This window comes from Salvelinus sp. IW2-2015, linkage group LG31 (genome assembly GCF_002910315.2).
Source record: "Salvelinus sp. IW2-2015 linkage group LG31, ASM291031v2, whole genome shotgun sequence".
In the NCBI taxonomy this organism is placed as follows: Eukaryota; Metazoa; Chordata; class Actinopteri; order Salmoniformes; family Salmonidae; genus Salvelinus; species Salvelinus sp. IW2-2015.
The window spans coordinates 20,996,666-21,132,061 of NC_036870.1; the positions used below are offsets into that span (position 1 = coordinate 20,996,666).

Genomic DNA, 135,396 nt, shown 5'->3' on the forward strand with positions numbered 1-135,396 from the left:
AGAGGAAAACCAAGAGGGTTACCTTTAAGTAATACAAAATAGAGGAAAACCAAGAGGGTTACCTTTAAGTAATACAAAATAGAGGAAAACCAAGAATCGTTCATTTTAAAACTGACATTCGGTAACAAAATGTTACTTCATCAATCTGTGTGTGTGTGTGTATGTGTATATGTGTGTGCGTCTCCTCCAAGTCCAGCGATTGTCCAGCAGTCAGTGCTTCACCTGGAACACATGCACACACACTCTGGTCAGTTCCCTAATTTCTTAAGCACTTTGACACAATGTTATGATCTCAGTCAGATATGACTGTACTGGCAGCAGAGCAGGAGCAAATGGCTCAGCTTCAAAATGTTAGTGATCAATTTAGTGATACTCGAGCACTGCCCGTACACTGATGAAAAAACGGGCCGTACCCGGCCTTAACCCAATGTATAATGTTGGGGCCTGCCGGGATCGGGTAGCAGAGCTTTAACTCACGTTAAGTAAATCTAGGCCGGCGTGGTCCTCACTGAGTGCGTGGCAGATACTCTGTAGAAACAGACACACACATACAAGATAAATTACTGGTAAACTCAGCAACAACAAAAAAAACTTCCTTTTTTCAGGACCCTGTCTTTCAAAGATAATTTGTAAAAATCCATTGTAAAGGGTTTAAACACTGTTTCCCATGCTTGTTCAATGAACCATAAACAATTAATGAACATGCACCTGTGGAACGGTCGTTAAGACACTAACAGCTTACAGACGGTAGGCAGTTAAGGTCACAGTTATGAAAACTTAGGACACTAAAGATGCCTTACTACTGACTCTGAAAAACACCAAAAGAAAGATGCCCAGGGTCCCTGCTCATCTGCATGAACGTGCCTTAGGCATGCTGCGAGGATTGAGGACTGCAGATGTGGCCAGGGAAATAAATTGCAATATCCGTACTGTGAGACTCCTAAGACAGCGCTACAGGGAGATAGGACGGACAGCTGATTGTCCTCGCAGTGGCAGGCCACGTGTAACAACACCTGCACAGAAACAATACATCCGAACATCACACCTGCGGGACAGGTACAGGATGGCAACAACAACTGCCCGAGTTACACCAGGAACGCACAATCCCTATATCAGTGCTCAGACTGTCCGCAATAGGCTGAGAGAGGCTGGACTGAGGGCTTGTAGGCCTGTTGTAAGACAGGTCCTCACCAGACATCACCGGCAACAACGTCGCCTATGGGCACAAACCGACAGGACTGGCAAAAAGTGCTCTTCACAGACGAGTTGCGGTTTGGTCTCACCAGGAGTGATGGTCGGATTCACGTTTTTCGTCGAAGGAATGAGTGTTACACCGAGGCCTGTACTCTGGAGCGGGATTGATTTGGAGGTGGCGGGTCGGATCAGAGGGTGAGGGCTAGGGCCAACATATCGCAATTGTAGCAAGTACATTTTCCCTCAACAAAGTAGTTATCAGCAAAGTCAGTGTTAGTAGAAAAAGACAAGTGCATTACAGTGTTACAGCAAAGATATTGTAAAGCAATAGACAGAGCACTCATCACCCAGCACTAAAACACTGGGACAGTCTCTGTCTTAATATGGCCACAGAGGGCAGGACCCTTCCTCCATGCTGGGAGGGGGAGGGGCAGGCATCGCCATAGCATCGCTTAGCATAGCAATAGTAGCCGTAACATTGGCATCAGTAGTAGGTGAAGCAGCTTTAGTTAAATCTGTAGCAGAGGTGCTAGCTGTTAGCCATCGCGCTAGGAGAAGCAGAAGGGAGAAAAGTGGTAGCTGCAGTGACAGTGCTAGCCGAGGGAGATGGGGTAACCGTAAGAGGAGAGGTAGCAATAGCAGTAGTATAAGCCGTAGCATTAGCCGTAGCTTTAGCAGGCTGGTTGTTTTTGGTCTTGATGACATTGCTGCAGTAGCGTGCCCACTTCCGTGCTGGCTGAGGCAGAACATAATAGGCAGGGGGTCTGAGGAAGAAGTTGGCCCATGGGTACCAACCACCAATAATAGTACCTGCTGTGCTGGTTTCAATGGCAACCCCGGTGACAGTAGCAGTCCAGGCGGAGTAGCTGGCTGGGTCAAGTGATGGCTGGGTCAAGGCCAAATAGCTGGGGTTGGCTGGAGATGGTGTGGTAGAGTAGAGGCTTCCTGGGGGCATAACAGTCCCAGCAGAGCCGAGTCCAGTCACAGACCTAGGGTAAGCCTGTCCACGGCAGTCTATGTCTGAGTAGCCCATCTCTGGGTAGAGCAGAACTCCAGGGTAGCCTGCTCCACTTCCAGAAGAGACAGCTCCAGGGTAGGAAGTACCAGCCTGACCCGTTGTAACATAGCCTGCCCCTGGGTAGCCTGCCTCTGGGTAGCCTGTTCCCCAGTTGCCCCCAGACCACCTTGCCTGTGGCTGTGTGTTACTGGGGCTGGGGATAGGGTTAATGGGGGAGTTGGAAGTGAACTGACTAACACTGACAACTCCAGCGTAACCTGAACCAGGGTAGGTGTAACCAGGGTAGGTGTAACCAGGGTAGGTGTAACCAGGGTAGGTGGAACCAGGGTAGGTGGAACCAGGTATAATCTCTGGGGGCTGTGGGTCAGTGGGGTTAGGGCTAGAGGAAACGGTAACCCCTCCAGTGTAACCCCCCTGGGCTAGTGTGGCATTAGTAGTGGGGGTAGAACTCTGGAAGTTGGGGTTAGAGTTGGAGTTAGGGTTCTGGAAGTTGGGGTTGGAGTTAGGGTTCTGGAAGTTGGGGTTGGAGTTAGGGTTCTGGAAGTTGGGGTTAGGGTTCTGGAAGTCGGGGTTAGAGTTAGGGTTCTGGAAGTTGGGGTTAGAGTTAGGGGTTCTGGAGGTTGGGGTAAGAGTTAGGGTTCTGGAAGTTGGGGTTAGGGTTCTGGAAGTCAGGGTTAGAGTTAGGGTTCTGGAAGTTGGGGTTAGGTTTGGAGTTAGGGTTCTGGAAGTTGGGGTTAGGTTTGGAGTTGGGGTTCTGGAAGTTGGGGTTTGGATTGGAGTTAGGGTTCTGGAAGTTGGGGTTTGGATTGGAGTTAGGGTTCTGGAAGTTGGGGTTAGGTTTGGAGTTAGGGTTCTGGAAGTTGGGGTTAGGTTTGGAGTTGGGGGTGAACTGTCGGCTCTCGTAGTTCCAGGGGTCTCTGTCCTCGGGTTTCTGTAGGGATAGCTTCCTTTTTAGCAGGTTGGGTAATGCCGCCACTATGGCGATGGCATGACCGTTTGAGTCACCCCTCATCTCCTCCCCTCCAGGGTTAGGGCCTGTTGCCCTGGTATGAGCCTGAGCGCTCTCTGCCCTCTCTGGGGTGGTTAGGGCAGGAGGAAAGTGGGGGGAGCGCAACAAAGAGACAAAGTATTCCACAAATTGATCACAGTCTACGATGGAAGTCTTCTTCTTAACCCCAGAGGCGTAGACAGGATCTGGCTGGGGTGGAGGAGTGAGGCAGGAAGGGATGGCCGGAGGTTGGGGGGTCATGGGTCCGGGTGGGGGGGTCCTGGGTCCGGTTCTTGCTGGGTGCAGGTGGGGGTAAGAGGTGTTGTTGGGAGGGTTGGCCTGGGTCTGGAGAGGTCTGACTGCTGAGGTTGGGTTGGGGGGTCTCTTGGTTGGTTGGCTGGACTGTTTGGGTAGTTGTTTGTTGAGTAGGCAGGATGGTTGGCTGGGTTTGACCTGGCTTAGGCTCGCTGCAGAAGTGGCTCTGGTGGGGGAGAATGCAGCGGGGGAGTAGGGGGAGAGCAAGGGGGGCTCAGAGGGACTAGCTATGGGGGAGGCTTTGGAGGAACGGCTGGAGCTACGATTATGTCTCTTAGAGAGGGTGTGAGAGCGTGAGTGGTCAGAATGTCTGTTAGTGTGTTTGCGGTCACTGTGTCTGCGTTTGGTCCTGTCACTGTGTCTGTCTTTGGCTTTGTCAGTGCATGTGAGGTCACTGTGTTTGCGAGTGTGTGTGCGGTTTCTGTGTGTGCGTTCACTTTGTGTGCGAGTAGGTTTAGCCTTTTCAGTATGTTTCTGAGACTCATTCTTGTCCGAATGTTTGTCAGTGAGCTTCTGGCTACTGGTGAAGAGTGTTTTTGTGGGATTGGATAGTGTGTGTGTGGGTTTGCACAGTGTGTGAGTGGGTTTCTTGCTAGAGGACTCTTTGGCAACAGTCAGGCTGTCGGCAGGGATACCGGAGGGCTTGGTGGCAGAATGGGGAATGAGTTTGGGTCTAGTATATTCTGGGGCGGTTGAATTGGGTTTGGGGTGTGTGCGTGAAGGTTTAAGTTTATTTTGAGAGTCAGAGTGTGTACATGAGGGTGTGAGTTTTGGCTTTGTGTTGGATTGTGTGGGTGAGGGTGTGATGGTGTGTGTCTGGTTGACAGTGTGTGTGTCAGAAGACTTGGTGACTTCAGGAGATGACAGACAGATGACAGGGGCAGTGTGACCCTCAGGGGGGCTAGACACCTTTCTCTTCTTCACCTGCTGCTGACCCCTCACCTCTGACCCCTCAACGTTAGAACAACGCTTTCCTGAGAGACAGAGAAGGAGAGAGGGAGAAAGAGAGAGATCTATTTTAATTGAATAGAGAGTGAGAGATATACTTAATAAGGCCCAAAGTGTGGTATATGGCTAATATACCACGGCTAAGGGCTGTTCTTATGCACGACGCCACACGTAGTGCCCGGATTCAGCCCTTAGCTGTGGAATATTGGCCATATACCACAAACCCCCGAAGTGCCTTATTGCTTTATAAACTGGTTACCAACATAATTACAACAGTACAAATATTTGCTATGCCATACCCATGGTATACGGTATGATATACCAAGGCTGTCAGCCAATCAACATTCAGGGCTCGAACCACCCAGTTTATAATTACAGTATTATGAATTTTTTTTTGTAGCTTAACAGTAAGATAGTATTCAATTCACCAGTGTTTCTCCTACATCTCTGTGTCGGTAGGAATTGCCCCAAGGCCTGATGGGAGACCACCTGGCACTCCACAATCTCCTGCTTGACCACTATTGGTTCAGGTTTGCTGGTGACCATGGTGAGGAGTTCAGTCTGGTTCTGCTCTCTACAGATCTCCTGCAAACGGGATACAGCTGGAGAGGGAGGGAGGGAGAGAGGTTTACAAACATATATTATGATAAACAGAGTTGAAACTTGTATCTCATTATGGTAAATGGTCAAATAAGTATAGCCAGTTATAATTGTAATGGCTAAGCAGACAATAAGAAAAAACAGTATCAATATTTACCTGGCTGAAAGAGAAGGAATATAATATATATTGTTTACAGGAAAGTCATTTAACAATTTTAAATTAAGTTGTGTGGAAAAAGGATTGTGTGGTTGGGGCGGTGGGCTTGCGAAATATACTTATCCCATGGGCAAAGAAACTTAAAAGCGGTGGTGATATTAATTAGCAATAATTTTTACCCGAATGGGCAAATTGTCCAAACAGATTCTGCAAGGTAGATGGATTTCTTTAAATATGTCATTGGACCATAAACATATTTGGCTCATTAATCTAGTCGGTCCAAATAACGATGTTCCACGCTTCTTTGAAAATATATATAATAATTTATCAAGCCTACAAGCAATACAAGACTCTATTATTATGGTGGGAGATTATAATTCAGTTTTAAATACTTCAATGCACCGTAAAGAAAACACTACAAACTATCACCCGAATGCACTTAAGGAAATCATGAATATATTGGATATACTGGATAGTGGATATACAGTGCATTCGGAACGTATTCAGACTCCATGATTTTTTCAACATTTTGTTATGTTACAGCCTTATTCTAAAATGTACTAAATATTTTTTCCCCCCTCATCAATCTACACACAATACCCCATAACGACAAAGCAAAAACTGTTTTTTAGAAATGTTTGCAAATATCACATTTACATAAGTTTTCAGACCTTTTACTCAGTAGTTTGTTGAAGCACCTTTGGCAGTGATTACACTGATGTTCAATCAGGTTCAAGTCCGGGCTCTGGCTGGGCCACTCAAGGACATTCAGAGACCTGTCCTGAAGCCACTCCTACGTTGTCTTGGCTGTGTGCTTGGGGTAGTTATGTTAGAAGGTGGACCTTCTCCCCAGTATGAGGACCTGAGCACTCTGGAGCAGGTTTTCATCAAGGATCTCTTTGTACTTTGCTCTCTCTGTATCTTTGCCTCGATCCTAACTAGTCTCCCAGTCCCTGCCGCTGAAAAACATCCCCACAGCATGATTCTGCCACCACCATGCTTCACCGTAGGGATGGTGCCAGGTTTCCTCTAGACATGACGCTTGGCATTCAGGCCACTCTACCATAAAGGCATGATTGGTGGAGTGCTGCAGAGATGATTGTCCTTCTGGACGGGTCTCCCATCTCCACAGAGGAACTTTGTCAGAGTGGCCATCGGGTTCTTGGTCACCTCCCTGACCAAGGCCCTTCTCCCCCCCCCCCCCGCGCAGTTTGGCCTGGCAGCCAGAAGGGTCTTGGTGGTTCCAAACTTCTTCCATTTAAGAATGATAGAGGCCACTGTGTTCTTGGGGACCTTCATTGCTGCAGAAATGTTTTGGTAAATAACAATAAAAAAGATATATATATATATACAAATATATAAAAAAATATATATACACATATATATATATATACACACCATCACACCTCCTCCTCCATGCTTCACGGTGGGAACCACACATGTGGAGATCATCCGTTCACGTACTCTGCGTCTCTCAAAGACACAGAGGTTGGAACCAAAAATCTGGACTTTCCACCGGTCTAATGTCCATTGCTCATGTTTCTTGGCCCATGCAAGTCCATTCTTATTGGTGTCCTTTAGTTGTGGTTTCTTTACAGCAATTCGACCATGAAGGCCTGATTAACATAGTCTCCTCTGAACAGCTGATGTTGAGATGTGTCTATTACTTGAACTCTGTGAAGCATTTATTTGGGCTGCAATTTCTGAGGCTGGTAACTCTATGATAAGGGAATTTATATGTTTAAAGTAATGACTACAGGATTCCATCCTGAAATCATATAATTGTATGAAATGTGTTAGTAGTCATAATTCCATAATATGTGTGACTAGACCATGGTGTTGCTGTGTAGTGGTGTGAGAGTTGAGAGAACAAAGGACAACAGGAAAGCTGTCTCTTATACACATCTAGATGTGTATAAGAGACAGGCACGTTCTCTGAATAAACCTTACGGACCTTTTGCAGAAGCTGAGTCTTTGCCTAATTATTATTAAACCCAGGGTCTTACCTGTCTCTTATACACATCTAGATGTGTATAAGAGACAGGCATGGAACTGCCAGCTTGGTAGTGATAAACGAGGAATGTGGATTGTGGAGAAAGATACAGCCCACCTACTGTTTGTGTGTATGTTGTGCGTGTAAGTATGACTGTGGGGAAAGATACAGCCCACCTACTGTTTGTGTGTCTGTGTGCGCGTGTAAGTAGGACTGTGGGGAAAGATACACCCCACCTACTGTTTGTGTATGTATGTGCGTGTAAGTAGCGTGTAAGTGGGGGGGGGGGGGGGGGGTCATAAAATGACATGTCTTTGCATTTTTGACTTTAGAACGTTCTCTGAATAAACCTTACGGACCTTTTGCAGAAGCTGAGTCTTTGCCTAATTATTATTAAACCCAGGGTCTTACAAACCTCGGGGACTGGTCAAAGCTTAAATAACTGTTTAGTTATCATCATTGGGATTTAAAATTCTCGTGACACATTCATGAACTTATCCTCTGCAGCAGAGGTAACTCTGGGTCTTCCTTTCCTGTGACGGTCCTTATGAGAACCAGTTTAATCATAGCGCTTGATGGTTTTTGCGACTGCACTTGAAGAAACTTTCAAAGTTCTTGACATTTTCCGTATTGACTAACCTTCATGTCTTAAAGTAATGACGGACTGTCATTTCTCTTTGCTTATTTGAGCTGTTCTTGCCATAATATGGACTAGGTCTTTTACCAAATAGGGCCATCTTCTGTATACCATCCCTACCATGTCACAACACCACTAATTGTCTCAAACGCATTAGGAAGGAAACAAATTCCACAAATGTACTTTTTATAAAGCACACGTATTAATTGAAAGGCATTCCAGGTGACTACCTCATGAAGCTGGTTGAGAGAATGCCAAGAGTTTGCAAAGCTGTCATCAAGGCAAAGGCTGGCTACTTGGAAGAATCTCAAATATAAAATACATTTTGATTTGTTTAACACTTATTTGGTTACTACATGATTCCATATGTGTTATTTCCTAATGTTGATGTCTTCACTATTATACTACAATGTAGAAAATAGCAAAAATAAAATAAAAACCCTGGAATGAGTAGGTGTGTTCAAACTTTTGGCTGTACTGTTATACATGCAAAAAATATATATTGGAGATTGGAAATGATGCAGACAATTACATTGATGGAAGCCACAATATTAAAGCTGATCTACCCCCTTAAAAAAAAGGAAGAGAAGTGAGTGAGTGAGAGATTTAAATCTACAGGTTCCGAAGCAACATGCAGATAATCACACTAGTCCCAGATCACCCAGAAGTCTATCAACAATCACCCACCTTTATCAAACAGCATCCGTTTGATCTCGTCAAAGTCAGCAGGGGCCAGAATCACCTCCTGTAGCGTGCCAGGCTCATCATGGTTCTGCTCCTCCACCTCCTTAGCAATCTGCATCAGTCTGGACTGTTCTGCCAACCCTCGGGCTGGTACCACACCAAGGAAATACCACGGGTACCTCATTGTCTGGGCGTGGTGGGGAGAGACTAGCGGAGATTAGCTGATGTGTGGTGAGTGTACCTTAAATATTAATTGTTATATCTTTTTTTAACTTGGATTTTCTTTCACTTTTTCAATATAAAACAGAGCATTAAACAGAAATGCAGAAACAAAAACAAAAAATAAAATAACTCATGCCATAAGGTAGGAACAGTACAATATATGAAAGCAATTATGATATTGGCTTTCACCAAGGTATACTTAATACCTGGTTTGTGAAAGCTTTCCATTTTCCCCATTTTCTTTCAAAAAAAGTTTGTCTTAAGGCATATGTCAAACTTTCCATGACATAGATTATTTTAATTATATTTATTTTTAGTTGTGTCATTGTTCTACAATCACCATTTACATGAGTATCTAGTGTGTGTAATGGTTGAGTAAGAGGTGTGTACGTGTGTGTGCCTCACCAGGTATATCTGTCGGTGTCTGTATTTGAGGACGTGGCTGATGAGTAGAGTTTTTTCAATTTTGCTGCCACACGACACACACAGGTAGAAGGACACCTGGCCCTCACTGCAACACTCTATCACTGCACTGAGACCTACACACACACACCACACACACACACACACACACACACCACACACACACACACACACACACACACACACACACACACACACACACACAACACCACAGCACACAACACACACAACACCACAACACACACACACACACACACACACACACACACAGAGAGAGAGAGAATGACAAAGCCCTTACAGTACTGTGGCACACACCACACGCTCGCTCACACACAGTGAATACAGACTCACAGAGGTAGAAAGACAAAGGTACTAAACACTGGTATCTGAACACACTCCTGAGACACTGACCGACCAGAGGCAGGCTGTTGTTGACGGAGTCGCTCAGGTTTAAACACTGTTATCTGAACACACTCCTGAGACACTGACCGACCAGAGCAGGCTGTTGTTGACGGAGTCGCTCAGGTTTAAACACTTATCTGAACACACTCCTGAGACACTGACCGACCAGAGGCAGGCTGTTGTTGACGGAGTCGCTCAGGTTTAAACACTGTTATCTGAACACACTCCTGAGACACTGACCGACCAGAGGCAGGCTGTTGTTGACGGAGTCGCTCAGGTTTAAACACTGTTATCTGAACACACTCCTGAGACACTGACCGACCAGAGGCAGGCTGTTGTTGACGGAGTCGCTCAGGTTTAAACACTGTTATCTGAACACACTCCTGAGACACTGACCGACCAGAGGCAGGCTGTTGTTGACGGAGTCTCTCAGGTTCTTGGTGGAGTGAAGGGAGTTCTCTGTGGCCCCTCCTATACGTGTCACCTCTTGGCTGTGTCCTAGGACGGTACCCTGGTACTCCACCTCACACACACCTGAGAGAACACACACATACAATCATCTACTTCTGTCACCATTGCAGTCAATTCTGTGTGTGTCTCTCGATCTCAGTCTCACCAGCCAGGTTCTGTACATCTGGGGAGAACTGGACTCTGTGTCCATACAGGGAATCTGACAGAGGAGAGGTAGAGCAGTTAATAAATACGTAATAACCCAAAAACATAACTATGTTTGTACCAGCTTGTAATTACAACTAAGTTACTATGTCTATGACCACACTGTGTTGTTACATTGGTCAGTAGAAACTCATGCTTCCTACCCTTTAAGGGGTCCACCTCAGGCTGGGTCTGAGGATGGGTCTGAGGTTCCATCTTGGGGTCCACAGGCTCCTGTTTGATAATGACTGAAGGGAGAGGAAGAGAGGTTGAAACCTCACTGACCTCTATTGCTCTAACCAATACAATAATTACATACTTTAAATCACTGTAAACTCTGACCAATACAATAGTCACCAATCCAAGTAAGAGTACCATGTTGAACAATTGTAAACAATCTCATCCCTCCTCCTCTCACCTGTGTTGTCTTGGTCCAGATGTGGTTCTGATGAGTTCTGTGGCATCCAGGCTCTTTTTGGCTCAGTGTTCTGTGGTGTCTGGGATTTTATTGGGTCAGAATTCTTTGGCATCTGGGCTCTGATTGGCTCAATGTTCTGTGGTGTCTGGTCTCTGATTGGCTCAGAATTATGATTCTGTGGTGTCTGGTCTCTGATTGGCTCTGTTCTCTCTGAGCTCTGGCTCAACTGGGGCTGATCCGGGTTCTGATTATCTGGCCGTCTGTCTGCGGTCTGTATGCACTGGCCTGACTCCAGCTGATCTCCAGTCAGTTTACCAGCCACTGTATCTGCTGTCTGCAGGGGATGATGGGGCTCAATCTGATCCATGGTCAGTTTATCCATCACTCTGTGGTTCTGGTCAAAGCCCTGCTCCGTTGCTGGGTCAGGACCAACTGGAGGACAAAGCTGGTGTCTGCTTGCTGTGTGTAGACACAGGGCATTCTGATTCTGTTCCTGCAGCATGTTCATGGCTACACACACAAAAATCAGTCAGCTGATCATCAAATACAATACAATCAAATACACGGCACGAACCCACCGACGCACAGACATAGGCACACACACACCTTCGTAGAATGGAGCTGACTGCACAAGGTTATACCACATCTGATCCAGCAGCATCACCTAGGCAACACAACAGAGACAGGTACATTATGATCTATGAGTCCCATTCCAGTCTGCTGTGGCATCACAGATCGACAGACAAGTGTGGTTAGAAAATCCTGTTGTTCGGTCTTTTCTTACACAAACGGATAGAGGCTTGACTACCACCAAAACCAACAGTATGCTTACAAATAACCTTATCCCTGTCCAGAACCCTGACCCCTAACCTCTAAAGCCTAATGTATACCTTATGTACGTAAGATACGCAAAATGATCTCCATTTTGCGTAGCTAATTGTAGTTCTTATGTTGCGTTCTGCGTAGGGTATAAATAAGCCTTAACCTTGACCCCATCTACACCCTAAACCACATATGTCAGAGTCAAGGCCCGCGGGCCACATCCGGCCCGCGAGAAGGTTTTTTACGGCCCCTGGGATGATCTTGATTTATTATTAGAACCGGCCCGCAGACCGCAGCAAGCCGGCAGCCCGCAGATCTTTTACACGCACCAATACTACATTTCCCACAATGCAACGGTGACGCACCGAGCAGTAGGCTGCTTCATTTCAATATTTATTGGCACAGCAGTCGTCAGCATCACAGTAAAATTAACTTTCAGATACCCATCAAAAATGGCAAAACGGAAGGTGGACACTGAGAACCGGGGGTTTCAAACAAGGTGGGAGTCGGAGTATATGTTCACGGAGGTAGCTGGAAAACCTGTGTGTCTTCTGTGTGGAGAAAGTGTGGCGGTACTGAAAGAGTATAATCTGAGACGACATTATGAAACGAAACACGCGGACAAAAACAAGAATATGGACATGGAACAAAGGCTACAAAAGGCAGAGGAATTAAAACGAGGCCTCAAATCTCGACAGGCTCTGTTCAAAAAAGCCAAATCACAAGGCCAGGCTGCTGTCAAGGCCAGTTTTATTTTGGCAGAAGAGATCGCTAAATCAGCCCGGCCATTTACGGAGGGGGATTTCATCAAAAACTGCATGATTAAAGTTTGTGACGAAGTTTGCCCAGAAAAAAGGCAACTCTTTTTAAATGTGAGTCTGAGCAGAAACACCATTGCCGAGAGAGTAGACCAGTTGTCCATCAATCTAAAAGAGCAGCTTGTGAAAAAGGGAAAAGATTTCATTGCATATTCCTTGGCTGTGGATGAGAGCACCGACATTTCTGACATTGCCCAGTTGTCAATTTTCATCCGCGGAGTGGACTCCAGCCTAAGCGTGACAGAGGAGTTTTTGGCTTTACGTCCTATGCATGGCACAACTACGGGGCATGATTTGTATGAAGAGGTGTCAAGATGTGTAAATGAGATGGAGCTGCCTTGGGAAAAACTCGTGGGTTTGACAACCGACGGAGCACCTGCGATGTGTGGACACAGGAGCGGACTGGTGGCGAAGATACGGGAAAAGATGCAAGAGGAAAACGCGACAGGTGAGCTGACAGCTTATCATTGTATCATACACCAGGAAGCGTTGTGCGGTAAAGCCTTGAAAATGGAGCATGTAATGAGCATCATCACGCGCACAGTTAACTTTATCAGAGCCAAAGGTTTGAATCACCGCCAGTTCAAGGCATTTCTGACGGAGTTAGAAACGGAGCATGGTGATTTGCCTTATCACACAGAGGTGCGATGGCTAAGCCAGGGAAAGGTGCTTCAAAGATGTTTCGAGCTTCGTGAGGAGATTTGTCTGTTCTTGGACAGCAAAGGGAAAGACACAACACAACTCCGAGACGAAATGTTTCTGTGTGAAATGGCTTTTCTGTGTGACATTACGAGTCATCTGAATGCAATGAACTTGCAGCTGCAGGGTCGGGATCATGTCATCTCTGATATGTACAGTACAGTGAAGGCATTTAAAACCAAACTGACTCTGTGGGAGACGCAGATGCGGAAAGAAAATTTGAGCCACTTTCCCAGCTGCCAGACCATGAAAGAGAAGCTCTCTACCAGTGCGTTCCCGAGCGCACAGTTGGCTGATAAAATAGGTATGCTTGCCGCTGACTTTCGACGCCGATTTGCTGACTTTGAAGCACAAAAAAGCAGGTTGGAACTGCTCGGTAACCCATTTGCTGTTGACGTGGAAAGCTCACCACCAAACCTCCAAATGGAGTTGATTGACCTCCAATGCAATGATGCACTGAGGGCAAAATATGCGGCAGTGGGTGCTGCGGAGTTCGCCCGTTTCCTCCCCGACACAATGCCCCAGCTGCGCATCCAGGCTGCTCAAACGTTGTCTATGTTTGGCAGCACATACCTGTGTGAACAACTGTTTTCTTTGATGAACCTGAACAAAACATCACACAGAAGTCGACTTACTGCTGAACACCTCCACTCAATTCTGAGGATTTCCTCAGCTCAGAGCCTTACCCCGAACATTGATGAACTTGTGGAAAAGATGGGACACCACCAAGTATCACCCTCAACCTCAAACAAGTGAACATTACTGTGCAATCACATATTTAGAGTTTTTACTCAGTTCAAGTTTAAAAGTTAAAGTTTAATATTTGTTTTCACTGCATGTTACTTCTCCTTAAACAAAGTGTTGTTTTTGATTAATAGATTTTTGCACTTTATTTTATTGTATTTCAATCCAATTATATTTTAAAAATATTTCAGTTGAGTGGATGATAGAAAATTGCTATTATTGTTTTTTTCTTTGAAGTAAATTTAGCCCACTTTTGCTAAAATAGAAAATATAGGCTACTGATGGTGCCTTGAATACCGGTTTCTTTCATTTAATGTTCATGTTATGGGGATTTTTATATAAAGGAAATTTGTCTTTTGTGTCTGTTGAAAATTAAAGATTACTGACAGAGCCATAAGAAAATATTGCTTTATTTATCTGATCATATTGGAATATATTTGTTAGGTTTTCAGTAGGTTCAATTAGGTTCACTAGACTATATGCGTCATTTAAAATTTTTTCTATGAACATTCGAACAGTCCGGCCCTCGGCTTGTAGCTAAATTTTTTATTTGGCCCTCCGTCCATTTGACTTTGACACCCCTGCCCTAAACCATTCAATGACCCTGTGTTGACCAGGCACTGACCCCTGAACCCAAAGGTTTCCATGTTTACCTGTGCATCTAGATCCACCTCCAGTTGTGACAGTGCTGAAGCGACCTTCCTGAGGAGCTGTGGACTCGGAGGCTGCTGCTGCTCTCTCAACCAATCACAGCGCATAGGACTATACTGGGAAAACTGTTAAGAACACATTCACATATCACACACACACACACACACACACTTTCGTAGTTGCTAGTGATGTCACTCACCATGTAGCACTGCTGGTGTTGCGCACTGATGATGTGTTCACAGATGTGTGTACTGGAGAGAGTCTCAGCACAGCTCACACATATGAAAAACGTAGCCTGGGATATACCTCTACACTCCACCACACTGCCCAGACCTGGAACACACACACACAATATTTTCCCGGTATTTTACAAACATTCCATCTCTAGAATAAATCATTTATCTCCAGGGTAACCCTGTATTTCCCACCAAAACCAGAAGTGTCATTCTAAAGCATATAAAACCGTCGGACAGAATAATGTGCCATTCTAAAAATTGCATTCGTTACCATTCGTTAGCTTACAAATAAAGTAATTGATAATCTCGCAAGGTCGTGTTTTAAATGTTTATTTATGTCATTGGGGTTTGAAACACCCCGAACTAGTTCAAATGAACAAACCACTTAATAAAACAAATTTAAGGTATATCTGGGCCTTCTTTGTTAACGTAGGCATAGGCTATTCATAGGAATGTTATATCAGCACCCGACATACAGTACGACAATAATGAATCGGGCTTTTCACAAAACAAAATGTTGGTCAAAACACATAGGCTAGCCTACATCACATCCAAATATAGCCACAGCATGAAATAAATTAAATGTGAGTCCTCTGCCTACATAAACGTGGTGTTTATGCTGAAGATGGGGAGCACGACGAAACAGACAACCAGTAGGATACGAGTTGAGGGGAGCTGCTGAGGGGAGCTGCTGACGAGAGCTGCTGAGGGGAGCTGCTGAGGGGAGCTGCTGAGGGGAGCTGCTGAGGGGAGCTGCTGAGGGGAGCTGCTGAGGGGAGCTGCTGACGGGAGCTGCTGAGGGGAGCTGCTGCGAGGGGAGTTCTGCGAGCTGCTGAGGGAGCTGCTGACGGGAGCTGCTGAGGGAGCTGCTGAGGGGAGCTTGCTGAGGGGAGCTGCTGAACCGGGAGCTGCTGAGGGGAGCTGCTGAGGGGAGCTGCTGAGGGGAGCTGCTGAGGGGAGCTGCTGACGGGAGCTGCTGAGGGGAGCTGCTGAGGGAAGCTGCTGACGGGAGCTGCTGAGGGGAGCTGCTGAGGGGAGCTGCGCAGCATAGTGGAGAAAGTGACGAAGATTGCGCATCACTTTCGCAAGTCGGGCCAGTGATGACGAGCTACAGTGGCAGGCTACGTGGGGGTAGAGTTTAAGTAAGAGCTCAAGATAAAATTGGACTGTAGCACAGTCTATTGTATGTAGCACACAATGCTGTTTGCAATGCAGGTCCTGCTCCAGGCTTATTATTATTATTATTTGTTGTATTTGACCCACTTGTTCTCGCCAATTTCGATCGTGTCTCATCGCTGCAACTCCCCAACGGGTTTGGGAGGCGAAGGTCGAGTCATAAGTCCTCCGAAACACGACCCACCAAAACACGCTTCTTAACACCCGCCCGCTTAACCCGGACGCCAGGCGCACCAATGTGTCGGAGGAAACACCTTTCAACTGACGACCGAAGTTAGCCTGCAGGCGCCCGGCCCGCCACAAGGAGTCGCTAGAGTGCAATGAGCCAAGTAAAGCCCCCCCGGCCAAACCCTCCACTAACACGGACGACGCTGGGCCAATTATACAGCACACTATGGGACTCCGGTCACAGCCTTTTGACACAGCCTGGGATCGAACCCAGATCTGTAGTGACACCTCAAGCATTAGGATGCAGTGCCTTAGACCGCTTGGATGCCCCGAGCTGTCTGTTTAAACGACTAGCACACAGTTCAGACACCCATGCATACCCCACAAGACACACCATCAGAGGTCTCTTCACTGTGCCCAAGTCCAAAACAGACTATGAGAGGCACACAGTACTACATAGAGCCATGACTACATGGAACTCTATTCCACATCAGGTAACTGATGCAAGCAATAGAATCAGATAAAAAAAGTTTCTTGGCAATTTCTCGCATGGAATAGCCTTCATTTCTCAGAACAAGAATAGACTGACGAGTTCTTTGTTTCTAGCAATTTTGAGCCTGTAATCGAACCCACAAATGCCGATGCTCCAGATACTCAACTAGTCTAAAGAAGGCTAGTTTTATTGCTTCTTAATTCAGCACAACAGTTTTCAGCTGTGCTAACATAATTGCAAAAGGGTTTTCTAATGATCAAATAGCCTTTTAAAATGATAAACTTGGATTAGCTAACACAACGTGCCATTGGAACACAGGAGTGATGGTTGCTGATAAATGTAGATATTCCATTAAAAATCAGCCGTTTCCAGCTACAATAGTCATTTACAACATTAACAATGTCTACACTGTATTTCTGATCAATTTTATGTTATTTAATGGACAATTTCTTTTGCTTTTCTTTCAAAAACAAGGACATTTCTAAGTGATCCCAAACTTTTGAATGGTAGTGTACATTGTGATATTGTTGTATGGTGGTATTGAACATTTTGTATTGTGGATATGTAGTGGTGTAATAATGTTATATGATGTAATGTTTTATATGTAATGTCAAGTGCCTTAATGTGTTTGGCCCCCAGGAAGAGTAGCTGCTGCGTGGCAACAGCTAATTGGGATCCTTAATAAATACAAATACAAACAGTTTGTGACAAAACTATTTGTAAAGTTGAAAATGCGATGGAAACACATTGAACTTTTGATTTTTAGTCGGTACATGAAAACTTTAGCAAAAAAAATCTGTCGCCAATTGGATGGAAACCTAGTTACTGGCTGAAAAAATAAACAGATGCTCAAACAAATTTCGAAATTGCACCTTGTGTATTTTACTATTCTAACTCTCAACATTATGTTATTTGAGAGGGAGGGTTCTTCAACATCTTGAAGAACAATCTGGCCTTAATGGCAATGTACTCTTTTAATCTCCAGAAGAGGACTGGCCACCCTTCAGAGCCTGGTTCCTCTCTAGGTTTCTGCCTTTCTAAGGAGTTTCCCTAGCCACCGTGCTTCTCCATCTGCATTGCTTGCTGTTTGGGGTTTTAGGCTGGGTTTCTGTATAGCACTTTGGCATCGGCTGATGTAAAATGGGCTATATAAATACATTTGACTGATTGATTGATGGGCCCCTAGCGGCCTGGGGCCCCAAGCGACTGCTTATGTTGCTTATGCCTGGAGCTGGCACTGTTGCAACGGTATGTAGGAGAACGTGATGCTCGCAACCATTTCTGCAAGAATTTCATCCAGTGCTTGCATTGGCTTGAGGTAAGACTGCACTTACTGAAGCCCCCACTACTCTCTCTGCACTTGTCTCGCATGTGTTCGGGGTGTAGGCCTGCATGTCAGATCAATCTACTTGTCGAACCGCCTGTAGGCTACACTTTACTCTCCCTTTGCAGATTTAGCATTCTGCCTCGGTGGCATTCGTTTTAGTGAAGCTCTGCTACACATCTGACATTTTCTGAATTAATAAATTAATAATAAAAAGTTGTAGCCTATTTTGTTACCGTAGACCTACTAACTGCATTTCAAGGTTGAAACTGCATGTACAGTTTCAGCATAAACAATATGCATAAACAATACAATAGGCCTTTACAACAGCACAATACTCTCACACACACTGAGCGTTGATTGATCATGCTGATAGCAAAGCAGAGAAGGCCGTGAGAAGACAGATTGTGACATTGCATATAACAGTTCCATTTTACGTCATCCTGTTCATAGAAATCATTTATTATAATATACCGGTTTCTCGCAGTTATTTATCCAGGGAAACTGTAGTGGGTTTGGGGCGGAAAATCTGGTTCCCTATTAAACCTGGTTCCCTATTAAACCCTAACACACAATCGGAGAGATCGCTCTACATTCTACCAAACATCTTAGATCTGGAGCACGCACGCACACACACGCACACACAACTGACCTATGATCGGTTCTGTGTTGTGAAGGCCCTTCACTTTCAGGTACTTGGACAGGTGGCTGGGGCCGACAACCCTCTTTGCTGTGAGTGACACACCAGACAATCAATCAACACCAAGTATTATTAGAGTGACACATCATTCAGCCTATAAACACCAAGTATTCCTCAGAAAAACACAGTCAATCAATACATCCATTGTCACAAGAAGCCTTCTCTCACCTGCGGGTGTGTCCGGCAGCAGATACACCTGTGGAACACTGAGCCAGCTTGCTGGGGCCTGCTCAAAGTGTGCGTGTTCACCGTGCTGATGTGTGTGTTCACTGTGATGATGTGTGTGTTCTTGGTCTTCGTCCGGTTCTGTTGGAGTACTGTACAGCATTGTGTCCATGGAGGTCACTGAAGAGATAGAGGAAAGCTGTTTGAAACAGTCACCACAGACAAAGACAAAGACACAGACACAGACACTTACCTTGCCCTGTCACCCAGTGCTCTGTAGTCTGATGTAAGCTCTGAGATGCCAGGTAATCCGTCTGTCTGTTTCCCCTTAAGTAGTCCGCCTGTCTGTCTCTCTCGGAGTAGTCCGCCTGTCTGTCTCGCTCGGAGTAGTCCGCCTGTCTGTCTCGCTCGGAGTAGTCCGCCTGTCTGTCTCGCTCGGAGTAGTCCGCCTGTCGTCTCGGCCCGGAGTAGTCGCCTGTCTGTCTCGCGCCCGGAGTAGGCCGCCTGTCTGTCTCGCCCGGAGTAGTCCGCCTGTCTGTCTCGCCCGGAGTAGTCCGCCTGTCTGTCTCGCCCGGAGTAGTCCGCCTGTCTGTCTCGCCCGGAGTAGTCCGCCTGTCTGTCTCGCTCGGAGTAGGTCCGCCTGTCTGTCTCGCTCGGAGTAGTCCGCCTGTCTGTCTCGCTCGGAGTAGTCCGCCTGGTCTGTCTCGCTCGGAGTAGTCCGCCTGTCTGTCTCGCTCGGAGTAGTCCGCCTGTCTGTCTCGCGCTCGGAGTAGTCCGCCTGTCTGTCTCGCTCGGAGTAGTCCGCCTGTCTGTCTCGCTCGGAGTAGTCCGCCTGGTCTGTCTCGCTCGCGAGTAGTCCGCCTGTCTGTCTCGCTCGGAGTAGTCCGCCTGTCTGTCTCTCTCTGAGTAGTCTGTCCGTCTGACTCTCTCAGAGTATTCCAGATGAGCCTGTCTGTCTCTGTCCGAGTATTCCAGAAGAGTGTGTCTGTCTGGTATTTCTAGAAGCATCTGTGTCTCTCTGCATTCTGGGCTCTTCCTCTCCCACCACTCTGGACTCAGGGAAGTCTCCCAGTCCTTCAAATGTGTTGAGCTCCTCAGAGCTGAGAGAGGTGCAGGAACAGGGACAGAGACAGGGGAGGGGTGTGTCGTATTCTCTGTGGACAAAGAGGGCGTGTGGGATGGTATGGAGGAAGAGAGGGAGGGTGAGGTAGATAGGACAACTGTGGAAAGAGAGGTAGAAAGGGGGATTGAGGGAGAGAGGGAGGGAGGGATTGAGGAAGAGAGGGGGATAGGGGGAGGTGTAGAGAGGGGGAGAGGGATGGAAGTAAGAGATGGCTGATCCTGGAGGAACGGGGAAGGTACTTGTAGGGGTTCCTGGTCTTCTCCCAAAAACACTGGGAGAGAGAGAGAGAAGGGTGGAGAGAAAGAGCAACGTTATATCATGGCATTCAGGTAAAGAACCACTCCCCCATGGACAGATAGAGATATTTCTGTGGCTCACCTGAGATCTGAACCAGGAGCCTCTGGGGCGTCTGGTCATTCTCCTCCTCTGATAGACTGACAGGGAGAGGACACACTCCCTCGGTCTCACGTGACTCTGCCCCACACAAACCTGAGAGAGATGAAACGATGAGTGGATACACAGCAGATGCTTTAACTTCAGTTAAGAACAGTTTCAGGCAAAGAACAGTTTCAGCTAAATAAAAGTGTCACGACTCTCCTGTGAGGATCCAAAGATCAGGTTACAATGGATCAATATCCACTAGACCCCTCTCACACGCAGAGGGGAGTAGGGATTGATGTGGGGGATTTATGACACCTCACGCCAATCGTAAATTGTATTCAGCAGGGAACTCATTTTGGTGATTGGAATGTTTCTCTGTTACAGAGACATTTTGCAGCCCAAAAACTCTAACGTCCAAAAGTGAACACTGGGACAATATTTCTAAACATCCGGATGTGGGGAATGATGAGAGTTGGTCTATGGAACATTAATGTCTATTTTGTGACAATTGTATAACTAAAATGTTGTAACTTGAAGAGATTTCACACTGTGTATGTCAAGTTTACATCCTTTACATTGTGTAGGAAATATAAAGGATGAAGATAATATTTTTGTTAACTTCTTATGGCTGCAGTGGCAGTATTGAGTAGCTTGGATGAAAGGTGCCCAGAGGTGCCCATAGTAAACTGCCTGCTCCTCAGTCCCAATTGCTAATATATGCATATTATTATTCGTATTGGATAGAAAACACCCTGAAGTTTCTAAAACTGTTTGAATGATGTCTGTGAGTATAACAGAACTCATATGGCAGGCAAAAACCTGAGAAAAAATCCAAACAGGAAGTGGGAATTCTGAGGCTGGTCGATTTTCAACCAAGACCCTATTGAATTCACAGTGAGATATGGATGAGTTTGCACTTCCTACGGCTTCCACTAGATGTCAACAGTCTGTAGAACCTTGTCTGATGCCTCTACTGTGAAGGGGGGCCGAATGAGAAGGGATTGAGTAAGGTCTATCATGACCTGACCATGCTCTGATCATGCGTGTTCACATGAGAGGGAGCTCTGTTCCATCGCACATCTGAAGTCAATGTAATTCTCCGGTTGGAACGTTACTGAAGATTTATGTTAAAAACATTCTAAAGATTGATTCAATACATCGTTTGACATGTTTCTACTGACTGTTACGGAACTTTTTGACATTTCGTCTGCTTTCATGAACGCGCTTCCTGACTTTGGATTTGTTTACCAAACACACCAACAAAAATAGCTATTTGGACATAAATGATGGACATACCGAACAAAACGAACATTTCTTGTGGAAGTGGGAGTCCTGGGAGTGCATTCCGACGAAGATCAGCAAAGTGAAGATTTATAATGCTTTTTATGAGTTTTGTTGACTGCACAATTTGGCGGGTAACTGTATGGTTTCCTTTTGTGGCTGAACCCTGTTCTCAGATTATTGAATATTGTGCTTTTGCCGTAAAGCTTTTTGAAATCTGACACAGCGGTTGCATTAAGAACAAGTTTACCTTTAATTCTATGTAAAACATGTGTCTTTCATCAAAGTTTATGATGAGTATTTATGTTATTTAACGTGGCTCTCTGCAATTTCTCCGGATATTTTGGAGGCATTTCTGAACATGGCGCCAATGTAAACTGAGGTTTTTGGATATAAATATTAACTTTATCGAACAAAACATATGTATTGTGTAACATGAAGTCCTATGAGTGTCATCTGATGAAGATCATCAAAGGTTAGTGATTCATTTTATCTCTATTTCTGCTTTTTGTGACTCCTGTCTTTGGCTGGGAAAATGACTGTGTTTGTCTGTGATTTTGCGGTGACCTAACATAATCGTTTGTGGTGCTTTCGCTCTAAAGCCTATTTGAAAATCGGACACTTTTTTGGGATTAACAACAAGATTACCTTTAAAATGGTATAAGATACATGTATGTTCGAGGAATTTTAATTATGAGATTTCTGTTTGAATTTTGCGCCCTGCACTTTCACTGGCTGTTGTCATATCATCCCGTTAACGGGATTGCAGCCATAAGAAGTTAATGGGGGCCTGTTCGGCCCACCTTTTCCTGTAGTCCACGATCAGCTCCTTAGTCTTGCTCACATTGAGGGAGAGGTTGTTGTCCTGGCACCACACTGCCCACTTCTCTGACCTTCTCCCTATAGGCCGTCTCATTGTTGTCGGTGATCAGGCCTACCACTATCGTGTCGTCAGCAAACTTAATGATGGTGTTGGAGTCGTGTTTGGCCACGCAGTTGTGGGTGAACAAGGAATACAGGAGGGGAGTAAGTACACACCCCTGATTGTCCCTAGTGTTAAGGATCAGCGTGGCAGACGTGTTGTTGCCTACTCTTACCACCTGGGGACGGCCCGTCAGGAAGTCCAGGATCCAGAGGGCGGTGTTTAGTCCCAGAGTCCTTAGCTTAGTGATGAGCTTCGTGGGCACTATGGTGTTGAACGCTGAGCTGTAGTCAATGAACAGCATTCTCACATAGGTGTTCCTTTTGTCCTGGTGAGAAAGGGCAGTGTGGAGTGCGATTGAGATTGCATCATCTGTGGATCTGTTGGGGCGGAATGCGAAATGGAGTGGGTCTAGGATATCTGGGAGGATGCTGTTGATGTGAGCCATGACTAGCCTTTCAAAGCGCTTCATGGCTACCGACGTGAGTGCCAAGGGGCGGTAATCATTTAGGCAGGTTACCTTCGTGTCCTTGGGCACGGGGACTATGGTGGTCTGCTTGAAACATGTAGATATTACAGACTCGGCTAGAGAGATGTTGAAAATGTCAGTGAAGACACTTGCCATCTGGCCCAGCGGCTTTGTGAATGTTGACCTGTTTAAAGGTTTTGTTCACATCGGCTACCAAGAGTGTTATCACACAGTAATCTAGGCCAGCTGGTGCTCTCGTACATGCTTCAGTGTTGCTTTCCTTGAAGCGAGCATAAAAGGCATTTAGCTTATCTGGTTGCTCACGTCACTGGGCAGCTCGTGTGTGGGTTTTCCTTTGTAGTCTGTAATAGTTTTCAAGCCCTGCCACAACCCGACAAGCGTCAGAGCCGGTGTAGTAGGATTCAATCTTAATCCTGTATTGACGCTTTGCTTGTTTGATGGTTTGTCGGTGGGCATAGCGGGATTTTTTTAAAGCGCCCGGATTACTCTCCCGCTCCTTTACAGCGGCAGTTCTAGCCTTTAGCTCGATGCGGATGTTGCCTGTAATCCATGGGATATGTACGTACAGTCACTGTGGGGATGACGTCGTTGATGCACTTATTGATGAAGCCGATGACTGAGGTGGTGTACTCCTCAATGCCATTGGATGAATCCCGGAACATATTCCAGTCTGTGCTAGCAAAACAGTCATGTAGCGTAGCATCCGAGTCATCTGACCACTTCCCTATTGAGCGAGTCACTGGTACTTCCTGCTTTAGTTTTTGCTTGTAAGCAGGAATCAGGAGGATAGAATTATGGTCAGATTTGTCAAAATGGAGGGCGGTGGAGAGCTTTGTATGCATCTCTGTGTGTGGAGTAAAGGTGGTCTAGGATTTTTTTTCTTTGGTTGCACGTGACATGCTGGTAAACATTTGGTAAAACTGATTTAAGTTTGCCTGCATTATAGTCCCCGGCCACTAACAGTCATCAGATTAATTTAAGTCAAGTCACAACAAAAGTTGACACCAGAATCTGTGAACCCCATTTTATGTTCTCGGCACGATTCGTAGAAAATAAAGGGGCTGTGCTTTTACTGGTTGGTTCTACTTTGTGTATCTCATTCCAACACCCACACACCCTAGTGCTGCCCCCCACAGTTTCAGTACAACAGTTTCAGCTAAAGAACAGTTTCAACAACAGGAATCCAACTTCAGGTGATTGACCTCAGTTTCTCCTCTAAGGAGTCAGATATTACGCGTTCTGCTGAAACTCTAGCCTCAGATGGCTTATACTTACCTTGAGCTGGACCTTGGGCTGCATCGGAATTGGACAAGGGAGCTGTCTGTCTCAGATCCTCTGGGTTGTGATTGGTCGAGGGAGCTGTGTGTCTCAGATCGCATGGCTCTTGTTGCCGTCTGATGATGGCTTGCAGTTTACTGACAGCTGTGGATCAAGACCACAATAACAATCATATATCAACCACAGTAATTAAAAGAAAGATTAACCCATTTAGAATGTTATTTTGTGCATATCTGAGCGATGTTCTATCGATTCCTGGGGTCATTTCATGTGTATCTGAGCTATTGCAGTTCACGCATGCAGAAATATAACTCGTCATACCGGCTGTATTTCTGTCTGCTTGAAAGGCAATAGCCCAGATACATTTGAAAACATGACCCCTGAAAACCGATACAACATCGCCCAGAAATGCACAAAAAACATTATAACATTCAAAATGGGTGGATTTGTCCTTTGTACAAGCTTACCTTCCTCCACAGGAAAGGACAACAGCTCTTTGTACTCATCAGCTTCCACTTCTACCTTCTGTTACACAGAGAGAGAACATCAGCAAATGTGTTTGGTGCTAGTGTGAATTTGGTGCTAGTAGAGCGTGTGAGTTTGGAGCTAGTATGATTTTGGTGCTAGTAGAGCGTGTGAGTTTGGTGCTAGTAGAGCGTGTGAGTTTGGTGCTAGTAGAGCGTGTGTTTGGTGCTAGTAGAGTGTAAGTTTGGTGCTAGTATGAGTTTGGTGCTAGTAGGGTGTGAGTTTGGTGCTAGTAGAGCGTGTGAGTTTGGTGCTAGTAGAGCGTGTGAGTTTGGTGCTAGTAGAGCGTGTGAGTTTGGTGCTAGTAGAGCGTGTGAGTTTGGTGCTAGTAGAGCGTGTGAGTTTGGTGCTAGTAGAGCGTGTGAGTTTGGTGCTAGTAGAGCGTGTGAGTTTGGTGCTAGTAGCATGTGAGTTTGGTGCTAGTGTGAGTTTGTGTGTGTCTGTGGGGCCTAAAATAGTTTGAGTTTAATTTACAGGAAAGAGGCACACAATTTTCCTGTAACAGTACGCAACAGTCAATAGGGTTCATCATGCTTTGTGACAGAGACAACCTGACTGACGCAGGAAGCAGGCCCCAACGAACGAAGCACAGACACCTTCCACCCCGACAATTGTAAACTTTCAGTGTGTGTGTTGACCTGCATGCCCATTCCTGCGTCTCTGTCGACCTTCTCCAGGTGAACGGCCATTTTGAACAGCTTCTTCTCCATCTCTACCGGGCTGGAGGTCCAACCAGGGTACTTCAACCTCTACAAAAGACAACAAGCGGAATTTAATGCATGTCAAATATCCCCCAAATAAATGGTTATCGATTGACATCCCTCTAATGATGCACATCTTACTAAATAAAAAGATAGACTTAAAAACACACGCACCACATAGTTGTGTCGGTGGCTGAGGCTGGTCATGTGATCAGCAATAGCGTGTTTCATCCTGACAGAACATAGCTGACAGTAGTACTGTTTCCTTCTCCTGTCGGACACCTGGACCAGGAAGTTCACACCTACACACACACGCACACACACACACGCACGCACGCACGCACGCACGCACGCACGCACGCACAGGTCACTTCAAAATAGTATTACGGTCCAAACTTGAGATACTGTCCAAACTGAGAGACTGATGAACCAACCAATGGCAGCCTTGATAACAGGAATACTGACCAACCACAGGGTTGCTCCTCCTCTTGTTCCTCTTCTCTCCTCTAGGGGGCTGGGACGGTACTGTGGAGTCAACCGGTTCCTCTTTCACAGTGAGAGGAGGTGAGCTGTTCTGGCTCTGCTGGGCAGTCCCTGAAACACACACAAAACCATTCACAGGAGGTGAGTGTGTGTATGTTTGTGTGTGCATGTGTGTGTGTGTGTGTGTGCGTGCATCTTACCTTCAGTATTGGTAGTGGTTGTGTCTCCAGCAACAGGTTCTCTCTTTACCACCTTCATAACAGAACAGATCATATGATTGATGTACTTTTGATTGATTGGTTTATTGAGAGATTGATTAATTCATTATTTGATGGAGGAGTTTGCTGTGGGTTGTCCCATTCCCTCCCGTGTCTCCAGTTCATTGTATTGATAAGGGCAGTGATCAGACAGATATTGATTTTGAAGGGTTTTAACCATATAGTCTGTTAAAGGAGCAATCTGCAGTTGCTACACTACATCCATTTTTGGACTTAAAAATGTATGATTCTTGAAGAATAGAACTCCAATGAACAACTGCTGTACCCATCAGACACCCAAACTCTAACATGCTGACCACACCGCTCGCGTCACAAAATAAATGTACTCAAATGTTATTCAATCATTGCACCCACACTGGCCGTGCGCGTCAACGAGCGTCTGCATAGCCAGGTGCTAAAATAGAATTGGTTCTATTTGTTGACGCTTGACGCGGTGCAAGTCCCGCCTCTCCCATCTCCTCATTGGTTTTTAGGAGCATATGCCCACGTGGGTGATTGAAAGCTGAACTAAGATCCACACTCCAGCCCAGTTGGTGGTGGTAATGCACCTTAAAACCTCTTGACACTACAGGGGTGCTGTTTCAACTTGGACATTTATCGTTCCCAAATTAAACTGCCTCGTACTCAATTCTTGCTCGTACAATATGCATATTATTATTACTATTGGATAGAAAACAATCTCTAGTTTCTAAAACCGTTTGAATTATGTCTGTGGGTGAACCAGAACTCTTTCTGCAGCGAAATCCATGACAGGAACTGCGAAGGTCTGAAAACGAGGCTCTGTTCTCAGATCAGTTTAAAGCTCTGTATGTATCCTATGGGTCGACATGAACTGCACCGCCTTCCCCTGGATGTCAGTAACCAATGAGAAGTGGAATGGAGTGTCTACGTAGTTCTCAGAGCTTATAAAAGGCCAAGGAAGGAAGGAGCTCTCTTTTCGCGTTCGTCATTGCGCAAAGCAAGACCTCAGGATGGCATTTTGAAATCTCAGTTATCGGCCTTAGCTATATCCGTCTGTAATTAAATTCGATATAGGTGTTAGAAACATCATAACGAAGTATTTAAACCGAGTTATATCAGTTTATGCGAGTATATTGCTATTTTCGGAATTTCCTTAGTATTGCGTTTTGGGGATTTGGGCATGTTGTGTGCCACATAGCTATTGTTAGCTGCTAATTCCGAAGTTGAAGATGACGTTTTACAACCAAGCAACGATTCTTTTGGACAAAGGACACCTTGCCCAAGATTCTGATGGAAGCTCGTCCAAAAGTAAGAGCTATTTATGATGTTATTCCGTATTTATGTGGAAAAAGTAAACGCATTTGTCCGCCATTATTGCGGCTCTAGTCTGGCTGTAACGCACACTGTATGTCTAGTAACGTTAATTTTAAAAATCTAACTCAGCGGTTGCATTAATAACTAATGCATCTTCATTTGCTGTCCAACCTGTATTTTTTTTGTCAATCTAATCGATAAATAATCGTAAACTTAGGTGCCTTTCCAAGATGGCGCCGGCCAGAATGCATGACCTGTGCCACTGATCACATTGTAAACCACGATTTGTGCTGCTAAATATGCACATTTTCAAACAAAACCTATAGCATTGTGTAATATGATGTTACAGGACTGTCATCTGACGAAGTATATCAAGGTTAGTCAAAAATTATATATCTTTTGCTGTATTGTTACGATCGCTAACCTGTGCTGCTGGTAAAAATGCTTGTGTTTCTGGCTATTGTGCTAAGCTAATATAATGCTCTATATTGTGTTCGCTGTAAAACACTAAAAAATCTGACATATTGGCTGGATTCACAAGATGTTGGGCTTTCATTTGCTGTACGCTGTGTTTTTTCAGAAATGTTTTAAGATGAGTAATTAGGTATTTGACGTTGGTCTCTGTAATTATTCTGCAGCTTCGGCATATTTCAGATTGCAGCTGCAATGTAGAACTGTGATTTATACCTGAAATATGCAAATTTTCTAAAAAACATATGCTATACAATAAATATGTTATCAGACTGTCATCTTATGAAGTGTGTTCTTGGTTAGTGGCTATTTATATCTTTATTTGGTCGAATTAGTGATGGCTACTGATGGAGTAAAAAACTGGTGGAGTAAAAAAAGTGGTGTCTTTTTGCTCAACGTGGTTAGCTAATAGATTTACATATTGTGTCTTCCCTGTAAAACATTTTAAAAATCAGAAATGATGCCTGATTCATCAAGATGTGTTATCTTTCATCTGGTGTCTTGGACTTGTGATTTAATGATATTTAGATGCTAGTATTTACTTGTGACGCTATGCTAGGCTATGCCAGTCAGCTTTTTTACTGTGGGGGGTGCTCCCGGATCCGGGTTTGGGAGGAATTAGAGGTTAAAGTTGGTTTCCAAACGCCATATAAATTCCAAAGAAGAAGAAGAAGCCTGAAGGAGGAGAGATTACTAGAAACAAACTCGGTTTACCTTTTTATCTGTGGATTAATTGTCGAAGTGGAGGACCTTGTGCATTTCAGGTCAAATAACAACCCAATGTTTATATCCCAGGAGAAATTAGCTAGAAACAGCAAGCTAGCTAGCTAAATGTCCATAAATGTTTAATGCTTTTTGACCTGTTCCCAAATGAATGTAGTTGGTTCAGAGTTCATTTTGATATTTCAACCTGCATGTCCTGATCGCGTCTGGTGTAGGTGGACAAAATCAACATGCGTGAGCGGTCTGGTCAGCACGTACTCCAATGTTTTTAAGCAAAATAAAGTAAACAAACATGATTAAAACCATAACTTTTGATATCATGGATGGTCAGTCCTTGTCTATGAATTTGAGAGTGGGTACATTTCTCAAGCGCCACCCCTCAGCTTTTTACCAAAACATTGGTGCGGTGAACTACTTCGTTATTGTTTCAGCTATGGATTGGCCCTTTAACCACATAGTCTGTTTAAACCATATAGTCTGTAAAAATAAAACATACAGTCTGTTTTAACCATAATGCAGTTTACACACCAGATGTACCTTTAAATCATTGTGGGTTACCCAGTATGTTAGAGGCACACCAGTCAACCCTAAAGAGCCTAGGGCCCTTTGCAATGTAACTGCAAGGCCTTGTGAGCCTGTTAGACCACCATACGTTACGGTCCAAGTTGTTATCTGGGGGACCGTCAAAGTTAGAATGACTGACACCCTTCCCCCAATACGGCAAGAAACATCTGGTATTCATTTACATTTGGTTGGTCCATCGAGATTTATGATTGTTTATGCATAGATTCCACAGGATGCAGGGAGGCAGAGACTCTCCTATATACACTGCTGTTTGGGTTTGTTGACGTGTATTGTTTGTATGCTTCCCGGCTTTATTAAAATACCTTTTTATTCAAGTGTTTGTTGTTCTCAATATCTTAAAAACCGTCAAGACTCAGAACCCTACAATTAGATGATTATAGGTTGTAGTTTATCATGGGTTGTCCCGTTCCCTTTGGTGTTTTCAGTTCAGTGTATTGATAAGGGCAGTGATCAAACAGATATTAGATGATTATAGGTTATCAATTACCGTGGGCTGTCCTAGTCCCTCCTGTGCCTCCAGTTCTGCAGCTCTCACTCTCAGCTCCTCATGAAGAGGCCCCGCCTTCACCGTCAGCTCTGGGCTCACTGGCCAATCAGCAGCCAGCTCAGGGTACACTAGTTTCTATGACAACACAGTCCAGTGGGAAATGTCACTTACCGAGTTCAGTATGTATGGAGCTTGAACATGAAACACAAATCAGACCTGGGTCAAATATCAGCTCCAGTCGTTGAAAGTACACTACATGACCAAAAGTATGTGGACACCTGCTCGTGGAACATCTCATTCCAAAATCATGGGCATTATTATGGAGTTGGTCCCCGCTTTGCTGCCATAACAACCTCCACTCTTCTGTGAAGGCTTTCCACTAGATGTTGGAACATTGCTGCGGAGACTTGCTACCATTCAGCCACAAGAGCATTAGTGAGGTCAGGCACAGATGTTTGGTGATAAGACATGGTTTGCAGTCGGCGTTCCAATTCATCACAAAGGTTTTCGATGGGGTTGAGGTCAGGGCTCTGTGCAGGCCAGTCAAGTTCTCCACACTGATCTCAACAAACCATTTCTGTATGGACCTTGCTTTGTGCAAAGTTGGCATTATCATGCTGAAACAGGAAAGAGCCTTCCCCAAACTCTTGCCACAAAGTTGGAAGCACAGAATCAATCGTCAGTAGTGAGTGTTGCAACCGAGGACAGACGATTTTTACGCACTACGCACCGTCAGCACTCGTCTGTCCCGTTCTGTGAGCTTGTGTGGCCTACCACTTTGCGGATGAGTCATTGCTGCTCCTAGACGTTTCCACTTCACAATAACAGCACTTACAGTTGACTGGGGCAGCTCTAGCAGGGCAGAAATTTGATGAACTGACTTGTTGGAAAGGTGGCATCCTATGACGGTGCACACGTGTGTTTAAGTCACTGAGTAAGGCCATTCTACTGCCAATGTTTGTCTATGGAGATTGCATGGCTGTGTGCTTGATTTTATATACCTGTCAGCAACGGGGTGGCTGAAATGGCGAATACACTTAATTGAAGGGTTGTCCACATACTTTAGTATAATATGTGTATTTGACTCAGGTCTGGACACAATGTATGAGTGGGGTGGTTGTGGTGTGTATGTAGGTGTGGTGTGTGTGTGCATGTGCGATATTAGTGGGGATGTAGTGTGTGTAGTATGTGGTGTGGCTGTGTGCAGTCTGTAACCCACTATGTGAGTGGTAGCGGTGTGTCGAGCAGAGATGTAGGTTCCAATGAGGGATGGAAGTAAAACACCTGTGAGAACAGCAGCGGCCAGAGGAAGTACACTTCACTGTCTGTCTGTGCAACTCTGATAATGACACTACGGAACCGGGAGACGGGAGGAGAGGGAGGGAGAGCAAAGAGAGATGAGAAACACAACTAGGCAATCTTCACCAATTATAGCTCTATATATGAAACTATGTATGCACATTAAACAATACACACACAACACACTTACCGATGACAGGCTGTGTCCTGGTGGAGGCATTCAGGTAGGGACAACAGAGCTGTAGAGGTCATGGTGGGGTTGCTGACCTCTGACACCTGGGGTGGAGGGGTCAGGGCTGACCTTGGGTGAGGGTCAGGGCATGACCAACCAAGTCGGGGGGGTCAGGTGATGTAAGGGTCACTTCATTTTGACCTTCATTACAATGTTCAGGCTGGAGAGACGAACCAACACACAGTTGAAATATATTAAATTATTCACAGACAGTAGTTATAGGCACAATAGTTTATAAAAAGTACCGGTAGCATTATTATTGACTCACCATGGCGAAAGGATCTTTCTGCACACAAAATTGTATGTGTGTGCATCCAACTCCATTACCTACACACACACAAACACACACACACACACAAACACACACACACACACAAACACACACACAACACACAACACACACGACAGCACTACTCAAAGCATGGTAAGCGCCAACACAAGCATGCACACACATTAGTGATGCACGGGTTGACACATAACCCGCCGTATAACCGCGGGGCGGACGGGTTTAGGGTAATTAAATATTGTATGGATAAAGGGCGGGTTGAATAAGCAGAAAACAATAGCTTAAAAAATCCGTGAATGTATAATTTACATTTTTGTCATTTAGCAGACGCTCTTCTCCAGAGACACTTACAGGAGCAATTAGGGTTAAGTGCCTTGCTCAAGGGCACATTGACAGATTTTTCACCAAGTCAGCTCAGGGGTTCAAACCAGCAACCTTTCAGTTACTGCCCAACACTCTTAACTACTAGGCTACCTGAGTGTATTATTGTTTAATGTGCACATAGCTACCTTTTGATGAGAAATTAGTGAGTGTTTATCATCTCTCTCTTTGCCTCATTAGTGCATAAGCCTATGCTTTAGGGCCTAACTGTGTACACGCCAAACAGCCTACATGCTAATCACCAAAGGCTTTCGGGAACGGGCAGAAAAAGTTTACGTCAATCCACGGAGGCAAAAAGGACAATGTCGGAGTGCGACAATGTCGGAGTTTAATTCAATAAGAGAAAAGCTGTGAAAGGAGTGTTGAAAATAAAGAGAAGATTGGGCCAGAAACGTTTTGGTGAAGTTGTAAAGGAGAATGATTGTGTGATGAGTGTGAGGCGCTATACAAATTCGACAGTCACAAGACTTCAAATAGGGTTATGGCCTACAGTCAAGGGAACTGTAGCCTACTGTTCAGATGGGTTAAATGGAAACTGAAATCTGGACACTGACTGTAGGTCTATAACCACTCACATAATCTTAACATTAAAATGCTACAATGTAGGCAACATTTTGACTCAGAAACAGGAGTTCCTTTCAGCATCGTGAGAGAATGTGAATGCTCAGTTATATACCGTCTGTAGAGGTGCTATCTTGATCAGCATCATAAAAGCTGATAGTATTTCATCCACAAGAAATAATCATCCAAACTGAAATCTTATCAGAAACACGTTGGGTCGTTTTCACAGCTTTCTATTTCCTTACCACCGGTCAAACTGATGTCATTTGGATATTTTGCACAGAAAATCTTATTTTTTTTGTTATTGCATTTTCTCCCCGGTGCCTTTGCATTCGTGTCTTTGCATCGCAAAAAAAGATGACAGAGAACTTTACCGATGTCAACTAGATCAAAGCATTCATTCTATTGATTTCTGACATTATTCTGGTGAGCAAGGGTTTATTAGTGTTCTAGGGCAACATATAATGACAGAAGAGAAGTTGTATGTATTTAATTATAGACAAGTTGACTATCAAATAGCCTACCAAAATGTCGGAAATGATGTGCAGAAACACATACATATATAATATATACATACATATACTGTACATTACAGGTCGACCGATTAATCGGAATGGCCGATTAATTAGGGCCGATTTCAAGTTTTCATAACAATTGGAAATCGGTATTTTTGGGCGGCGTTTTTTTTTTTTTTACACCTTTATTTAACTAGGCAAGTCAGTTAAGAACACATTCTTATCTTCAATGACGGCCTAGGAACGGTGGGTTAACTGCCTTGTTCAGGGCAGAACGACAGATTTTCACCTTGTCAGCTCGGGGGATCCAATTTTGCAACCTTACAGTTAACTAGTCCAACGCAATAACGACCTGCCTCTCTCTGGTTGCACTCCACAAGGAGACTGCCTGTTACGCGAATGCAGTAAGCCAAGGTAAGTTGCTAGCTAGCATTAAACTTATCTTATAAAAAACAATCAATCATAACCACTAGTTAACTACACATGGTTGATGATATTATTAGATATTATCTAGCGTGTCCTGCGTTGCATATAATCTGACTGAGCATACAAGCATACAAGTATCTAAGTATCTGACTGAGCGGTGGTAGGCAGAAGCAGGCGCGTAAACATTCATTCAAACAGCACTTTCGTGCGTTTTGCCAGCAGCTCTTCGTTGTGCGTCAAGCATTGCGCTGTTTATGACTTCAAGCCTATCAACTCCCGAGATGAGGCTGGTGTAACCGAAGTGAAATGGCTAGCTAGTTAGTGCGCGCTAATAGCGTTTCAAACGTCACTCGCTCTGAGCCTTCTAGCAGTTGGTCACCTTGCTCTGGATGGGTAACGCTGCTTCGATGGTGGCTGTTGTCGTTGTGTTGCTGGTTCGAGCCCAGGGAGGAGCGAAGAGAGGGACGGAAGCTATACTGTTACACTTGCAATACTAAAGTGCCTATAAGAACATCCAATAGTCAAAGGTTAATGAAATACAAATGGTAGAGAGGGAAATAGTCCTATAATTCCTATAATAACTACAACCTAAAACTTCTTACATGGGAATATTGAAGACTCATGTTAAAAGGAACCACCAGCTTTCATATGTTCTCATGTTCTGAGCAAGGAACTTAAACGTTAGCTTTCTTACATAGCACATATTGCACTTTTACTTTATTCTCCAACACTTTGTTTTTGCATTATTTAAACCAAATTGAACATGTTTCATTATTTACTTGAGGCTAAATTTATGTATTATATTAAGTTAAAATAAGTGTTCATTCAGTATTGTTGTAATTGTCATTATTACAAATATAATAAATAAAATAAAAAATTGGCCGATTAATTGGTATCGGCTTTTTTGGTCCTCCAATAAATCGGTATCGAAAAAAATTAATCGGTCGACCTCTACTGTACATCTACATACAGTGGGGAGAACAAGTATTTGATACACTGCCGATTTTGCAGGTTTTCCTACTTACAAAGCATGTAGAGGTCTGTAATGTTTATCATAGGTACACTTCAACTGTGAGAGACGGAATCTAAAACAAAAATCCAGAAAATCACATTGTATGATTTTTAAGTAATTAATTTGCATTTTATTGCATGACATAAGTATTTGATACATCAGAAAAGCAGAACTTAAAATTATTGGTACAAAACCTTTGTTTTGCAATTACAGAGATCATACGTTCCTGTAGTTCTTGACCAGGTTTGCACACACGTGCAGCATGGATTTTGGCCCACTCCTCCATACAGGACCTTCTCCAGATCCTTCACGTTCGGGGCTGTCGCTGGGCAAATACAGACTTTCAGCTCCCTCCAAAGTCTTTCTATTGGGTTCAGGTCTGGAGAACTGGCTAGGCCACTCCAGGGACCTTGAGATGCTTCTTACGGAGCCGACTCCTTAGTTGCCCTGGCTGTGTGTTTCGCGGTCGTTGTACATGCTGGAAGACCCAGCCACGACCCATCTTCAATGCTCTTACTGAGGGAAGGAGGTTGTTGGCCAAGATCTCGCGATACATGGCCCCATCCATCCTTCCCCTCAATACGGTGGCATCGTCCTGTCCCCTTTGCAGAAAAGCATCCCAAAAGAATGATATTTCCACCTCCATGCTTCACGGTTGGGATGGTGTTCTTGGGGTTGTACTCATCCTTCTTCTCCAAACACGGCGAGTGTAGTTTAGAAAAAAGCTCTATTTTTTGTTCTCATCAGCGACATGACCTTCTCCCATTCTCCTCTGGATCATCCAGATGAGTCATTGGCAAACTTCAGACGGGCCTGGACATGCGCTGGCTTGAGCAGGGGGACCTTGCGTGCGCTGCAGGATTTTAATCCATGACGCATGGTGTGTTACTAATGGTTTTCTTTGAAGACTGTGGTCCCAGCTCTCTTCCAGGTCATTGACCAGGTCCTGCCGTTGTAGTTCTAGGCCTGATTCCCTCACCTTACCTTCATGATCATTGATGCCCCACGAGGGGAGATCTTGCATGGGAGCTCCAGACCGAGGGTGATTGACCGTCATCTTGAACTTCTCCATTTTCTAATAATTGCGCCAACAGTTTGTTGCCTTCTCGCCAAGCTGCTTCCTATTGTCCTGTACCATCCCACCTTTGTGCAGGTCTACAATTTTACCCCTGATGTCCTTACACACGTCTCTGGTCTTGCCATTGTGGAGAGGTTGGAGTCTGTTTGATTGAGTGTGTGGACAGGTCTTCTTTTATACAGGTAACGAGTTCAAACAGTTGGCAGTTAATACACGGTAGTGAGTGGAGAACAGGAGGGCTTCTTAAAGAAAAACTAACAGGTCGTGAGAGCCGGAATTCTACTGGTTGGTAGGTGATCAATACTTATGTCATGCAATAAAATGCAAATGAATTACTTAAAAATCATAACAATGTGATTTTTGGATTTTTGTTTTAAATTCCGTCTCTCACAGTCGAAGTTACCTATGAAAAAATTACAGAGCTCTACATGCTTTGTAAGTAGGAAAACCTGCAAAATCGGCAGTGTATCAAATACTTGTTCTCCCCACTGTAGGTCTTCCAAATGGACAATGACCCCAAGCATAATTCCAAAGTTGTGGCAAAATGGCTTAAGGACAACAAAGTCAAGGTATTGGAGTGGCCATCAAGGAGTGGCCGTCAAGGTATGTGGAGTGGCCACAAAGCCCTGACCTCAATCGTATAGACAATTTGTGGGCAGAACTGAAAAAGCATGTGGGAGCAAGGAGGCCTACAACCTGACTCAGTTACACCAGCTCTGTCAGGAGGAATGGGCCAAAATTCACCTAACTTATTGTGGGAAGCTTGTGGAAGGCTACCCGAAACATTTTACCCACGTTAAACAATTTAAAGGCAATGCTACCAAATACTAATTGAGTGTATGTAAACTTCTGACCCACTGGGAATGTGATTAAAGAAATAAAATCTGAAATAAATCACTCTACTATTATTCTGACATTTCACATACTTAAAATAAACCGGTGATCCTAACTGCCCTAAAACAGGGAATTTTTTACTAGGATTAAATGTCAGGAATTGTGAAAAACTGAGTTTAAATGTATTTGGCTAAGGTGTATATAAACTTCTGACTTCAACTGTACATACTATACATATTATACATTCCCCTTCAGCTTTTCCACATTTTGTTTTTCTCATCAGTCTACACATCAGTCGGTCACAGTGACTCGCACTATTGTTTTTGGTCACCTCCCTGACCAAGCCCCTTCTCCCCCGATTGCTCAGTTTGGCAGTGCAGTCAGCTTTAGGAAGACTTGGTGGTTCCAAACTTCTTCCATTTAAGAACAATGATGGCCACTGTGGGTACCATCAATGCCGCAGACATTTTTCGTACCCTTCCCCAGATTTGTGCCTTGACACAATCCTGTCTCGGAGCTCTACGAACAATTCCTTAGACCTCATGGCTTGGTTTTTGCTCTGAAATGCACGGTCAACTGTGGGACCTTATACAAACAGATGTTTCCCTTCCAAATCATGTCCAATCAATTGAATTTACCACAGGTGGACTCCAAGTTGTAGAAACATCTCAAGGATGACCAATGGAAACAGGATTCACCAGAGCTCAATTTCGAGTCTCATAGCAAAGGGTTTGAATACTTATGTAAATATGGTATGTATCTTTTTTCATTTGCAAAATTTTCCAAAGATAACCATTTTCACTTTGTCATTATGGGGTATTGTTGTGTAGATTGATGAGTATTTTTTTAAAAATCGATTTTAGAATAAGGCAAAATGTGGAAAAAGTGAAGGGGTCTGAATACTTTCCCAATGCACTGTATATTCCGTCATCCCCCCGCACGCACACACACACACACACACACAAACCTCAGCCTCTCCATATCCCATGGTCTTCTCCAGCTTCAAGGCAGCTCTCCTCAACTTCCTATGGAGCTGGTTCCCTTTGGGGACAATCACTGTCTTCAGCGACCTCTGTCAATGGACACAAACACGTTACTCAAGCAGGCTACATGCCCACACAACACACACATTACACAGGCAGACCACACACACACTTAAATGATGACACTCATGCACATTAACATAAGTCCATATATTGTATATACTCGCGCCACATCGGTCATTCCAACTCAAAAGTACAAGAAAGAGGATTGACACCCACCATCTCAGATTGTTCTGAAATTGTTTCTGTAGTTAGAAACCGATAAGATTAGCATTCCTGCAACATTATTTTGTTGAAATATAATTAGATCTATGATCAATTATGCTAATTGATTGCACCCAAATATTCATAGAATATTCAATAAATATAGTACTTAACAATGAGTAAGACATGAGGAATCCCCAAAAATGTTATAAAGCCACTCACGGACCCCCCACACAAATCCCACACCAAAAACCAGTATACGGTATAATTTTCCTTGTCTGACAAGTAGTATACGGGCGGCATTTAGCCAAGTGGTTAGAGCGTTGGGCCAGTAACCGAAAGGTTGCTAGATCGAATCCCCGAGCTGACAGGGTAAAAATCTGCCGTTCTGCCCCTGAACAAGGCAGTTAACCCACTGTTCCTAGGCCGTCATTGTAAATAAGAATTTGTTCTTAACTGACTTGCTTAGTTAAAAAAATAGAAGAAATAAATATAGAGCTGCGACTCGCACTATTGTTTATTCATACTTTTATTAATTTATTCATCCCAGTATTTGGTCATAGTTATTTTCCCCGTTCAGAGAAATTTGTCATTGTAGTTATTAGGTTTATGTCCCATCATACATCCTGATATGACCAGATTCTGACCACTAGATGGTGCTGTCTATGGAAAAGTTATGACAGCAATCCATGCGTTGGTTTTGTTTACCTGCCCATTGTTTCAAAACGCTACCTTTTTTGCATTTGTGGCACAAATCTAATATCAGTCAATCAGTCAACCTATATTCTAATTTTTACGCTTCATTTACAAATCATCCTGAATTATTTGGATATGAAGGGCAAAAATTTGAATACCGGAACGGAAACCAATACGTCCTTTAGGATTTTTGGTGAACTATCCCTTTAACATTGAGAGGGGAGGATCCTTCACACTTTTCAAAACCTAATAGCAGAAACAGCACCATCTAGTAGTCAGAACCTGGTAATATCAGAATGTACTAACAACTCCAACGACTAATTTATTTAAACGTCACCAAATTCACTGGGAATACATTATAGTATGAAGAAACAATACTCAGAGCTACAACTCCATACTACTTGTCAAACAGAAAACTGATACTGTATACTGGTTGTTGGGGTGGGATTGGCACGGAGTGTGGGGGGGGGGGGGGTATGTGGGTGGCATTGACAATTGTTTTTATTCCTCATGTTTTACTCATTTTTAGGAAGAAGTTTGGTCAAAATAGGATGTTAGGTACTATATTTATTGAATATTATAGGAATCCTATAAATTAAAATGGCCAATTTGGGTGCAATCAATTAGTGTAATTTCTCAGAGATCAAATGTAATTTAAACAAAATAATGTAGCAGGAATGCTAATCTTATCTGTTTCTAACTACAGAAGAGATTTCAGAACAATCTGAGATGGTGGGTGTGATGTTTGCGGAATTGACACGAAACGACCCACAAGCATTCACAATAAATCAACATTACACAAAAGGTGCACAAAACATGACATCCTTGTACACATATAATATACATAGGTAAATGCGACTGGTGTTCATATCATTGGAAAAGGTTTCTTACTCTAAAAACAAATAACACTACTGTTAGAGTAGTGTTTTCTCATAGGTTATGACTACACAGAGAGCAAAACTGGTTGCAATGACTTTGAAAATACGTTTTGTCAGCATCGTTTTAGCAACCAGAAAAATGTCTAACCAGATGACAACCAAAATATGACGTCTTTCCCGTGATGTCATGAAAAAAGACCTCTGTATCTGGTTGTTAGAAACCAGTTGATTGTAATCTGGTTTTATGGCTTACATGTATTAAAAGTTATTGTGGAAGGTACTACACTGCATACAGACCCCGAGTTTCCTTGTAGGCCTATTTGGCGGGGAAACTGAAGGTGTAGCCCATTGCCTGATTCTGTTTTTTATTAAAAAGAATGTGAAACAATTTTGTGTCTATTTGCTGCTTTTCATTAAATCATGTAGCTGTTCTTTAGGTTATGGCCTAAAATAAATGTGTTCATATGGGCAGAATATTTTTTTTGTTTGTTGCATAGGCTACCAAATTTATGAAAATAAACAATTAATGCGAAAACATTCCGACCTGGTAAAAGGCCAACATTTGGTTGTTTCATTTAAAAAAATACAACATCAAACTGAAATATAATATTCTTATTACTCACATGTCCACAACTCATATTTAAGAATGAACTGTTTAATTTAATTGACTGTTTCTGAATGTGAATGCCTTCCTGGAATAATTACAGACCATAACCCATTGTCCTTCATGTATAAGCTTAAACCTCCTATGCCAATAACAAAGACATGGTGATTCAACACAATGTTACTTGGAGATAAGGAGTTTACTTCATATCTCAACACACAGATAGACATGTTTTTGGAAATAAATGTAGATAATGAAGTACGCCCAACTGTCTGGGAAGCTCTTAAAGAATTTATGAGGTTGTATCATGTCTTATTCTTCACATAAGAAAAAGAAGACCAATACAGAATTAGAAATACTAGAACATTCTAAATCCACAACTTAGAATGAAAACATAGTTTAGATAGAAATATTGACACCCTTCAACAGCTGAACACTTTCAATCTTGAATAGAACATAATAAACACCCCCTCTGCAGAGACAGCTGCCCTGAAATCCAAACAACATTATGCTGAGCAAGATAAAAGTGCAGGGAAAATGCTTGCTTGGCAAATTAAGAAAGAGGAGGAATGTACCATCCACAAAATTAAAACGCCAGATGCTAGCATAACAATGGATTTGTCTCCCTAATCTGAGGGTTCTATGGTGTTGAACGCTGAGCTGTAGTCAATGAATAGCATTCTCACATAAGTGTTCCTTTTGTCCAGAGGGGAAAGGGCAGTGTGGAGTGCAATAGAAATTGCATCGTCTGTGGATCTGTTTGGGCGGTATGCAAATTGGAGTGGGTCTAGGGTTTCTGGGATAATGGTGTTGATGTGAGCCATTACCAACCTTTCAAAGCACTTCATGGCTACGGACGTGAGTGCTACAGGTCGGTAGTCATTTAGGCAGGTTGCCTTGGTGTTCTTGGGCACAGGGACTATGGTGGTCTGCTTGAAACATGTTGGTATTACAGACTTAATCAGGGACATGATGAAAATGTCAGTGAAGACACCTGCCAGTTGGTCAGCACATGCCCGGAGCACACGTCCTGGTAATCCGTCTGGCCACGCAGCCTTGTGTATGTTGACCTGTTTAAAGGTCTTACTCACGTCGGCTACGGAAAGTGTGATCACACAGTCATCCAGAACAGCTGATGCTCTCATGCATGCCTTAGTGTTGCTTGTCTCGAAGCGAGCATAGAAGTGATTTAGCTCGTCTGGTAGGCTCGTGTCACTGGGCAGCTCTCGGCTGTGCTTCCCTTTGTAGTCTGTAATAGTTTGCAAGCCCTGCCACATAAAACAAGCATCAGAGCCGGTGTAGTATGATTCAATCTTAGCCCTGTATTGACGCTTTGCTTGTTTGATGGTTCGTCGCAGGGCATAGCAGGATTTCTTGTAAGCTTCCGGGTTAGAGTCCCGCACCTTTAGCTCAGTGCGAATGTTGCCTGTAATCCATGGCTTCTGGTTGGGGAATGTACATTCAGTCTCTGTGGGGACGACGTCCTCAATGCACTTATTGATAAAGCCAGTGACTGATGTGGTGTACTGCTCAATGCCATCGGAAGAATCCCGGAACATGTTCCAGTCTGTGATAGCAAAACAGTCCTGTAATTTAGCATCTGCTACATCTGACCACTTTTTTTATAGACCGAGTCACTGGTGCTTCCTGCTTTAATTTTAGGTTGTAAGCAGGAATCAGGATGATAGAGTTATGGTCGGATTTACCAAATGGAGGGCGAGGGAGAGCTTTGTTCGCATCTCGGTGTGTGGAGTAAAGGTGATCTAGAATTTTTTCCCCTCTGGTTGCACATTTAACATGTTGATAGAAATTTGGTATAACTGATTTAAGTTTCCCTGCATGAAAGTCTCCGGCCACTAGGAGTGCCGCCTCTGGGTGAGTGGTTTCCTGTTTGCTTATTTCCTTATACAGCTGACTGAGTGCGGTCTTAGTGCCAGCATCTGTCTGTGGTGGTAAATAAACAGCCACGAAAAGTATAGCTGAAAACTCTCTAGTCAAGTAGTGTGGCCTGCAATTTATCACAATATACTCTACTTCAGGCGAGCAAAATCTAGAGACTTTCTTAGATTTCGTGTACCAGCTGTTTACAAATATGCACAGATGCACAGGTGCAGCGTGTATCCCGCTAGCTGAATATCCATGTCGTCATTCAGCCACGATTCCGTGAAACATAGGATATTACAGTTTTTGATGTCCCGTTGGTAGGATATTCGTGATCGTACCATGTCTAATTTATTGTCCAATGATTGCACATTGGCGAGTAGTATTGACGGTAATGGCAGCTTTCCCTGTCGCCTTCTCCGGGTCCTGACCAGGCACCCGGCTCTTTGTCCTCTGTACCTGCGTCGCTTCCTCTTGCAAATAACCGGATGTCGGCCCTGTGGAGTGTTTGGAGAATGTTTTATGCGTCGCCCTTGTTGTAGATTTTGTTTGGTCTAATCCGAGGTGAGTGATCGCTGTCCTGATATCCAGAAGCTATTTTTTGCCGACAGATACGGTTGCAGAAACATTATGTACAAAATAAGTTACAAATAACGCGAAAAAAACCCACATAATCTCACAATTGGTTGGGCACCGGTAAAAACTGCTGCCATTTCTTCCGCCGCCATTTTAAACAACATTTAAGCACGCACCACTTTTATGTTTTTTTATTTTTCAGAATTTTTTGAAACAAGTAAATTTTTTCATTTCACTTCACCAATTTGGACTTTTTTGTGCATGTCCATTGCATGAAATCCAAATAAAAATCTATTTAAATTACAGGTTGTAATGCAACAAAATAGGAAAAACGACAAGGGAGATGAATACTCTTGCAAGGCACTGTATTACCTCGACTAACCGGTCACCCCGCACATTGACTCTGTACCGGTACCCCCTGTATATAGCCTCGCTCCTGTTATTTTATTGATGCTCCTTTAATTATTTGTTATTTAAAAAATAATAATTTACATTCAGTTTATTTTAGTAAATACTTTTTTCCCCCTAAAACGGCATTGTTGGTTAAAGGCTTGTAAGTAAGCATTTCACTGTAAGGTCTACTACACCTGTTGTATTCGGCTCATGTGACAAATAACATTTGATTTGAAATCCCATTGTGCTCTCTACTCTGAATATCTGGAAACAACTGTCAGCATTTTACAATATCTGCACGTTCTCTTTTAAGCCCCATTTGTAACATCCATCTATTTATACCCTCCAAGCTTGACCAGGCTATTGTTTGTGGCGGGAGAGAAAGTGGTATGTTTCAAAAATGTATTTTTTGATGGGACCTTTGCCAGTTTGAACGATCTTGTAGCTAAATGTAATTGGCCTCAATCAAATCTTTTCCGCTATTTCCAAGCTCAAAATTTGGTTCGTTCTCAGTTTTTTACCTTTCCTCAATCACCTCCTGACACACTATTAGCAGGAATCCTGTCGCTCCCGCAGATTTGGGGAGGTCTGATCTCGGGCCTATACAATGTTATGCTCTCCTCTGAAACCTATCCCATCAACAAAATAAAGACTGACTCGGGAAGAGAACTTGAATTGACGATGACTGGTGGGAAGAGGCCCTTCTTCGGGTTCACTCCACATCTTCCTTAACTCGGTTACATTTGAATTCAGTTCAAAGTTTTCTGTATTTCATTTTTTATACATTTGCAAAAATTTCGAAAAACACATTTTCACTTTGGCATTATGGGGTATTGTGTGTGTATATGGGTCAAAATCAATTTTGAAATCAGGCGGTAACAAAATGTGGAGTAAGTCTAAATACATTTCCTACCTGCCAATGTGACTGACTGATTTCAATGTGACGTAATTAACCTCTGAACAGAAGTCAGAGTGTAAGATTGTGACTATGCCTCTTGATAGAGTGTCCATAATAGCTTTGTGTGATTAAGGAGAAGTAGAATGATTCGTTAAGTTTCTGGGATATTTTTGTATAGAGTTTACATTGACATTTTAGTAATTTAGCAGACTCTCTTATCCTTTTTCGCACTGGTTCCCGATGGGAATCGAACACACAACCCTGGCATTGCAAGCACGATGCTGTACCAACTGAGCCACACGGGACACCGTTAGAGTTACAGTGAAAGTAGAGAAAAAGGTTATTGCATACTAGGGTGTGTGTGGTTTTGGGGAACTGTCCGTTAGAAAGCTTGTGACTGGAAACCACAGGGATGCTCCATGGCCTAACAGCAGGATGATAAGAGGAAGTGGCGCCAACAGCGGTTGAGATTGTCACAACTCCTGGGTCATGGTTTGCAGATGAACCTGTCTTAATAAGGGTCAGTGGAAAGTGCTGTGTCATGTTAGTGGAAAACTACTGAAGTATACTGTATCACTGTATAGGCGGGGGGAGCTTGGATATAAGAGTGCTGCGCCACTCGAAAGGCACGTATTCAGCTGTTGCATCTTTTGGTATTAAACAATTTAACTTCACTCTGAGTTGACTCGTGGTAAACAAGTTCATTGCATATTGAATAAAACGTATCACTATGAATGACGAGTTACATAGTACTCTATATAATCTGAGTGATAAATCACCTGGTAATCTACATACCTTAAGTGGCTAGTCACCTGGTACTCCATTATACTCTGAGTGACTAATCAACTTGTACTGGAGATTCTTCATTAATCTTGCGTTTATGTCCAGGACTAGGGTTAATCAGTGTCTGGGAAACCGCCACTATAGAGCCTTAATGGCTAGTCACCTGGTCCTATATACCCTGAGTGACTACAGTAGTTACATGTTACTATATACACTGATTGATTAGTCATCTGGTATTCTATATAGTCGAAGTGACTATTCACCTACTACTCTACATACTCAGCATGACTAGTCACCTGGGCCTGGTTTTCCCCTCATATTTTCCCTTAAGGTTTCCTTAACTTTAAGTCAGTTGCACAAAACATTCGAAGGTGAATTTCCCCCTTAAATTAAGTGAAAGGTTAAGGGTGGCCATAACATCCCTTATCTGCTTCATTTAGTATGGATATCAATGTAAACAGCATTTGTGAAGGTGAATGTGTCATTCACCCTATTCCAATGAAACTACTGAAAGAGCTGCTTCCTGTGCTTGGCCCTCCTATGTTGAACATAATAAATGGCTCCCTATCCACCGGATGTGTACCAAACCCACTAAAAAAGTGGCAGAAATAAAGCCTCTCTTGAAAAAGCCAAACCTTGAACCAGAAAATATAAAAACTAAAATCGGCCTATATCGAATCTCCCATTTCTCTCAAAACTGTTAGAAAAGCTGTTGCGCAGCAACTCACTGCCTTCCTGAAGACAAACAATGTAAACAAAATGCTTCAGTCTGGTTTTAGACCACATCAGCGCACCGAGACTGCACTTGTGAAGGTTGTAAATGACTTTTTAATGGTGTCAGACCGAGGCTCTTTATCTATCCTCATGCTCCTAGACCTTAGTGCTGCTTTTGATACCATCGATCATCACATTCTTTTGGAGATTGGAAACCCAAACTGGTCTACACGGACAAGTTCTGGCCTGGTTTAGATCTTATCTGTCGGAAAGATATCAGTTTAAGTAGATGGTTTGTCCTCTGACAAATCAACTGTAAATTTCGGTGTTCCTCAAGGCTCCGTTTTAGGACCACTATTGTTTTGCCTATATATTTTACCTCTTGGTGATGTCCTTCAGAAACATAATGTTAACTTTCACTGCTATGCGGACGACACACAGCTATACATTTCAATGAAACATGGTGAAGCCCCAAAATTGCCCTCCCTGGAAGCCTGTGTTTCAAACATAAGGAAGTGGATGGCGGCAAATGTTCTAACTTTAAACTCAGACAAAACAGAGATGCTAGTTCTAGGTCCCAAGAAACAAAGAGATCTTCTGTTGAATCTTGATGGTTGTACAGTCATCTCAAATAAAACTGTGAAGGACCTCGGCGTTAGTCTGGACCCTGATCTTTCTTTTGACGAACATATCAAGACTGTTTCGAGGACAGCTTTTTTCCATCTACGTAACATTGCAAAAATCTGAAACTTTCTGTCCAAAAATTTAGAAAAAATAATCCATGCTTTTGTCACTTCTAGGTTAGACTACTGCAATGCTCTACTTTATGGCTACCCAGATAAAGCACTAAATGAACTTCGGTTAGTGCTAAACACGGCTGCTAGAATCTTGACTATAACCCCAAAATTTGATCATATTACTCCAGTGCTAGCCTCTCTACACTGGCTTCCTGTTAAGGCTAGGGCTGATTTCAAGGTTTTACTGCTAGCCTACGAAGCATTACATGGGCTTGCTATTACCCATCTTTCTGATTTGGTCCTGCCGTACATACGTACAAGTACGCTACGGTCACAAGACGCAGGCCTCCTTACTGTCCTTAGAATTTCTAAGCAAACAGCTGGAGGCAGGGCTTTCTCCTATAGAGCTCAATTTTTATGGAATGGTCTGCCTATCCATGTGAGAAACACAGACTCGTTCTCAACCTATAAGTCTTTATTGAAGACTCATCTCTTCAGTAGGTCATATGATTGAGTGTAGTCTGGCCCAGGAGTGTGAAGGTGAACGGAAAGGCACTGGAGCAACGAACCGCCCTTGCTGTCTCTGCCTGGCCGGCTCCCCTCTCTCCACTGGGATTCTCTGCCTCAAACCCTATTATGGGGGCTGAGTCACTGGCTTACTAGTGCTCTTCCATGCCGGGCCTAGGAGGGGTGTGTCACTTGAGTGGGTTGAGTCACTGACGTGATCTTCCTGTCTGGTTTTGCGCCCCCTCAGGCTTGTGCGGTGGAGGAGATCTTTGTGTACTATACTCAGCCTTGTATCAGGGTAGTTAGTTGGTGGTCTGTTTATCTCCCTCTAGTGGTGCGGGGGCTGTGCTTTGGCAAAGTGGGGTAGGGTTATATCCTGCCTGTTTGGCCCTGTCTGGGGGTATCGTCGGACGGGGCCAGTGTCTCAAACCCTCCTGTCTCAGCCTCCAGTATTTATACTGCAATAGTTTGTGTCAGGGGGCTAGGGTCAGTCTGTTTTATCTGCAGTATTTCTCCTGTCTTATCCAGTGTCCTGTGTGAATTTAAGTACTCTCTTTGAAGTATTTCTCCTGTGTGAATTTAAGTTCTCTCTCAAGACAGCAGGTGTGGTAGAGATACTCTGAATGATCGACTATGAAAAGCCAACTGACATTTACTCCTGAGATGCTGAACTGTTGCACCCTCTACAACCACTGTGATTACATGAACATTTGAACATCTTGGCCATGTTCTGTTATAATCTCCACCCAGCCCAGCCTGGTTCCTCTCAAGGTTTCTTCCAAGGTTCCTGCCTTTCTAGGGAGTTTTTCCTAGCAACCGTGCTTCCACACCGGCATTGCTTGCTGTTTGAGGTTTTAGGCTAATGTAAGAAGGGCTTTATAAATACATTGATTCATCTGCTCGGGTTACAAAAGGAAAACATCAACCAGCTAGCTATTTAGCTAAACGATGGAAGGTGCACAATCCATGGCACAATCCTCTGCAAGAAACATGTTTTTTATCTTCTGAAGCAATTTGGTTATCCTGTCTTGATTGTAGAAGTTTTATTTGGCTATCTCACAAAATTAAAGGGATCTCTTTGATGAGACGTTTAGTAAGTGAATCAGGCCGTCTCCATGGTAACCAGATACTCTTTCTGGTTACCACTATGCCTTTACCTAAGGAAATATTTGAGGGGCTCTAGGCTACGCATTTAAACAATTCCCTTAGGTAAGGGAATATTATTCCTCAACTTTTAAGATGTTTTATGCAACCGGGCTCTGGTATTTATATCATCTGATTGACTATTCACCTACTACCAGTGTTGTGTTCGAGACCAGCTAAAGCGAGACCGGAGCAAATTGAGTCCAAGTCAAGACCGAGGAGGGGGACAAGGGGACTGAGACACACAGTCAAGACCGAGACCAGAAAAATGCAAATCCAATTCAAGACCATGATAAGAGCTCAAAATGTCCAGTATTTTTGTGTTCATATTTCAAAAGAACATATGGATTCTTTAGACATTCAGAATAGTGAAAAAATGCTGAGGGAAAATAGAGCCACTGTACAAATTATTACTAACCCAAACACAGTAGGAGCAATGGGCCTTCTACACCTTCAGAGAAAGGCTCAGGATTTATAAAATAATTATAATTATATTTTTTCATATTATGTTCTGATTTAATCTCTTCAGTTTTTGTTGGAAAGGAACGAATTAAAAAAAAAATCTAATTAGGATTTTTCTTTGCTGGTCTCTGGGGAGATAAAATCTAGCTATTTAAGTCAGCCATTAGCTAGGCCATCAGATGCTAGATAGAAGGCAAAGGTTAAGTTTCAAATGATCAACTGGTGAGTGTAACTGAGAATTTTTTATTGCAGATCACCTGCTGTTAGCCATCTCTTTGAAAATAACTTGTGTGTGAAACATTGTTGCATTTAAACTTTAGGTCACTGGTTACTTTGTGTAAAATGTTTTATTTTGCAATGGGAAGTAATAGTTGTACATTTCGATTGGGAAATGCTTAGCCTATTGGTTGTGTTTTTGTATTCTTATGATTGGGACCTACTGGCTTATTATGTGAATGTGAATGGACTGCTTATCCTTTAACATCATGCAGTGCGTGACTGTGGTCTTTCCATCAGCCCTATGCAGTGGTGTCTGGAGAAGTGAGTAAACTCAAAATTTGAGTTTACTCAGCGAAGAAAAGGCACCCTGTTTGAAAAATCCCGTTTTTTTTCACTCTCAAAATCACACTTGTGTCCACCCAGGCCCACCCATGCCTACGCCTCTGATGCAAACAGCTCATGATGACCGAATTGGCTATCACAAATAGCCTACTAACCAACACTTTGGACCAAACTTTTTCAATAGCTGGTTTGCATACCCATTGTTACCTTAATTAGCATTTACTGGTAGACAGCGTAAGTTGAAAAGTATTTCCTACCCTACCGGCTACCGAAGTCATTATTCTGTGAGCTGCTCCATGTCAAAACCAGTTGAGCTGAGCATTCTTGCTGCCTGCAAATTATATTCCGCTGAAACTTGGCTGTGTGTGCGGCACCCATGTCAATACATTTCACGTGCTTTGCAATTGTGTAGGCTACTTTATGGATGATTTCAGGGTGATCTGACATGGTTAAAAATCTGTCGTTCAGGGGCAGAACGACAGATTTTTAACCTTGTCAGCTCGGGGGATCCAATCTTGCAACCTTACAGGTAACTAGTCCAATGCTCTAACACCTGATTACATTGCACTCCACGAGGAGCCTGCCTGTTAGCGAATGCAGTAAGCTAAGGTAAGTTGCTAGCTAGCATTAAACTTATCTTATAAAAAACAATCAATCAATGACTGTCATTGCTCCAATGTGTACTTAACCATAAACATCAATGCCTTTCTTAAAATCAATACACAAGTATATATTTTTAAACCTGCATATTTAGCTAAAAGAAATCCAGGTTAGCAGGCAATATTAACCAGGTGAAATTGTGTCATTTCTCTTGCGTTCATTGCACGCAGAGTCAGGGTATATGCAACAGTTTGGGCCGCCCGGCTCTTTGCGAACTAATTTGCCAGAATTTTACGTAATTATGACAACATTGAAGGTTGTGTAACAACGTAACAGGAATATTTAGACTCATGGATGCCACCCGTTAGATAAAATACGGAACGGAATAAACGTTTTGTTTTCGAGGTGATAGTTTCCGGATTAGTCAAAGGTATATGGTTTAGAGAGAAATAGTCGACGCGTTATWATTCCTGTAATAACTTGCGGCTGAATTTGAAAGGGGTTCCTTCGTTATTTTACCGTTCATGTCTTCCATAGARAATGTCTTGATCTACTTCAAATAAGGTCTGTGTTTCGTGCAGGCTTAAACCGCCTCGACGTTTTGATAMCCGTGTAAATCTCACTAGGATAAGGTAACGTTTGTCAACATATTTTCATAARTCCRCYCTACAWWWWYWTTTATCTTCGCTTATATTTAGCCAATATTGATCAGAGTTACCTTGTCCTATGGATATCTACAGTTATAAAATTGGCACGGTGATGTAAGCCTACACGAAACACAGACCTTATTTTAAGTGAATCTAAAAATATCCTATGGAATAAATGAAGGAACCCCTTTTCAGATTTTGCTAGAAGGTGTCATGGGAATTATGACTCGCACTTTGGTTGTCAATTCTTACCATGCCCATTATTAAAATAGGATTTCCTGCATATAGAAATTTAAAGTTTTTGTTTTCAACATTCATCACAGGTAACTTAAACTCTATTTTTATTCAAACAGTTGAGAGTATTTGTCTCCTAAGCAGACTCTTCAGTATCATTGTCACTTCAGAGCTATGTGCGTGTGTGTGTATTTATGTATTATATCAAGTTAAAATAAAAGTGTTCATTGTTCATTCAGTATTGTTGCAATTGTCATTATTACAAAAATGTGTGTGTGTGTATTATATATATTAAAATTTTATTTTATTAAATAAATCGGCCGATTAATCGGTATCGGCTTTTTTTGTTCTCCAATAATCGGTATCGGCATTGAAAAATCATAATCGGTCGACCTCTAGTACTAACCTGTCACACACTGAAGGGCAAAAGGTTAGCCACACTGAAGGCCTATAGGTTCACCACTGTACTAACCTGTCATACTGAAGGCCTATAGGTTCACCACTGTACTAACCTGTCACATACTGAAGGCCTATAGGTTAGCCACTGTACTAACCTGTCACATACTGAAGGCCTATAGGTTCACCACTGCTTACTAACCTGTCACACACTGAAGGCCTATAGGTTCACACTGTACTAACCTGTCACAAACTGAAGGCCTATAGGTTCACCACTGTACTAACCTGTCACATACTGAAGGCCTATAGTTCACCACTGTACTAACCTGTCACATACTGAAGGCCTATAGGTTCACCACTGTACTAACCTGTCACATACTGAAGGCCTATAGGTTCACCCACTGTACTAACCTGTCACATACTGAAGGGCCTATAGGTTCACCACTGTACTAACCTGTCACCATACTGAAGGCCTATAGGTTCACCACTGTACTAACCTGTCACATACGAAGCCTATAGGTTCACCACTGTACTAACCTGTCACATACTGAAGGCCTATAGGTTCACCACTGTACTAACCTGTCACACACTGAAGGCCTATAGGTTCACCACTGTACTAACCTGTCACATACTGAAGGCCTACAGGTTCACCACTGTACTAACCTGTCACACACTGAAGGCCTATAGGTTCACCACTGTACTAACCTGTCACATACTGAAGACCTATAGGTTCACCACTGTACTAACCTGTCACATACTGAAGGCCTATAGGTTCACCACTGTACTAACCTGTCACATACTGAAGGCCTATAGGTTCACCACTGTACTAACCTGTCCACATACTGAAGACCTATAGTCACCACTTACTAACCTGTCACATACTGAAGGCCTATAGGTTCACCACTGTACTAACCTGTCACCAATACTGAAGGCCTATAGGTTCACCACTGTACTAACCTGTCACATACTGAAGGCCTATAGGTTCACCACTGTACTAACCTGTCACACACTGAAGGCCTATAGGTTCACCACTGACTAACCGTCACATACTGATAGAGCGCCTTACATGTTCACCACTGTACTAACCTGTCACCAACTGAAGGCCTATAGGTTCACCACTGTACTAACCTGTCACATACTGAAGACCTATAGGTTCACCACTGTACTAACCTGTCACATACTGAAGCCTATAGGTTCACCACTGTACTAACCTGTCACATACGCTGAAGCCTATAGGTTCACCACTGTACTAACCTGTCACATACTGAAGGCCTATAGGTTACCACTGTCTAACCCAGTCCCACACACTTGATCGCTTATAAGGTTCACCCACTGTACTAACCTGTCACATACTGAAGGCCTATAGGTTCACCACTGTACTAACCTGTCACACACTGAAGGCCTATAGGTTCACCACTGCGCAAACATGTCTAGATAGATAAAGACTTAAGATATGAATGGTTCAAGAAAGGAGTGTATATATTTGGCCTGGCGAAGTGGTTTCATGCACTGAGTGAATGGAAGCTGATAATTTCTTCCTGAGACCAGTGAAGTGAAAAACTACGAGTCTTCACTGTCCGAGACCGAGTACAAATGTTTCCGACGAGACACTCAATATGTGGTCTCAAGACCGGACTCGAGTACTACAACGCTGCCTACTACTCTATATACTTGGAGGGACTAGTCACCTGGTACTTACAGTGCATTAATAAAGTATTCAGACCACATCCCTTTATCCAAATTTTGTTAAGTTACAGCCTAATTCTAAAATGTCTATATTTTTTCCCTCATCAATCTACACACAATACCTCATAATGACAAAGCGATAACTGTTTTTAATACATTTGAAAAATGTCTAAACCTAACAAATACCTTATTTACAAAAGTATTCAGACCCTTTGCTATGAGACTTGAAATTGACCTCCGGTGCATCCCATTTCCATTGATCATCCTTGAGATGTTTCTATATCTTGATTGGAGTCCACCTGTGGTAAAATTAATTGATTGGACAAGATTTGGAAAGGCACACACCTGTCCCACAGTTGACAGTGCATGTCAGACCAAATACCAAGCCATGAGGTCGAAAGGATTTGTTCGTAGAGCTCCGATACAGGATTGTGTCGAGGCACAGATCTGAGGAAGGGTACCAAAAAATCTCTGCAGGTCCCCAAGAACACAGTGGCCTCCATCACTCTTAAATGGAAGAAGTTTGGAACCACCAAGATTCTTCCTAGAGCTGGCCACCTGGCCAAACGGAGCAATCGGGGGCGACAGGTACTGGGAGACTAGTCAGGATCGAGGGAAAGATGAATAGAGCCAAGTACAGAGGGATCATTGATGAAAACCTGCTCCACAGCGCTCAGGACCTCAGACTGGGGTGAAAGGTTCACCTTCCAACAGGACAACGACCCTAAGTACACAGCCAAGACAACGTAGGAGTGGCTTCAAGGACAAGACTCTGAATGTCCTTGAGTGGCCCAGCCAGAGCCCGGACTTGACCCGATCGAACATCTCTGGAGAGACCTGAAAATAGCTGTGCAGTGACGCTCCCCATCCAACCTGATAGAGCTTGAGAGGATCTGCAGAGAAGAATGTGAGCAGCTCCCCAAATACAGGTGTGCCAAGCTTGTAGTGTCATACCCAAGAATACTTGAGGCTGTAATCACTGCCAAACGTGCTTCAACAAAAGTATTGAGTAAAGAGTCACAACACTTAGTACCATAGCAAATGGTACAACAGTAAACATTAGGCCATAGCAATGGTACCAAAATAAACAGACATGCACACTCCCAAGGCAGGTGCATGTCTAATGGTGCTTAACTTCTTATGGATTAGGGGGCAGCATTTTCACGTTTGGATGAAAAGCGTGCCCAGAGTAAACTGCCTCCTACTCAGTCCCAGATGCTAATATATGCATATTATTATTCGTATAGGATAGAAAAACACTCAGAAGTTTCTAAAACTGTTTGAATCATGTCTGTGACTATAACATAACTTATTTGGCAGGCAAAACCCCGAGGACAAACCATTCAGAATTTTTTTGTTTTGAGGTCACTCTTTTCAATGGGTTTTCATTGGGAATCCAGATTTCTAAGGGACCTTCTGACAGTTCCTATCGCTTCCACTGGATGTCAACAGTCTTTAGAAATTGGTTGAGTTTTTCCTTTGAGAAATGAAGAAGTAGCCATATTCAGAATGAGGCTCCAGTGAAGTGTACTGTTTGTTAGAGGCGCGTGACCAGAAAGCATGCTACACATTGTTTTCCTTCGGTATTGAACACAGATCATCCCGTCTTCAATTTTATCGATTATTTACGTTAAAAAATACCTAAAGTTGTATTACAGTAGTTTGAAATGTTTGGACAAAGCTTACAGGTAACTTTTGTAGTAGTTGGACAAGGTTTTTTTTACTGGATCAAACACGCCAAATAAATGGACAATTAGGATATATATCGACGGAATTAATCGAACAAAAAGGACAATTTGTGATGTTTATGGGACATATTGGAGTGCCAACAGAAGAAGCTTGTCAAATGTAAGGCATGAATTATATCTTTATTTCTGCGTTTTGTGATGCGCCGGGAGGGTTGAAATATGATGGTCTGTGATTGTTTGCTGGGGTGCTATCCTCAGATAATAGCATTGTTTGCTTTCGCCGTAAAGCATTTTTGAAATCTGACACGTTGGCTGGATTCACAACTAGTCTAGCTTTAATTTGGTATATTGAATGTGTGATTTCATGAAAGTTGAATTTTTATAGCAATTCATTTGAATTTGGCGCTCTGCATTTTCACTGGATGTTGGCCAGGTGGGACGCTACCGTGCCACATATTCCAGAGAGGTTAAGTAATACAAACCTATGCTCCTAATGTACGTCTAATGAACCTCACTGGACTAGGTAATGGCTTCCCTTAGCCTAATGACCTAGACACACATATAGAGTGCACTTATTCTGCTTAGATGTATAATGTGCCCACATGTACTGGAAAATTCCCAATACTAGTTATGTGGTACTCCATATGATGGTTCCTTGTTACTTACCAGGTAGGAAAGTCGGTGGCAGTCTGTGGTTACATGGACGACGATGCAGTTCTGGAAGACTTTACACCCACACACCTGGCAGAGGTAGAGGGGGGGCTGGCCGTGACTGTGGCACTCGATGAGTGCACTCAGACCTGGGGGTGGAGGGAGAACTAACAGTGTCACCACAAGGCTTATAGATTTCATATTTCACAGGGCTTTAACCATAATGTTTATCTCTGGGAAGAAGGTACAGGACAATCTGTAGGACAACACCTTTATAGTCAACTCTGAATCTCAAAGGACAGTCCAGACCAAACAGTATCAGCTAATGAGACAAGGCAAGACAAAAACCACAACTTTACAAAAATGTTTAGAAGGACATCAGGTTGGAGTGTTCAAAATGTACCATCGTACAGTTGTTTTTATTTGGTAATCAGGCTGACTAGCATATATTACTCTCGTGGATGTACGCATGTAACATAACTGGTATCGTAGCATCTTTCAACAGACTGTGGGATGCGACCACTAACGAGGAACATTGTTCCGGTCTGCAGATTTTGTCACAACTTTCGTCAACTTCGGATGGATAAATCACAATTTCATAGGTGTTCGATCTTTCGAATTTCAGAAGGTGAGGGGACATTTGGCCAATAGACTTGCCCGTAACTTGCAAAGAAAGGGGAGTGGAGCTACCACCCTGCTTCCACTAATCGTTCTAGTATATTTTCTAAACACGTCTGCAAGAGTTACTTTTTTTAAATATATATTTTTTTGTAATTTCTTTTGCCCCTTTTTCTCCTCAATTTCGTGACTACGATTGTCTTATTGCTGCAACTCCCAAACAGGATAGGGACAGGCAAAGGTCGAGTCATGCTTCCTCCGAAACATGACCTGCCAAACTGTGCTTCTTAACACCCGCTTGCTTAACCAGCTGCACTGATGTGTCGGAGGAAACACCGTTCAACTGATGACCGGAGTCAGCCTGCAGGCGCCTGGCCCGCCACAAGGAGTCGCTATAGCGCAATGAGCTAAGTAAACCCCCACGGCCAAACCATCCCCTAACCCGGACGACACTGGGCCAATTGTGTATCATCCTATGGGACTCCCGGTCACGGCCGGTAATGACACAGCCTGGGATCGGGATTTTTTTGGGGGGATATGCTTAAAAATGACAGGATGTTAAACTCCTTTTGGCTTTCAATGTAGTAGAATTCACAGCACACTTTTGGGGAAGAGAAGCATCTTTTCAGACCCACAGGTGATACAGACTGTTGACATCTAGTGGAAGCCGTAGGAAGTGGAAGCCGTAGGAAGTGAATACTCATTCATATCTCGCTGTGATTTCAATGGGATCTTGGTTGAAACTCAACCAGCCTCAGAATTTCCACTTCCTGTTTGAATTTTTTCTCAGGTTTTTGCCTGCCATATGAGTTCTGTTATACTCAGACATAATTCAAACAGTTTTAGAAACTTCAGAGTGTTTTCTATCCAATATGAATAATACTATGCATATATTAGCAACTGGGACTGAGGAGCAGGCCGTTAAATATGGGCACCTCTGTGCACCTTTCATCCAAGCTACTCAATATTGCCCCTGCAGCCATACGAAGTTATCAAGATTACCTTTAAAATGGTATAAGACACATGTATGTCTGAGGAATTTTAATGATGAGATTTCTGTTTTTTGAATTTGGCACCCTGCACTTTCACTGGCTGTTGTCATATCATCCCGTCAACTTCTTATGGCTGCAATCCCGTTAAGAGACTCCATGTGTAAGGCTGCCACATGCAGTAACTGTGTAATGATAGGGCAGGGGGAACTGGGGAGGTTAGGGAGGGGAAGGTTTACAGGGACGGTTTTCTGGGTGGGAAAGACCAATGGGTGAGTTTCCCTGTGGGTCCTGCTTTTTGTTACACATCTATGGGCTTATCAACACTAAAGATAACAATTATATCATTAACCTTTTCTCAATATTGGGGGTGCTGTTTCAACGTTAGCATTTATCGTCTCCAAATTAAACTGCCTCATACTCAATTCTTGCTCGTACAATATGCATATTATAGTTATTATTGGATAGAAAACACTCTCTAGTTTCTATAGCCGTTTGAATTATGTCTCTGAGTGAAACAGAACTCATTCTACAGCACTTTTCCTGATATGGAGTGAGATTTCAGAAATTTTGGCCTCTGGTCCCAGGTCAGTTTTAAAGTCCCTGTAAATCCTATGAGGATACAAACACTGCCCATGCCTTCCTCTAGATGTCAGTAAGAGGTGACAATGTTGAATGGAGTCGATTGCGCAATCAGGGCCAGTATAAAACGCGAAAGACCGATGTACCGTTCTTTTCCTGCTGCGCCTCACGCAAGATGGACGTCGGACTCTCTCTCTTTCCAAGCGTTGGTTTAGCCACTTATATATCGCCGGTCATGTTTTTACTCGTTATAGGTGTTAAAAACATCATAAGGTAGTTAATTTAAACCGTTTTATAGCAATTTATATCCGTTTAGTGCGATTTTGAGGCATTGCTTTGTGATGCTATTTGAAGCGCCGGGCACGTTTCGGGTCCCGGTCGAACGTTAGTGGGCATTTCGACGGACAAGAGGACAGCTTTCGACCAAAAGAAGATTAGACCCAAGAAAGGATACATTGCCCAAGATACCTGATGAAAAGACAGCTCACAGTAAGAACTATTATGATGATAAATCGCTGTTCTGTTGAAAGAATTTAAACGCATATGTCGCCATTTTGTTATGTGTAGCTTCGCTTGGCGGACCCGGTATGCACAGTAAGGATAATTTTAGAAATGTAAGTCAGCGATTGCATTAAGAACTAATTTGTCTTTCGATTCCTGTCAACCCTGTATTTTTTAGTCAAGTTTATGATTAGCTATCGATTAGACTAGATCACTCTAAATATAGCGCCCGACATTTTCAGGGCAGTTTTGCTACTATCTCATTGTAATAACACGGGTTTTTTGTGGCTCAATATGCACAATTTTCGAACAAACTCTATATGTATGTTGAAATATGATGTTACAGGACTGTCATCGGAAGAATTCTGAGAAGGTTAGTGAAAAAATTTATATATTTTTGGTGATCATAACGTTATCGCTCCCCTTGCTTGGATTCATGCTGGGGTAACGTTTGCACATGTGGTATGCTAATATAACGATTTATTGTGTTTTCGCTGTAAAACGCTTAGAAAATCTGAAATATGTCTGAATTCACAAGACTCTGTGTCTTTCCATTGCTATGCTTTGTCTAGTTTTATGAATGTTTTATGATGAGTAAATTGGAAATACACGTTGCTCTCTGTATTTATTCTAGTCGAGTTGTGATGGTGGGTGCAATTGTAAACTATGATTTCTACCTGAAATATGCACATTTTTCCTAACAAAAACTATCCTTATACAATAAATATGTTATCAGACTGTCATCTGATGAGTTTTTTCTTGGTTAGTTGGCTATCAATATCTTTATTTGGCCGAATTGGTGATAGCTACTGGTGGAGAGAAAAAATGGTGGACAAAGAAAAATGGTGTCTTTTGCTAACGTGGTTAGCTAATAGATTTACATATTGTGTCTTCCCTGTAAAACATTTTAAAAATCAGAAATGATTGCTGGATTCACAAGAAGTGGATCTTTCATCTGGTATCTTGGACTTGTGATTGAATGATATTTAGATGCTACTATTTACTTGTGACGCTATGCTAGCTATGCTATTCAGCTTTTTTACTGGTGGGGGGTGCTCCCGGATCCGGGTTTCTGACTCGGTAGAAGTTAATATAACATTTCTTTCTGAAAAACAATGGCAACACTAGCTGTTCTCTTTTGGAATTTGAAAGGCCTAAATTGTCCTACCACTATCGTGACATCCAAGCAAGAAACTATATTGATATAGCAATGCTCCAAAAACACACCTGCTCCATTAGGACGATTAGGACCTGCTCCATTAGGACGCAGATAGAAAGCAGAACCATTTGTACAAAATGACTGCTTTTCATCAGCCCCAAACAAAACTGATTGTGTAATCATAATGATGAATAAGAAGCTCAAAATCACCATATTGGGTTAAGGCGAAGACCAAGAAAGCAGAAACTGACTTTATTACTGTACTGTGTATGCTCCAAATTCATATGATCCTATTTATTTTCATTCTCTGAACAGCATAATGTTAGAATTAACTGAATTCCATCTGGATATTGGGACAGACAGGAATGCCATTTTGAACACGCGGGACAAATCTAATATAACCAACTACAATCCAGGCTCTCCAACATATACCCTCTGATTACAACCTCATTGATGCCTGGCGAGCACATAATCCAAAAGCAAACGAGTACACTTTCTACTCAAATAGGCTTAAAACATTCTCCTGAATCGATTTTATATTATCTACACCTCTATTTTCTAAAAAAAAATTTGACATATGAACTTGTCTGATCACCACGCCTACTACTACCACCAATTACAAAATGTCAGAATCTCCTAAAAGAGCCACAACATTGCGTTTCAACGTTTAAATTTCTACAAAATCCTACATTCTGTGATCAATTTGAAATCGAACTAAATACATTTATACTGATCAATACAAATTCCGTCGATGACCCCCAGATTCTATGGGAGGCCACCAAAGGTTTGATAAAAAATAATGCAACCGCATTTGCATCTGGGTTGAATAAATCACAATTAAAAAGAAAATAATCAGAATTGGAAATCTTAACTGCGTTAGAGCTTTCTCAACAAACACTTTTTTCATACCAGGTAGCTATTAGCACACACATCCATGGGTCGCTCCTCTTTTCAGTTCGCTGCAGCTAGCGACTGGAACGAGTTGCAACAAACACTCAAACTGGACATCTCAATATCTTCATTCAAAGACTCAATCATGGACACTCACTGACAGTTGTGGCTGCTTTGTATGATGTAATGTTGTCTCTACCTTCTTGACCTTTGTGCTGTTGACTTTGCCCAATAATGTTTGTACCATGTTTTTGTGTCGCTACCATGTTGTGTTGCTACCATGCTGTGTTGTCATGTGTTGCTGCCTTGTTATGGTGTTGTCTTAGGTTTCTCTTTATGTAGTGTTGTGTTTCTCTTGTTGTGACGTGTGTTTTGTCCTATATTTAGATTGTATTTATTTTTTTAAATCCCAGGCCCCCGTCCCCGCAGGAGGCCTTTTGCCTTTTGGTAGGCCGTCATTGTAAATAAGAATTTGTTCTTAACTGACTTGCCTAGTTAAATTTTATTACATTTTTTATTTAACCTTTATTTAACCAGGAAGGGCTCATTGAGATTTAAAATCTCTTTTTCAAGAGCGTCCTGGCCAAGATAGGCAGCACCAAGTCATTACAAAAATTAGACAGACAGACAACATGAAAAACTACAAGTAATCTAGTAAAAACCATTGAATTCACAAGAGTATAACAAAATCAAAAACAGCAAATTAAAAACATTGACAGGTCAGGGAATCAGCCTCAAAGTCCTTCATCAGTGATTTAAAAACACCAATCGGGACAAGTTCTTCCAGTTTAAAATTATTTTGTAAGGTGTTCCAAGACGATGGCGCAGAGTACATAAAATACCTTTTACCAAATTCAGTTCGGACATTTGGAACAGTTAGCAGGATAAAGTCTAGCGAACGAAGAGAGTACCCACCACATTTCTGAACAATAAAAATGCCCAAATAAAAAGGTAGTAAACCCAAAATGGCTTTGTAAATAAAAGTATATACCAGTGACTGAGCCTACGAGTGACTAGAGAAGGCCAGCCAACCCTGGTATACAAAGTGCAGTGATGCGTATGGGTTTTGCAGTTTAAAATAAATCTCAAAGTGCCATGGTAAAGAGTGTCAATTGATCTCAAACACTGAGCGGAAGCATTCATATATAAAATATCCCCATAGTCTAGTAAAGGCATAAATGTAGCTGATACTAGCCTCCTTCTGGCTTCAAAAGAAAAACAGGCCTTATTCCTAAAATAAAAACCCAATTTCAGCTTCAATTTTTTTGTAAGTTGTTGAATATGCAATTTAAAAGAGAGGCCGTCATCAATTAGAATTCCAAGATATTTATATGAGGTTACAACCTCAATCTCCTTGCCCTGACAGGTAGTAATAGGTGAAAGGTTCAGAGGTCTATTTCTTGCAGTAGAAAACACCATTAGTTTAGTTTTGTCAGTATTGAGGATAAACTTCAATTGACACAAGGTATGTTGAACAGTATAAAAAGCAGTTTGCAAGTTCTGGAAAGCTTTTGTAAGCGACGAGGCACAACAATAAATAACAGTATCATCAGCATAAAAATGAAGTTGTGCATTTGACATTTTTGTCTAAATCATTTATATAAATAGTGAATAAGAGAGGACCAAGTACAGAGCCTTGGGGCACACCATTCAGGACAGACAATTTAACAGACATAAGCCCATCAAATTGAGTGCACTGAGTTCTATCAACAGATATTAGCAAACCATGCACTGCATGCTCCGAAAGACCGACACTCAACAATCTCTGCCTTAGTATGCATGATAACCTGTATCAAAAGCCTTAGAGAGATCAATAAAAAGATAGACACAGTGCTGTTTTTGTCAAGGGCTCAGTGATATCATTTAAAACCTTCATGGCTGCTGTAATTGTGCTATGCTTCTTCCTGAAGCCCGATTGGTACATTGATAAAATAGAGTTAGTAAATAAAAACTCTTTTAGCTGTTCACTTACAAGGGTTTCAAGTATTTTCACCAGGGGTGACAGCTTTGAGATTGGCCTATAATTATTTAAAAGAGTTGGATCTCCCACTTTTAAAAGTGGTAGGACAAATGCTGATTTCCAGATCTTTGGAATTTTACATTCCAGGTTAGATTGAACAGATATGTAAGTGGTTCAGCTATGAAATCAGCTGCCAGATTTAAAAAGCAGGGATCCAAAAGATCAGGACCTGCAGGCTTTCTTTGATCTAAGGATTTCAGGGCTTTATGTACCACTGCACTGAGAATGGCAAAAAGCTAAAGTTTTTGACCAGCTCTCACTGGTTCATCCACACAGGTTGTACAGAGATAGAAGACACTGAATCAAACAGCCTACCAGATGATACAAAGTGCTCATTGAAACAATTCAGCATTTCAGTTTTGTCATATACAGCAACAGAGTCCTTCAAAACACATGACGGTAATTCATTAACATTACTGTTACCAGCACATAGACTTAATAGCATTCCAAAACTTTCTAGGTCATTCAGGTTATCAGTTTGAACTTGAACTTGCAGACGTGTTGCTGTGCGTTTTGTTGCTAGCTGACAACTTCACGATTTTAACCTTTTAATTACCGTTTATATTTTAGTTTTTCCCTCATTCCACTTTTTCACTCCGGACGCTTTATCTGGACATGGTTCGTCAGCACTTCAACAGCCGAAGCTAAGTAGTAACATTAACATGATGCCTTCTAATTGCAGTCGCTGTACTCATAATATACAGGAGAACGATCGCCTTACGGCGAGGATAGCTGTGCTGCAAGCCCAGCTTCAGACGCAATCGTTAGGCAAGGGTAATTTCAGTGTAGGAAAGGATGAAAGCGTCTGTGCCACCAGTAAGTACAGATAGTAGTATAAACCCCCCGCACGGTCCCCGCAGCCGGACAACTTTCTCATGGCTTCTGGAGGGAAATGCTGTAGGAATGCTCAACTGGTGTCGCTCATTCAGCCGACAGAAACTTTCAACCGGTTTTCCCCATTAAGTAGCGAGTCGGAGTCTAAGGCCGAGTCTTCTCTTGTCTCTACTCCTCCCGTTACGGGGTCAGGACGCCGAAGCTTCCCACCATTAGCTCTGACAAATTGAAAACCCTAGTCATTGGCGACTCCATTACCCGCAGTATTAGACTTAAACGAATCACCAGCGATCATACACTGTTACCAGGGGCAGGGCTACCGACGTTAAGGCTAATCTGAAAGATGGTGCTGGCTAAAGCTAAAACTGGCGAGTGTAGAGAGTATAGAGATATTGTTATCCACGTCGGCACCAACGATGTTAGGATGAAACAGTCAGAGGTCACAAACGCAACATAGCTTCAGCGTGTAAATCAGCTAGAAAGATGTGTCGGCATCGAGTAATTGTCTCTGCCCCTCCCAGTTAGGGGGAGGGATGAGCTCTACAGCAGAGTCTCACAACTCACTCGCTGTTGAAAACTGTTTTCTGACCCTCCAAAAGATAGAATTTGTAGATAATTGGCCTCTTTCTGGACTCACCCACAAACAGACCAAGCCTGACCTGCTGAGGAGTGACGGACTCCATCCTAGCTGGAGGGGTGCTCTCATCTTATCTACCAACATAGACAGGGCTCTAACTCCTCTAGCTCCACAATGAAATATGGTGCAGGCCAGGCAGCAGGCTGTTAGCCAGCCTGCCAGTTTAGTGGAGTCTGCACTAGCATAGTCAGTGTAGTCAGCTCAGCTATCCCATTGAGACTGTGTCTGTGCCTCGACCTAGGTTGGGCAAAACTAAACATGGCGGTGTTCGCCTTAGCAATCTCACTAGGATAAAGACCTCCTCCATTCTGCCATTATTAAAGAGATTGTGATACCTCACATCTCAAATAGGGCTACTTAATGTTAGACTCCTCACTTCAAAGGCAGTTATAGTCAATTAACTAATCACTGATCATAATCTTGATGTGATTGGCCTGACTGAAACATGGCTTAAGCCTGATGAATTTACTGTGTTAAATGAGGCCTCACCTCCTGGTTACACTAGTGACCATATCCCCGTGCATCCCTCAAAGGTGGAGGTGTTGCTAACATTTACGATAGCAAATTTCAATTTACCCCCCAAAAATGACGTTTTCGTCTTTTGATCTTCTAGTCATGAAATCTATGCAGCCTACTCAATCACTTTGTATAGCGTACTGTTAACGCCTCCTGGGCCATATACAGCGTTCCTCACTGAGTTCCCTGAATTCCTATCGGACCTTGTAGTCATAGCAGATAATATTCAAATTTTTGGTGATTTTAATATTCACATGGAAAAGTCCACAGACCCACTCCAAAAGGCTTTTGGAGCCATCATCGACTCAGTGGGTTTTGTCCAACATGTCTCTGGACCTACTCACTGCCACAGTCATACTCTGGACCTACACTGCTCAAAAAAATAAAGGGAACACTAAAATAAACAATCCTAGATCTGAATGAATGAAATATTTTTATTAATTACTTTTTCCTTTACATAGTTGAATGTGCTGACAACAAAATCACACAAAAATTATCAATGGAAATCAAATTTATCAACCCATGGAGGTCTGGATTGGGAGTCACACTCAAAATTAAAGTGGAAATCCACACTACAGGCTGATCCAACTTTGATGTAATGTCCTTAAAACAAGTCAAAATGAGGCTCAGTAGTGTGTGTGGCTCCACGTGCCTGTATGACCTCCCTACAACGCCTGGCATGCTCCTGATGAGGTGGCGGATGGTCTCCTGAGGGATCTCCTCCCAGACCTGGACTAAAGCATCTGCCAACTCCTGGACAGTCTGTGGTGCAACGTGGCGTTGGTGGATGGAGCGAGACATGATGTCCCAGATGTGCTCAATTGGATTCAGGTCTGGGACGGGCGGTCCATAGCATCAATGCCTTCCTCTTGCAGGAACTGCTGACACACTCCAGCCACATAAGGTCTAGCATTGTCTTGCATTAGGAGGAACCCAGGGCCAACCGCACCAGCATATGGTCTTACAAGGGGTCTGAGGATCTCATCTCGGTACCTAATGGCAGTCAGGCTACCTCTGCAAAGAAATGCCACCCCAACCATGATGACCCACGCCAAACCGGTCATGCTGGAGGATGTTGCAGGCAGCAGAACGTTCTCCGCGCGTCTCCAGACTCTGTCACGTCTGTCACATGTGCTCAGTGTGAACCAGCTTTCATCTGTGAAGAGCACAGGGTGCCAGTGGCGAATTTGCCAATCTTGGTGTTCTCTGGCAAATGCCAAACGTCCTGCATGGTGTTGGGCTGTAAGCACAACCCCCACCTGTGGACGTCGGGCCCTCATGGAGTCTGTTTCTGACCGTTTGAGCAGACACATGCACATTTGTGGCCTGCTGGAGGTCATTTTGCAGGGCTCTGGCAGTGCTCCTCCTCCTCCTTGCACAAAGGCGGAGGTAGCGGCCCTGCTGCTGGGTTGTTTGCCCTCCTAGGGCCTCCTCCACGTCTCCTGATGTACTGGCCTGTCTCCTGGTAGCGCCTCCATGCTCTGGACACTACACTGACAGACACAGAAAACCTTCTTGCCACAGCTCGCATTGATGTGCCATCCTGGATGAGCTGCACTACCTGAGCCACTTGTGTGGGTTGTAGACTCCGTCTCATGCTACCACTAGAGTGAAAGCACCGCCAGCATTCAAAAGTGACCAAAACATCAGCCAGGAAGCATAGGAACTGAGAAGTGGTCTGTGGTCACCACCTGCAGAACCACTCCTTTATTGGGGGTGTCTTGCATTGCCTATAATTTCCACCTTTTGTCTATTCCATTTGCACAACAGCATGTGAAATTTATTGTCAATCAGTGTTGCTTCCTAAGTGGACAGTTATGAATTTCACAAAGTATGTGATGTATTGGAGTTACATTGGTGTGTTTAAGTGTTCCTTTATTTTTTTGAGCAGTGTAGTTTGTCCATGGAATAAATTTTGTAGATCTTAATGTTTTCCTCTATAATCCTGGACTATCGGACCACCATTTTATTAGTTTGCATCGCAACAAATAATCTGCTCAGACCCCAACCAAGGAGCATCAAAATTCTCAGACAACACAAAGATTCCTTGATGCCCTTCCAGACTCCTTCTGCCTACCCAAGGACGTCAGAGGACAAAAATCAGTTAACCACCTAACTGAGGAACTCAATTTAACCTTGCGCAATACCCTAGATGCAGTTGCACCCCTAAAAACTAAAAACATTTGTCATAAGAAACTAGCTCCCTGGTATACAGAAAATACCCGAGCTCTGAAGCAAGCTTCCAGAAAATTGGAACGGTAATGGCGCCACACCGAACTGGAAGTCTTCCGACTAGCTTGGAAAGACAGTACCGTGCAGTATCGAATAGCCCTCACTGCTGTCGATCATCCTACTTTTCCAACTTAATTGAGGAAAATAAAAACAATCCAAAATGTATTTTTGATACTGTCGCAAAGCTAACTAAAAAGCAGCATTCCCCAAGTGAGGATGGCTTTCACTTCAGCAGTAATACATTTACGAACTTCTTTGAGGAAAAAAAGATCATGATCATTAGAAAGCAAATTACGGACTCCTCTTTAAATCTGCGTATCCCCAAAGCTCAGCTGTCCTGAGTCTGCACAACTCTGCCAGGACCTAGGATCAAAGAGAGACCTTAAGTGTTTTAGTACTATATCTCTTGACACAATGATGAAAATAATCATGGCCTCTAAACCTTCAAGCTGCATACTGGATCCTATTCCAACTAAACTACTTAAAGAGCTGCTTCATGTGCTTGCCCTCCTATGTTGAACATAATAAAGGCTCTCTATCCACCGATGTGTACCAAACTCACTAAAAGTGGCAGTAATAAAGCCTCTCTTGAAAAAGCCAAACCTTGACCCAGAAAATATAAAAAACTATTGCCTATATCAAATCTTCCATTCCTCTCAAAATTTTTAGAAAAAGCTGTTGCGCAGCAACTCACTGCCTTCCTGAAGACAAACAATGTATACAAATGCTTCAGTCTGGTTTTAGACCCCATCATAGCACTGAGACTGCACTTGTGAAGGTGGTAAATTACCTTTTAATGGCGTCAGACCGAGGCTCTGCATCTGTCCTCGTGCTCCTAGACCTTAGTGCTGCCTTTGATACCATCGATCACCACATTCTTTTGGAGAGATTGGAAACCCAAATTGGTCTACACGGACAAGTTCTGGCCTGGTTTAGATCTTATCTGTCGGAAAGATATCAGTTTGTCTCTGTGAATGGTTTGTCCTCTGACAAATCAACTGTATATTTCAGTGTTCCTCAAGGTTCCGTTTTAGGACCACTATTGTTTTCACTATATATTTTACCTCTTGGGGATGTCATTCGAAAACATAATGTTAACTTTCACTGCTATGCAGATGACACACAGCTGTACATTTCAATGAAACATGGTGAAGCCCCAAAATTGCCCTCGCTAGAAGCCTGTGTTTCAGACATAAGGAAGTGGATGGCTGCAAACTTTCTACTTTTAAACTCGGACAAAACAGAGATGCTTGTTCTAGGTCCCAAGAAACAAAGAGATCTTCTGTTAAATCTGACAATTAATCTTGATGGTTGTAAAGTCGTCTCAAACAAAACTGTGAAGGACCTCGGCGTTACTCTGGACCCTGATCTCTCTTTTGACGAACATATCAAGACTGTTTCAAGGACAGCTTATTTCCATCTACGTAACATTGCAAAAATCAGAAATTTTCTGTCCAAAAATGATGCAGAAAAATGTATCCATGCTTTTGTTACTTCTAGGTTAGACTACCGCAATGCTCTACTTTCCAGCTACCCGGATAAAGCACTAAATAAACTTCAGTTAGTGCTAAATACGGCTGCTAGAATCCTGACTAGAACCCAAAAATGTGATCATATTACTCCAGTGCTAGCTTCCCTACACTGGCTTCCTGTTGAGGCAAGGGCTGATTTCAAGGTTTTACTGTTAACCTACAAAGCATTACATGGGCTTGCTCCTACCTATCTTTCCGAGTTAGTCCTGCCGTACATACCTACACGTACGCTACGGTCACAAGACGCAGGCCTCCTAATTGTCCCTAGAATTTCTAAGCAAACAGCAGGAGGCAGGGCTTTCTCCTATAGAGCTCCATTTGTATGGAATGGTCTGCCTACCCATGTGAGAGACGCAGACTCTGTCTCAACTTTTAAGTCTTTACTGAAGAGTCATCTCTTCAGTAGGTCATATGATTGAGTGTAGTCTGGCCCAGGAGTGTGAAGGTGAACGGAAAGGCTCTGGAGCAACGAACCGCCCTTGCTGTCTCTGCCTGGCCGGTTCCCCTCTCTCCACTGGGATTCTCTGCCTCTTACAGGGGCTGAGTCACTGGCTTACTGGTGCTCTTTCATGCCCTCCCTAGGAGGGGTGCATCACTTGAGTGGGTTGAGTCACTGACGTGATCTTCCTGTCTGGGTTGGAGACCCCCCTTGGTTTGTGCCGTGGCGGAGATCTTTGTGGACTATACTCGGCCTTGTCTCAGGATTGTAAATTGGTGGTTGAAGGTATCCCTCTAGTGGTGCGGGGGCTGTGCTTTGGCAAAGTGGGTGGAGTTATATCCTTCCTGTTTGGCCGGGGGTATCATCGGATAGGGCCACAGTGTCTCCTGACCCCTCCTGTCTCAGGCTCCAGTATTTATGCTGCAGTAGTTTGTGTCGGGGGGCTAGGGTCAGTTTGTTATATCTGGAGTACTTCTCCTGTCTTATCCGGTGCCCTGAGCCCTAGGACCATGTGTCAGGACTACCGGGCATGATGACTCCTTGCTGTCCCCAGTCCACCTGGCCTTGCTGCTGTTCCAGTTTCAACTGTTCTGCCTGCGGCTATGGAACCCTGACCTGTCCACCGGACGAGCTACCTGTCCCAGGCCTGCTGTTTTCAACTCTCTAGAGACCGCAGGAGCGGTAGAGATACTCTTAATGATCGGCTATGAAAAGCCAACTGACATTTACTCCCGAGGTGCTGACTTGCTACACCCTCGATAACTTCTGTGATTATTATTATTTGACCATGCTGGTCATTTATGAACATTTGAACATCTTGGCCATGTTCTGTTATAATCTCCACCCGGCACAGCCAGAAGAGGACTGGCCACCCCTCAGCCTGGTTCCTCTCTAGGTTTCTTCCTAGGTTTTGGCTTTTCTAGGGAGTTTTTCCTAGCCACCGTGCTTCTACACCTGCATTGCTTGCTGTTTGGGGTTTTAGGCTGGGTTTCTGTACAGCACTTCGAGATATTAGCTGATGTACGAAGGGCTATATAAAATACATTTGATTTGATGATCAGTGGTAACAGACATAAAATATTCAGACTTGGCCTTCCTGAGAAGAAAAGAACACTTGTTTCTTAACTGCCTAAAAATAAGCCAATCAGCATCAGAACAAGATTTCCTTGCTTTAGCCCAGGCTAGATTATGGTCGTGAATAATACAAGACAGCTCAGAAGAAAACCATGGATTATCCCGCCCTTTAACCCTGAACCTGCGGAATGGGGCATGTTTGTTTACTATTTGGAAAAAACCATCATGAAAGAATATCCAGGCAGTTTCCACATCAGGGATAAGCTCAATCTTGCTCCAGTCAAAATAAAACAAAATCATGAAAGAAAGCCTGCTCATTAAAACACTTCAAATTTCTCTTACTAATAAAACTTGGATTTGTCTTTGGAACCTTAGTATTTCTAACAGCAACAACAGCACAATGGTCACTTAAATCATTACAAAAAACACCAACCGCAGAATATTTATGTGGAACATTTGTCAATATCAAATCAATCAGGGTAGATTTATCTGGGCATTTAAGATTTGGGCGAGTGGGTGAGTTAATCAACTGGGTAAGATTCGTAGAATTACAAAACATTTTTAAATCATCAGACACCGGCTTTAACCAACACCAGTTGAGATCACCAATCAAGATCATTTCACTGTAAAGAAGTTTAGTCATAAGGTGCGTCAAAGAAGAAAATGCATCACCGAGAGCAGAGGGGGGTCTATAACAGCCAATCACAGTTATAGAGAGGCCCTTTGAAACCTCAATATTCAAAGCAAGAAATTCCAACTGTTTACAAATAGTTTCAGACTTTGCCACACTTACATGGAATTTASATTTTACATATATAGCCACACCCCCACCTTTCTTAACCCGATCAGTGCGATAAACATTGTAACCACTTATACAAATATCCTTATCAAAAACAGAAATGCTGAGTCAGGTTTCAGAAAACACAATTACATCAGCATCAGTTGATTTGGCCCAAATCCTAACCCCATCAATTTTTGACAACAGGCTGCGTACATTTAAAGGAAAAATAAAATCAGAGGGGGTTTGGAGACATTGCATATCAGGGCCAGGGTTAGGTTGCACGTTACCTGATATCAACAACAGAAGAATAACTAGGCACCTCTGTTTAATAACCTTGCACAGCTTCTCTTTTTTAAGAGACCTACTGCAAGCGAATTCTACAAGTGAGTTTCCAGACAATACAAAACAGTCATTTAAAACCATTAGACTTTGGTAGTGACACAAATTCGTACTGTTCACATCATGCCCCAAATGCATCGGCACTTGGACGAGTGGACCGAGTAAAAAAGAGCGAGTTCCTGCAGACAAAATGTCTAATGGACGGGAGCACATTGTCAGATGTACTCACCCTGCGACAATGTTCGTTTTCTCCTGGAAGAGGTGGTCTTTACTGATATATCCTATAAACAAATGTAAACTACACCTTGGTTCTATTACTGCTCACACAATCTCTATTTGGTACAAAATTGAAAAACAATGTAAATGGGAATCAAAATGGCATGCTCATACACCAATATTTCACAATAATGCCTTGTGATCTGGAGGGTGGCTTTTTGCATCCCCGCAATGGCCCAAATGTGGAATCTGTACCCTTGCCGAAATCATGGACAGTAATGATTTGAATTTTACAACTCCCTTTTTCAATATTTACAATTTGGGTCAGCTATACTGGCCTATGGAGTCCCTTTGGAAACTCACCTACTGAACCATCCAATGATGGAGTTTATAAATACATTATTTTGGCTCCTGAAAGGACTGATCTCTATAATATATAAACAACTTTTGGAAAGCTCATATTCTGAGCTAGCCATTAAAAAAATATGGTCTACAGATCTAAGTGAATCATAACAACCCTTTAATTGGAACAGAATACTAAACAATATGACCCTGGCATCCCGTAATCCAAACCATCAATTTATAGATTTTTAAATTCGTTCAAAGACTGTATTAAATACCAAGGAAATGTTTTGGCCCACAACTCCCAACTTTATCCCCAAAATCAGTTAGGCACATTCTTTCAGACGATGAACTGCCCTGCAACTAAATGCTTTTGGGACAAAGTTACAAAATTAATTTACTATGTTACTAACATCTACTATGTTACTTAACAATGATAGCTCCTCAAATCTCTCAATTAATTAGAGACAATTACAGCTAATTTAAATCAGAGACTATCAAACATATGTTGGCTCTTAGATGGCAATTACTTCACTCTTCCAATTCACCTGCAGATACAGTTACTATTCCAAGTGATAAAGTTAGAATTAATCGACAGCGATAATGAATGGTACTAGCGAAGGAGCAATTGAGGCCTGGACAAATACACTTGACTTTGTAAAGAAATAATCTCAGCGAAAGCCCAACTCATACCAATAAACAACCTATAAAGCCCAACACATACATCCAAAACATATACAGTGCCTTCAGAAAGTATTCACACCCATTGACTTTGTCCACATTGTGGTGTTACAGCCTGAAATTAAAATGTATTAAATTGAGATTTTTTTGTCACTGACCTACACACAATAATACCCCATAATGTCCAAGTGGAATTATGTTTTTGGGGAAAAAATCTAATTAATTAAATACTGAAAAGCTGAAATGTACTGAGTCAAGAATTATTCAACCTCTTTGTTAAGCCTAAGTAAACAAGTCACAGTTGTTAATCAAGTTGCACGGACTCACTGTGTGCAATAGTGTTTAACATGATTTTGTACATTAACATGATCTCTGTACCCCACACAATTATCTATCTGTAAGGTCCCGCAGTTGCGCAGTGAATTTCAAACACAATCACAAAGAACAGGGAGGTTTCCCAATGGATGCCAGGAGAACGCTACCTGCCCCAATGCATAGTGCTAACTGTAAAGTCTGGTGGAGGAGGAATAATGGGTCGGGTAGGCCCCTTAGTTCCAGCGAAGAGAAATCTAAACGCTACAGCATACAATGACATTCTAGATGATTCTGTGCTTCCAACTTTGTGGCAACAGTTTGAGGAAGGCCGTTTCCTGTTTCAGCATGACAATGCCCCCGTGCACAAGTCGAGGTTCATACATAAATGGTTTGTCGAGATCGGTGTGGAAGAACTTGACTGGCCTGCACAGAGCACAACCCCATCGAACACATTTGGGATGAATTGGAACGCTGACCACGAGCCAGACCTAAATGGGAGGTGGTTGGACAGAGACATTTTGGATGGGTGGGGTTGGGGAAATGGGATGGGAGGTTGTGGGTGGGGGCTCACTCTAATTTATTTTCCTTTACATACTACATTTTATATTATTTTTTAACTCTGTAATATGATCACAATGATCAATACTTTATTCATGTACCTTTTCTCAAATGTTTGTTACTTTTGAGTGGCAGCCCACAGGTGAATATAAACTAAATCTGAAATATGATTTTCTATATTGTACCTGTAATCCACCACAATATATTTTTTAAAGACCCCCCCCAAAAAGTAATCACAAAACCCCCCGTCATGTCAAGATTATTTCTGCTCTAGACTAAGAGTATCTCTATACACTCAGAACATTTGTGCAGTTTTCATACAGGTTGACCCAGGCTGGGCTGGGTTCGCGCCCAGGATCTGTCGCAGCCGGCCGCAACCGGGAGATCCGTGGGGCGACGCACAATTGGCATAGCGTCGTCCGGGTTAGGGAGGGTTTGGCCGGTAGGGAGGGTTTGGCCGGTAGGGATATCCTTGTCTCAGTATGTAATTTTTTTTTTTAAATGTAATAAAATGTATTCACTCTACTGTAAGTCGCTCTGGATAAGAGCGTCTGCTAAATGACTAAAATGTAAATGTAAACATAAAAACATTAATCCACACAATATCAATTGCATACATCACATTCACACACTACAATGCTTTTGACCTGACAACGTTCTGTATTTGATTGCCTTGTTAGATTACAGATATGATACACAGATATGATCCCAATAACGCTATGCCAATAAAGTATCTAAAAGATGGAACACACAGGTTGCATCAGGCAGACTCAAACTAAGGTGATCCCTGGTTAAGGTCTGTAACTCTGCATGTTGACATCATCCTTCCCATCCTCTCATCTCTGTTTTCTTATGTTTCGTTCTTCTTTCGTCAGGACTCTTTATCCGCTCAGGTCAGAAGATGACTTCATGTTAGTAGATCCTTCACTGACGTCAACAATATCACTGCTTCTTCTACCTATTTCAGCAGGATATTCCTCTAGTCTGCTGTAGCCTCGGAAATCCAGGCTCCTAACAGTAGTTTGAGTGCCTGAGGAAGTAACGCCTCAGAGAAAATAGTCTGCAAGGTGGAGTTTGTTAAAGTCTAGATGGAAACTAGTGAAGGGTTCAGCCTATTAACATGAGAAGGGTCACAGCTGAGGTTTTAAGAAAAGGGAAGACTAAAACAAAGGTAAATTCAATCAGATAATTTTTTCAACTATCAAAACTGTCCGGACAGCCAAACTGAAGGAGGAGTGAATTTTGGCTTCCCTTTGACCCTTTGTCATATTTTGTACATGCTTACACAAAACTGGCTTACACAAACACGCATGCACGACTCCAACACCATCATTAAGTTTGCAGACGACACAGTGGTAGGCCTGATCAACGACGAGACAGCCTATAGGGAGGAGGTCAGAGACCTGGCCGGGTGGTGCCAGAATAATAATCTATCCCTCAACGTAACCAAGACTAAGGAGATGATCGTGGACTACAGGAAAAGGAGGACCGAGTACGCCCCCAATCTCATCGACGGGGCTGTAGTGGAGCAGGTTGAGAGCTTCAAGTTCCTTGGTGTCCACATCAACAACAAACTAGAATGGTCCAAAACACACCAAGACAGTCGTGAAGAGGGCACAACAAAGCCTATTCTCCCTCAGGAAACTAAAAAGATTTGGCATGGGTCCTGAGATCCTCAAAAGGTTCTACAGCTGCAACATCGAGAGCATCCTGACTAGTTGCATCACTGCCTGGTACGGCATTTGCTCGGCCTCTGACCGCAAGACACTACAGAGAGTAGTGCGTACGGCCCAGTACATCACTGGGGCTAAACTGCCTTCCATCCAGGAGCTCTACACCAGGCAGTGTCAGAGGAAGGCCCTGAAAATTGTCAAAGACCCCAGCCACAGACTGTTCTCTCTACTACCACATGGCAAGCGGTACCGGAGTGCCAAGTCTAGGACAAAAAGGCTTCTCAACAGTGTTTACCCCCAAGCCATGAGACTCCTGAACAGGTAATCAAATGGCTACCCGGACTATTTGCATTGTGTGCCCCCCCAACCCCCCTTTTTACGCTGCTGCTACTCTCGGTTTATCATATATGCATAGTCACTATAACTATACATTCATGTACATACTACCTCAATCATCCTGACTAACCGGTATCTGTATGTAACCTCGCTACTGTATATAGCCTGTCTTTTTACTGTTGTTTTATTTCTCTACCTACCCATTGTTCACCTAATACCTTTTTTGAACTATTGGTTAGAGCCTGTAATTAAGCATTTCACTGTAAGGTCTACACCTGTTGTATTCGGTGCACGTGACAAATAAAATTTCATTTGATAGATTGCATACCCACCGTTCTGTGCATAATAACTTATCAGCGCTAGCTATATCAACCAATCAAGTAACAATCTGGTATGGCAGCAGAGGGAGGATCTCTTAGGGACCTCCCCAGTTTTAAAAGTATAAAAAGGGCATGATAACTTAGATTTTGGAGAACATCTCCATATGCTGAAGTATGCTTTACAAATTGACAACAGTCTGCAAATCTGCAATATTTTGAAACTCCACTTTATATAGTTGACTTCATTTGCTACTTGAGTTGTCCCTCTCGGCACACTGCTTCCCACAAACAAGCCCCGCCCCGTCACTCAAGGAGCGCAGACTTGCAGTTCCAAGTTCGCTCTGCATGGTCATTGCATTGTCAATGCAACAGATGTTGGTGACAATGCTGCTTTCCACTTTGCTTCTTAATATAAACCCACATACACTCTATAATTACACTATTAGGCTAGTTTGTGCATTTTACCCTCTGTAAATATCTAGTTAGTCAGCATTTTATTAGCAAGTTGTGGCACAAGAATAGTCACTAAATGGTAATTGCTAGTTAGCCAAATACCCTGAGCCAGAGGAAACATAGCTAAGCTATCTAATACAGTCTGATACCACTGGTGCTGTAGGCCTAGATCAGCATGTTGTTTGTGCAACAGTATGCATGTTATTCATCAGAGAGAAATAGGCTAAGCATGAATATGTTACATGAATCAGAGACATTAGAGAAAAATGTAACATCTATTCGACGTCACTGACCAACCCTTTGGCTCCTCCCGTCACAATAACTCCTCCCTGGCTTAAAAACCCCCCCACAGTATTCAAAGTTCCCACTGCATTCCAACCAAAGAATTTGAATAATAATTATATTCCCATGATTCCAACAGTTCACCCAAGTGTTTTGACCTATATCACAAGTAAAATTGCAAATCACAATATTTGGTATAAAAAACAACAACATTCAATTAGATTTGCCCAAATCGTACAAGGAACAATGAAGGAAATATAATTTCTACTCAGAGCCAATAAAATACGAGTGTTGAATGCCACCGCCTCTGTGACCGTTCAAACTATAAATACAAACATCAACTCGACTTTCATTAGTCGAGTGAACGAGACAGGATTTTGGGAAGACTTGCCACGTCAGACTAAAGGCTTCCGCATGCTTCCCATCCGAAACTGGTCGGAACAGTTTGTGCATATATTACGACATTTTATGACGTATTCGGTTAGCAGTAAGGATTCTTCAATTAAATGTTTGTTCATGAACACTTTTCACTTGATAAATACTACACCAAACATCTTAGTTAGATGTAAAATTGGCACGACTAAGAGCTCATCGGACCTTCACATATCCACAAACTCCATCCCATTCACATTAGTAAACAGGCAGTGTCTTCACGCCTACACTAAGTGTGGTATTCAGACTTGAGATCACCACACATTTTCACACAAGTCTTCCATTGACCTCATTCTCAAACCTATTTTTTTTTATCAGTGACAATGAGCTCCAAACCCAGGTTGATCTGCTAACTGAATGGTGTGGGTGAGAGGCTAGGACCTCCACCAGATAATTTGCTCTCTGGCTAGTTCACCACAATACTCAGTCTGATAGCGTGTCATTGCTCATTATCTCTTCGTTGGATAGGACTGACTTGGATTTTGCTCATCTCAAATCAGCCCTGCTTAGGTCAAATAATACATCTGTTCAGCTAAACAATAATGTGTCAGAATACATTAAAACACACTGCAGAGATACTGACCAATCACAGCCTCTCGGTTCGGCTTCTTCAGGAAATCCCACAGATCAGTGGTTGGAGGGGAGATGGGGGGAGGAGTCACTAGAAGACAAACAGAGTCAACAATGCTGACTATGCCACTTACCTCGCACTCATTGCGACTATGCACAAACATACATAGCTAATTGTAACAGCAAACAAGGATCCAAATAGACACTGAAAACTCCCGACTACGCCACACACACACACACACTCACATGTATCACAAACTCAAAACATGAACACACCTTTAGTTTTTTCTTTCACAGTCTGAGTATAGGTCTTCTTTTCAGGTGTTTTACAAGTCTCTGGCTTTTTAGCATGCTTTCTTTTAGTCTCTCTATTGCTGGCTCTACTGGCCACTATACTAACAGCTCTACAGGTCTCTCTCTCAGTCTCCTTAACAGTCTCTGTACTGGTCGTTTTCCCAGTCTCTTTGCTGGTCTCATGGACTGTCATGTTTCTAGTCTTACTCCCTAACTTTTTGACAGTCTCTGTACTGGTCTCTTTTTTGTCAGTCTCTTTCTCAACATTTCTCTCCATCTCTTTCTCCTTGATTATCTTTTCTGCCTCATCTTTCCCTCTGCTCCTGCTGTCCTTTCTGGTTTCTTGACTAGCTTTTGTTATTGTGCCTCTGCCAGTGTCTTTACTGGTCTCTCTGCCAGTGTCTTTACTGGTCTCTCTGCCAGTGTCTTTACTGGTCTCTCTGCCAGTGTCTTTACTGGTCTCTCTGCCAGTGCCTTTACTGGGGTCACTGCCAGTGCCTTTACTGGGGTCACTGCCAGTGCCTTTACTGGGGTCACTGCCAGTGCCTTTACTGGGGTCACTGCAGGTTTCTTTGCCAATGCGTTTGTCCACTTCCACCCCAGTCTCCTGAGTCATTTGAATGGTTTCTGGGGTGTCCTCCCTGTCCATCTCGGTCTCATTGTCAGTCTCTTTCCTGGTCTGTTTCTCCTCTCCTACAGATGCAGGGGCAGGTTCTGGGGTAGTCTGGCTCTGGTCTCTGATCGAACTGGTGGGAACTAAGAAACAGCAACATCACCACCTTCATCACTGCCTCCAATGTTAAATGTCTAGTTGATGTGTTACCCTCTCCCTCCCACCTCTCCCTCCCCTCTAACTCACCCAGTTTCTTGCCAGGTGGTAGCAGGGGCATCAGTTCTCCCATGTTCAATCTCTTCTTGATCGCCTTCAAGATCACTAAGGCTACAGAATACAGAGTTAAACACTCACACTAACAAAGGTGACCAAACAAATGTAGACACACACACACACAACACACACACACAACACACACACACAACACACACACACAACACACACACACACACACACACCTCTCTCGTAGCTGACTGACTCCCTGATGTAGCGTTGCAACATCATGAACTTAAAGAGATAGAGGGAGAGAGCGAGGGAAGAGGGATGAGGACAATGCATCACTACAGGGTATAACTGTGCGTTTTTTGTGGTGGTTTGGAGTGTTTTACCTGGACACGTCTGGTGGAGTGTGTGTGTGTGTGATACCTGTAGACGCCCCATGGCATGTATTTTCTCAGCCTGTTGTGCCAGGTCCAGCAGTATTTCGCTCCTCCTCTCATCAGACTCCTCTACCTCTTTCACAGAGCCTGGATGGGCACGCTCCTACACACACACAGACTTGTATAAGAGGGCTGTTATAGGCTTTTTTGATGTTGTGTTGGAGCAACAAATTGGTAAATCTTTGTGTGTATATTTACCAGGAACGTGGTGACGTGTTCATAGCTGTGTATGTGAGCGATGCTGAGTCCGTCTGACAACTTCCTCTCACACAGCAAACACAGGAAACCCCAGCCTGGAGACGAGGCCCCGGCCCTAGTAACGCTGTACTGAACCAGGAACTGCAGACCTGAGAGAGAAATAAAAAAATAGAGTTATTGACCTGAACACAGAGGTGAGGGGTATTTCTGATGGGAACTACTTTTCTCTAGGGCTAACTGTGTATCTCTAACACGGGTAAAACATGCTTCCCCTTTGTTTTATGCTTAAATAGAGGGTATGTCATGGTCTTGTTAATGGCTAAGTAATTAAATAATAAATATGGTTTAAGACTTGTGATTAGAAAATCTCTTCCAATGGACAACTGGTTTCCATAATGTATTTACTATCTTTTTGGAACAGGATTTATTATGAACACTGTTGTTTGTATTCCATAGGTTTAGGACAAAAGAGACTCCCCTCTCTTTAACATATAAAAGGGTGTTTGAGATGTCGAAGTTATATGCTATGTGTATGCGTCTTTAAGTAGTCTCGAATAGTGTTTGTCGTTTGTTCTCGGTATCTTCATAACCATCAAGACTCAGATACCGAGAACAAAACGACAAACACTTGAATCCAATTGAAGATTTTCTTAACGGCCAGCCAGGAAGAGTAGTATAGAAGTAGCATACAAACTGAGTGTCCTCAACCTATGGAATCCATGCAATTAATACTAATACATCTAAGGGACAGAGCACCATATAAAAAGGTAAGGAAACTAAATGCATATGTAAACCACATATTCCCTTGGACACAGGATGTTCTAACACTGAAGTCATTCAGAGGACAGACTGTACTGTGCAGTATGTGAGTGGTCCAAGAGGATTCAGAGGCCTTATTGTTACATACATCAGTAACACAAAAAGTATACAGAGGCACAGATGGTAAAACGGATATTTCCACAAAGCTATAGTGGTTAATAGCCATCAGAGGGTAAGGTAAGAACCTCCACAATAAACACTTACTGTTTGTATAGCATTTGTGCTTCTGTATGTCCACTTTGTCTAATTTTTGTATGCCTGCTTTCTGTCTGCTACTCGTTCGATTCTGTTTTCATTTGGTCTGCACTCACCCAGCAAAGGAATCCTCCGGTCTTTGTTTTTCAGATGGGCGGAAAACGTCAGCGGCCTGTCAACTACAGGATAACACAGAAACATTCTTAGAGCCCTGATTGCTCCTCTTATGACACCAGAGAAACTTTATGATGAACGTCTACTAACCTTTTAGATAACGATGGAAGTTCTTGAGTCTCTTCATGGCTTGAGGATGAGAGTGAGACGAGCGCAAGAGAGAACAGACAGAGGACATGAATGCAGGGGGTGCTAGACTTTCGGCAGTTGATGATCCAGCCTACCTACGGAGGAAGAGACTGCGAGGTGCCCAATGAAGAGCATCGGGCCTATCTATCCGACTGACACTTCTCCCTCCCTGTACCGTCTACGCACCCTCCACTACAACTCTTAACTGCATCAACGCTATGAGCATCAACATTATAAGCTGTGGAAGACCAGCACCTAAGACTGAACCTGCCACAACCCTACATTTGTTTTTAAAAGTGTCTGAGATTCCCTTTGTAATGAAATGCGCTATATAAAATAAATCTATTCTTATTTTTAGTGGGGAGATGTCTTACCAGAGGAGTAGGAGGACATCTTAATGCTGTGGAAAACACTGTCAGGAATATCAAACACCTGGGGGAGAGAGGGCAAGAAAAGGCATGAGACCATAAACATTCACATCTCCAGAGCAACTTCCCCTTCTCCCCCCATACTTCCCTACCTTCAGTACATTTTCTCTCTCTCCTCGGACTCTCTCCTCCTCCCAGGCCAGAGTCTTCAGGACCTCCAGGCCCATCTCTGTCCCCCACCCGAATGGCAGACACTGCGGACTCTGGTACATCTGATACAGAGAGATAGGGCACCCACTTTCAACTAACTACAATGTATACAGACTTTAGAAAACATTCATAATGCTTCATAAGCACAACATAGATGTTTGAAAAATCATTTTGAAGCAGCCATAGCCATAAAGGGTGATATAAAAAGCAACACACATACACACTGACCAGAGTGCTTCGAAGGTGGAGTGTGGAGGTGAGGTGAGTCATGACGAGATTGGCGGGGATTATCTCCTGACAGGTGTGACACAGGTAGAAGGGCATTTTCCAACACTCAGTACTCACACACATCACCAACAGATAGACACCTAGGAAATGGAGTCCGTCAGAGTACAGTATGTATGGTAGCGCAACTGGGACAAAACAGCATAATAATATTAACATCTGATATTTTTCTGAAAAGAGGGCACCCCTTTACCAATAATTGGTTCGGTTCTTTCTGGGTTCCGGAGGTACTCATACAAGGTAAACGATGGGATGCAGGCTATACCAACGGCAGAGAGAAGGGAAGTAAGAATGTTGTCAGTGATCTTGATGGCCAGTAGAACTGGACAATGAGATGAACGTATTAAACATATACTTTTCATTGGAGTCAGAAAACTCACCTTTACTGTCCTCGTCCCCTGAGAAAGAAGAAAAAAAGAGAGAAAAAGTTAGTTAATCTAGTCACTCTTATGTTTTATAAACAATGTAACTCTCAAAAGATGTATGGTATGATGGGGAAACGATGCAGTAGTTGATTTTTTATGGTTGGTGGTCAACATCACTAGTACCTGGTCCAAAGATATCTCCTAGCATCTTCTTGTGTTCCCAGTGACGCACATGTAACTTGTACTGCGACACAGACTCACATACCACGTTGCAGTCCTGAAGTGGATACAGAGATGACAGGGATGCACACACACAATTGATGAGCCTCCTGTTCCTCAGAGTGTGTGGGAGAGGGTTTAAGTATTTCCAGATGTAGAGATGTAAAGTAAACATGTTGAGCAGCCACCATGCCAACATTACAGAGAGGAGGCATGTCACCAGTCCTGGAGCAGGACCTTTACATGGGATTAAGTACTGAAGGACACTTAACCCCAGGAAAATTAGAAATGGTGGCTACAGTGTGGTGTGAGGAACAGTATTCCTCACCTGACAGTGCAGTCGACAGGTCCCTCTCTGGCTAGTAGCTGTGGTAACAACTGGAGCAGTACTTGCTGTAGCTACAGTCTCAATAGCTGTAGGTGTGACATAGGTCTTCTCTGGGCTTGACTTGGTCTCCATAGGAACAGCCTCAGCAACGGTAGTCATGGTAACATCTTTGGTAATCTTTGACCCTTCTGAGAAAGGAACTAAAGAAGATCCAGACAGAGATCATCAGAGAGAGTTCCAGAGTCTCTGACTGGCACAACTCTAAACAGAGAGAAAGGGGGTAACACTTGATTTGGATAGTCCTGATTGGCCATCTGCAGAGCATCTAGATGGACTTACTATCAACAAACAATCTGTTGAAAAGCAACTGCTTGGTAAGGTTACAGTTAAGAATAAGGGTTAGGGCTAAGCGTTAAGTATACGGTTAGGATAAGGGTTAGCTGGACTATCCAAATAAAGTGTTACCGAAGTGGGAGAGGGGACATTGAGATCACTTGGCCAAACACCAACCACAGAGCAGAAGTAAGAACAGAGGGAGAGAGAGGATCAGGAGTCCTGCCAATCTGAAACAGTCACTTAAACTTGATTGAGGGCAATACCTTATTTTCTATATGGCATCATACTTTACTTTGACTATTCTACATCAGCACATTCCACTCTCCATAAACTCCTCCACCTGCCCCCTTCCAGATATGGAAACCACCTCATTCTGCTATACATGGCATGTCCTGTATAGGACCACTCCGATGACCTCTCTGCTCTAGCAAACCTGGGGTGCTTTAAGCCTCAGCCTTAAGTAAACCAGGTATTCAGGTAGGATGTGAGTGTGTTGTGTCTGGGAAGTCTTAAAGAGGAGTTGTACGGGCTGATTTCACCTCACTTTTAGCCAACTTTAGCCAATTAGCGTCAGTACTTGACTGAGGTGAGATCAGACCGCTACTCTTTAGGGAAAGGGAGATACCTAGTCAGTTGTCCAACAATGGATTCAACTGAAATGTGTCTTCCGCATTTAACCCAACCCCTCTGAATCAGAGGTGCCTTAAATCGACATCCACGTCTTCGGTGCACGAGGAACAGTGGGTTAACTGCCTCTCTCAGAATGACAGATTTTTACCTTGTCAGCTCGGGGATTCGATCCAGCAGCCTTCTGGTTACTGGCCCAACGCTCTAACCACTAACCGGAGCTTCCGATGTGCGACCGCAATAAAGTTAGAGGTTGAATATTCAGACTTGCAGATCTATTGGGGATAGTTAGGGACCATCAATCAATTACACAATGTACATGGGACAATATTTTCACACCTTTCAGTTCTAATGAAATTATTTCAATATTTGATTACTAATTTTTACAATTTACAGTTGGTGAGGTTTCTAAGTAAGCGAAATTTGGCGCTATCGAATTTGGAAAATATTGTCCCATTTACATTGTGTTAGTTATTGACGGTCCCCAACTAGACCAATAGAGCTGCATTTCTGTTGAATATCCAACGTTACCACGGTCGGTGTGAGCTCTGAGAGAAAACTTAAGCATTCACCCAGGGTTTATTCAATATTATAAACTGGGTTGTTCGAGCACTGAATGCTGATGATTGGCTGACAGCCGTGGTTTATCAGACCATAAACAACAAAATAAATATAAAATAATAATAAAACAAAATACAAAATATGTATTTTTCCTGCTCTAACTACGTTGGTAACCAGTTTATAATAGCAATAATGCACCTCGGGGGTTAGTAGTATATGACCAATATACCCCGGCTAAGGGCTGTATCCAGGCACTCCATGTTGCATTGTGCATAAGAACAACCCTTAGCCGTAGTATATTGGCCATATACACCACACTCCCTCGTGCCTTATTGCTTAAGTGACCTGCGCTGGACGCAGCCAGCATTGGACTCTCTTAGACACAATTACAGTTTAGCTTATATAGGCAGGGAACATCTGGTTTAGATTAGAGATCAACCGAATAAAATCGGCATGGCCGATTAATTAGGGCCAATTTCAAGTTTTCATAACAAAATCGGTAATCTGCATTTTTGGAGGCCGATTACATTGCATTCCATGAGGAAACTATGTGGCAGGCTGACCACCTGCTACGCAAGTGCAGCAAGGAGCCAAGGTAAGTTGCTAGCTTGCATTAAACTAATCTTATAAAAAAAACAATCAATCTTCACATAATCACTAGTTAACTACACATGGTTGATGATGTTACTAGGTTAACTAGCTTGTCCTGCGTTGCATATAATCAATACGGTGCCTGTTAATTTATCATTGAATCACAGCCTACTTCGCCAAACGGGGAATGATTTAACAAAAGCGCATTCGCTGAAAAAAAAAAAAAAGCTCAATCGTTGCACGAATGTACCTAACCATAAACATCAATGCCTTTCTTAAAAATCAATACACAGAAGTATATATTTTTAATCCTGCATATTTAGCTAAAAGAAATCCAGGTTAGCAGGCAATATTAACCAGGTGAAATTGTGTCACTTCTCTTGCATTCATTGCACGCAGAGTCAGGGTATATGCAACAGTTTGGGCCGCCTGGCTCGTTGCGAACTAATTTGACAGAATTTTACATAATTATGATATAACATTGAAGGTTTTGCAATGTAACAGCAATATTTAGACTTAGGGTTGCCACCCGTTTGATAAAATACTTGGAAAATTACATAATTAGTCATGCTATCCCATGTTTTACTGTTTAAAGAATTGTCTCGTTATATGCTAGAGTTTTTTCTAACTTAATACAAACTTGTCTTTGTGGGACTGGGTCATTAGACTGGGCGTATAGCTAAGGTCCACTTCGGTGCGACCGCAGCATGTGACATCCCGTGTGTTTACTATCTACAGAAAGTCACATGTATGGAAACTTGCAGAAAGGAGCACTATAGTGTTTTGCTGTTGTGAATGCAGTTAGCCCGAGGGCTCAACCATCTATCTTAAATCTGCACGGACAACGAATTGCCTTTTTACACACCATCTGCTGACTGCCACGTATACAAAAAGGCTGTGCTTCTCTATAAAAGCAGAGAACACTGTTCGTTGAGCTTTTTTTGCAAATCTTATAAGTGTTTGAAAGAATCTGCAGTCTCTCTTCCTATAGAATTGTTACCACACAAGTCATCAGCATCTGGCTATGACTAGCAATCCTCAGAGACGAGGTCTACCCCAAACTATTAAATAAAATGTCTTATTATATTCTGTCTCGGTTGTCATTCAGTTAACCTCTACTGCCTCAGAAACCCGGATCCGGGAGCACCCCCCACCCCCCACACACTGATTAGCATAGCTAGCATAGCTTCACAAGTAGATAGTAGCATCTAAATATCATTAAATCACAAGTCCAAGACACCAGATGAAAGATACAGATCTTGTGAATAAAGCCACCATTTCAGATTTTTWAAATGTTTTACAGGGAAGACAAAATATGTAAATCTATTAGCTAAACACGTTAGCAAAATACACCACTATTCTAACTCCATCAGTTTCTTACTCCTTCAGGTGCTATCACCAATTCGGCTCAACTAAGATATTGATAGCCACTAACCATGAAAAAACCTCTTCAGATGACAGTCTGATAACATATTCATGGTATAGGATAGTTTTTGTTAGAAAAAAGTGCATATCAGAGAAATCCACAGTTACAATTGCACCGACCATCACAAATCGACTAGAATTACTAATAGAGCAACGTGTATGACCAATTTACTCATCATAAAACATTTCATAAAAATAGACAAAGCATAGCAATGGAAAGACCCAGTTCTTGTGATTTCAGACCATATTTCAGATTTTCTAAGCGTTTTTCACGAAAACACAATAAATCGATAATTAGCATACCACATGTGCAAACGTTACCAGAGCATCGATTCCAGCCAAAGAGCGCTATAACGTAATCACCGCCAAAATATATTAATTTTTTCACTAACCTTCTCAGAATTCTTCGATGACACTCCTGTAAACATTTTACAACATACATATACAGTTTGTTCGAAAAGGTGCATATTTAGCCATAAAAACCGTGGTATACAATGGAAATAGTCACAACTCAAACCTCAAAATGAGGAACGTCAGCTTTCAGAGTGATCTAGTTTAATCGAAAGCTAATCATATACTTGACTAAAAAATACAAGGTTGACAAGAATCGAAAGACAATTAGTTCTTAATGCAACCGCTGATTTACATTTTTAAATTATCCTTACTTTTCAATACAGGGTTCGCCAAGTGAAGCTATACCAAACAAAATGGCGAAATATGCGTTTAAAATATTTCGACAGAAAAACGATTTATCATATTAAATATTGCTTACTTTGAGCGTTCTTCCATCAGATTCTTGGCAATGTATCCTTTCTATGTTATAAACGTCTTTTGGTCGATAGATGTCCTCTGTCCTCTCGAATATCTCACTAACGATCGAACGGGACCCAAAACGTGTCCAAACTTTCAGAGTGCACGACAAAGAAATTCCTCAAAACGCACTAAACGGATATAAATTGCTATAAAACGGTTCAAATTAACTACATTATGATGTTTTTAACAAACTATAACGACTGAAAACATGACCGGAGAAATATTGCTGGTTAGACAACGATTGGAACGAGGCAAGTCCGATGTCCTTCACGCTTCAGGCGCGCGACGAGAAAGGAGGTCATAACATTTTGGTCTTTTATAATGCTGTGATTGTCCAATCGATTCCATTCAAAACGTGATGACGTACAGACACCCAGAGAAGACGTAGGCAGTGTCGGTTTCTTCATAGCATTCACTGTCGCCTTAAAAACAGACTCCAGATCAGGGTAAAAATTTCTGAAATCTGAACCCTGTCATGAAAAGTGCTGTAGAATTGTTCTGTACCACTCAGAGACAAAATTCCAACTTCTATAGAAAACTAGAAGGTGTTTCTATCCAATAATAACAATAATATGCATATTGTACGATCAGAAAAAGCACGAGGCAGTTTAATTTGGAGACCCAAATATGTAAGGGAACAGCACCCCCTATAGTTCCAAGAGTTCAGTTAAGCCTGTACTCGATTGAACTATCATATGTATATGACTACTATAGATGCCACATAGGCAGCTTTCAATTGGAAAGTTATTTTGGAGCTGTTCCTCTTCTCGCCCAGTGAGCTAGTCAGGTAGTGTGTACGCACATTCGTCCAGAGCCACGTACCCTGAACCAGCTCACAGGAGATCCTGTGACAAGTACTCTGCAGGTAGTTAAACCTAAACCCTTATTTATGTTTCATAGTGCTTTTAGAGGCCACGTAAAGGGTTGAAAATACATTGAGGCCAACGTCAGGGGGAAACAAGTTATGAATACCATTAACAGAGACTAGTTAGATAACACCACGACTACCTTCTGCAAACCCAGCAAATTTTGCAGAACTTTGTTTACAAAGCACTCCAGTAACATCCAAAGATCCTGAATACACCCAGGTGTGAGAGACTAATAAACAGCTTCCATCCCCAGCCATCAGACTGTTAAACAGTCATCACTAGTCGGCATTCGCACGTACCCTGCCATGAACCTTAGACACTGCCATGACCCACCTACTAAATGCGACGATTATGATTTTCAACGCCGATACTGATACCGATATTTATTGGAGACCAAAAAAGCCGATACATCTGACATTTTGAAATGTATGACAATTACAACAATACTGAATGAACATTGTTTTAACTTAACATAATACATCAATAAAATCAATTTAGCCTCAAATAAAATAATGAAACATGTTCAATTTGGTTAAATAATGCAAAAACAAAGATTGGAAAGAAAGTAAAAGTGCAATATGTCCATGTAAGAAAGCTAACGTTTCAGTTCCTTGCTCAGAACATGAGAACATATGAAGCTGTGTTCCTTTTAACATGAGTCTTCAATATCCCAGTAAAAGTTTTAGTGTTTATTATTATAGGACTATTTCYCTCTATACCATTTGTATTTCATTAACCTTTGACTATTGGATGTTCTTATAGGCACTTTAGTATTGCCAGTGTAACAGTATAGCTTCCRTCCCTCTCCTCGCTCCTACCTGGGCTCGAACCAGGAACACATCGACAACAGCCACCCTCGAAGCAGCGTTACCCATGCAGAGCAAGGGGAACAACTACTCCAAGTCTGAGCGAGTGACGTATGAAACGCTATTAGSGCGCACCCCGCTAACTAGCTAGCCATTTCACATCGGTTACACCAGCCTAATCTCGGGAGTTGATAGGCTTGAAGCACAGCGAAGAGCTTCTAGCAAAACGCAGGAAAGTGCTGTTTGAATGAATGCTTACGAGCCTGCTGCTGCCTACCACCGCTCAGTCAGACAGACTTAGTTATAACATAATAACACACAGAAATACGTGACCATTAATATGGTCGAATCCGGAAACTATCATCTCGAAAACAAGACGTTTATTCTTTCAGTGAAATACCTTTCCGTATTTTATCTAACGGGTGGCATCCATAAGTCTAAATATTCCTGTTACATTGCACAACCTTCAATGTTATGTCATAATTACGTAAAATTCTGGCAAATTAGGCGGCACAAACTGTTGCATATACACTGACTCTGCGTGCAATGAACGCAAGAGAAGTGACACAATTTCACCTGGTTAATAGTGCCTGCTAACCTGGATTTCTTTTAGCTAAATATGCATGTTTAAAAATATATACTTCTGTGTATTGATTTTAAGAAAGGCATTGATGTTTATGGTTAGGTACACATTGGAGCAACGATACGCATCGATTATATGCAACGCAGGACACGCTAGATAAACTAGTAATATCATCAACCATGTGTAGTTAACTAGTGATTATCATTGATTGTTTTTTATAAGATAAGTTTAATGCTAGCTAGCAACTTACCCTGGCTTCTACTGCATTCGCGTAACAGGCAGGGTCCTCGTGGAGTGCAATGTAATCAGGTGGTTAGAGCATTGGACTAGTTAACTGTAAGGTTGCAAGATTGAATCCCCCGAGCTGACAAGGTAAAAATCTGTCGTTCTGCCCCTGAACGAGGCAGTTAACCCACCATTCCTAGGCCGTCATTGAAAATAAGAATGTGTTCTTAACGGACTTGCCTAGTTAAAGATTAAATAAAGGTGTAATTCTTTTATTTATTTATTTTAATCTGTGTTTAAAAATACCGATTTCCGATTGTTATGAAAACTTGAAATCGGCCCTAATTAAAATCGGCCATTACGATTAATCGGTCGACCTCTACCACCTACCACCCGGTACCCTGCCCTGAACCTTAGACTGCTGCTCTATGTACATAGTCATTGTACACTGGTCACTTTAACAAAATGTTTACGAACCGTTTAAACAGTGCATTCGGAAATTTTTCAGACCCAATGACTTTTTCCACATTTCGTTACAAAAAAAGTTTCTCAATCTACACACAATACCCCATAAAGACAAAGCAAAAACAGGTTTAGAAATTTTTGCAAGTGTATATATATATATATTTTTTTTAATTACATAAATATTCAGACCCTTTACTCAGTACTTTGTTGAAGCACCTATGGCAGCGATTACAGCCTCGAGTATTCTTGGCACAAGCTTGGCACACCTGTATTTTGGGAGTTTCTCCCATTCTTCTCTGCAGATCCTCTCAAGCTCTGTCAGGTTGGATGGGGAGCGTTGCTGCACAGCTATTTTCAGGTCTCTCCAGATGTTAGATCAGGTTCAACTCCAGGCTCTGGCTGGGCCACTCAAGGACATTCAAAGACTTGTCCAGAAACCACTTCTGTGTTGTCTTGGCTGTGTGCTTAAGGTCATTGTCCTATTGGAAGGTGAACCTTCGCCCCCATCTGAGGTCCTGAGCACTCTGGAGCAGGTTTTCACCAAGGATCTCTGTACTTTGAAAACCACCACTATGCTTAAAAATATGGAGAGTGGTACTCAGTAATGTGTTGTATTGGATTATCCCCAAACATAACACTTAGTAGTCAGGACAAAAAGTGAATTGCTTTGCCACATTTTTTGCAGTATTACTTTAGTACCTTGTTGCAAACAGAATGCATGTTTCAGAAAATGTTTTATCTGTACATGCTTCCTTCTTTTCACTCTCAATTAGGTTAGTATTGTAGAGTAACTATAATGTTGTTGATCCTTCCTCAAGTCTATCAAAGCCATTAAACTAACTGTTTTAAAGTCACCATTGGCATCATGATAAAAATCCCTGAGCGGTTTCTTCCTCTCCGTCAACAGCGTTAGAAAGGACGCCTGTATCTTTGTAGTGACTGGGTGTGTATTGATACACTATCAAAAGTGTAATTAATAGCTTCATCTCAAAGGGATATTCAACGTCTGCTTTTTTCAATTTTTACGCATCTAACAATAGCTGCCCTTCTTTGCGAGGCATTGGAAAACCTCCCTGGTCTTTGTGGTTGAATATGTGTTTAAAATTCACTGCTCAACTGAGGGACCTTACAGATAAATGTACATGTGGGGTACAGAGATGAGCTGGCAATTAAAAAAAAAAAAAAATGTAAACCCTATTATTGCACAGAGTCCATGGAACTTATTTGACTTGTAAAGTTAAGTGGGGCAGCAGGTAGCCTAGTGGTTGGGCCAGTAACCGAAAGGTTGCTAGATAGAATCCCAGAGCTGACAAGGTAAAGTTCTGCCCCTGAATAAGGCAGTTAACCCACTGTTCCTAGGCCTTCGTTGTAAATAAGAATTTATTCTTAACAGACTTGCCTAGTTAAATAAAAGGTTAAATATTTTTTCAAAAATTAAGCACATTTTTACTCCTGAACTTATTTAGGCTTGCATAACAAAAGGGTTTGAATACTTATTGACTCAAGACATTTCAGCTTCTCATTTAATTAAATTTGTAAAAGTTTCAAAAAACCTAATTCCACTTTAAAATTATGGGGTATTGTGTGTAGGCCAGTGACAAAATCAATTTAATATTTTTTTTTTTTAATTCAGGCTGTACAAAAATTGGGGAAAAGTCAAGGGGGTTCTGACGATTCTGTGCTTCTACCTTTTGAAAAAGGCATAGTTACACCTTTTATATTCATATACTACATGGCCAAAAGTATGTGGACAACCCTTCAAATTAGCGGATTAGGCTATTTCAGCCACCCCTGTTGCTGACAGCTGTATAAAACCGAGCACACAGCCATGCAATCGCCATAGACAAACATTGGCAGTATAATGGCCCGTACTGATGAGCTCAGTGACTTTCAACGTGGCACAGTTATAGGATGCCACCTTTCCAACAAGTCAGGTCATCAAATTTCTGCCCTGCTAGAGCTTCCCCAGTCAACTGCAAGTGTTGTTATTGTGAAGTGGAAATGTCTAGGAGCAACAACCGAAGTGGTAGGCCACACAAGCTCACAGAAATGGGACCACCGAGTGCTGAACCGCGTAAAAATCTTATGTCCTCGGTTGCAACACTCACTATCGAGTTTCAAACTGCCTCTGGTAGCAACGTCAGCACAAGAACTGTTTGTCGGGAGCATCATGAAATGGGTTTCCATGGCCAAGCAGATCACCATGCGCAATGCCAAGCGTCGGCTGGAGTGGTGTAAAGCTTGCCAGCATTGGACCCTGGAGCAGTGGAAACGCGTTCTCTGGAGATTATGAATCACGCTTCACCATCTGATAGTCCGATGGACGAATCTGGGTTTGGCGGATGCCAGGAGAACGCAACTTGCCCCAATGCATTGTGCCAACTGTAAAGTTTGGTGGGGATGAATAAAGGTCTGGGGCTAATTTATATGGTTCGGGCTAGGCCCCTTAGTTCCAGTGAAGGGAAATCTTAACGCTACAGCATACAAGCCTAAGGTCACCATGTGCAATGCCATGTGTAGGCTGGAGTGGTGTAAAGCTTGCCGCCATTGGATTTTAGACAATTCTGTGCTTCCGTTTTTTGCCAACAGTTTGTGGAAGGACCTTCCTGTTTTAGCATGACAATGCCCCATGCATAAAGCAAGATGCATAAAGAAATAGTTTGTTGAGATTGGTGTGGAAGAACTTGACTTGCCTGCACAGAGCCCTGACTTCAACCCCATCGAACACCTTTGGGATGAATTAGAATGGCAACTTTGAGCCAGGCATAATCGCCCAAAATCAGTGCCCGACCTCACTAATGCTTGTGGATGAATGGAAGCAAGTCCCCACAGCAACGTTCCAACATCTAGTGGAAAGCCTTCCCAGAAGAGAAGAGGCTGTTACAGCCGCAAAGAGGGGGGACGACTCATCCATATTAATGCAAATTCTTATTTACAAATGTTCGGCAAGCAGATGGCCAAAAGTATGTGGTCATGTAGTGTATACATTTATTTTCTGGACTCAGTCATTGCTCGTTCTGATAGGTCTTAAAATTTGTTGTTCTTTTTGTTTTATTTTTAGATTATGTGTGTACTGAATTGGACCTGCAATAACATCTGCAAAACTGTGTACGTGACCAATAAACTTTGATTTGAGGGTGACTGAGCAAGAGGCAGAAGTTATCCAAACAGAGGGAGGAATAGAAATGGAACAGAGTTCGAGATGTGCTTTTCAACAAGGCAGCATGTGAAACCATTCCTTCCCAGTACGTACCCAGTTTGTCTCCAGGTGTAATGCTGGTCTTAAGGCTGCCCTCATGATCTCTTCTAATGGTCTGCAACTTCCTCAGAGCTACACACATCAAACACATGTTAGTGTGTGTGTGTGTGTGTGTGTGTGTGAGATAGAGACCCTGCAGTGTGTACACACATTTGAGAATCAAAATATGTATGTATGATTTAAATTTTCTCAAAAGGTGTGGGTTGCTGAAACAGTTGCTGAAATAGCAGTTGGCTGGATTCAACTCCATGCTGCAGCAGTATACGTGTTCCGGAGGCAGAGGCTTAGACCTCTAGCCCACATCTATGAATTATTTTAAAGAGTGTGTTTGTATGCGTGTCTACTCACCCTCTGTGTAGACAGAAAACTCAACTGAGGAGAACACTGCTGGTTCCAACACAACTTGCTGTAACAAACAGACAGACCAGGTTATCAGTCAGAATGATTCAATTATTGGTTTGGGGGTGCAGTCAACAGATAGGGGTGTGGTATTGTTCACCTGTATCTCCTTATTGGCTGACTGACTGATGTCTTGCGCCTGATTGGCCAGGTCCAGGATCATGGAGATGAACCTGCAGCTGTACTCTTTATAACAGTCCTTCATCAGGAGGGTGGAGGGGTGACACACCTTCTACACATACAGAGATAGTCAAGAAATACCAGTAGAGGGTGTAACACACACGCCAGACTCACACTTGGAGAGGTAATGAGCGATGAAGTAGGTGATACACCACCTCACGGGTGTATCCTTCAAAAAGCATGTATGAAAAGAGATTGTGGTTAGCTAACGTCGAAGCTTGCTTGCAAGAGCTTGCCCTCTTCTGATTGGCTATTGTGCTTTCGCTTCTCTGCAATTTGCATAATATTGGAAATGCAGAACATTGGTTGCTTGCTCTCTTGTGGTCGACCTTTAAGTCGATATGCGTCTGTCCTCTTCTCCTTCCATTGAAAATGACTGGTTGCTGGTAGCAGATTATCTTACCAAGTGTGAGTCCCCGGATACACACAACACAGTTACTTACGAAGTACCAGTAGAGGTGGTCGAAGCTGAGTGTGTGTTGGATGACCCTCCGTGAGGGGACGGGAAGGCGACAGAGCTGACAGAGGTAGGATCTCCTTTGGCCATGCCCTTCACAGCAGTACTCCACCAGGTGCTGTAGACCTACAGGTCACAGGTAAAGGGTCAGAAGTTAGGGGGAGTCACTGACACACAGGTGCGTTCAACAAGGGAAATAGTTTGTGAATATTGGCTAACGTTAGCTAACAGTCGGAGAAGATACTGTACGGCGAACGTAAGTGTCTGTTTCGGGTCTAAACTACCACTAAAAATAATCAAGTGGCCATGTAGATTTTTAGCGAAGTAGTTGTCAGTTTGAATATTGTCGCTAAAAAGCAACAGTAATCCTTAGAAAATGTAGCTGTTTGATGTTTCACTGTAACATTTCAGAATGTCCATTCAAAAATCGTTCAACTGAAATTGTTACTCTGGCTACATGTTCACCCTCAAACAGAATTTTTTTTGAACTCGCCTCAGGTTTATGCTCTGACAAGTGAAAGGTTAAAGTTGATTTTGGTGGTCCCCACCATTGATTATGTTGTTATTAATTTGCTTACGTGCCATTGTACTTATGCTCACTGTATAGCTGAATATTGAGGCCTCTGTGTCTAGCTCTCTGCCAAAACCAGCAGCCCCACGTCTGTGAGAAAAGGTGAGAAAAGGGACTGTGGGTGATAGCGAGACAGCGTCTGTTTTTCTCTGAAACAAGGGCAGATTTGCATACCGCTGAGACAGGTTCTCAGAAACCTTGTGTTAAGAATAATTTGCTATTTTAGCTGCACATGCAGGTTTTGACATAGATCACACCTTATCTCAGATATATAAGAACCTGTCTTTTGTTCGGGGCAGAACTCAGGAGAGACATCAGTTGTATGTTTGATCTTTGACTTCTGTCTACAGCTGTATTTTTATTAATAAGTGCACATTGAGTATTCCTTATTTGTTAATTAAATAACTGAGCCCAGAAAAGTGGAACCAACATTTTCTATGGATATTGACGGGAACCAGAGAGATGAAAGGTCACTTATTTGCACTGTGAATTAAAAAATGTATACTGTAATTATACTCAAGCCTGTGAGCCTTTGTCAGCATGACGTAAGCAAAGGCACCTGGCGAGGTCAGAGTGCCATCTCACCCCTGCTTGTTTGTTTTGATAGAGAAGGAAGAAAGCCTACTCGTTAGGAGTAACAGAACTTTAAGTATATAATGCTGATGTAATGTTTAGATTTGTACCAGAATGTACTAGAACATAATGTACTTGACATAAATAGGGGAGTCTTGGATGCAGGTTGACATTTAGTGTAATGAGTCTTGTCCTGGAGGCAGAACTGAGGGATTTCCCCTTAGATATGCCAGCTGCAAAGTCAAAATTGTCTACACTGTAAACATTCATGAAAACAAAAATATGTTTAATTCAAGGTTAGGAGTGTGGTTAAGTTTAGGTTTAAAATCTGATTTTATGACTCTGGCTGTACCAGCTAGTGAGCTGCCTCCAGAACAAGATTCATGACGAAAAACGCTAACCTGCGTCGGACACTCACTACTTTATTGATGTCAATCTGAGATGTTATCAATCATGTTTACATCAATAGTTATTGTATTTGATGTTATAAAAATGAAACAATAGTATGAGTTGTTTTGACTGGGTTCGAACATGTTCTAGCCATGCTGATATGTGCAGAGGCCGTGTTAGTGTGCTGTGAATAAAGAGACTTCTGAACTAAACTAGGAAGTCGTCGACTGATCCTTTATCTCCATTTGGCAACCCAATAGCTGGGGGATGGCCATTTCCTACACTATGTAGCAGTGGTTATTAGTGTTGTCACTATACCAGAATGTTTACATCGATACCAGGTTGATGGGAACTGACTAGGTTTCTGATAGAAGAATTTGAATGTTTAAAATAATGACTAAAGTATTCCACCCCGAAACTGTATAACTGTGTGAAATGTATTAGAATCATAAGACTAAGCTGATATGTAGTTTAGTCAGAATTAGAACATTGTGTTCCTTTTAGCTATGTAAGCAGGGAGCAGTTGTGAAACCAATAAAGGAAATTTTGTCCCCATCCAGGGAGTGGAGAAACAAATAGGCTTGTAGAGTGTGGTGAAATGTGATAACTATGTATGGGTGTAGAGGAAAAATCCTGCCTGCCTGAGAAGGGAGTAGCCTAACTTGCATGTGTGTGTATAAAAAGATTGACTCTGCACTAGAGGGGCAGAGCGCTCTCTGAATAAAGAACTGATCATTGTATGCTGGGACTCTGTCTGTTTCTTAAAACTGGAGCCTTACAACCTCCAGGATACAGATAGTTATAAAATAGTTCAGTTAAAACATTGAGATAGAAATTCTAGTGACAGTTTCACTATATGTGCATCTCTGTAAAAAAAAAAAAAAAACACTTCTCCCTCAAATATCTGTTTGGGCACATCATATAGTATTATGTTCATTGTGTGGGTGTTAGGCAACTCTTCTTGGGAATTACAAGCCTCGTTGCACTGGTCATGGAAAACAAAGACGACAACATGCATGACCGTCATTATCTAGAAGCTATGCTGATAAAGTCACAAAGGGATCATATAACTGACCTGCTGTTTCTGTGCTGACCAATGAGAATGTACATGTGTAAGTTGACAGTATATAAGGAGATGTAAAACTTAGGTTTGGTAAATAAAGACTAATTGGATTCAAGCATTTGTCGTAAACTTGTTCAATATTTTAATTACCATCACAACCCTACAAAAGATTTAGTATCATGATACCACTGCAGAAATGACAGATTTTTCTCACTTCTTTTAGGTTTTCCCTCAATTATTTATTTATCAACGCTTAACTTCTCTAGGGTAGGGGGCAGCATTTGGAATTTTGGATGAAAAGCATGCCCAAATTAAACTGCCTGCTTCTCGGGCCCAGAAGATATGATATGCATATAACTGGTAGATTTGGATAGAAAACACTCTAAAGTTTCCAAAATGTTAAAATAGTGTCTGTGAGTATAACAGAACTGATTTGGCAGTCGAAAACCTGAGAAATCAAGTCGGGAAGTAGTTTTTTGTTTTTGTTTTTTGTTTTCTATTCAATGCCATTACAGTTCCTATGCCTTCCACTAGATGTCAACAGTCTTTAGAAATTGTTTCAGGCTTGTATTCTGAAAAATGAAGATGTAAGAGCAGTCTGAATGAGTGGACCCTAAAGTGTCACAGAGCTTTTTCATGCGCGCGACCGAGAGAGTGCCTTTCTTGTTTACCTTTTATATTGACGACGTTATTGTCCGGTTGAAATATTATCGATTATTTAGGCTAAAAACAACCTGAGGATTGAAAAAAAACATAGTTTGACATGTTCCTATGAACTTTACGGATACAATTTAGATTTTTTGTCTGCGTTTGAGCCTGTGGATTACAGAAGAAAACGCGAACAAAACTGAGGTTTTTGGATATAAAGAGACTTTTTCGAACAAAAGGAACATTTATTGAGTAAATGAATGTCTGCTGAGTGCAACCATATGAAGATCAACGGTAAGGGATTAATTTTATCTCTATTTCTGACTTGTGTAACTCTTCTACTTGGCTGGTTACTGTTTGTAATGATTTGTCTACTGGGCTATGTTCTCAAATAATTGTAGGGTATGCTTTCGCCGTAAAGTATTTTTTAAATCTGACACCGTGGTTGGATTCACAAGAAGTTCATCTTTAAACCTATGTAAAATATTTTTGTTTTCTGAATTTTTATAATGAGTATTTCTGTATTTGAATTTGGCGCCCAGCAGTTTCACTGGCTGTTGAAGAGGTGGGACGCTAACGTCTCACGTACCCAAGAGAGGTTAAACCAGGAGACTTCTGGGGGAAAAAATAAATAGAATTATGTTTGAGTGTAGTTACCTTTAAATTTAAGTGGCATGAGCCTAGCACTGTTTGGTTAGCAGTGTTTCTGTAGCGCACATGTGATGGAGTATGCAAAACAAATGCCCACTGGATTGATGCAAAAAATAATTATTTTGCCAGGTAGGCTATTTTAAAAGGTTTTTGGGAAAGCCTTTCCATCTACCTGAATACTTATTATTTAACTAGGCAAGTCAGTTTAGAAAAATATATATATATTTACAATGACGGCCTACCCGGCCAAACCCTCCCATAACCCGGACGACGCTGGGCCAATTCTGCGCCACCCTATTAGCATCACTAACGGCTACACAAAGTGTTAGATAAACACGCACAGCACACACAGACAGGGGCATTCCTTCAGAAAGTTGCTGGGAATACAAAATCACTGATGCCTTCTGCTCATGTCTTACGATAAGCTTGGGCAAATGAATACATTTAACAGGTTCAATACATTTCTTTTCTTTTCAAACATGCGACACATTTGACAAAGTAACAAATGCTAATAGTGAACCGTTTTTCACGTTATAGTATCGAAAAAGTCTCAGTACACCGTGCAATGCTAGTGGTTATGGGTCTCTAGAACCAGAGCCTACTGCGATGTGCACATGCCATTTTGAGGTCACTGACATACTGTGTCACAGCCTTCCTCTTCCCCCCTGCTACAGTGTTGATGGTAATGGTTCCTACCCAGCAGAGGGTGTTTCCTGTTGGGGTCTCTGTGGTACTCTTGTATAGTCATCCTCTCTGGTCTGTCAGCTAGAGGAAGAGGGATGTAGTGAGAGGAAAAAAGGGAGAGATTAGTTTAACATGGATGTGTTGACTAAGAGATAAAGTAGTGATTGAAGAGAAAAGGACATGCTCACTCACCTCTGATACACTCAGCCAGCCTGTCAGTCTGAGTCAGGGCCTGCATGACTGAGAGACAGAGAGAAAGTTAGTTAATCGTGTGGAATATAACTTCTTACTGTACCAATGAATAGCAGTAATGTGACAGTTGTACCTTTAGAGTAGCCACTTCTCTTCAACTTCACAAACACACTCTTAGGCATGTCCAGCACCTACACACAAACACACACACGTGAGTAGGCCCGACACGGCACACACACCCATCACAATGAGAAAACCAGTACAGTTACCCGTAGCACTCCAGGTCCATTCTTGTCCATCTCTTTGACAGCTAGCGGCCGTATGAGGTTCAACATATCCATGTTAGGCATCCAGGAGAAACTCAACACATCAGGGTCTGTGTAGCTCTGATACACACACACACACACTTCAATTAAACTGCAGCCAGTGTAGTCTGTCATTTGTTTTGTTTCATTTGTGTGTGTGTGTGTATTTACATAGTAGTTGGAGAGGTGGTCAGCGGAGAGGAGGTGGTCTATGATCTGTCCTGGGCCACACTTCTCCTCACAACTGTGACAAAGGTAGAAAGTATCCCTCCCCTCTGGACACACACACAATGTCACCAGGCACATACCTGGGACATACACAAATGAAGAAGTCAGAAAGAAACACACGTCACCAGGCACAGACACAAATGAAGAAGTCAGAAAGAAACACACACTTACCGATGATGGGATATTGGGTGTTTGTGGGTTTCCTGGCCAGATGCTCCAGAACCGAGATAGCGGCAAAGTAGACTACACAACAACAAAAAAGAGCAGAGAGCGGGCTAGGGATCGAAATGGAATAGGGCCATAACAGAACAGATTCAGACTTGTCTACCAGTGTTTACACTTAAAGTCCACTGTTAACTACTTTGTTAACTGAAGACAGCAGAATTGGCTTACCTTGACCTTTGTACTCATCTGAGAGAGAGAGGGGAAGAGAAAGTGGGAGCGGAGGGAGAGATAAAGTGGGAGGGTGAGAGATGTCGTGGAAGTAGGAAATATTGGTTAAATAACATCTCAGATACTGTGAATTCAAATAGACTTTATTACAAAGTAACAAGCCGAGTTGGTTCATGGAGCAACTGCCGGACTCAGTCTCAGTCCACTCCTTTTATACAAGTTTCATAGTCCCTCCACGTTATGCTAATAACCATATCCCCTCAGCTTTACTCCACCATTGTTTCCAAATCTAAGTTCTTCCCTCTAGGCGGGGTTTCTGTCACGGATCCCCCCGGTACTGCTGCACATTCTGTCCACCAGTTCTGGAGGTCTACGTCACCGGCTTTCTAGGCTTCACTGAACAGGACTCATCATCGTCAACCCCGGGACTGTCTTGTCTGATGACACACACCTGGTTCCCATTTCCCCTGATTAGTATCATACATATGTGCCCTCTGTTCCCTCCGTCATTGTTCACATGTCTATCGTCCCGTGTCGTTCAACAAGGTTTACCCTCGCTCTTTTGTTTGGGTACATCCCAGTGTTTTTGTGTTTGTTTTGGGTGTATTAAACCCCAATTATGTATTCTTATGTCTGTCTCCAAATCCTTTATACCAGCGTGAGTTTCCCCTCCCTCTAGTTCCTTGGATCAATTATATTGGTGGCGCGCCTATACATAATTTCCAAAAACTAATAAGTACAGATTACTATAGGCAATTATAAGATTGCTATATGCCATTATCGGACCATAATATTACTACGGGCCATTATAGGATTAATTACAGATAACTATAGGCCATTATAGAATTACACCAATAAATCCACTTAATCCCAGGATTACACATATTGCCTTTGCTTACTTCCTTTAGTGCTATTCAGCCTTTTAACAAGAAACACATTCTCCTAATAGAAAACCCCCATAGAGATAAAAGGGAAAACAGTTAGCCCTTCTCCCAAACTGTTACTTTTTAAATTAAGATTTAAGAGTTGTCTCAGAGACACAGAATACTGACTGGGTTGACAGAAAGCAACCCAATGCTGGTAACCTGGGACAGTGCACAGACCATACCCGAGGTACTCTAGCGGTTTGAGCGTTGGGCTGGTAACCAATAGGTCGGTAGTTCGAATCCCCTGAACAACAAGGTGAAAAATCTGCCGATGTGTCCTTCAGCAAGGCACTTAAACTACCCAGTGTTTCCAGATTTATATGAAATATGATCTATAATTACTTACAATAACAGTGAAATAGTTATCCTTCCAAGAAATTGTAATCATATTTGCTAAAAGGCAGCTTTTCTGTGCTGGAATGGTGTGGGCGTATACCGGTAATTAAAAAAGATTCACACAAGTAGCTCGTTGATTGGCCAGCTCATCCTCAAGGAGATAACATGTTCGATGAGGAAATGGCAAGCATTTTTTAAACGGTCCGCATGAGATACAAGTTTGAGGTTGAAGTGTTTTTCTCCGAATAATGCTTTGGCAACAAATACAAGTATAGGGCGAGTCAACATCTTCAGTACCTGTAAAAATATGAACTTTTTAAAAGTGAGATTTTCACTGGACTGTTACTTTGTGTTATACTGCAACCTTTCTATATCCGTTTTTCACATTTTGGATAAAGATCTATCAAAACTATTCCAAGCATTCTGCAACAAGAGACCAATAGACACACCCTACCTGTCTGGAAGAGCTCTGCCACTTGCTGTAGTTGATGGGACAGACAAAACATGTAGTGGTTTTAATGCCAATTTAAAAACACAGCAATATGAAAATACTAATGTCTCAAACTTAAGCACATCCTTGAACAAAAGGTGCACCGAGTTTGTCCTCTTATCACAAGATTTCCTGCTGTGGTTTGTACAGGTAGTGTTCCTATGGCAGGGGCAGCAAACAGTCTTCCTGCAGAGCTACTGGCTATTGCTCCAGCCCTGCACTAGTACACAAGATAAATAACCTGCTCCATGGGGCCATTATGAACTGAAACAGGTGTATTAAAGCAGGGCTGGAGCAAAAGTCAGCACCCCCAGTAGCGCTCTAGGAGGGTTGGCCTGCCAAGGCTTAGAAATGCAGTTTGTACAAAACACATCTTGAACAATTGTGAGCTGCATGACATCCCACCTGTTGATGTTGCTTCCTGCGGACATGCTGCTTGAAGCTGCCGATGGTGTCAAACTTCCCACCACAGTCCTACAGCCGAAAATCATAATTTATCATAGCCATGACTTACAAGAACTGCATACAAGTCATATATGGATAGAATAATCACCTAACCGCCATGACAAAAAATGTGTCAAAACACATTCACATTTCAGACACCAGTCACCCATATGGAGCGTGATCAGGGCCAGTTTGAAAATGCAATACTGAATAGGAATGTGAAAATTATAAATGCATCCTTCTATCAGTGTGCATGATTCATACCACAATTTGATTACAAAGTTGAAATAAAACTAGAAAATGGTTCAGAAATTCTAAATGGTCATCGGAAGAAACCAAATGGTACACAGAAAATCCTAAATGCACTGTGCAAAGTGAACTCAAAAGTGGATGTTATCATTTTTCAAATAACCAATTAAACATTATCACGTAACAACTTCCATGTTAATTTTCAGTGTATGGAAATTGACTCGGAACAAATGCAACTATTCAGGTCTCAGGCAAGGATAGGCCTACTCATCATTACAGGATGTACCAAATGGACAATTTCTCTTTACGTTTAAAACTGCCTCTCTTTTAAAATGAATAATATATATTTTTTAATTAAATTAACTAAAAAAATAAAAATAAAAAAATAAAAACTCACTGTCGACTGCGTTTATTTTCAGCAAATTTAACATACACATTTGTATGAACATAACAAGATTCAACAACTGAGACACACTGAACAAGTTCCACAGACATGTGACTAACAGAAATTGAATACTGTGTCCCTGAACAAAAAAGGGGGGGGTCAAAATCAAAAGTAACAGTCAGTATCTGGTGTAGCCACCAGCTGCATTAAGTACTGCAGTGCATCTCCTCCTCATGGACTGCACCAGATTTGCCAGTTCTTGCTGTGAGATGTTACCCCACTCTTCCACCAAGGCACATGCAAGTTTCCCGGACACTTCTGGGGGGGGGGGGGAATGGCCCTATCCCTCACCCTCCGATCCAACAGGTCCCAGACGTGCTCAATGGGATTGAGATCCGGGCTCTTCGCTGGCTATGGCAGAACACTGACTTGCAGGAAATCACGCACAGAACGAGCAGTATGGCTGTTGGCATTGTCATGCAGGAGGGTCATGTCAGGATGAGCCTGCAGGAAGGGTACCACATGAGGGAGGAGGATGTCTTCCCTGTAACGCACAGCGTTGAGATTGCCTGCAATGACAACAAGCTCAGTCCGATGATGCTGTGACACACCGCCCCAGACCATGATGGACTCTCCACATCGATCCTGCTCCAGAGTACAGGCCTCAGTGTAACGCTCATTCCTTCGACAATAAACGCAAATCCGACCATCACCCCTGGTGAGACCAAACCGCGAATCGTCAGTGAAGAGCACTTTTTGCCAGTCCTGTCTGGTCCAGCGACGGTGGGTTTGTGCCCATAGGCGACGTCGTTGCCGGTGATGTAAGGCAGGTCCTCACTAGACAACAGGCCCTCAGTCCAGCCTCTCTCAGCCTATTGCGGACAGTCTGAGCAGTGATTGTGCATTCCTGGTGTAATTCGGGCAGTCGTTGTTGCCATCCTGTACCTGTCCCGCAGGTGTGATGTTCAGATGTACCGATCCTGTGCAGGTGTTACACGTGGCCTGCCACTGCGAGGACGATCAGCTGTCCGTCCTATCTCCCTGTAGCGCTGTCTTAAGCGTCTCACAGTACGGACATTGCAATTTATTGCGCTGGCCACATCGGCAGTCCTCATGCCTCCTTGCAGCACGCCAAAGGCACGTTCACACAGATGAGCAGGGACCCTGGGCATCTTTCTTTTCGTGCTTTTCAGAGTCAGTAGAAAGGCCTCTTTAGTGTCCTAAGTTTTCATAACTGTGACCTTAATTGCCTACCGTCTGTAGGCTGTTAGTGTCTTAACGACCGTTCCACAGGTGGATGTTCATTAATTGTTTATGGTTCATTAAACAAGCATGGGAAACAGTGTTTAAACCCTTTACAATGGATTTTTACAAATTATCTTTGAAAGACAGGGTGCTGAAAAAGGCACGTTTTTTTTTTTTGCATAGAGAGATCTAATGCCACGTGAATTCACAATGCAGCGGTGCTGCTGCCAGCAACAGTTTGGGTCTCACTGAGCATCCCTTTCAGATGGTTAAGGATTGCACCTGTACAACAAATATTGTATCTCAATTCCAAATTGCAAAGTTTGCATTTCGTTCTCAAGGTACTGCCATTCAGGACTTCGCTGCTGTCGCTTGCCTTTCTCTGCTATTTTTCAACTGTTAACGACAATGATTTAGTGGTGGCGAGTCGACTCCCAAAAAATGTATAAACCGCGCGAATGTACAAAATATACCCCAAAATGTGCGTGCGCCCGTTCACGCAAAAGTTGGCTTTTAAAAACAGTTTTTTATTTTTTTAACGTTTGAGAATGGGCTCACCTCCCCGCAAACTTTAGACCATGTGTTAGTGAGTAGAGCGAAAATCAGAAGACCGGGTTCATATTCCTGAAGGAGCCATACAACAATTGATAATGCGCATCTCATTTAATTGGACCTAGTAGGCTAGTAAATATAGGCTATATGTATTTCAAGTTTCGCAATATCATAGGCAGCGTGAGTTATTATACCGGTATACAGTCGAGTTTAACAAGCGAACAGTTTATATTTGACATTGAAGTAGGACCTACTGTAAGTACTATAATTGCATTTTTTGAAGCCTGCCTTAGACAATGTTTCAGAATGCGCTGGTAATCAATCATAGTTGATGCAATACATTGTTGAATTAAAACGTTCTGCTGACACGTTCACAATAATTTGCCACTGTTCTCTTTCAGAAACGGACAGTCCTTTTCCAGATACAGCATAAATTACTGCTAAAGATTAAAACATCATGCCAACACAGTAAATAGACTGGTAGCTTATGTAAAATATTTCACAGTATGTTTAGGCTTAGGCTACAGTATTGCTGTGCAATACACATCATTGCCTATTTAATCTCTGAGCCTATACAAAGGCAGGACATTGAATCCCAATGATCTATTGATAAACTAAAATATTGAAATCCTTCACATGCCATGGCCTAATGTCAATAGTTCCAAATTATACAACAAATAAAGGGCGTTATTGTTGCCATAAAAAGTGTTTAGGCAGAGTTATTCACAAACAGTTATGACTGGTCTGATTTATAAAATGAGAAATATGAGTATGTGTGCCAAGTTTATAAATCTGAATATTTGTGTGCACAGTCGTTTCAGAAATGGCACACATATATTCAGTGTAAAATTTACACAACAGTTTTAAATGAGGCCAAAGGGCACCAAAACAGCAGAGAAGTTGAGCCCTGTGCTTCAACGCTCTTAGTGCATCAGTTTCCGTAACAACTATGTCATTTACTTTATGGATCTACATTATAAAAATAGGTTTTTCAGCTAGGGATTTGACTTAAAATTAAGGCTCCCAATTTCATTTAAATCCCTACTCATCATGAATATGTTGTAACTGAACCACCTTAGTTACAATTAAACATCATTTGACCTCCGCCATCTATTGCATTTTGCATATCGCTCTGCCATTGCTCATTCATATATATTCTTATTTTATTCCTTACTTAGATTTGTGTGTATTAGGTAGTTGTTGCAGAATTGTTAGATTACATGTTAGATATTGCTGCACTGTCATAACTAGAAGCACAAGCATTTTGCTACACTTGCAATAACATCTGCTAACCATGTGTATGTGACCAACAAAATGTGATTTGATACCAATCTGAGCCACGGCACAAATGACTGACAGGGTTCAAACAAGAGTCTTCTGCACATCAGAAGAGCACATTAGCCCGCGAAACCAAAGCTATATAGCCAATGCAACTCTTCAGGTGTCAGAGTGGTTACTCGTCATGCAAACAACTAAACACACATTGGAGATGAGTAAGTTTGACTAGTGTTGTGTCACTATGCCTGAGACCAGAAAAAATGCATTGGCTCCCTAAGCTAAATTGCCTAGGTTTAGCAGGTTAAGATGCTATTCTGGTGTATAGGAGAGCAGTTTGAACCCTGTCAGTTACAGTAGTCTAAAAATCAATGCACAGAGAGCATGACACCGCTATGATGTTTCATTGTATGGTGGTGTTGTGAGTTTCTCCTGGTCCAGAAAGCGATTTGCATACACTAGAGAAAATGCTAAATTGGGAAGTTGTAAAATAAAAAAGCCACTTTCCATTTATAAGTCTGTTATCCATTTTCATATAGAATTACTATTTACCTTTTCCAATCAGCTATTTTCATTTTAACATTGCAATTTCATTGTGGCATGAATCATGCACACTGATATGAAAATATACATGCATTTTAATTGAGCATTTAAGTGTTGCAATTTTAAAACGAGCACTGATCATCCTCCATACACCCCGACCATTCAACAGTTGTGGCATGACAAACCCAGCAAGACAAACCCACCTGACAAGCGAGCCGATAAGGCAACATTTATCTTGCTTGGTTTGCGTTTCAACGTTTCCTCAACCCAGTCCGTCAATATTGCTGTGTTCTCTGTCGTGTGAATCTGTAACACAACACAATGGAAGCTGTACATTTCCGGCTAGGAGAAAATGTTTGATCTTGATGGTAAAGAAGTTGCCTCTGCAGCGTGGTAGACGAAAACTTGAGATAAGTTGAAGCATCATATTAGACCCCCAACCAAACAGTCATTGCCCCCAACAAAAAGCAGCACTTTCTGTTATTATGAATATACGGTTAGCTAGAAGGATGGTCGCATGGAGGTTAACTTTGCAATACCTACAAACTTCAAGCCAACTAATAACGGTCAAACGAAGCTATAAAATGAGACGTGATTTGCTTAGCAGCGAAATTCGCTGTGGAATGTGATGCCTTCTACACCATGCACAATCGATTAAAAAAAATGACTAACCATCCTCCACATAATAGCCTAATTTTACCTAGAATATTTCTGCTAAAACATCCCGTCTTCGACCGTGAATAGCTGAAAACTTTCCGTTCTTTTGTTTAGAGGTGTGTCTCAACAATTTATGCGAAACGGCGCGCGAAGTCTTCACTGCAGTTGCGCAAATGACTTCTCCAGTTTAAACAGCGACTACCTTTAACGAATCCCTTTGAAAACCGCCTGAATCAGCGACATGAGTCGGAAACAGTTATGGTGCGTTCAAGATAACTGGGAACTCGGAAAATACGAGGTCAAATCATGACGTCAGTGATCTTTGTTGTGGAAATACTCCTTAAAAATATATCTTAGACACCAGAGCTTGTGAATTCAAAATATACTTTATTAGAAAGTAACAAGCCGAGCTGGTCCATGGAGCAACTGCTGAATTCAGCCTCGGCATCATCATATATACTGTTTCGTTTTTACACCGTTTCACAGTCCCTCCTCTTTTATGCTAATAGGCTTTACGCCACTATTATTCCCAAATCTAAACTCTTTGCTCTAGGCGAGGTTTCCCCTCCCCTCTAATTCCTTGAACCAATTATATTGGTGGCGTGACAGTGACTGTCTCTTTAAAAAATTATATGAACACATACTTAGTTACAATCATGAGTATATTCACTACAGTGATTATGATACAACTATCAAATCAAATGTTATTAGGCATCCAGACATGCATCTGGATTACAAGGTGTGTTTTTTCTTTGTATGCCTGTTTTTCTCATACTACAGTATATAGGTGTGTTTACAGATTTACTTGAAATTCTTAATGATTCTGTTTTGCCATCTTAATACTTCATAACATGTTACTGGAAAATGACCCATATCTTCAGGTCAGAATGTCGGAGCTCTTGAAAGATGTCCGAGTTCGCAAATTTGAATTTTGAGTTGGAGGACAGTTCATAACATTTTTTTCGAGTTCCCAGTGGCCTTGAAAGCACTGAAGTCGGAGAGTTCCGAGTTGTTTGGAACATGGCATTATTCTAGTGTCAAAATTGACAACAAAGGTAAATAGGATAATTTTGGTCTTGTCTAAAACGGAGTTTGGAACATCCGTGCGTCACAACTTGTAAATGTTCACTAACACAGGGTTAACAGATGTGGTTTATGCTCTCTATCCAATAGCATAAACAGTGAGACAGACCTGCTCAGAAGCCGGACTTTGTGTATAACACGTCGCACATTTTGTTACTTGCGAAATACTGCATCAAACACCTTATGCCTCGTTCAAAAAAAACTGAGCGCTGGAAATGCTGAAATCTCCGATTTCTGACTTCAGTGCGTTCAAATCAACTGGGAATGAGCTCAGACTGGGAAAATCATTTGAACGGTCATCCGACTCGGAATTCCAGCTCGGGAACTCGAGCCTCTATATAGTTCTGACTTTCCGAGCTGAAAATCACTGGCGTCATGATTTGGCCTCATATTTTTCTGGGTTCCCAGTTGTTTTGAACGCGGTATTATGCCCATACACATCCTGACGTATTTCATTACGCTATACGTCATCTTCACGGAGTCCTGCTACTGAAAGGACAATTGTAGTGTTTCTAACGCAAGATGGAGGAGAGCCTGTCTCTCATTGAGTTCTTATTTTGCAGTTTCACAAAATAAATATGACCTTTTCATTCAAAACAGGATAAATATATTGTTTCAGGTGATAATAAAACATGTTTTGTTTAGTTACTTTTTCCTCAACTTGTTTCTCTAACTTTATAGCAAGTCAAGCTAGCTTTCCCTGCAGAGCAGCTAGCTAACTTAGCTAAAAGCTAGGCTAGCTTGAAGATACCAGTGTAGTGACCTAATAATTATAATCAAAAACAAACATCATTACCATCACAATAAACTTAAACGGGAGGCAACAGTAATAATATAATTGGCTTAACAGCCAATGTGTATTATTTAACATTACTATTGAAATATTAACTCACTTATAGGAATGGGTAATTGTTGTTTACAAGTTGCTAGCTATCCCATAAAGCCATCACCGAAAACCACATATTATTTTCATCTTCTGTGGTTTGGTAACTTCCTGTTCTTCGAAGGACTCTGGATGGACTGAAGACGAAGCAAAGTTTGGAAAATGTCAAAGTATGCTGCGTCCACCTCGCAACTAACTTCAACCGCAAGGAGGCATTACGATTTCACTCCGTTGTGGACATCCCTATTGAAATGCAAGACATTCGCTGCAACGTAACAGAGTGCTTATGGGTAATGTGAACAAGGCTTTAGTTACATGTTGCTGCTACCGTCTCTTATGACCGAAAATAACTTCTGGACATCAGAACAGCGATTACTCACCTCGAACTGGAAGAAGCTTTTTCCTTTAACGAGTCCGACGCTGTTGTAACTTTAATGTGTTACAGAGTTAATGTTTAAGTTAATTCATTGAGCTGTATCTAAAGATATTTCTTTACAGTTATTTACATATGTAATTGTATTGGTTAGTATTGAATTACGCGTTTGACTGCAAGTTCCAGAATGCCTTGCGACAGGAATGAGAGAGATAGTTATGTGCAGGTGCAAAGTGATTAAACTGACCTTTCCGCTAGCATCTTGCTTGCATTACTCTGTAGAATCTAAAGTTGTTAAATGTAACGAGAAGTATTATTACTAAAAGAAGCTTTCATATCAAACCCGACGTCCCGAGTCATTACTTTGAAGATAGTTATTCTATAGACGCGAAGGATACACTGCTTTCCCGGGAACAGGCCCAAATCCCCATCATTTGCATGAAAAAAATATGGAGAAAAAGGGGGCAGAGGTCGGACTGCCTTCTGAGAATTCGTAGGTGAGCGAGTAAACTCCCAATCCGTTCTATTGGCCAACGTGCAATAATTGGAAAATAAAATTGATGACCTACGATCAAGATTATCCTACCAACGGGACATTAAAAACTGTAATATCTTATGTTTCACTGAGTCGTGGCTGAACGATGACACAGATAATATAGAGCTGGCGGGATTTTCCATGCACCGGCAGAACAGAGAAGCTACGTCTGGTAAGAAGAGGGGTGGGGGTGTGTGTCTGTTTGTCAATAACAGCTGGTGTGCAATGTATAATGTCTAATATTATAGAAGTCTTGAGGTATTTCTCGCCTTAGGTAGAGTACCTTATGATAAGCTGTAGACCACACTATCTACCAAGAGAGTTCTCATCTAAATTATTCGTAGCCGTTTATTTACCACCACAAACCGATGCTGGCACTAAGACCGCACACAACCTACTCTATAAGGCCATAAGCAAACAAGAAAATGCTCATCCAGAAGCGGCGCTCCTAGTGGCCGGGGACTTTAATGCAGGCAAACTTTAAATCTGTTTTACCTCATTTCTACCAGCATGTCACATGTGCAACCAGAAGAGAAAAAAAACTCTAGATCACCTTTACTCCACAGACAGAGATGCATACAAAGCTCTCCCCTGCCCTCCATTTAGCAAATCTGACCATAATTATATCATCCTGATTCCTGCTTACAAGCAAAAACCGAACCCACACCGGCCACGCACGTGCGCCATAATTTTTTTGTACCCCCACACCAAACGCGATCACGACACGCAGGTTGAAATATCAAAACAAACTCTGAACCAATTGTATTAATTTGGGGACAGGTCGAAAAGCATTAAACATTTATGGAAATGTAGCTAGCTAGCTTGCAGTTGCTAGCTAATTTGTCCTATTTAGCTAGCTTGTTGTTGCTAGCTAATTTGTCCTGGGATATAAACGTTGAGTTGTTATTTTACCTTTAATGCACAAGGTCCTCTACTCACAATTAATCCACAATAAAACGGTCAATCAAATCGTTTCTCGTCATCTCTCCTCCTTCCAGGCTTTTTCTTCTTTGGACTTTATATGGCGATTGGCATCTAACTTTCATAGTTACCATGACGACCGAACAAACTCAGTTCATCTTTCATTCACCCACATGGGTATAACCAATGAGGAAATGGCACATGGGTATCTGCTTCTATAAACCAATGAGGAGATGGGAGAGGCAAGACTTGCACCGAGTTCAGCATCACAAATAAAACTTACTTCTATTTTAGCGCTTGGCAACGCAGACGCTCGTTGGCGCGCACAAGCAGTGTTGTTGCAACAGTTGAATAACATGCATGTTTAAATTTATTTTGCAATGTTCGCGCACGCGACACGAGCGATGTGGTCAGCATGTAAAGCAGGACGTGCCAGTGACTCGCTCAATACGGAAGTGGTCAGATGATGCGGATGCTACGCTACAGGACTGTTTTGCTAGCACAGACTGGAATATGTTCCGGGATTCATCCAATGGCATTGAGGAGTATACCACCTCAGTCATCGACTTCATCAATAAGTGCATCGACGACGTTGTCCCCATAGTGACCATACGTACATATCCAAACCAGAAGCCAAGGATTACAAGTAACATCCGCATCGAACTAAAGGCTAGAGCTGCCGCTTTCAAGGAGCAGGACACTAATCTGGACGCTTATAAGAAATCCCGCTATGTCCTCAGAAGAACCATCAAACAAGCAACGCGTCAATACAGGATTAAGATTGACTCCTACTACACCGACTACAAAGGGAAACCCAGACGCGAGCTGCACAGTGATGCGATCCCACCAGACGAGCTAGATGCCTTTTATGCTCGCTTGGAGGCAAGCAACACTGAAGCATGCACAAGAGCACCAGCTGTTCTGGACGACTGTGTGATAATGCTCTTGGTAGCCGATGTAAGCAAGACCTTGAAACAGGTCAACATTCACAAAGCTGTGGGGCCAGACGGATTACTAGGACGTGTACTCAAAGCATGCGCGGACCAACTGGCAAGTGTTTTCACTGACATTTTCAACATCTCCCTGACCGAGTCTGTAATACCTACATGTTTCAAGCAGACCACCATAGTCCCTGTGCCCAAGGAAGCGAAGGTAACCTGCCTAAATGATTACTGCCCCGTAGCACTCACGTTGGTAGCTATGAAGTGCTTTGAAAGGCTAGTCATGGCTCACATCAACAGCATCCTCCCAGATATCCTAGACCCACTCCATTTCGCATTCCGCCCCAACAGATCCACAGATGATGCAATCTCAGTCGCACTCCACACTACCCTTTCCTTCCTTTCCCACCTGGACAGTGTGGTGCCAGGACAACAACCTCTCCCTCAATGTGAGCAAGACAAAGGAGCTGATCATGGACTACAGGAAAATGCGGGCCGAACAGGCCCCCATTAACATTGACGGGGCTGTAGTGGAGCGGGTTGAGAGTTTCAAGTTCCTTGGTGTCCACATCACCATCGAACTATCATGGTCCAAACACACCAAGACAGTTGTGAAGAGGGCACGACAAAACCTTTTCCCCCTCAGGAGACTGAAAAGTTTTGGCATGGGTCCGCAGATCCTCAAAAAGTTCTTCAGCTGCATCATCGAGAGCATCCTGACCGGTTGCATCACCCACAAGCTTCCTGCCATTGTTAGGGTTCGTTCTTTACGTCCTTCTTTGTCAATCATTGGTTCATTGGTGAAATTAGCATTATGACTATCTTTAATTAAATCATTCAAAAACCTTTATTAATGCAATTGCAGACAGAAGTTGACAAACAGGAACATAGCACGCATGTTTCTGAGTAAGTTCTGCATCAAACAAAAGGTCTCAAGTTGTTTTATTAAACCGAAGTCCCGCCTTAGTGATGTCACTAACTAGTCATTACCTTTTTACTTCTGAGACCAAAACCCTATATAAACAATGGCTTTTAGTGTTATCTTAAACTTAGCAGTAAACGTCCACTCCCCAAAGCTGATTTATTGTGGAATGTTTGACTAGTCTTATCTCCTCCACTACCCTGCAGAGCTCCTTCTTCACAGTCACACATTACTCAGAGGGGCCTCTTCATAATTGTAACGGCTTTCGTTGGTGGAAGGAGAGGAGGACCAAAATGCAGCGTGGTACGTATCCATAATAACTTTTAATGAGAACGAATACAAAATACAAAAAGAACAAGAGAATCAAAATGAAAACCGAAACAGTCCCGAATGGTGAAAACACTTAAACGGAAAACAACTACCCACAACCCATAGTGGGAAAACAGGCTACCTAAGTATGATTCTCAATCAGAGACAACGATCGACACCTGCCTCTGATTGAGAACCATACTAGGCCAAACACATAGAAATATAACGTATAGAACAAAACATAGAAAAACAACATAGAATGCCCACCCCAACTCACGCCCTGACCAAACTAAAATAAAGACATAAAAAAGGAACTAAGGTCAGAACGTGACAGTAATGAAATAGAGAGAGAACTAAAAATAATTGTGGAATAGTAAACCTCTACAATGAATTTGTATTGTTAATCTGTAGTCTATGACCCTATAAATGTAAGGAGGGAGGGGTCTTATAACCCCTCCCCTTCTATTAATATAACATAAGCATTATCAATTATTCTAATACACCAAACATTTTTACAGCCCCAATCATGACCCCTAGGTAAATCCTGACACCATCCAGGACCTATATAATAGGCGGTGTCAGAGTAAAGCCCAGAGACTCAATTGTCAGACACTCCAGTAAGCCAAGTCATAGAGGCTGCCTGAGAGACCGGCCCATTCAACATCACCAGCTGTCATCATAGGTGGTGAGAAACATCTCAGTCCCCAAGGCAAAAACCCTGTGCTACCCAGGAGCACGAGTACAGGACATAACAAGGCTGCTTCCGACTGTTCTACCACAGATGCCTGGAGCTGACACTGTCGTAGTCCATGTGGGGTCAAACGACATCAGGAGGGCTAGCTCGGAACATTTAAAAATGGATTTTAAAGAACTGATTTTAGCATTAAAAGACTCCAAAAAACAGCCAATAATTTCAGGTCCAGTACCATCTTTGGGCCACGGGTGTGAAAGATTCAGCAGACTGCTGGCATTACACATCTGGCTAAAAGACTACTATAGCTCTGCTGGAGTCACTTTTATTGATAACTTTGACACCTTCTGGAAACAGAAGATACTCTACAGGAATGACGGAGTCCATCCAAATCATCTTGGCTCCTGGACTCTGTCCACGCATTTCAAGGTTGCGTTGAAAGAATGACTGGCAAATGATCCAAGACCAGCTCAGTTAATGATAAGCTTCCCAGTAAAGCATTAAAAACAATCAAGCGAAACAGAAAAGTGCTAAAAATAGCCCATATGAACATATGTAGCCTAAGAAACAAGGTCATTGAAGTCAATAACTTGCTTGTAACAGATGGCATTCATATTCTGACTATCTCTGAAACTCACTCAGATAATACTTTTGATGATACAGTGGTAGCAATACATGGTTATAACATCTACCAAAAAGACAGAAATGCGGAGGCGGTGTTGCGGTCTTTATTCAGAACCACATTCCTGTAAAGCTGAGAGACAATCTAATGTTAAATACTGTTGAAGTAATATGGCTACAGGTTCATCTGCCTCACCTAAAGCCCATTCTTGTGGGAAGCTGCTATATTTGGGAAATGCTTGATAATGTATGTGATATCAACAGAGAAGTATATTTTCTGGGTGATTTAACTATTGACTGGCTATCATCAAGCTGCCCACTCAATAAAAAACTTCAAACTGTAACCAGTGCCTGCAACCTGGATCAGGTTGTCAGTCAACCTATCAGGGTAGTTACGAAGAGCACAGGAATTAAATCATTTTTACTAACGCTGCAGATATTTGCTTTAAAACAGTATCCAAATCCATAGGATGTAGAGATCACAATATAATAGCCATATCTAGGAAAACCAAAGTTCCAAAAGCTGGGCCTAATATAGTATATAAGAGGTCATACAATAAGTTTTGTAGTGATTCATATGTTGATGTTGTAAAGAATATTTGCTGGTCTGTGGTGTGTAATGAGGAGCAACCAGACGCTGCACTTGACGCATTTATGAAACTACTTATTCCAGTTACTAATAAGCACGCACCCATTAAGAAAATGACTGTAAAAACTGTTCAATCCCCTTGGATTGACGAGGAATTCAAAAATTGTATGGTTGAGAAGGACAAGGCAAAAGGTATGGCAATTAAGTCTGGCAGCCCAACTGATTGGCAAATGTACCGCAAATTAAGAAATCATGTGAATAAAATAAAGAAAAAAGAACCTACACTATGATACAAAGATAAATAATATAAAGAATGATAGTAAAAAGCTTTGGGGCACCTTAAATGAAATTTTTTGGGGAAAAAGCCAACTCGGCTCCTTCATTTATGGAATCAGATGGCTCATTCATCACAAATCCCACTGATATTGCAAACTACTTTAATGACTTTTTCATTGGCAAGATAAGCAAACTTTAGAAAGGACATCCCAGTCGAACAAACGCTACAGTCTGACACAATCCAAGTATAACGACCAAATTATGAAAGACAAGAATTGTACTTTTGAATTCCATAAAGTCAGTGTGGAACAGGTGACAAAAATTATTGTGTTATGCAACAATGACAAGCTACCTAGGGTCTTGACTATCTAGATGGAAAAATATTACTGAGGTATAGGGCAGACCGAATTGCCACTCTATTTGCCACATCTTCCATTAAGCCTACAAAAAGAGCTGTTTGCCCTCAGGTCTGAAGGGAGCAAAAGTATTCCGCCTATACCTTAAGATATGGTAGGAAGGCCTCCTTTTACTGTTCAAATATTGCCCACCAAGTCGGAGCCTGTTACCAACCCTTAGTAAACTCTGGAAAAAATGGTGTTTTGATCAGAGTTTATAATGCATTTACAGAAAGCAAGATTGAACAACAGAATTTCAGGCATGCTTTATAAGACAGCGACATCTCAACAAGCCACATACGCACTATACACAAATGACTGGATTTGTTGAAATAAATGTATTGATAAAATGGATTTGGGGTCTGTCTTTGGTTAGACTTCAGTGCTAGTGCTTTTACATTTTATCATAGTGTCTGCTGCGTGTGAAAAAACTTTTATAGGCTTACACCGCCTGCAATAATGTGATAAGAGTTTAGCTTTGTCTAACAGAACACTGAGGTGGTTTCTTCGTAATGGTCAAGCGCCTATAACAAGTATAATCCAGTCGTAGAACAGGTCAATTTCATTGTCCCAGCTTTGGGTGTTAGCTGTTTAGGGCCCTCTTCCTAAACAGGAGTTCGTTGTTATATCTGTGAGTAGCCTCTCTGTCTTATCCCAGTATCCTGTGTGTAATTTAAGTATGTGCTCTCTCATTCTTCTCCTTCTCTCTTTCTTTCTCTCTCTCTCGGAGGACCTGAGCCAGCGTAACATACGTCAGGGCGACTTACCGGGCATGATGACTCCTTGCTGTCCGCATTCCACGCGGCTTGCTGCTATTCAAGTTTCAACGTTTCTGCTCGCGTATATGGAACCCCTACCTCCCAGACCTGCTTTTTCTAACTCTTATGATCGGCTATGAAAAGCAACTGACATTTATTCGATGATTATTATTTGGCCATGCTTGTCACTTTATAACATTTGAACATCTTGCCTGCATTTCTTGTTATAATCTCCACCCGCACAGCCAGAAGAGGACTGCCACCCCTCATAGCCTGGTTCCTCCTCCTAGATTTCTTCCTGGTTTTGGCCTTTCTAGGAGTTTTTTACCACCGTGCTTCACACCTGCATTGCTTGCTGTTTGTGGGTTTTAGGCTGGGTTTCTGTACAGCACTTCGAGATATTAGCTGATGTACGAAGGGTCTATATAAAATAAACTTGATTTGATTTTGATTTGATTTGATTTCTTTAAAAAAAAAATACTAACACATGCACTGACTTTGTAGTAAAGCCAGAGTTTCTATGTATGCGGATGACTCAACACTATACATGTCAGCTACTACAGTGACTGAAATTACTGCAACACTCAACAAATAACTTCAGTTAGTTTCAGAGGTGGTGCAAGAATAAGTTAGAAATATTTAGGGCTAAAATAAAGCATTGCATTTGGAACAAAACACTCACTAAACCCTAAACCTCAACTAAAACGTGTATATAAATAAGTGGAAATTGAGCAAGTTGAGATGACTAAACTGCTTGAGTGGAGTAACACTAGATTGTAAACTGTCATGTGGTCAAAATATATTGATGCAAGTAGTAGCTAAAGATGAGGAGAAGTCTGTCTATAATAAAAGCTATGCTCTGCCTTCTTATTACAACACTAATAACAAGGCAGTCTACAGCCCTAGTTTTTGTCGCACCTTGACTACTGTTCAGTTGTGTGTCAGTGTGCACACAAAAAGGCTTGTTAGAAAAATTGCATTTGGCTCAGAGCAGGCAGCTGATGTGCGCCCTTGGATGTACACAGAGAGCTAATATTAATAATATGCATGCCAATCTCTCTCTGCTAAAGTGGAGGAGAATGACTTCAATCTACTTTTTATTATGAGAGGTATTGACATGTTGAATGCACCGACTGTCTGTCTAAACTACTGGCACACAGCCTCGGACACCCATGCATACCCAATAGACATTGCCACAAGAGTGTCTCCACAGTCCCCAAGTCCAGAACAGACTATGGGAGGACACAGTACTACATAGAGCCATGATTACATGAACTATTCCATATCAAGTAACTGACGCAAAGCAGTAAAAAATTAGATAAAAAACAGATAAAAAAAACACCTTATGGACAGCGGGACTGTGAAGCAACAACAAACATTGGCGACAGAGACATGCATACGCCACACACACACACACACACACACCACACACAACACACACCACACACACACACACACACACACACACACATCTTTGTCATATTTATCGATGCACATGTGATTGTTAGTTCTGATAGCTATTGTGATGTTTGTTGGCGTAGTTTGTTTGTAGGGGCCAGAGGGCACACATTGTGTTGTGAGTGTATTGTAATGTTTTAAAATTGTATAAACTACCTTAATTTTGCTGGACCCCAAGAAGAGTAGCTGCTGCTTTGGCAGCAACTAATGGGGATCCATAATAAATACAAATACAAATAGACTGTTTTCTCTGCTACCGCACGGCAAGCGGTACCGGAGCGTCAAGTCTAGGGCCAAAAGGCTCCTTAACAGCTTCTACCCCCAAGCCATAAGACTGCTGAACAATTAGTCAAATGGCCACCAGACTATTTACATTGACACCCCCGCCCCCTCCATTTGTTTTGTACACTGCAGCTACTCGCTGTTTATTATCTATGCATAGTCACTTCACCCCTACATACATGTACAAATTACCTCGACTAACCTGTAGCCCTGCACATTGACTCGGTACCCCTTGTATATAGCCTCGTTATTGTTATTTTATTGTGTTCTTTTTTATAATTTTTTACTTTAGTTTATTTGGTAAATATTTTCTGAACGCTTCTTGAACTGCACTGTTGGTTATGGGCTTGTAAGTAAGCATTTCACGGTAAGGTCTACACTTGTTGTATACGGCGCATGTGACAAATAAAGTTTGAAAACATCCACGGCAAAAAGGACCAAATTATATACAGATTTCTTAGATTCATTCTGGGGACTTTGAGGAAGTGAAATAGGCTTCCGCGTCAACAGTGTCTCATGGGGGATGAACATCTTTAACCAAACGCCAAATCTGTCAGGAAACACACCTCTAAAAATATATGAGCAATAGAAAAACACGTGCCAATCGACGTGTTCAGTGGCTCTTTAATTAATATACTCAAAATCAATTGTCTCAAGCATCATGTTTGTTGAGATTATACATTTATTTTGTCTTATATGTAAAAGTATATTAATTTACCATCAAAATCAAGACAATGGATTTTGGACTTTGTCACATCTGAAACAAAAATTGTCACATGATTAAATGTTCTTAACGGTAGACTTGACGACATGACGTTGCCACGAGCAGCACCGAAGATTCATTTATTTTTGTAAAGATTTTTGGTAAACTCAGTTTTCTTCTTTGTCAATGCAAACTCGCAAATAAAAGCATGTAAATACATAGAAAGATGTGTCATGTTGCTAGAATGTAGGTTTAAAAACGACAGCTGCATATGCATATTAGCCAATACATACTGTATGGCATAGCCTACACATATAGCATACCTTGCAATGCAATCTTCTCTAAAAACCAGTGGGGATGTATTCATGGATGCCAAATGTAAAAAATAATAATAATAAATATATAACTTATCTTTCGTCTCTGTGTTTCATACATTCAGCCTCTTGGGAATTTAAGGAAAAGTATCTCACAGGAGAAAGCATCCGAGCGAGCGAAACAGTGCCCCTCTGTCTCTCTACGGGTAGGCCATCTATCTGATGCTGTCTGGTTCAAACGAGTATGACATTGTTGCCGCAAAGCATTGAAGACAAGGGAGAGCATCTGGCCTCCTGACAAAAAAAGTGTGCAAAATTAGCCAATCAGCATTGAGTTAAACTGAGCGAGCTCAACTGTGAATGGTCCTGGAGCACCAGAAAAAAGTGTCAAGGGAAGTCAGCTTGGATTTTGGCGTCACTCCTATCAAATCCCATTGAGAGCTGTAACGATCGTCGTATAGAGGAGAAGGAGAAGACCAAGGTGCAGCGTGGTAAGTATTCATAATTCCTTTTAATGAATACGAATACTAGAACAAAACAACAAAAACGATAAACGAACAGTTCTGCAAGGTGACATACACTAAACAGAAAACAACCACCCACAAAGACAGGTGGGAACAGGCTACCTAAGTATGATTCTCAATCAGAAACAACGATAGACAGCTGTCTCTGATTGAGAACCATACCAGGCCAAACACACAGTAATACAAAACTAGGACAACATAGAACACCAGACATAGAATGCCCGCCCAACCTCACGCCCTGCGTGACAGTGACCCTGCGTGACCCCCCCCCCCCCCCCCCCCCCACGGGGAGTTAGCTCAGGTCTCCTACCTGACTCCGCCAATCTCCCCGTGTGCCCCCCCCCAAAAAAATTCTGGGGCTGCCTCTCGTGCACTTCTCCTCGAGCCAACTCCTCATAGCATCGCCACTCCGCTTTTGCTGCCTCCAGCTCCTTTTTCGGACGGCGATACTCTCCCGGCTGTGCCCAATATACACGGGTCAGGTCCGACATGACCTGATGTAAGGTGCAACATGACCTGATGTAAGGTGCACTACCATAAATAAAATTATCTTAATAGATCTTAGTGCTTTTGGAGGCCAACGGGGTTATTAAGCGGGGATATTAAATAGGTGCTGTGAGATAGGGCGGTGAATTGACCATCGGTCCGATTCAACAGGCAGTACTGAAATAAAGTCCAAAAAAGGCGGAGAGAGAAGCCTAAAGTAGCGGAATGAGATAAGAGATATTGGTGTACTTTAAAAGCCCTCGGACACAACCCGAAATAAGAGGTTAACTAGGGATTTATGACTCCTAGGTAATAACTTATGGTTGTATAGGTAAGACCCTATGTCCGATCGACAGTCAACGCTATAGATAAAGTTTCTAGAAAGGAGAAACACACATTAAACATTACATACACATAGAGTGTGTAGAAAATACCATAGAACAAAACTATAGTAATCAGATAACAGTAGGAAGCTCTGTTCCTCTTTCTAGCACACACATCGATCATAGAGGCCAGTCATAGATACACACACCATAGAGTGTGAGAAGAGATCAGAGTTTTAAATAGTACATACATAGACCATAGAAATACATACACATAGATAGTGATAAATACCATAGTAACTGCAAGGATTTATCAAACATGGGTAGTAAATCCCCAAAGGAGGTCCCGGAATTAACCGGGGATGAGAGATAAATCTAATGCCCAAAATGGAGAAAGATGTACGAATTTGAGAGAAGTCTAGATGTAGAGAAATTAGAATTAATGATCAAGTTGATACATAAGGCATGCAGAGATAGTATAGGGAAGCAGCGGGTAGAGGGGCTGAACACCGCTAGGGTGTGGTTGTCTGGGGACAAAGATATGGAGATGAGACAGAAAAAGGTCAGACAGGTAGTAGGAAAGGATTGGGTGGCTGTAAAAGGAGACTGGACCCCAGGACAGGGGGCAACGGTTGTTTTACAGTGGGCTGTAGATAGAGAGCAGACAGACAGGAGTCAAATATTTGACTGCTACTCTGGAGGAAATTGCAGGAAAGAGCAGGAAAGATTTTAAAAAGAAAGTGCATAGAACCCGAGGACAGAAAATGCTACAACGGCGATAAAACAGGACACATGGCAGAGGATTGTAAGGTCCCGCCAAGGAACAGTAGACAGAGACAGAAAAGGGAACGGAGGTAAGAAGGAGAAAGAGAGAGAAGTAGTAGCAGCAGGAAGGCAAGTGTAAAGAGAGAGACAGAGGCAACGAGAGCGAGAGCAGAGAGTGAGTGAGTTACATGGACTTTTTGAAGTTTTTATTTTCTGAGTTTAAATTAAATACAGGAATTCTTTTGATAAAGGATGTTCTGGGAACCTGGGATACAACATGCAGAAAATGTTTGACTAAAAAAAGTGTTTAATATATAGTAAGGAACACTTCTTTGAAGTGGTGGTATGACTTATGACTTCTATCATAACTTTCCATTGTGGTCTGATCAGCCTCATTGGAAAGCCATTTGGATAGAGCATCTAAGGTCATTGGTAATACTGAGTTTAAGGTAATTTAATACAACAAGGCGGTGAAATTAATATTATAGTGTTATTATATTTTCTTAGATGAATACGGTGAGAAAATTAGTTAGGATACGTTTTAATTATGGTAGACTCATGTTAAGTATTTAGGACATATTTTAAACCAACAGGGCAGGAAAAAAGATGAAGGTAGAAAAATTGTGATTTTATAAGCGTTAAATTTAATTATGAAAATAAATATGTTGCAGTTCTTAGGGATGGTAAATTACTGTAGATAATGGATCCCATACTATGCAACATATATTAAATTATTGATGAGACTGATTTAAGATTAACCCAGGTTATTGTTAGATAAAATACAGTGGACTCCCGAAGGAGAGATTTCATTAGTACAGAAAACATATGCAATGTTTAGCAGTATTTTGGCTTTATCTAATCATTTGAAGATTTGTATTTAAATAGTAGAAAGATGACAAGGATATATGGCATCTGTTGTGATCCAGGATCATTGAGAGTATCGGGATAATTAAGTTGAACTATATAATTATCTTATAGATTACTACATAGAAATGTTGAGTTCTATAAAATTCATTAGTGCAAACAGGGAGACAGTGAGACAGTTAGTCAATATTTGGAAACAGAAACCATATGTGACATATGTGACATGTGTAAGCAAAATTTTTATATATGTGGATGATATTCTGTTGTCAAATCCCTCACAGGAGGGCTGTAAAGTTGATACTCTTGCTTATTTCCTCTTTTTAGCAGACCAAGGTCACAAAGTTAATAAGAGGAAGTTACAGCTCTGGCAGGAACAAGTTATCTATTTAGGATACAATATAACTAACTTATTCGACCAGAAAGACAGCCATTCTAGAAGCACCCAAACCACTTAACAAAAAGCAGATGATGAGTTTCTTGGGAATGATTAACTTGTGTAGGGCGTGGGTCCCACACTTTGCATTGTATACAGGGTCACTTAGTGATTTGATCTATGGTAAGGCTATGACAGAAAAATACAAAATTGTATGGACAAGAGAGACGGAGAAAGTAGTTTTCCCCTGACCAGATCAAACTGATTTGCCTTTGCCAGATGCTGAAATAACTATGTTTGTAGATGGGTCTTCCAGAAAGAACGCAGATGGCTCAAATGCCACTGGTTATGCAGTAGTGACTCTCACTGAGGTATTGGAAGCTGAAGCTTTAAAAAAAAGATTACTCTGCTCAACAAGCTGAAATTGTTGCCCTTACCAGGGCTTGTGAGTTGGGAAAGGGTAAATGCATTACAATACATATTGATAGTGCTTATGCTTTTAACACAGTCCATGTCTTTGCAGCTCAGTGGAGAAACAGGGGCATGGTTACCACAGCGGGTAAACCCATTACCCATGCGTAGCTCATCTTGAATTTACTAGAGGCAGTTTTATTACCAAAAAAAGTAGCAATTTGTAAATGCGAAGTACATACTAAAGGCACGGACAGCGTCAGCATTGGTAATAGACGGGCAGATGAGGAAGCTAAGAGAGCTGGTGGAAAACCACACTCACACACAGACTCACACTTAAAAGGAGGAAGTTAGTATTGATACAGAGATACTGAAGGAAAGTCGGCTTAGGAAGGAATTGGCTAGAAAAGTTAGCTATTTGTAAGTCTATTTGTAAGTGTGAGGCCCACTGTAACGTTCGTCTTCCTCCTCGTCTGAGGAGGAGCAAGGCGCAGCATGGTGAATGTTCATGATGTCGAATTTTAATGATATCCAACAAAACAGAACACTGACAAAATACAAAATAACAAAACGACGTGAACAGACCTGAACTTGAGAACATAAAACATGAACGCACGAACAGGAAGGAACAAACGAACGAACGAAACGAAACAGTACCGTGTGGCGAACAAACACAGACACAGCAACAATCACCCACAAACAAACAGTGAGAACAGCCTACCTTAATATGGTTCTCAATCAGAGGAAACGTAAAACACCTGCCCCTGATTGAGAACCATATCAGGCTAGTTGACAACCCTAAACCAAACATAGAAACACATAACATAGAATGCCCACCCAGCTCACGTCCTGACCAACTAAACAAGACTAAACAAAGGAAATAAGGTCAGGAACGTGACACCCACACTAAGGGCACTGACGGTATTAGCTGCGGCAACAGGAAGCAGATGCGGAAGCGAAAAAGGCCGGTTTTAAACCACAGCCATTAAAGCAGCAGTTGTTAAACATAGACATAACTATATTGAAAGATTGTCAGTCTAAGAGCACCAGTGAAAGAGATTTCAAAATGAGAAAAGTTAGGAGCATTTTAGAAGAACGATATTTGATAACTCAGTAATATTGATACATGGGTTAGCCATAGTAACTGTCTGTTACTGTACATGCAATATGCTTTGTGGACTTTCTGGACAGAGGTTGCTATCCAGTTTTGTGATTAACTTCTAGTTCCTCCCAATCCCGGATCCAGGAGCACCCCCCACAGTAAAAAAGCTGACTAGCATAGCCTAGCATAGCGTCACAAGTAAATCTAGCATTCTAAATATCAATTAATCAAGTCAAGATACACAGAATGAAGATCGCGATCTTGTGAATTCCGCCATCTTCTGATTTTTTAAAGAATGTTTTACAGGGAAGACACAATATGTAACTCTATTAGCTAACCAGGATAGCAAAAGACACAATTTTTTACTCCCAATTTTTTTTCCTGATGGTGCAGCTATCACCAATTCGCGGTTCTATAAAAGATATATTATCTAAACTGGGTTTGTTTGTGCTCGACTGGAATGATCTTCTAAGGAACATCGACTTTTCATGTTGGATTTGACTTCATGTTCGCGCAATAACATATCTGTGTGTTGGTTTATTATCCGTTTCGTTGTTCGTTTGTGGTCCACTCTTCTGTTTGTTTTGTTTTTGAAAAATAGCGTGCGATTATTCACGCAGTATATAATCAAGGTCTAGTTACATTGTCAGTATGCTTGAATTCTCGAAGTTACTAGCGTGTGTGCGAGTTACAAGACAGCCGGAATAGTGCGTTTTGTTAAAATTAAGAGTAACGCGTAAATTTGTAGCGTCAATCTACGCTGTAATTGATATATTTGGGTTCATGCCGTAATAACTATATTTAAAATTCGTCTATCATGAAAAATAATTTTACAACATGACTGCACGCTGCAGCAGCAAGTTTGATAAAGGATCCAACATCAAGTACTGAGTGGAATAGCCGAAAGACGCGTTACAAGGCATCATTTTGCTGATTGTGGAAAAAATGTTTTATCAACCAGGAGAAGACCATTTACAAAATAATGTAAAGAATTTCTAACTTAAGCTAACTACCTAACTTTTCTCAGGTCAAATTCTTCCTAAGCGGACTTTCCTTCAGTATCTCTGTATTATATACTAACTGTCCACCTCCTTTAAGTGTGAGTCTGTGTTGGTGACGATAGTGAGTTATACGCACCCAACGCCTTCTTAGCTTTCACTCATCTCGCTCCCGTCTTTTACTATATTTGTCTACGCATGCTCCGTCCGTGCCTTTAGTATCGCTGTTACTTTTTTACTCGCCTCATTTAAGCTAGACTTATACACTTAATTGCTCTGAACTTTTTTGGTAATCAATAAATATGACGATTACTCTTAGATTAAATTCAAGATGAGCTACCTGCGGCGTCTAAACATCAAGGGAAACAATACCTCTGATAAGATTGTAGTTCTGAAACAATCACTCTTATGGCGTCATATGTTTCTCGCATCACTAGTAGGTCTTGCATTTTATGAGAAAAAAATTGTGACAACTTGTGTTTTAGGTAATAAAGCATAATTATAAGACGATCTTATCAATATGTTTCGTCATTCGCAAAGCCTACGTATCACAGCACCACCTCCATTCATATAACCGCACTGACTTATTATCCACCAAACCATCACGAGAGCGCAACCGTGTGGTAAATGGGTCAAAACCATATATTTCAGCATTCTTGTTAGCAGCATAAGTAACTAAACATTTCTTTTTATAAAAAATACGCCTAGTCGTAAGCTTCAACCAACTCATGAAATAATACCCATACAGATCTGTGAATCCTCAGTGAGAGGTCCTACACTCGACATAATTATTCAGCTTTTTCATAGTAGAGCATTGTTTTATTGTCAGCACTGCAGTTTCTTTCTGGAAGCGGAAAACATCACAATATTAAACATCTGTGTTTATATTTCAGCATTTCAGTGGCACAAGGACTAAACATCACAGTTTTTGGGATCCTATGGTAACATGCGGGAAACACATACTCTTCCATCGTCGCATTTCGTATTGGGCAATCATGGCAAAAACGCGAATTGATATTTGTATTATTCTCTGGTTCGTTTATCGCCTTCAAACCCATAGATCCATACTTAACGATAGCACCTGTTATACAATGCAATAAAAGCATGTATGTGAGACCTTCTAATTTTTCACCGCCTACCTTAACAAAGTTAATCATTCCCATCAGAAAACAGCAAATTTCCATTTCTGCTTTTTTGTTTAAGCAGATGACATGGGTTTGGGGTTCCTCTTTGCTTTAAGACATGGCTGTATCCTTGTGTCTCGATCAAAGTTAGTTTTTGTTCCTAAAGTAACGATTTGATTCCTAATGCATATAGAGTTTGTGTGAAAGAGCTAAGTATATGTGATTCACTTATCGGTTTCTTCTCGATTCGACCTAAGACACATGATTATGGTTACAATCGGAAGGATGATATATAGCAAGGTATTAACTTCTGTACACAAGAACATGGCATGATGCGCTTCTGGAACTGGCGCATCTAATGGATATCTAAGGCAACTAAAGTTCTTATTCGATTTATTTTATTTCGACCTAATTAGATTGACAAAAATATAAATTTACGAGGTTGGTATCGCTTACCATTTGAATTAAGCATGCTAATCTAGTTAGTTCAATGGTCATATTCCGCTGATTAGATTTTTTAAATTTACCGATAGCATAGATTTCATACAGTGTGGGTATACCAGCAAGATCCTTATTGTTGCGATCATCATGGCCAGACTTCTTGCCTAAATGCGTGCTAATTTTTCCCACAATTGAAAATAACGGAATAGAATCTATAAATAACCCAGTCTCTTACTCTGTTAATGGTACTGAGCTGGTCATTCCATTCAGTATTCTTTCTGGCTAACTTGTGTCTCTTTGCTCCAACATTACGATTTATTCCCTGTTGTGCTTATTGTTGTTAACAGCGACACGTAATCCTTTTCAAACTCTGCTCGGTAACTCAAGCCGCTACAATTAGCTGACTGTTGGCTATCCCTAACACATGTTCATACTTATCCTCATTAACGCAATATTTGCCTACTTCTAAATTATTCCGAAAACTCATATTGTCATATTATCTCTTCCAGCATAAATTAGATGTATTCTCACTACCACATTCAATTCGGTTTTTTTCAATTAAATTAAATGTTCGTTATGAATACGTTTTATGAGTTTACACGACCTATATATCGAATAAATCACAGACGGACTAGTATCTTTTGGCCCGCATACCAAGTAGCTTTTCAACATGCCATTCTGTATGTCCTCCTTTCATTCTTATTTAACGTATAAATATTCTTTTGGCTTGCTAGCGTCTAACAAAAGAACGGACCATGTCATCTTATTCTTTTCCTGGCTGTCCATGTTGGTTGCCTATATTATTATATGGTACACTCTGAGAATTAAACGTAGATGATTCCAATTAACCCACCACTTCTCATGGAAGTCTTTGGTTACTCGTACAAAACTCCAATGGGGAAAAGTGCGATGGCTTTGCAGCTCTTCAATTTCGATCCATAGGGCACACACAGAGCTTTAAACTGATCTGAGAACAGAGACTATTTTTCTGACCTTCGCATGTCCTGTCATGATTTTCGCTGTAGAAAGAGTTCTGGTTCACCCACAGACATAATTCAAACGGTTTTAGAAACTAGAGATTGTTTTCTATCCAATAGTAATAATAATATGCATATTGTACGAGCAAGAATTGAGTATGAGGCAGTTTAATTTGGAGACGATATTTTCCAAAGTGGCAACAGCACCCCCTGTATTGAGAAAATTAAACAAAGGTGTGGTTGAATTTATTTCTGCCACTGTGTCTTCTTAATGTCTCTTGTGGGAGCTAAGCATTAAATATAAATAGGTGTAGTTGCCATGCTGAAGTAGCAAGGACACGCACATTAAAAGAAGATGACACCCAGGCCATTCTCTATTTCTGAAAGGGTAACATGCCAAAGAGTACATTAACCAAGGCCATACGTACATTTGACAGCTGGACATACTATGGTCAGAAGGATACAGGAAGGAGGATGGAAGCAAAATTACTGATGACCAACAGGTGAAACATAAGCATGCAATGCATGCATTATTTTTAGGACGTGAAAAGGGTCCCGCCACCATTATAACCTATACAGCTGTCAGATGTGGGCGTTAACAAGCAAGCTCTGAGATGAAAAGATAATAATGGAGAAAGGTCAAGGGAAGCTATTTTCATATAGAGGGAGGTGACTATACGTTATGCAAAGACAAAATCCTATAAAGGCAGGACTCTGTAATATGAGAATTTAGTATTTTTCATGGAGGGGCTCGGCTCTGTTACGTGTGTAATAGGGTCCTTCCATGGAAGGGCTCGGCTTTGCTACTCTGTATTAAAGTCTATATTGAACTAACAAGTTCTTGTAAGAGTGTTATATTTCTGAGACAATTTTCCACGACACTCTGCCTTTAGGCCTATATATCACGGTCGCAAGACATGTGAATTAACAGGTTATAGAGCAAACAACGCAATTATCACAACACGTGGGGGGGGGTGGCTTGGCTTCCCTGGTGATATTACCCACGCACTGCTACTGCTAAAAACAGTTGTACAATGTGCTCTGCAATAAGATAACCAGAGTATGATTTCTAAATCATATAAGTTCTCAAACAGCAGCTCCCAATACCATGGTGGGCATGCATGATGTTGGATGCAGTGGAATATTATTGTGAATTTTTCAGTACATATGTGGCAATTATTTATTTCAGAAGGAGTCAGCAAAACTAGTACTCTATATGTGCTCTAGGTCATTGGACACCATTAGATATGCACCTGTCGGTTATTCTTGTAGCTGTTTTGTCCAACTATGGTTACACCTCTTGGGTCTTTTCCAGAACAGGGGTTCCCCTTTCAGTGGAGTCAGCAGGATGTCATGTATTGGTTATTCCTGTAGAGTGCCAAGGTCTGTTGCTATGGTCCTACATGCATGAAACTATTTCTGTGACTCTACAGGTTGCATGTGTAAGAAATTGTATTAGATACTGGTAACTTGTTTTAACCACTTCTCAGCACAAGCTATACTTGACACAACATGCACCCATCCCCACTACTTTGTCAGACCCATACACACATCACCTCCCCCATTAATAGGGCCCTGTGAAAACAAACGCACATGCAGGATGCCTTTGGATGAGACTAGGACAAAGAACTGTGTGAAAAGCCAATGGAATGTCGACATCAGGCCCGGACAGGACTACCCACGACCCAGATCGACCAATCGGAAGGCCAGACTACAAGATCAACCTACTTTGCTTGTTGCCTATATAATCTGTATGAACTGTTTAGAGCGTTCTCTTCCGACGATTCCATACGAGTCAGACAGAAGGAGCCGTGCTGCACGATTTACTAAGATATCTTTGCATCTGAATAAACRGCCTTATTATATAATTATCCACCTCGTCCTATGTCTCTACTTGATCTCCTGTCTCCAGTAAACGTTTTACTAACACATGTCCTAATATGAAGGCAATATGATAACAGTGGCTAAATGCCAGAGGTGATGAGCAGTTACTATGAGTGTGACGTAAGGAGGACAAGTGTATAAAATGTGTGTGCCAAGCCTGGAAGGCAGTTGTTTTCATCATCCAGCTCGGCTTTTATTATGAAATAATAACAAGTATATTTGAACTCACATGCTCCGGTATTTGTGAAATATGATTGACCAAATATTTCCACGACAATATAAGGTATGGAGAATGATAAAGAGACTGTAGGATTATATAAAAAGTATTTGGGAAAGGAATGTTTGAGTTTCAAATACTAAATGTTCAATGAATGTGAGTATATTTAGGATGTTTAAATTATAAACTTTCCTACTGATGGGTTTGGATTTCTGAGCTTTAACTATTATTAATCATTAGTGTCGTGGAAATACTGAATCAAATATTTCTCAGATACCGGAGCTTGTGAATTCAAATATACTTTTTTACAAACAGTAACAAAGCTGAGCAATTCCATGGAAGAAATTACTCTTCTTGTTCAGAACATCAGTATTTATACATTTCCACCAGACATGTTCCCTCCCTTCTATGTAGACGATTAACTCCCCTTGGCCATGCGCCACTATTATCTTTATGACTAAATTCTGGCTTGTGTACGCCCACATCTGGCTCAGGTTAGATTATATTGGTGGTGCAACAACAGGTTCACTATAAAAAATTATAAATGTATTACATATATATGTTCCCATTATAAGTACATTTCAAATAGATTTGAATGAACACAACCATGTCTTCCCAATACATATACATAGGTTGTGGCTCCTCTATTGGTTGGTCAAAATGCATAGTCACTGTCCCACACCAGTTCAGGTCTGTGTCACTTGGAATATATTAACCCATGTACCCTGTGGTTGCCTTGACTAGATTCTATATGGCTCCAAACAGTCTGGTCTTTGTTGGCTCATCTTAGCATATTCACATAGATACCACTTAGTTCTGYTTCTTTATGTCTAATGCTTAACTCTGTGTTGGACCACTCCTGCGCTTCCATAGTCTTTCCATCTTCATTCTGTTTACATTTGTCTTATGTTTAACCTTATACTGCTTCTTCTTCCTACTTCCAAAGGAAATAGTATGGGTAAAATTACTAGGCGACCAGAGACTCTCCATCATGGGTACTGGAAAATTACCAAAGAGCTGGATTTTTCACCCACATAAGTTATAATAGAGAAATGAGGGGTGCCATAATGAAGCTTGGGATGGGCTGAGTGCAGGGAAAAACAGTCACGTGGCAGTACTGATAAGGGGAGGAACCGTTTATTGCCCAAATCACTTAGCTTCCTGCCTAGCATTAAACATGCAATGTTTAGCGATAAGTAGGAAACTCCACCCAAAGCTGGGTATGTATACTGCCACGGGTGGAACCATGTCTTTGTTGATTCAGCTGTTCGATCCTCTGGGAAGAATAAACTTGGTTTATGCTTTTATAGTGTCCGTCGAGTTCTTACTCTGATAATTAGAATCTAACACTACTACCTTCTAAAAGTTAACAGTGCCAATCTTGCCAATCCATTAATTATTTTACTAACTATGACTGGCTGTGAGATAGGACTGGGCGATAAATCAATATCAATAATTATCGAGGTAATTACTTCCCTCAATAACGATACAAAAACTTTTAGATTCATTTTCGATAATGTCGATATAGAATAATTAGGTACAGCAGTCCATTTCACCTCTGACGCAGCAGGAACGTGCGGAGAAGTGACAATATGCACGTGGAGAGGTATACGCCCACTAAAAACCATTTAGTATCTCGAGTGATAGAGTAGCCACTATTAACCACGAAAAATAAGTGATGTAGGCGAAAACAGTGGCAGTGATAGCCGCTGAGAAGGAGCAGCGTCCAATGAAGAAATTATTGATGAAAAGGGTTAAACTGTTTCAGTCATTTGGAAGTGATTTGGCTTTTTGAAGTCCGACAAAGAGCAGAGCAATGTTCAGTGCAAATTGTGCCATAGACAGGTGGGTACGAAGTCTGGTAATACGACAAACCTTTTTCAACATCTGAACAAATATATAGATATCGTGATAATTTATTTCCCATATTGCCCAGCCCTAGTGTGAGACATGTTTTCCATAATGTACGTTTCATGCATATGCATATGAGCAAAGGACACCATCACAAATATTGTTTCACCATTTATTGAGTACAGAGTCAAATAGCAAAGGTGTCTCAGGCAGTATTTGAAGTATCTAAATATAGCGTAACCTACCAACCAACCTACCAGTGCATTCGGAAAGTATTCAGATCCCTTCCCTTTTTCCACATTTCGTTACGTTACAACCTTATTCTAAAATTGATTAAATCATTTTTATTCCCTCATCAATCTACACACAATACCCCATAAAGACAAAGTGAAAACAGGTTTTAGAAATACCTTATTTACATAAGTATTCAGACCCTTTGCTATGAGACTCGAAATTGAGCTCAGGTGCATCCTGTTTCCATTGATCATCCTTGAGATGTTTCTACAACTTGATTGTAGTCCACCTGTGGTAAATCCAATTGATTGGACATGATTTGGAAAGGCACACATCTGTCTATATTAGAGGTTGACCGATTAATCGGCATGGCCAATTAATTAGGGCAGATTTCAAGTTTTCATAACAATCGGTAACAGGCCTTTTTGGATGCCGATTATGGCCGATTACATTGCAATCCTCGAGGAGACTGCGTGGCAGGCAGACCACCTGTTATGCGAGTGCAGCATCAAAAGGACCTTGTGGCTGCAAGTATTGGGGATTTTCCAGTACATGTGTTATGCATCTTAGAATAGTAAGCAGAATCCATGTGAATGTCCAAAGCTGGTATGCAGAATCAATATAGGGTTAACCATTAGACATGTGTAAGTAGAATGGAAGCAGAATCCATGTGAATGCGCAAAGCTGGATCAACACAGGCCTAACCATTCTGGGTCATGCCTGGTCTTGTGAAGGCCATTGTACAAACACATTAGTGAATCATTTATAGGCACCATAAGACATGTACGTGCATTAGGAGCATAGGTTTGTATTACTTATTACTTAACGGCTGAAATCCCGTTAACGGGATCGATATGACAACAGCCAGTGAAAGTGCAGGGCGCCAAATTCAAACAACAGAAATCTCATAATTCAAATTCCTCAAACATACAAGTATTATACACCATTTTAAAGATGCTTGTTAATCCCACCACAGTGTTCGATTTCAAAAATGCTTTACGACGAAAGCATACCATGCGATTATGTTAGGTCAGCACCTAGTCCCAGAAAAACATAGCTATTTTTCCAGCCAAAGAGAGGAGTCACAAAAAGCAGAAATAGAGATAAAATTAATCACTAACCTTTGATGATCTTTATCAGATGACACTCACAGAACTTCATGTTACACAATACATGTATGTTTTGTTCAATAAAGTTCATATTTATATCCAAAAATCTCAGTTTACATTGGCGCATTATGTTCAGTAATGTTTTGCTTCCAAAACATCCGGTGATTTTGCAGAGAGCCACATCAATTTACAGAAACTCATAATAAACATTGATAAAGGATACAAGTGTAATGCATGGAATTATAGATAAACTTCTCCTTAATGCAACCGCTGTGTCAGATTTCAAAAAAGCTTTACGGAAAAAGCACACCATGCAATAATCTGAGTACAGCGCTCAGAGACCAAAACAAGCAATTCAGATACCCATCATGTCAACTGTCACGACTCCGACCGAGGCAGGCTCTCCTTCCCGTTCGGGTGGCGCTCGGTGGTCGTCGTCACCGGCCTATTAGCTGCCACTGATCCTTTTCTCCCCCTCCTTATGTGTTCATTGGTTACACCTGTTTTGTGTTTGTGTATGTTGGAGTACATTTCTGAACTGTTTTCGTTCCCCGTGTCTGGGGCAGTTTATTGTGAGCACCCAGTGTCAAGTGGGGTGGCCGTTGTTTCTCCGTGGTTCATTAAATGAACGTTATCATTGAATCCTCTGTCTTCCTGCGCCTGACTTCGCACTCCGACACCCAGTCCTTACATCAACAGAAGTCAGAAATAGCATTATAAATATTCACTTACCTTTGATGATCTTCATCAGAATGCACTCCCAGGAATCCCAGTTCCACAATAAATGTTTGTTTTGTTCGATAAAGTCCATAATTTATGTCCAAATGCCTCATTTTTGTTCGCGCGTTTAGTTCACAAATCCAAACTCAGGAGGCGCGAGCACTAGGTCCAGACGAAAAGTAAAAAAGTTCCGTTACAGTTCGTAGAAACATCTCAAACGATGTATAGAATCAATCTTTAGGATGTTTTTAACATAAATCTTCAATAATGTTCCAACCGGAGAATTCCTTTGTCTTTAGAAATGCAATGGAACGCAGCTAACTCTCACAGGCGCGCGCGAGACTGAGCTCATGGCATTCTGCCAGACCTCTTTGTAAATCAGCTCTTATTCTCTCCCCCTTCACAGTAGAAGCCTGAAACAAGGTTCTAAAGACTGTTGACATCTAGTGGAAGCCTTAGGAAGTGCAATCGGACCAAATTGTACACAGTGTATTGGATAGGCAAAGACTCGAAAACCTACAAACCTCAGATTTCTCACTTCCTGGTTTAGATTTTTTCTCAGGTTTTTGCCTGCCATATGAGTTCTGTTATACTCACAGACATCATTCAAACCGTTTTAGAAACTTCAGAGTGTTTTCTATCCAAATCTACTAATAATATGCATATCTTAGCTTCTGGGCCTGAGTAGCAGGCAGTTTACTCTGGGCACCTTATTCATCCAAGCTACTCAATACTGCCCCCCCAGCCATAAGAAGTTTTAAGCACCATTAGACATGCACCTGCATTAGGAGTGTGCATGTCTGTTAATTTTTGTGTCATTGCTATGTTTACACCACCAATAGAATCTATGCCCTAATGTCTGTGCCAATAAGAAAATGGAAACTAAGCTAAAATTAGTGCAAGGCAAAAAGATAATGGTGGCTAAAACCAATGGGGATGAATCATTAATATAAAGAGGAGATACTATGTGTGTGACGTAAGGATGAAAACTGTGTAAAAAGAGTGTGTCCAAACCTGTGAAGACAGTTGGTCCATGGGCCAGCTCGGCTTGTTACTTTGCAATAAAGTCTATTTGAATTCACAAGTTCCGGTGTCTAAGAAATATTATTGAGCGACTATTTCTACGACATAAAGAGCCAAGGTAAGTTGCTAGCTAGCATTAAACTTATCTTATAAAAACAATCAATCTTCACATAATCACTAATTAGCTACACATGGTTGATGATATTACTAGGTTAACTAGCTTGTCCTGCGTTGCATATAATCAAAGCTGCGAATGTTAATTTATCATTGATACACATTCAACTTCGCCAAACAGGTGATGATTTAACAAATGTGCATTCTCGAAAAAAGCACAATCGTTGCACAAATGTACTTAACCATAAACATCAATGCTGTAACGGCGTTCTAAATCTGCCTCCTCCTCGGACGAGGAGGAGCATGGGTCGGACCAACACGCAGCGAGGTATGATGACATAAATGATATTTATTGAAATACGAAATGAACACGAAAACACTTGAAAATTACAAAATAACAAACACGACGTAGACAGACCTGAACATGGAACTTACATACTACACGCAGAACTCACGAACAGGAACAGACTACATCAAACGAACGAATAGCCAAAACAGTCCCGTGTGGTGCACATACACTGACACGAAAGACACAGGAGACAATCACCCACAAACAAACAGTGTGAACAGCCAACCCTATATATGGTTCTCAATCAGAGGAAAACGTCAAACACCTGTCTCTGATTGGAAACCATATAAGGCTGATTACAAGACCTAAACATAGAAACACAAAACATAGAAATGCCCACCCACACTCACGCCCTGACCGACTAACACATACAAAACAACAGAAAATAGGTCAGGAACGTGACAAATGCCTTTCTTAAAATCAATACACAGAAGTATATATTTTTTAATCCTGCATAATTAGTTAAAAGAAATTCATGTTAGCAGGCAATATTAACTAGAGAAATTGTGTCACTTCTCTTGCATTATGTGCAAGCAGAGTCAGGTTATATGCAGCAGATTGGGCGCCTGGCTAGTTGCGAACTGTGTGAAGACCATTTCTTCCTAACAAAGACCGTAATTAATTTGCCATAATTTACAAAATTATGACATAACATTGAAGGTTGTGCAATGTAACAGCAATATTTAGACTTAGGGTTGCCACCGTTCGATAAAATACAGAACGGTTCCGTATTTCACTGAAAGAATAAACTGTAGTGAACACGAGGGAGACAGAGAGCTGGTTTCAAGTGCAGAGCGCAGCAGGTGTTTAATGAAAGGGACCATAGGAGGAGGCAGGTAGCTGGGTCCAGGGGCAGGCAGAAGGTCATACACGGTAGGTCAAAAGTGGTGAGTGAGGCAGGCAAAAACTATCATACACGGGAGGAGAGAAGGACGGGAAACAGAGCTCCGAAAAAGTGTCTCAAAACAAACAATACCTCACAGTGATGGGTGCAAGGAACTGAACTAAATAGTGTGGGATGATGACATGCAGGTGTGTGAACAGGTGATGAGAATTCCGGTGATTGGGATCTGGAGAGAGAGCTGGAAAGTGGGCTGCGTTCCGGGGATCTAAGTGTTTGGGAGTGTGAGTTGGACGCAGACGTTACATAAATGTTTTGTTTTCGAAATGATAGTTTCCGGATTTGACCATATTAATGACCAAAGGCTTGTATTTCTACAGGATTGTGTCGAGGCACAGATCTGGGGAAGGGTAACAAAAAATGTCTGCAGCATTGAAGGTCCCCAAGAACACAGTGGCCTCCATCATTCTTAAATGGAAGAAGTTTTGAACCACCAAGACTTTTCCTAGAGTTGGCCCCCTGGCCAAACTGAGCAATCGGAAAGAAGGGCCTTGGTCAGGGAGGTGACCAAGAACCCGATGGTCACTCTGACAGAGCTCCAGTGTTCCTCTGTGGAGATGGGAGAATCTTCCAGAAGGACAACCATCTCTGCAGCACTCCACCAATCAGACATTTATGGTAGAGTGGCCAGACAGAAGCCACTCCTCAGTAAAAGGCACATGACAGCCCGCTTGAAGTTTGCCAAAAGGCACCTAAAGGACTCTCAGACCATGAGAAAAGATTATCTGGTCTGTTGAAACAAAGATTGAAAGAAAACACTGTACTTTGTACAGGAACTTGAAGAAATGCTATGGTAATGAGAAATGCATGCTCGGGCACACGGTTTTTGTAAAGAAATATGACTAGTTTTTAATGTGAATACCCAGAAATGTCTTTGAATATGTACAATATTTCATATTTCATTGGCAATGAGATTGAGTAAACATTTTATTAAAAAAACACAAATCAGATTGTGTCTCAGACACCGCTACAGAATCTCCCATAAGTGTTCAATTGGGTTGAGATCTGGTGACTGAGACAGCCATTCATATAGCATACATCATTTTCATGCTCATCAAACCATTCATTGACCACTCGTGCGCTGTGAATGGGGCACTTTCATAGTGGAAGAGACCACTCCCATTAGGATAGAAATGATTCACCATAGGTTGAAGGTGATCACTCAGAATGGCTGTTAGTGGAATTAAATAATTCCTCTAATATACTCATTAATTAAATTCAATCTGTCTATTTATAAGAATGTGTAAGATACTTATTAACATAAAATAGACAGGATACAGTCATGTTAAAATTAGATAATAGTGTTTATTCTCGGAGCACGCTCCCATTTGATCATAAACACAGGTTTATATACAAGATATGACGTCATAGGTTACAGAAGGCATTGTGGTAAGCTAATATAATGCTAAATTGTGTTTTCGCTGTAAAACACTTAAGAAATCAGAAATTTGGCTGGAATCACAAGATGCCTGTCTTTCTTTGCTGTACACCATGTATTTTTCAGAAATGTTTTATGATGAGTATTTGGTATTTCACGTTGGTGTCTGTAATTACTCTGTCTGCTTCGTGCTATTTCTGACGGTAGCTGTGATGGTAGCTGCAATGTAAAACTGATTTATACCTCAAATACGCACATTTTTCGAACAAAACATAGATTTATTGTATAACATGTTATAAGACTGTCATCTGATGAAGTTGGTTCTTGGTTAGTTAGGTTGGC

The 135,396-nt window shown here is 42.0% G+C and overlaps 2 protein-coding genes and 1 long non-coding RNA gene across 4 annotated transcripts; 1 reads left to right on the top strand and 2 right to left on the bottom strand.

Annotated features, from left to right (window-relative positions):
* Window positions 1-2,708: 2,708 nt before the first annotated feature.
* LOC139023339 (uncharacterized) lies at window positions 2,709-18,823 on the bottom strand. 2 transcript variants are annotated; one of them, XM_070436314.1, is made up of 13 exons: window positions 18,653-18,823; window positions 18,437-18,514; window positions 14,587-14,720; window positions 14,390-14,512; window positions 11,260-11,317; window positions 10,654-11,163; window positions 10,400-10,483; window positions 10,198-10,251; window positions 9,978-10,115; window positions 9,162-9,295; window positions 8,538-8,721; window positions 4,892-5,065; window positions 2,709-4,489 (listed from the first exon to the last, which is right to left on the bottom strand). In XM_070436314.1, exons 1-13 carry the CDS (start codon window positions 18,819-18,821, stop codon window positions 2,817-2,819), a joined length of 3,513 nt encoding a protein of 1,170 aa, XP_070292415.1. In that variant the 5' UTR covers window positions 18,822-18,823; the 3' UTR covers window positions 2,709-2,816. The 2 variants fall into 2 exon arrangements, with proteins under 2 accessions (XP_070292415.1, XP_070292414.1); XM_070436313.1 differs by lacking the exons at window positions 18,437-18,514; window positions 18,653-18,823 and having other exon boundaries at window positions 14,390-14,498; window positions 14,587-14,678.
* A 12,316-nt stretch (window positions 18,824-31,139) lies between these two features.
* LOC111955542 (uncharacterized) lies at window positions 31,140-105,035 on the bottom strand. Its single transcript, XM_070436452.1, has 34 exons — window positions 104,876-105,035; window positions 104,379-104,481; window positions 99,888-99,956; window positions 99,447-99,471; window positions 97,731-97,748; window positions 97,509-97,580; window positions 97,281-97,417; window positions 97,074-97,190; window positions 96,938-96,995; window positions 96,805-96,852; window positions 96,625-96,693; window positions 92,019-92,158; window positions 91,496-91,627; window positions 91,345-91,402; window positions 90,991-91,068; window positions 80,437-80,636; window positions 80,073-80,166; window positions 79,905-79,922; window positions 79,718-79,783; window positions 79,468-79,607; window positions 79,182-79,301; window positions 79,036-79,093; window positions 78,623-78,661; window positions 78,475-78,537; window positions 77,345-77,493; window positions 77,133-77,249; window positions 76,946-76,994; window positions 76,734-76,814; window positions 75,857-76,630; window positions 75,594-75,671; window positions 54,274-54,407; window positions 37,244-37,348; window positions 31,452-31,510; window positions 31,140-31,343 (listed from the first exon to the last, which is right to left on the bottom strand). Exons 2-34 carry the CDS (start codon window positions 104,403-104,405, stop codon window positions 31,310-31,312), a joined length of 3,426 nt encoding a protein of 1,141 aa, XP_070292553.1. The 5' UTR covers window positions 104,406-104,481; window positions 104,876-105,035; the 3' UTR covers window positions 31,140-31,309.
* Window positions 50,510-50,942, top strand: LOC139023369 (uncharacterized). The gene is made up of 2 exons (XR_011474503.1): window positions 50,510-50,625; window positions 50,753-50,942. It is a non-coding gene; the product is annotated as an uncharacterized lncRNA (long non-coding RNA).
* Window positions 105,036-135,396: the final 30,361 nt, after the last annotated feature.

Excerpts from the sequence above, each read along its gene's own strand:
- LOC111955542 (XM_070436452.1), bottom strand. The coding sequence starts at position 104,405 with ATGTTGCCTTATCGGCTCGCTTGTCAG. Across the intron at positions 91,403-91,495 it reads CAGCCAATAAGGAGATACAG|CAAGTTGTGTTGGAACCAGC; the intron begins GTGAACAATACC and ends TGTTTGTTACAG. Across the intron at positions 79,094-79,181 it reads AGAGAGAAAATGTACTGAAG|GTGTTTGATATTCCTGACAG; the intron begins GTAGGGAAGTAT and ends TCTCTCCCCCAG.
- LOC139023339 (XM_070436314.1), bottom strand. The coding sequence starts at position 18,821 with ATGGACACAATGCTGTACAGTACTCCAACAGAACCGGACGAAGACCAA. Across the intron at positions 11,164-11,259 it reads GTCAGCTCCATTCTACGAAG|CCATGAACATGCTGCAGGAA; the intron begins GTGTGTGTGTGC and ends TTGTGTGTGTAG. Across the intron at positions 4,490-4,891 it reads GAGATGTAGGAGAAACACTG|GAAAGCGTTGTTCTAACGTT; the intron begins GTGAATTGAATA and ends TCTGTCTCTCAG.